The 134745-nt window shown below is 36.1% G+C and overlaps 12 protein-coding genes and 2 long non-coding RNA genes across 27 annotated transcripts; 6 read left to right on the top strand and 8 right to left on the bottom strand.

Moving 5' to 3' along the window:
• The first annotated feature begins 13384 nt into the window (after positions 1-13384).
• On the top strand, positions 13385-20027 carry LOC117128110. Its single transcript, XR_004451288.1, has 2 exons — positions 13385-17925; positions 18735-20027. It is a non-coding gene; the product is annotated as an uncharacterized LOC117128110 (long non-coding RNA).
• Positions 20028-25075: 5048 nt separating this feature from the next.
• Positions 25076-26624, bottom strand: LOC103840243 (probable aspartic protease At2g35615). Its single transcript, XM_009116739.3, has one exon. It carries the CDS (start codon positions 26485-26487, stop codon positions 25144-25146), a length of 1344 nt encoding a protein of 447 aa, XP_009114987.1. The 5' UTR covers positions 26488-26624; the 3' UTR covers positions 25076-25143.
• A 1556-nt stretch (positions 26625-28180) lies between these two features.
• Positions 28181-30031, bottom strand: LOC103840242. Its single transcript, XM_009116738.3, has one exon. The coding sequence runs from the start codon at positions 29968-29970 to the stop codon at positions 29128-29130; it is 843 nt and encodes a 280-aa protein (XP_009114986.1). The 5' UTR covers positions 29971-30031; the 3' UTR covers positions 28181-29127.
• Positions 30032-30219: 188 nt separating this feature from the next.
• On the bottom strand, positions 30220-32795 carry LOC103840241 (protein NUCLEAR FUSION DEFECTIVE 4). Its single transcript, XM_009116737.3, has 3 exons — positions 31829-32795; positions 30913-31733; positions 30220-30831 (listed from the first exon to the last, which is right to left on the bottom strand). Exons 1-3 carry the CDS (start codon positions 32249-32251, stop codon positions 30333-30335), a joined length of 1743 nt encoding a protein of 580 aa, XP_009114985.1. The 5' UTR covers positions 32252-32795; the 3' UTR covers positions 30220-30332.
• A 247-nt stretch (positions 32796-33042) lies between these two features.
• Positions 33043-42194, top strand: LOC103840238 (phospholipase SGR2). Of its 8 annotated transcripts, none has more exons than XM_018654937.2 (26): positions 33043-33222; positions 33619-33680; positions 33769-33956; positions 34309-34430; positions 34660-34741; positions 37173-37374; positions 37484-37584; positions 37678-37872; positions 38008-38163; positions 38277-38348; positions 38412-38582; positions 38705-38755; positions 38863-39033; positions 39125-39274; positions 39405-39470; positions 39568-40080; positions 40261-40324; positions 40416-40534; positions 40631-40703; positions 40783-40885; positions 40998-41091; positions 41169-41231; positions 41340-41388; positions 41478-41581; positions 41678-41724; positions 41807-42129. In XM_018654937.2, the coding sequence occupies exons 6-26, from the start codon at positions 37173-37175 to the stop codon at positions 42048-42050; spliced, it is 2808 nt and encodes a 935-aa protein (XP_018510453.1). In that variant the 5' UTR covers positions 33043-33222; positions 33619-33680; positions 33769-33956; positions 34309-34430; positions 34660-34741; the 3' UTR covers positions 42051-42129. The 8 variants fall into 8 exon arrangements, with proteins under 8 accessions (XP_018510453.1, XP_033135658.1, XP_018510452.1 ...); XM_033279767.1 differs by having other exon boundaries at positions 33069-33222; positions 33812-33956; positions 34368-34430; XM_018654936.2 differs by having other exon boundaries at positions 33069-33222; positions 33812-33956.
• On the bottom strand, positions 42123-50424 carry LOC103840240 (anthranilate N-benzoyltransferase protein 1). Its single transcript, XM_033279775.1, has one exon. The coding sequence runs from the start codon at positions 43540-43542 to the stop codon at positions 42220-42222; it is 1323 nt and encodes a 440-aa protein (XP_033135666.1). The 5' UTR covers positions 43543-50424; the 3' UTR covers positions 42123-42219.
• A 1393-nt stretch (positions 50425-51817) lies between these two features.
• LOC117128111 lies at positions 51818-61083 on the top strand. The gene is made up of 2 exons (XR_004451289.1): positions 51818-58926; positions 58998-61083. It is a non-coding gene; the product is annotated as an uncharacterized LOC117128111 (long non-coding RNA).
• LOC103840234 (glucose-repressible alcohol dehydrogenase transcriptional effector) lies at positions 60969-63557 on the bottom strand. 6 transcript variants are annotated; one of them, XM_033279779.1, is made up of 10 exons: positions 63376-63557; positions 63154-63278; positions 63025-63065; positions 62801-62850; positions 62503-62572; positions 62195-62319; positions 61962-62080; positions 61748-61883; positions 61518-61665; positions 60969-61445 (listed from the first exon to the last, which is right to left on the bottom strand). In XM_033279779.1, exons 1-10 carry the CDS (start codon positions 63441-63443, stop codon positions 61134-61136), a joined length of 1194 nt encoding a protein of 397 aa, XP_033135670.1. In that variant the 5' UTR covers positions 63444-63557; the 3' UTR covers positions 60969-61133. The 6 variants fall into 6 exon arrangements, with proteins under 6 accessions (XP_033135670.1, XP_033135671.1, XP_033135672.1 ...); XM_033279780.1 differs by having other exon boundaries at positions 61980-62080; XM_033279781.1 differs by having other exon boundaries at positions 63154-63285; positions 63376-63493.
• An 8611-nt stretch (positions 63558-72168) lies between these two features.
• LOC103840233 (rop guanine nucleotide exchange factor 14) lies at positions 72169-75783 on the bottom strand. Of its 2 annotated transcripts, none has more exons than XM_009116725.3 (7): positions 74475-75326; positions 73991-74383; positions 73753-73907; positions 73608-73682; positions 73249-73518; positions 72826-73176; positions 72169-72738 (listed from the first exon to the last, which is right to left on the bottom strand). In XM_009116725.3, the coding sequence occupies exons 1-7, from the start codon at positions 74518-74520 to the stop codon at positions 72376-72378; spliced, it is 1653 nt and encodes a 550-aa protein (XP_009114973.1). In that variant the 5' UTR covers positions 74521-75326; the 3' UTR covers positions 72169-72375. The 2 variants fall into 2 exon arrangements, with proteins under 2 accessions (XP_009114973.1, XP_033135660.1); XM_033279769.1 differs by lacking the exon at positions 74475-75326 and adding an exon at positions 75567-75783 and having other exon boundaries at positions 72171-72738.
• Positions 75642-80151, bottom strand: LOC103840231 (bystin). Its single transcript, XM_009116722.2, has 12 exons — positions 79781-80151; positions 79510-79719; positions 79273-79399; positions 79144-79195; positions 78742-79069; positions 78569-78648; positions 78452-78499; positions 78210-78356; positions 78043-78115; positions 77877-77952; positions 76407-77789; positions 75642-75783 (listed from the first exon to the last, which is right to left on the bottom strand). Exons 1-11 carry the CDS (start codon positions 79901-79903, stop codon positions 77710-77712), a joined length of 1344 nt encoding a protein of 447 aa, XP_009114970.1. The 5' UTR covers positions 79904-80151; the 3' UTR covers positions 75642-75783; positions 76407-77709.
• Positions 80152-85886: 5735 nt separating this feature from the next.
• On the top strand, positions 85887-87525 carry LOC117127788. Its single transcript, XM_033278454.1, has 2 exons — positions 85887-86959; positions 87318-87525. The coding sequence occupies exons 1-2, from the start codon at positions 85887-85889 to the stop codon at positions 87523-87525; spliced, it is 1281 nt and encodes a 426-aa protein (XP_033134345.1).
• Positions 87526-88060: 535 nt separating this feature from the next.
• On the top strand, positions 88061-92679 carry LOC103840230 (AP-4 complex subunit epsilon). Its single transcript, XM_009116721.3, has 10 exons — positions 88061-89099; positions 89176-89391; positions 89461-89571; positions 89673-89870; positions 89948-90079; positions 90312-90368; positions 90448-90564; positions 90902-90979; positions 91063-91206; positions 91289-92679. The coding sequence occupies exons 1-10, from the start codon at positions 88311-88313 to the stop codon at positions 92261-92263; spliced, it is 2817 nt and encodes a 938-aa protein (XP_009114969.2). The 5' UTR covers positions 88061-88310; the 3' UTR covers positions 92264-92679.
• An 8540-nt stretch (positions 92680-101219) lies between these two features.
• Positions 101220-111656, bottom strand: LOC103840351 (glutathione S-transferase T3-like). The gene is made up of 2 exons (XM_033278453.1): positions 111323-111656; positions 101220-101671 (listed from the first exon to the last, which is right to left on the bottom strand). The coding sequence occupies exons 1-2, from the start codon at positions 111654-111656 to the stop codon at positions 101220-101222; spliced, it is 786 nt and encodes a 261-aa protein (XP_033134344.1).
• A 5617-nt stretch (positions 111657-117273) lies between these two features.
• Positions 117274-118175, top strand: LOC117127787. The gene is made up of 2 exons (XM_033278452.1): positions 117274-118080; positions 118167-118175. The coding sequence occupies exons 1-2, from the start codon at positions 117274-117276 to the stop codon at positions 118173-118175; spliced, it is 816 nt and encodes a 271-aa protein (XP_033134343.1).
• The last annotated feature ends 16570 nt before the right edge of the window (positions 118176-134745 follow it).

The following is a 134745-nucleotide window of genomic DNA, read 5'->3' as shown; positions in this document are numbered from 1 at the left end:
TAAATTGACAATATTTTGTTTTGTTTTTCAAAAGATTTTGAATATCACTACAAGAAAACAGTGGTATTCTGACGGACATTCCGACGGAAAATGAAATCCTCGGAATATCCCGAGGAATTTCCGAGGATATTCCGAGGAAACACAAAATTTGGTTTCCTCGGAATTTCTTCGGAATATACCGACGGAATTCCGAGGAAATATCAATCCGTCGGAATATTCTTATGGAATACCGAGAAAAATGGTATTCCTCGAAAAAAACCGATGAATTCCGTGGATATATTATAGCCGTTAGAGAGCCGTTGGAGAGCCGTTGGGGAATTTTAAAAATTCCGAGGAAATTCCGAAGAACTAGCCGTTAGCGTCAGAATTTCGTCGGAATTTCCTCGGTCTGTCGGCAGGATTTCAACTATAAATACAAGCACCCCTCTTCCTCTTCATTCACTCCATATCTTCATCCTCCCTCTTACTCTCTTTACACATGAATTTGATTCATAAAAAACATGTCTTCTTCAAATTATTTTCGTTCTTGGATCAATCGACCTCATTCGGATCCGAACACGAGATTGCTTACGGAAGAATACCAACGAGGTATAACCGAATTCATGGGGTTAGTTCACCGACAACCGGAAGCAAAAACAGGTATGTTAAGATGTCCTAACCGAATTCATGGGGTTAGTTCACCGACAACCGGAAGCAAAAACAGGTATGTTAAGATGTCCTTGCCCTAATTGTAAAAATAGAAAGGTTATTAAAGAGTGGGATGTTTGGACTCATCTATATTTGAGTGGGTTTACACGAAGTTACAAAATTTGGTATCATCATGGAGAAACTGATTATGAACATGGTAGTACTAGCGAACCTCAGCCAGCGGTTAGATTAGAAGAACCAATTAGAACGGATGTAGATTATAGTGTAGGTACTGAGCAGATGGTAAATGATCATTTTAGAGGGGGAGATTTACCCAATGCAGAAGCTAGGAGATTTTATGATATGTTGGATGCTGGAAAGCAACCATTGTACGAAGGTTGCAGAGATGGTCATTCAGTTTTATCATCTGCTACAAGATTGATGGGCATTAAAACAAATTATAATTTGGCTGAAGACTGTGTGGATGCGATTGCTGATTTTGTAAAAGGTATTCTACCCGAGGATAATGTAGCTCCTGGTTCGTACTACGAGGTTCAGTAACTCGTAGCTGGTTTTGGTTTATCGTATCAGGTAATAGATGTATGCAGCGACAACTGCATGATTTATTGGAGGGCGGATGAACAGCGGGTTACATGCAAATTTTGTGGAAAGCTTCGTTATAAAGATACGAGTGGAAGAGTTCCAGTGCCATATAAAAAGATGTGGTATTTTCCTTTGACGGAAAGGTTGCAGAGGTTGTATCTGTCTGAACGCACAGCGCAACCAATGAAATGGCATGTGGAGCACGCAACAGATGGTGAGATCAGACATCCTTCAGATGCAAAAGCGTGGAAGCATTTTCAATCAAAGTATCCCGACTTTGCGTATGAGAGAAGAAATATCTACCTTGGATTATGTACTGATGGTTTCAGCCCGTTTGGCAAGAGTGGAAGACAGTATTCTCTATGGCCAGTCATTCTTACACCATACAACCTACCCCCAAACTTGTGCTTGCGATGAGAGTTTTTGTTTCCCTCGATTCTCGTTCCCGGACCAGAGCATCCTAAGAGATCACTTGATGTGTTTCTTCAGCCACTAATATATGATTACAACAACTATGGGCTCAAGGTGCTGAAACATACGATGTTTTGTGTAAAGAAAACTTTCAAATGCGGGCAGTACTAATGTGGACAATAAGTGATTTTCCAGCATATGGTATGTTATCTGGATGGACAATGCATGGAAGGCTATCATGTCTATATTGTCAAGATAACACTGATGCTTTCCAACTAAAACACGGAAGGAAAGCATGTTGGTTTGACTGTCACAGGAGATTCCTACCACCAGATCATCCGTATCGTAGAAGTAAGAATTTGTTTACGAAGAACAAGAGGGTGTTTGACAGCCCACCTCCGGAAATTTGCGGGAAAGATTTGAAGACACAACTTAGAGATTTTGGTGCAGAAAGGACGCCAAACGTCGGTGGACATGAGCGTTTTCCGGTAGATGGTGTTGGAGACCTACATAACTGGCACAAAAAAGTATTTTATGGGATCTGCCATACTGGGAGGATCATCTACTAAGGCATAATTTTGATGTCATGCATATTGAGAAGAACTTTTTTGACAATCTCATGAACACGATCCTTAATGTTCAAGGTGAAACAAAGGATAATTTGAAGTCAAGACTGGATTTAGTCGATATATGTGCTCGTTCAGAACTTCATGTTGATGAGAATGGTAGGGCTCCTTTTCCCATATACCGACTTGATGCAGCGGGAAAAGATGCGTTCTTTGATTGGATTTCAAACGATGTGGAATTTCCAGACGGTTATGCATCTAATTTGCGTAACTGTATCGACAGAAATGAAGGAAAGTTTACTGGCTTGAAAAGCCATGATTGCCATGTAATGATGCAGCGCCTCCTTCCGTTTGTCTTCAAGGAACTATTACCATGAAATGTTTATGAAGCAATTGCAGGGATAAGTGGTTTCTTCCGCGATTTATGCACGAAATCAGTGACTCTTGAAGGTATTGAAAATTTGAAGACTATCATAGCCGTGATTCAGTGCAACCTTGAGAAGATATTTTCTCCCTCATTTTTTGATGTTATGGAGCATCTTGTTATTCACCTGGTAAGAGAATTGGAACTTGGTGGTCCTGTGCAGTATAGATGGATGTATCTGTATGAGCGGTATATGTTCCATTTGAAGAAGATGGTGAAAAATTTAAGTAGGGTGGAAGGTTCTATAGTCACACAGATGATCAATGAAGAAACTTCAAACTTTGCCGAGTACTACTTTCCAGTAGAAGTTCAGACCAAAAATAGAAGACCTACTCGGCATGATGATAAAGACGAACAGGCAACATATCATGTTACGGTTCCAGACATTTTCACAGACGTTGGATGACTTAGCGGAAAACCAAAAGACCGTCGACTTACTGAGCATGAGCGCAGTCATTTGCAAACATATTTCTCGGAAATTTCATTATTTCCTCGGAAATCCCTCGGAATATTCCGAGGAAATTCCAAGGAACTAGGGGTTTTTAACCGAAAACAACGTTTTGCGGATTGAATTACACGTATATAACCTTCATTAAGTGTCTTAACCAGATTATGAAGTCAAACGTTAGTGTTTTACCCAATAACAAACACTTTTACGATTGCATAAACGAAAACCACACAACATAAGAGAAACACTTATACACTTTAATAAACGTTAAAGGGAATACTTACAATTATATTTAAAATTTTGTTATTTCATGGTTTATGATCATCTATACAAAGAATCCTCAATGGTATGCATTACAATTGTATAAGAAATGAAATACGGCAAAAAAAATCGATGTTTTGAAACCCCAAACCCTGTATTCCGAGGAAACTCTTTTCCTCGGAATATTTTCATTTAACCCGGTAAACCAAGCCGCCAAATATTTCACGAAAATTGAATAAATGATTTCCGAGGAAATTCCGACGGAAATATTTAATCATTCCGAGGAAATTCCGACGGATATTTTCCATCGGACGCCTCATTTTATTAGGTCGAGCCAGATCTTCTTCCCCATTTCTCTCCGCCGCACTCTCTCTCCCTTGCGATTTCCGCCGGGATCTCTCTTCTCCCTTGCGATTTCCAGCGCTCTCTCTCTTCTCCCTCGCGATTTCCGGCGATTCCACCCTAATCCTCATGTATGAACCCTATCCCACTCTCTTTGGTTAGATTTGTATGGTTTTTAAGTAGATTTGATGATTTTGGAATGATATTTATAGATTTTTGTTAGGGTGAATGGTAGGATTGTGTAAAATCGAGTTTGATTATGGTATTCACTTGATTTGGAATTTTTTTTAAAGTTTTTATTAATTTTGTGGTTTTAAAAATCTAATTGATAATTATGTATATATAATATGAAAACGTTTTTGTATATAAAATTTATTTTTTGCATTATAAAATCATTTATATATTTATTAAACATTTTTAATATCTATAAAACTTTTTTGTGATTAAAAACTATTATTTGGGATTTAAAAAATAATATATATATAATATAAATTTCTATATTTATTAATATATTTTTTATTTATTAAAACTATTTTTATTTATTAAAAATATTTTTTATTTATTAAACTATTTTTTGTAATTATTAAACTATTTTTTATTTATTAAAACTATTTTTTGTAATTATTAAACTATATATATTTTTGTGATTAAAACTATTTTTTAAATATGTTTTTTTTTTAATTTACAGGTCTAATAATGATCGGACCTGGCTTCGACTGCGTCATGGTCGTGGTGGTACGGGGAGTCAGTCTCGGGGTTTGTCCAGCCATATTCAGGATTCCGCTTCGCCCCAGAGCTCCTACCATACATCTCCCTCTCCATTTCCCGCTCCTGCTCCTCTCGCTCCCGCTGCTGCACCCGCTCCTGCTCCTCCGGGTCCTCTAGGAGTGATGAGTGTTGCGGAGGTTGTTCGACAGCCCGGTCGTGACCATCTTCCCTATCTCACTCCGTATCCACATGGACGGGGTCAAACATGATAATTAAACGTATTTTTTTTCATTAAAATTTGTTTCATTATTAATAATTTGTTCTTTTTTTTAGGTTCAACCGATCCGGGAACGGGATCAGCGCATGGATCAACCGTATGATGTACTCGGCCCTCGACAAGGGACATCCGACTTTCACTGACTTCTCTGCCGAGAAGCAGCATCTGTGGTTTCGTCAGTTTGCGGTAAGTATTCTAATTTTTTACTTATATTTTTAATCTTTAATATAAATTTTCTACTAATTGTGTTTTTTTTTCAGCAAGAATTTAACTGGAATTCCGATGATACGCTCTCTATCTATCACCACTTCGTCCATAAAGTTATGGACAACTATGGGAAGCAGATCTACGAGTTGAAGAAGAAGTGGGAGATAAACAAGGTAGTTTTTAATTTATTAAACAAATTTTTAATTTATTAAACTATTTTTTTAATTTATTAAACTATTTTTTTTTTATTAAAAGGTCCCAAAGTCGATGAACGACACGGTCTGGAAGGAGTTGTGTGCGCTTTGGGATAAGGAAGAGACGAAAGAAACTTCTTCCACCAACTCCAACAACTGCAAAAGCGACCGTAAAGGGAAGGGCGTCTACAAGCATAACTTGGGTGCTCAATCTATTGTCACTCTGGGGGATCACATGGTAAGTTTAACCGCTTTTTCTTCATTTATTTAAGTTTTGAAATTTTATTTTTTGTGCATTTCTTCTAATTTCTAATGTTTGTTTAATTTATGTTTTTTTCAAAGCGGAAGAAAATGATGGCGAGCCGGTTAATGATCTCGCCCTAACGAAAAGGGCGTATACCAACAAGAAGACCGGCCAGATTGATGATGGTCTTGTGAGGGACGTGGTCAGCTTGGTCCAAACTCAGGTGCATGACGAAGTGTCTCAGCTTCAAACCGATGATGACGATTCGACGGCTTCGACCAACTTGTCCCGGGTTCGAATCAACGAAATCTTTGAATCGGTAAGTTCTTTTTTTTTAAAGTTCAATTCATTAATTTCTTGATTTTTATTTTATCATCTTTTTATATTATTTAAATTTGGCTACTTTCTATTTCAGTCGGTTCCAAAGAAGAAGGGACGTTTGGTCGGTTTGGGTCGTCGCTCCCGGTTGGCTGCTCCTTCTTCTGTACCACCGCCCTATGTTGATCCAGAAGTACTTACGGCTCAGTTGAAGGATAAGGATGATCGCATATCTGCGTTGGAGACCCAAATGTCAGCTCAACATGCGGGCTATGAGACACAGAAGAGGCTGAACGAGCAAATGATGGAGATGATGAAGAGGATGTACCCGAACGAGGTGTTCCCGAACATTCAAGACCCGTAGTTTTTTTTTTTTTTTTCAAAAACTCGGAATGTTTTATTTTTATTTGTACAACTTTGAATATTATCTAATATGTTTTCAATTTTAATTTTAATTTTATATTTTCGAATTTAAATTTCAAAAATTTTAATTTTTAAAATTTTTTTTTTTTTTAATTCCGAAGAAACGAACCCTCGGAAATTTCCGACGACCATTTCCTCGGAATTTTTTGTCGGAATATACCGAGGGACCATTCTTCGGAATTTTCCGAGGGATCCGTTCCTTGGAAATTCCCGATGAAATTTCCGAGGAATATTCGTCGGGACTTCCGAGGATTGGACCATCGGAAAGTCCATCAAAATATTCTGAGGAAGTCCTCCCTCGGTATATTTCGAGGAACTTTCATTTCCTCGGAATTCCGTCGGAAATTTCCGAGGGATTTATGCGGAAAAATGAATTTCCGAAGAGTTATTTCCGAGGACTTGTTTCGTCGGTATGTCGTCGGAATAACACTATTCCGACGACATACCGACGATTTTTTCGCTCGGTATGCCACATACCGTTGTTTTCTTGTTGTGTATGAAATAACTAATTCTTATTGGTTATGAACCCAAAAATAACTCACGCCGTGTGAGTCGTGTTTTATACAAAAGGGAATGTGTGAAAGAGAGATGGAGATGTATACTTCCATGCATGGATGCCCTGTTTATATTGATATGTCATACACATCTATACTACTAAAATAGAAGTCACGACTCCTTTAATGTGTGATATTTTAAAAGGACTATTCCTAGAAAGTTGCTCACATTATTTATTTTTTGTATTTTCATAACAATATCCTAACAAGATATTTAATTCTCTTTTTATTTCATCAAAATGTTATTAGATATGGATAATTTCGAAAATATATTTATTCCATCAATATATAATTATAGTTGCATATAACCATTTATAATATACTTAATAATAATAACATTTAATTATTCTTGAGTTAATACCTGCATATGATCTAATTAGTAATAATAATAATAATTAATATTTATTATGCAAATAAAATCATGTTAAAATTACACCATGCAAATAATAAAATTGAATCAAAAATCATGTCATTATTATTATTTATGTTATACATTATACATGTATCAATATTTATTAAGATATTGTGTTAACAAAAATGTACTGATAAATATATAATATTTTAAAATACATTTCTATGGATTCAACCATATACTGGTTTTAGTTTGGACCATTCCTTAAAATTTTATTAAATTTTACATGAAGTAATTATAATATTATAGTATTTATGTTTATAATTGAATACAAGTGATTTTTTAAACAAAGTTCTAAACTAAATCTTTTAAAAACATTTTTAGAATTATTTTAAATTGTATATATAAAAGTAATTAATTTTAAATTATTTATCATAAACTATAATTAGAAATTAAAGTTTATTTTAGTTTTGATTTATATATGAAAATTTAAAGTTATACAGAGTATTATAATTATATATTCAATGATAATAACAATTTCAGCTGATTAATTTTCAAAAATAAAAATTACAAAGATTTTGTTAGAAAGATTCATTTTTATTTCAAATTAAAAGAAAATATTTTATCCAATTTAGTGTATATCTCAAATATGATGTTTACGACAAACTTATTTTGAAGTACAATGTATTATAGTATTTCTTTAAAAGAAATTCTTTACAGTATTTCAAAAAAACATTTCTCTACAATATAGATCTAATTTAATTTGCTTTCATATAAATTTTAAATTTTAAATAAAAAGTATGTAAAGTAATGTTATTACATAATAAAGTTTCCAAAATAATTTTTGTTAAAAAAATACAAAATTTATAGTAATAATATATAAGCCACGTAAACATAGCTATTATAGAATTACATAATATATAACACTAAATTACATTAAGTTACTGGTAAATTTTGTTATATAAACTAAAATATTTTAGTATAGAAATAAAAAACCCGCACGGTTGTGCGGGTCGAGATCTAGTTAAATCTTGAAAAAGAGGAAGATCTTTGTATTAGCTTTGATTAAGTCACAAAAACTATTAAAATTAAAATGAATAAATACTGAATATTGTGTTAAGTTTTCTTATCTTCCAACTTAAAATCAATTAATAGTAAATATAATAGTCAAAGTCCATTATATATTACCCATGTATCATTAAAAACTCCAGATATAAAATTTATATTCACACTCTTTAGATATTAAGGTTTATGACCCACTAATCTTTACATAAAACAATATTTTCTTTCGAGATAATGGTGTTTTTAGAAATTAATATCACACACCGTCATTATCATATCCGAGAGTACAAGCCACTTTTAGATATTAAAGCATATTATTCATTAATCTCTACATAATCTCATTATCTCAATACATTATTATATAAATTTTTACTTTTGTTTTGTTGATTAAAGACATATATTACCATGCATATTTAATGTGTCTAATTGGTGGTATATTGATTATATCGGTAAACATCACTGTATACTTGTTATAGTTTATTATTAACTATTCTTTCCGTTTCAAATTAGTTATTGCTTAAATTTATTTAACATGAATTAAAATTAGTTAAATGTTCAATTTTACATTATTTTACTTTTAAATTCTACAGTATTTATTATTGTTATTACTTTAATTAGAGGTGAAAAAGGATAAATCAATAAAAATTGCATTAAAATTATAAAATAACACTTATTTGTAATGAAAAATTTAACTTACAACACTAAATAATTCGGAATTCGGAACGAAGGGAGTAGTTCTTCTAATAAGTAGCTAGTTAGTAGTTACGTATATTCTAATTTGTTATGGAAAAATTGAGGAGCTTATGTTATACTATTATAAAGGGAAATTGTTAAAAATACCAAATTTATAGTATTATTTTTCATGTTTACACTAATTATTTTTACCATCACTTTTAATAAAGGATAAAATACATTTCTAACCCTAGGATTAACTAATCTACACTTAGGGTTTAGAGTTGAGGGATGAGGTAGGGTTTTTGGAATATGAATTTTAGGATTCTAAAAAATATATAAAAAAAAGTTTAAACAATAATTTTTATTTTCAAAAAGAAAATTTGAAAAATATAATTCGAAAACATAAAAAATGATTATTTTATTTTATTTTATTTAAATAATTATTTATTATATATATAGAACAAAAGTATAAGAATCTTTTGCCACTTAATGAAAAATGTCTTTTTGAAAATATCTTTTTAGTAGTGATAAACATTGATAATAATACCAAAAAATGGCAAACATGAAAATTCCCTTACTATAGATAAGGTGTGCCAAAAATGAGAATTTGCTGAACTTATATGTGTCACATCAAATAGCTCAATTTAGCTAAGTTATTAAATAATCGTATACGTAATTATATTATGAGTAAAATGAATTAGTTTGTGAACTTATCCCAAATAAATATTGTAGAACTCAAAAGATTAAAAATGAAACCTTTTCTTTTTAATTTGAAATTTATCATTTAAGCTAAAGTTTAAATAATTGAAAATAAGTTTATTGTCATGGATGCTAAACTACTTCCACTGGAATCTTCTAATTTGGTTTGAAACCAATATTTGATAATATGAATTAAAATGTAAACCACACGTTTGGTCGGGTGGCACAAAGCGTTTCGTGGATTTCTAAGAGACCCGAAATCTGCTGTTAATCCAGATAAATAAGATGCATGGCCACCAAGACTTTTCATATTCTCTTTCCGGATAATGTTTACCTCTTTTTTTTTTGAATTTAAGCGTAAATCACCCTTTTCACACAGAAACCTAAAATACTGAAATACGAAAACTTAATTTCCTTTGAAAAGAGTCTTGTCGACCAAGTAATTAAGTTATCTTGGTGCTGAATTTTCTTGCTCGCTCTGTTTTACGTGTTCCCATCGTTTCTGTTGACTAATTATAATGAAGATAAAAGCAAATTCAAATTAAAAAAAAAAAAAAAACGAGGAGAGAAAGTATTTAAGTTTAAAAGATGTAAGATCATGTGATCATAATTAACATGGAGGATCACAAGATGTAGCTGTTGATGCAACTCATAAAAGCAAAAGCAAAAGACGGTTTGTCGGATAGCGAACAAAAAAGAATATAGAAAAGTGAGCAATGTATTCAAGGCATAAACTTGTTTATTGATAGTTTATTGATCAGAAAACATAAATAGTTTAGAGAGAAAACGAGTAAGGTTCTTCTACGGGGCTTTTGGAGTGTTCTTGTTTTTGTATTACGAGTTGATTCCATGAAGAGGATCCTGACAAACATATAGCCTGAACTGGTTAAATTTTGTGTATGTGCTTTGGTATTTATATTTCTAGTAGTCTAGCATTTTCTCTATTTCTAATGAGTTAAGTCCATCATCTCAAAAAAAAAAAAAAAAAGTTCATCATCTCTTTCTCAAAGTTTTTAACATCTCTGGTGTCTACTGAAAGCTTGAGAACGGTCACAAAAAAGTTTTTTTATCATAGTTTCGTTTCACACTTCCTCACTCTACACAAATTTGTTGTTCCATTCTATTCGCACTACATCGTTTGTGTCTATCTTTATCTTCACATCTAAATAGTAGATCGTCAACTTGGCTTTAACTGGATTTTTATAATATAAAATCAGCTACACGAATCATGCAATCACGTGTGTGACATAAAAGTTATTAAGGTCATCTCTAACCCAATTCCAAAATACTATTTTAATATGAATTTTACACCAAAACCATCTATAACCCAACATTAAAAATCATATTATTTTAATGTAACACTATAATATCACACCAAATTTGGTGTGATACTATTCATTACACTAAAATATTATTCACTCCACTAAAATACTATTCACTTACTTTATTAATAAATTATATTATTAAAAACAAAAATTAAATAAATTAAATAAATTAAATAAATATAATATTAGAAAATATCTTTTAGTATAAAATTTAGTGTTGTAGTTGAAGATAAATTTGTTTTTAATGTTGAAACTACACTAAAATAGTGTAGTCTTGACACTAAAATAGTGTTATGGGTTAGAACCCATTGCTATTTTCATCTCTATAATAACATTTAGAGGTGAAATTGCTCCAACCCACCTCTATTTCTTTCTCTATAATAAAGATCTCTATTTTTTCTTCTATTTATCGAGGAAGAAATAACATTCCTCTATTTTTACTCTATATTTTAGAGATTGCTATTTTAGAAAAATACATTGGAGCATATCTCACCTCTATTATAGAATTTTCCTATTTTAGAGATGAAAATAGCAAAATACATTGTCGGAGATGGTCTAACTTATGCAAATCTTCGTTGTTAGTTTCAACTATTCTAGATAAGAGCGAGAGGAATAATGAAATGACACAAGCGATGCCGCAGGTGGCCAAAAGGTAGTTTTGGCATGTAGTGCATTTAAATAGGTCTGTTTAAATATGAGGTAGGAAGATTGATTAGCTATTCGGTATGGGTCGTAGCTTATGTTCGGTCCCGACATGTCTCGTGTCTGTTACTATTAAGTACTCTCTCCCTCCGTTTTGGAAAGAAGGATTTTCTAAAGTATTAATGCATATTAAAAAAACAATTAATTTTTTACAATTAAATTTATTATTTATTTTACTATTTATTTTCCAACAAATATCAATTAATAGTATTTAACTAATTTAAATATTTTCAGTTAATATTTCTTAAAAGTATATAATTTTTCAACATTGACTATTAAAAGTACCTTAAAATTTTTAAAAATCTATTAATTTGGAACAAAAAATAAATATAGAAAATTATACTTTCAGGAACAGAAAGAGTATTATTTCTGTTTTAAAAGTTTTTATTTTGTGTGCGCAATATCTACATGTCAGAAAAAAATAATTTGGTATCGATAAACTCATGAAAATAATTAAGTCTTTTTGAGGGTTTATTTTTGAAAAACATTAGGATCACTTAAAGCAATACTGACTCATTTTCATAAATGAATATAGTTCCTAACTTTGTAAATATGGAAACGTATAGACTTTCAATTCTCTTATTTTAGTTAATGTTGTTTTCTTATACCACATCTTAAAGTTAGGGTGTTTTTATTTAATAACTGATTGGAACTGCACGGTTGTATAAATAATTAATATCACTTCAAATTTTATTTGCGACTTAATATATACACTATTATTTGAGAAGTGAATTTGATTTGTCATCTTCTTCATAATTTTATATTTATTCAATAGTTTTTATTAATATTGTATTATATATTTTAATACAGTAATAAACAGTTTTGGAAACATAATAATTACAATATATCATCTATACAAATATTTAATACTATTATATTATTTATTATTATATATATAAATTTCTTAGGTGAGTCATTGATTTTAATAATATTTATAATAGATAATAAAACACCTAGTTGTATATATTTTAAAATGTTTGACGTACATATATATAATTAACTATATAAAGATATAATAAGCTGATATATATACGTAATAATCTATATATAACCTATGCTATTCTAATGTTCAAAAAAAATTTATAACAATATCCACACAATTAATTTACGAAACTGCCTTTAAAATGTTTGAAGTACACAAAATATAATTAACTATATATAGATATAATAAGCTGATATATATACGTAATAATCTTTATATGACCTATGCTATTCTAATATTCAATTTTCTATGTCTGGCTACTCTCCAGGAGGCTCATTGAGTGTTGTTTCCTTCATTAAACCTGCAAAATAAGAAAGAAGAAAAGTAATAAGAACATGAAGAAGAAAGAACAGAGGAAGCAGAGCCGTGCCTACATGTAAAAATTTGAAACATTGGCCTAGGGCATAATATTTTTATATAAAACTGAAGGGGCATCTTTCAAAATTTTATTTTCTATAATCTATTGATGAAAACACTTTTTTGAAAAGAAGTTATAACTTGAACCAAGATAAGTAGATAACAACTTATGGTTTTTAAAACTTCTTTCCTATTGCCAAACTTAAGTCTAAAAATCAATTAATTACAGTTACATCTGTATTATCTTTGAATATTTTTATGTAATTTCTGTCACTTATTTTCATTGTTTATAAAATATCCACTGTAATAAAAATATACTGTTCCTAAACCCAAATACATATTGATATCATTGATTAGTTTATTATGATTTATCATAAAATTTGCAAAGTAAACCTTATGATATAACTTTAGAATAAATATTATTTAGACTAAAATATAAGTTATATGTTACAAGTTTTATTTTACAAATGAAACATAAAAATAAAATTTATTTTTGTAATTTTCTATAAAATATACTTTACAAAAGGAATTTTTTTAAAAATATTTTGCTCTAAAATAACTAAATAAATAAAATATTTTTTAGTTTGGCTTATGGCATGAAAAATCCTTCGCACGGCTCTGAGAGGAAGCAAAGGAAGAGGAAACTGAAGTAAGTCAACTACAATGAGGAGGAACACGCAAGAAGTAAAAGACAAAGACTAGATGAGTATACCAAGGAGTTTTACATTAATAAGAGTAGTTAGCACTAGTTTGGTTTAACTAAGTTAAGTTGTGTTGGAGATTGATTCAACATGAAGACTCTTTGCAAGTGAATTGAAGAAGAAGTAATCAACAAGAAGAAAGAAGTCACGAGACTAAAGCTGTGTAGTAAACATGCTAGCTGAAGGAGAGGGTCTTAAACAAGGAAGTGTTAATTACATCTCACGTGGGTCACGTGCAAGGTAATGAGAACACGTCATCACCGTCTTTAGCTTCGTCTCTTGGTTTATAAGTAGAAACGAGAGGAGCTGCGACGATGCGTAACAGAGAGTTAGAGATAGATAGAGAGATGTGAGAGAGAGCAGTAGCTTATGTATCTTGGGGTCTCTTGGGTTTCTATTCTCTTATCTTCTTCTTGATTCCTCTTTCTTGTAAGGTTGGTTGGGTTGTAACCAACGGTGAGTGATCTCCATGTACAGCCACGCCGGAGGCGTTTTCCGGCCAATCTATCGAACTTGGGGACCGCAAGGTCCTAACCGAATGTACCCGTTAGTTAACACGGCGAACCGGGTCATATCGATGTGTTCTTTGATTCCAGCTCAAGTTCATGAGTTCTTGAAGTTCATCAATGGTGATCAAAGGGGTTTGATTCTCAACAAGTTGTTTAGTCATAGTGGTTAAAGAGTTGCTGATTGTTTGATTAACTAGTCAAGGACCTAGAGGTATGGATTAGGAGAAGATGTGCAAGGAAACATAAGTGTAGAAGAAAATACAGTTTCATGTTGGTTGCAGAAGTCTTGACTAAAAGAAAGCAGTAGTTAAATATTCTTTGCAGTTAAAGTTGATAATCAGTGTCTTCAAGTCTAGAAGACCGTCCCATGATGCATTGGTTGTCCGGTTCCTTGAATCACAAGTAATGACTCCTTGTCCTAGCGACTTTTATTTATGCCCCCTTAAAGCAAGAAACAGTTTTACTGAAGCTCAATTTGAACACCATCATTCTCGACAGAACTGCATCCAGGAAACTTTTTGATTCCCAAATCTTTCATTTTCCTTCTCACACTCGTCACATCTTTCCATTTATTGGCAGATGCATACGAATCAATTGCTCCAATACCTCTGCCCAAAATAAAATTCTCCAAGTACTCCTGCCCGAAAAATTAATTAAATAAAACTTTAATTAAATCCGAAAAATAAGTAAAATACCACGAAATCAAAAGGGACTTGCATAATTACAATCCAACCAAGGGCATTGGCGCAGACCATCCAGATCCGACCCATAATATTCGGATCTGTTTCTCCATAACATCTGTAAGAGTGGTGTAACTATAAACATTTGTGTTATTGTGCAACTTAATTAAATATCAACTAAGTCGCGCTTTTTGTAACTGTTCGTAACTGTAAACCTTAGTAAAAGTTCAACTAATTTTGATTGTATCTTTTACATTGACATTTATTTTTTTGAAACACATTGGCAATATGTTCTTCTATTGTATCTTTTACATTGGCAATATGTTCTTTTATTGAAGTTAAATAAATAAAGATAATTTTATAGAGGAAAAGTAGAGACATTAGATTAGGAAATGTATTTTACAGACATTACATTAGGAAATGTATTTTATATAAACTTAACAAAAATAGATAAAAATTGCATGTCATAACTCATAAACAAACAACTAATCTCCAAATGGCCAGTCACGAGCAGTCAAGTGAATTTTATTGCGGAAGTCTCAAGCTGCACATTGCCTGAAACAACAATCGCATTTCCAGCGTGTTCTTGATCCATCTATGGAGACTACAAACACTGGTTCTATTATTGTGGAGCACCAACAATCATAGCAGACGTTGGGATCTATTCTTTCTAATAGAGACATAAACATCTCAGGTTTACCGTAACCCCAATGGCCAGAGAGCGCCCAACTAGTGATCATGTGATACATCCGATCAACATATTCACGAGTAAAATCAGGATAGTTGTGAACCAATCCTTTATGATCAACGCTAAATGCTAAGTTCATCATACCATCTACATATTTGGCCAACAAGCATCCTCTCTCACCAGCAAGACGAATTGTTTTCCTTCCTTCATCAAGTAAATGGAGGATGAAGTATTCATACATAGCTCGCAAGTAGATGGCCTCTGGATTACCCAGTTGGTAGCACTTAAGCCTGAATGTTCTAACAGCTTTGACATGATCTAACCAGTCATTCAAGAAAATGAGATCGACAGATTTGTAAAAATAATCTTCTCTGCCAACTGCGTTAAACCCGGGCAAAGCAACTCTTGCACAACCAAAGTCCCGGATACTCGTTGTTGCTACCTTGGATAGAATCTTGTGAAGCATGGAAGGAGGGAGAGAAGCCAAGTTGAAGTTCGCCATGGAGAGATATTCGTTTAATCAAGTAAATGGAGAGATATTCGTTTTATGAAGTAAATGGAGAGTATTCCCGTAAAATTTATTTGGAGAAGGTGATAATGATCATCTGACCCATCTACAAGTAGACGCCTCGAGAAGACACGAGTTCAGAAGACACGACTTCTTACTGCAACAATCGCATGCCTTAGATTTGATACTTTTAGATTTGAAACTTTGTATAACTTTAATGGATAAATATATATAACTTTGTATAAGTAAGTGAAATAACTGATTTAGAGTTGTCTAAAATCGTGAAACTAAGAAATTTTTATAATGATTTAGATAGTCTAAATGTAAGAAACTATGTAAGATTTTATGAAATTTAGATATTATATGGTTATATTTTGCAAGAAATGATAGCAAGAAGCATTATCGGAGATAATAAATGAAAATGCTAATATTTAGTAATTTTAATTTCTGCTATTTAATGATTTATTACCCCAACTACAAGTTGTAACTCTTCCATTTAAGAATGATTTGATAGACGGCTCCATAAGACACAACTTCTTCTACACGACTTCTCATGGCAACAGTCGCATGCATTGGATTTGAAACTTTGTATAACTTTTAACTGTTAAAAAAATATAACTTTGTATAAGTAAGTGAAATAACTGATTTAGATTGTCTAAATATATGAAACTAAACAAAATTTTAACGATTTAGATCATCTAAATATATGAAACTATGTCAAAATTTAAGAAATTTAGATATTTTATTTTTATATTTTGCAAGAAATGATAGGAAAAAGCAGTATTGTAGATAATAAATGAAAATTATAATATTTAGTAACTTTAATTCATGTTATTTAATGATGTATTACCCCAATAACAAGTTGTAAGTCTTCCATTTTGACACGAGTTCAGAAGACACAACTTCTCTCTCACTCCAACAGTCATCTACAATCATCATTACATTCTCATTTAAACTCCACAACACTAAACCGTGTACAATCATCATTACATTTGCATTTAGTTACTCCACTGCATTAAGTTAAATCGTCTTCTTCACTACGGAGGGATAGTTAGATCCATCCCTTTAAAATACACAGGATCTACCCTTTCTATTCCTATGTTACCGGCAGCAGACCATAGTGGACTTATATCCTAGCAGATGAAGATGTAAGTGTTAAATCATCATCTCTCAAGTTTCTAATATCATGCAACAATGAAAAATAAAAACTTGATCCTTGAACTTTATCTATGCAGGGAACCAAGATGTAGATGACCATATGTGGAGGATATGAAGATAGGTTTAGAGGCATAGAGAAGCAAGAGGGAAAATGGGTGAAAATCTTTCGGATAGATGTTCACCGTGCCTATCCAGGGTTCCAGGCAACAAAATCCTGGTTCACACTAAAGGCTACGCGCCATACGCATGTCCACATCATCGATTCTCTGAACAATCGGCTTTACATGGACTTAAAGAACATCCATGAAATCCCTCACATGAACCACATGGACCGAAACTATCCCATAGGTATGAATACTAACTACCAAAATTAAAATATATTTCAGATATATAGATGTAAGTAACAGAAGCAGAAAAACTTGTATGATAAATACAATGGGAGTGGTCTTCAACACGAAATCCCATTTCGATGACCCTGCAAGGGACAACATGTAAGTAGAAAGTGACATATGATCAATGCTCCAGAATTTATACATTAGTGTAATTGACACACCTTGTTTTATTCATCATAGTGAGAGTCGGATAAAGTGTGTGGCAACTGGCGATCATGCTTATGCCTTTCGGGATAGTCTTGAAAACATGAGAGGTCGTGGACAGGTGATTGTGGTCCTTAAGATGTGGAGGGTCTGGCGTTTTTTCAGTAAGTGTAGTTTATATGTTTAGTTTTAAATGTGATAGTTGAGTATAACGTTTACTAAACTCATTTATGCATGCATGTTATTTTGGTCCTGATGAACTATGGCTAGAGACCGAGGGTGGATTATCTGACTTCAGGTTCAATATGATTTTGCCGGAGGTTGAGGATATCATATGGTCTCTACTATGCAGTGACCCTTATGGTCATAGACATGAGGCTATAGGTGATGCGCCCTTGAGTAGCGTACCGGACAAAACATACATGCGTGGCTTGATCATGAAAAGCAGTAATGATATATGTTCATTGTTTGACTCATATATTCCAGACCACGAGGCCTGTATACATGAAATCACTTGGAGAATGTGCTCAACCCAATTACGGAGCTCCTCGAAGAAGAATCAGATCAAACGAAATTCAGATGTGGGAGTTATGCAATTTGCAAATCAGGTGATTTTCAGTTCTCGCGAATTTGGGCCGTACGGATCGTCCAGACCACGTCTTGATCCTTACCACCATGGACCATAACGACCAGAATGAACCTGGACAGTAGTCGAAGGGTCTCCTTGACCAGTCCACCTCAAACTCAGCAACTTTGACTCATTTATTATTTTCTAGTCAAATTTCTCATTTTCTAGATGTGTTATTCCTACAAATAATTATGTCTTTCTTTGACCACATCTAGTATAAATATGTAAACTCTTTTATGAATAAAATCTGTCTCAGTTTGAGTTTATTTTTGTTTTCTTCTTTTTTTCTGAGTGAGATAGAGAGAACTCTTTAGCTAATTCATTGGTGTGAACCGGCTTGTTGATTTGGTGGTCAGCCAATTCATCTTTGTGTGTTATTTGGTGGTTAGCCAACACATTCATTCTTTCTTAGGTGGTTAGCCTTAGATCATGGGTATATCAAGAGTCATTCCGTATTTCTTGACGATCCTTTCATTCCATCTCAGTTCCAGAAGTGTCATTTTCCTTCTCGGATCATATCTAACATCCAGCTAAAGTGAACCTTCAATTCAGGACGTATCCGTAGGGCCTTTGTAAATCTGGTTGTTCTCATTGTTCTCCATCTTCGTAGTTGTCTTAAACCTTTTAGTTTGATGTAAAATCGCTAACGTGTGTTGAAACACCTTTGTTAAATGTTGATGAAACTTTATGCTTTTAACTTTGTTAAAATTATACAAACTTGTGTTAGTTTCACTTTCTCAAATGTCCAACATCGTAAAAATTTGAGAAATTTTTTCAATAGATCAAACTTCAGAATCGTTCAACTTTGCATAACTTAGGCGAAACATATGAGAAGCTTAGAAAAAACAGAAACTTGAAGTTCTTGTTCGTATAAACATATCAAATTTTGTGTTAGTTTCACTTTCTCAATTGTCCAACATCGTAGAAATTAAAGAAACTTTTTTAATAGATCAAATTTCATAGTCGTTCAACTTCGTATAACTTAGGCGAAATATACTAAAAACTTAGAAAAAACAGAAAGTTTAACTTCGTCATAGCTTTAGGAATTACTTGTACATCAAAATTCCTAACTACAACGCCACCGAGACCCAAAATAAGACAACCTCGTTTCATTATTTTGGGACCACTCATCACTGTTGCTTTGAGTACTTAAACTTCTTCTTCTAGCATTCGAACCTGGTAGTCCAACTGTTGTATCTTATCAGTGAAAGCTTCATCAACCCATTTAAAGATGTGATTGTCCTTCTCAAGCTATAACATTTTGTTCAAAAAAATTAAAGGCACAACTGTTCAGAAAATATAAAGGTAGCTGGTGGGTGGGAAAATTAATCCTTTGATTTTCGTGATAGAAGTTTCATCAAGTTAGCAGTTTTGCATAAAACATCAAAGTTGTACTTTTAATTTGTTTTTTCATTTATATTAGTTTTATTCAACATGAATGACTGATTTCATGGTTATACCAATTATATTATGTTTCCTAGATTCATTTATAATATGATTATGTAAACATAAAATTGATTCGAGGCCATAGTAAATTTTCAAATGTGTCAAGGTGAATATTAGCGAAAAACCTATAAGAACACAATGTATTTCGTATATGAATACTAGTAAGTAAAGAGATGATAAATTTATTAACTCTAATTAGATCATAATTAGCTCTAACCACAATGTCTCTTGTGGGGATGTTCATTTACTTGTACAAACACAAAATACAAATCTCACTCATATCCAGTAAACAAAAAAGTTATACTAGTAAAGAAAAAAGTTTCATTTAGTTGTACAAACACAAAATACAAATTTCACTTTTCAACGTTTCCACACAGTAAAAACATTAAAACTGAAAGTGAAAGGTTTACAACCTACTCCTCTTGTGTTTCTTGTGGGGATGTTCATTGTGTTCCTTCTGTTCCAAATCAGTGCCCACATTCTCTTCTTCTCCATATCCACTCTCACGTTCACCATAGTTCCTAATACATGAGATTTCTTTCTCAACTCTTGATAGTTGCTCGTCTATTTGAACTATTTCAAATTCTTGGATGTCCTCTACATGCAAAATACTGCTTCTTTGTTCTTTATCCACCGATGTTAGATAAACAAACACATCTTCATCATCCAAAATATATAATTGCCTCTTAGGTTCCACTACCAATGGAACGTAGCCCAAATTCAGCCTCTTCGTAAACGAGTCTAATCCCATCTCTGCATATCCTCTTCCTCAACAACGAATAAGTTATATCCTCTAATGATGATGTCCAAAAGGATATAGCATACAAACGAGCATTTGGTTGGAATCCATTCATAATCATCTCCACAGTTAGAATAATGTCCATCATAATCGAAGTGTATGTTTGTAAACGAAAAACACATCTGCAATACAAAAAAAAATTAAACAAATCCATTAAGTTATACCTGGTTATACAGTTATAGCATTTAAGTTATACTAAGTTATACTTTCTTACACAATTTTGTCGGTAACCAAATTTGCCCAACGTTTCCCAGTTCTAGCTGTTTTCTCCTCTCCAATTCGTTTCAATTGTTATCTCAGAGTTATCTGCATTCTTTAATTCCTGATGTTCTATCTTTTCTTATACATTTGTTGATTATCCAATTCCCTAATAGACATACTATTCACACTTTCCGAACCTCGATTAGTCCAGTCCAATTACAACTATGAATCTTGTAAATCGAAATCTCTATAAATCGATCGTTTTTGGTGGATGAAGGATTCTAAACATTGGCTTTAAGATATATACCCTGTAAAATGGAATCAATAGCTCAATGATTCAGCATCCAAGCGACGAAGCCGAGTTAGCTCAATGCGATGATAACGAGGAAGAAGAGAACGCCGAAGAAACCCGCGGGTGAGATGAGAGAGAAAAAATAACAGATTCGACTACTCCCGATTTGGAAGTGGAATAATGATTTCCCCGATTTTTGATTGGTTATTTGACGTCATTCAATCCGCATTCAATCGGTCAGGTAGAGAAAAATCACTTTCAACATTAACCATCAATATGGAGAGTATCAGATTAGATAAGAGTATAACAGAATAATTAAGAGTATGACAGAATGAAGTTCGCCTCATTAAGAGCATCTCAACGCTTCTCCCGATGCATACACACTCGCAAGCAGAGTATGTGCACTTGAATCACTAACTTCCACTTTCTCGAGCTTCTCCGCTACCCGTTCAGCTAACTCTATATTCCCATAGTTCTGAGCGGTGTTTAACAGAGAACAGTACACAGGAGCTAGAATTTCATCGCTTTCATTTCTCATCTCATCTATCACTTCCTCTAACAAGCCATCTCTGGACAGTAGGTCAATCAGACAGTTGTAGTGCTCAGCTTTAGGCTGTATCTTATGTACTTTGGTCATCGAGTAAAAATATCTACGTCATTCTTCTACAAATCCACCGAGATTATAAGCTGTTAAAACCGCTACTAAGGTTATATCATCCAACCTGACACCAACTCTCTACATCTCATAATACAAGTTCATCGCTCCCCCTGACACCCCGTTCATTGCAAGGCTGTAAAATTGAACCTCTTATTTGAGAGAGTAAAATCACTCCTTAGAGAATTTGAGTGATATCAGAAGGGTGTAGCTACAGATGTTGCAAAGACGGATGCAATGGTCAAATGGCCAACACCTAAGACAGTTAAGCAGCTTCGCGGGTGTCTCGGCTTGACTGGCTATTATAGGAAGTTTGTGAAGGATTATGGGTTGTTGGCTAAGACATTGAGTCGAGAAGCTCAATTGTCATTTGAAGACTGATCAGTTTGTTTGGAGTCGAGAAGCTCAATTGTCATTTGAACGAATGAAGGCAGCAATGTTGTCTGCTCCAGTCTTGACTCTTCCCTGATTTTTTGAAGATGTTTGTAGTGGAGTCGGACGCGTCAGGTGTGGGTTTGGGAGCAGTGTTGATGCAAGAGGGAAGACCTATTGCATACTTTAGCCACGCTCTGACTTCTAGAGAGCAGCTGAAGCCGACTTATGAGCGTGAGTTAATGGCAGTGGTGATGTCTATAGGGAAATGGAAACCTTACCTGTTGGACAAACATTTAATTGTCCGTACCGATCAGAAGAGTGTTAAATATTTGCTTGAACAAAAGGAGGTTAATATGGAATATCAACGCTGGCTCACAAGACTCTTAGGCTTTGACTTTGATATTCTGTATAAACCAGGCTGCGAAAATAAAGCTGCAGATGGCATTTCTCGGACTATGTTTGTTGCCTCTTTATTGATGTCCTTAACCACAACAACGGCTTTACAGTGGCAGGACTTGTTCAAGGAAATTATGGATGATGAGGGAATTCAGAAGAGGATGGAGCAGTTGTGTAAGGGTGAGTTGAGTTCTGAGAAGTATCAAATTATTGATGACAAGTTATGGTCGAAGAAGCGTTTGGTAATTCCTAAAAATTCTCAATTTATTCCTTTAATACTATATGAGTGTCATGACAGTAAGCTTGGGGGACACTAAGGGGTTTTAAAGACTATTCAATGCGTCCAGAAGTCATTTGTGTGGGAGTGTTTAACGAGAAAAGTTCAAGATTATGTTGCAGCTTGTCTTGTTTGTCAAACACACAAACATTCGACGTTGTTTCCGGCAGGTCTGTTACAACCTTTGCTTATACCTGATCGAGTGTGGGAGGATGTGAGTATGCATTTTATTGAAGGGTTGCCTGTTTCCGGTGGAGTGAATGTGATCTTGGTGGTGGTAGATTGATTGAGTAAATTTTGCCACTTCTTATGCTTGAAGCATCCCTTTTCACCTGCTGATGTAGCTCAAAAGTTCGTGCAAGAGATTTTTCTTTTTTACGGCTTTCCGAGGAGTATTGTGTCTGATAGGGATCACTTGTTCTTAAGTTCTTTTTGGAAAGAATTGTTCCGTTTGGTGGGTGGAGTTGGACTTGGAGTTGGAGTTGGATAGTGAAGTGGAAGGATAGAGCTTCATCGGAAGATACTTGGATGTTGTCTAAAGAGTTTGTGGAGTGTTTTTCTTCTTACCAACTTGAGGGCAAGCTTGGTTTAAAGGGAGAGGTATTAATAGGTATCATCAGGCTTATTATCGTCAAAGAAGGAAGCAGAGAAAGCCGTTGGAGGTTATGATAAAGAGAAGGAGGGAAGCGTTGAGAAGCTTAACTTGGAGGAAGAGAAAGACTTGGATTAAGAAGGAAGGTTTGAAGAGAAGTAAAGAAGATTAAAGTATTGAAGTAACGTTGTGATAGATATTTTCAGATTATGCTTTGTTGTTGTAAGTTCTTAGACGTCATGAGTCTAGAGCACACAATCGCCATGAGATCGATGATTCTAACTAGGTTTGCCATGAGAGCTTTTCATACTCAAAGCTAAACATTCTTATTATTCATTTCTCAATTCAAATACAAAGAAGTTTACTGTTACAGATAGCTTTACTCTATCAGAGACTTACTGACCTTGGAATGTAGCTTATCGAGGATATCAAGAGCATTATGATGATACGATCTCTCACCTTCAACCTGCATTAAAATATAATTTCATATCCAATCCAGTGACCAGTAGCTAACCAATGAGCGCTAAGATTTGAATCAAATTGAGGTTACCAGAGTACAGAGACGCTGATAAGTTACGTTATGCTGCTGATTATCGAATTCTAACATGGCCCTTAGTAGCTTCTTTGCCAACGGTTTTCATACTTTGATTTGAGTTCAGCTAATCTCGATTCCGAATTCTGAAACTTCGTGTAGGTTTCTTTAGAGACATCAGACTCCTTCAACTTTGATCTCCTCCTCAATACATCAGCTACATGTTCAAAGATAAACTTTTGTTTTTTCCACAAATGCTAAGAGAAGTTCAAAAATGACTTTACCTGCGCTTCAACTTCTTGTCTCTCAGCCTGACGTAGTGATTCACTAAATGCCTAGTGTATCCTCCAAAGGCGCACAAGGAATTGGCTCACAAACCTAAACAAACAGAAATCTGAAGCTATGGATCCTTAACTCTTTACTTTACCTGAAACCGTCGTATAAGAAACCGTCGTATAAGAAGAGATAACGACAATGGAATGAATTTTAGTTGTGGAAAAAATTGAAGCTTGGCCATTTGGTTCAACACCTTTATGACTGCTCTTATATTGAATTTATTAATATTCATTAAATTATACTTTCTCCATTTTAAAATATTCCATGTTTCAGAGAATATTTGATAGTTAAATTTGATTTTGTCAAAAACATTTATGTAATTAATTGTATTTTGAAAATATTTTATAATTGGTTATGTTTAAATTTAATAATATTTTAAAATCTCTAAACATTCAAACAAAACATCATATATTTAAAATAAGAAGTATTTTTCTAATTTTAATCAGATAATCTTTTATTTTCCCTTAATGTCTTATTTAAAAAAAAATATATATATTTTAATTTATGAAAGCTTATTATGCTCTTCTTCTTATTGGCAGATGACTGCAAGAAAAACAAAACATATTTCAATTTTATTTTATTTATTACTAAATTTTATTTTCACCTTGAGGTTATCATATAACTTTAGAAAGATAAATTTCTATAAGTATTTCAAATGATAAGTCTTCAACTTATAAATACTACTCCCTCCGTTCACTTTTATATGACGTTTTACAACTTGGTACATCAATTAAGAAAGATTAACATAATATCTATTTTAATCCATATCATTAATGTTAGATTAACCTTTTTGACTGAACTCGTTTTTTAATTATAAAGATAGAAAAAATCAGAACTTGCCATCTTTTGTATTGAATTTCGCAAACGTCAAATAATTTGATACACTATTTTTTTTTGTAAAACGTCAAATAAAAGAAAACGGAGAGAGTAGTATTTAATTTCGTCGTCTTTGGACTATTTTAGCTGTTGGTGGCTATTTGTATTTCGGTTTCAAAAATATAAGAAGAAAATAACAAAATAGCTATATTATTTATTTATTTATTTATTTATTCTAGCGATTCGCTAAATTCATATTACAAGCTCCCAGAGCAATCAATTCTTTGAAACGACAACGTCTTAGCCTCCAGGTCATACCCGACACGAAAATCCGCCTGAACCAAATTACCGTAGATAGCAACGTCAGTTGTCGGAATCATGCTCAAGCACACAATCTCTTCATCTTTTTTCAAGAAGGCGTTTGTCGGACTCAGCTTCACGTCAGCTCCCGTGAAATGCATTGTTATCTCCGGCAAACCAATCTCTTTGTGTCTGGCTTTGAAACAGTGTGTCAACATCCCCTGTGGATCACTCGCACGCTTAGCTCCGGTCACCGATGCTTCCACCGCCGCACCAAACTTCTCGTAAAATCCAGATTCTAGAAACGTAAATGTAGTTCCGGAATCGATTATGATGTTCCCGGTGGTCTTCTCGTTTAAACTGGATCCTCCTCCTCCTCCTCCGGTGTACGGAATCTTGGTCTTTCCGACGGTGATTGCTTCCAGATTCAAGTAGTAGTAAGTATTTTGGGTTTTATAGATTAAAGGTGTAGTGAGCACAGCAGAGCCGTTGCTTGGGTTGGAAGGCATCGAGTTGGTTCCTAGGTTAATGACACCTGTGCCGTTTGTTGAGTATGACGTGTTTGACAAGTAATACGAAAACTTCTTCCCTATGGAAGAACCTAGCTGAGAGATCAAAGATAATGGTCCACGTCCGAGACCGATGATTCCGGACCCGGTTCCATCGAACGTACCGCTGTTATTGTAGCCGCAACCGAAGACTGTACCGGGGAAAGAAACTGGGGAGCCAGAGGAAGAATCGATAGAGATTGTTTCGGTTGCAATGTCTCCTTTAGTAAACGACTGGTCTCCATAAGCGTAAAGGTATTTGCAGATGTTCCGTGACTGGTCGCATCCTTTTTCTTTTTTGGCCAATACGTTGCAGGGTTTGGAATCGCAAGCTTCTGTTTTGTAGGTCGAAGAGTGCGTCTTGTCGAAGATTGGACCTTTTTGTTTGTAACAATTTTCACATGGTTTGCACTGGATCCAATTTAGGTCACTTCCAGTGTCGGCGATGGCCACGACTTTCGAAGGTGGCGTACCGATCGAGATGCTCATGAAGTATTCGCCACCGTTTGCGATTAAACCGGATTGGAGATCATCGGTTTTGGTTGAGAAACGGCGGGAACGGGAGATTGAACGGAGGAAAGCGGCTTTGAGACGATCGGAGACGGTGTGGAGAGGGTTATAGAGTGGAGAATGGGGAGAGTCACGGTGGATCAGCTTGAAGGTGAGGTCTTGCGAGTGAGCTGAATAAGAGGAAACGAGGAAGGTGATGATGATAGCTAAGAGAGAACAGTTGATGAAAGTTTGGGTTCCCATTTTCGATGATCTTTAAGAAGATTTGTGGCCTAGTTAGTGAAAGTTTGCATGGGGTTTATAAAGGTTTTGCCAAGTTTTTTTCTTGGTCAAACAGCTAATATTTCTGATGTGACTTCTAATTATTTTTTTTTGAATTTTTTAAGAATCAATTTTTGAAAAAGTTTAGGAAGACCATATCTTATGTATGATACATTCTTCAATGTGCATGATATCCTTCTGAATTTGAGTTTAAGAAGATCTTATTAAATAAGTATAATATCTTTCTAAAACTTATAAAGATATTAATAAATATGTATAATATATTCATACAATTTAGGAATTTTTTTATAAAAGTCAATTTAAAGATACTCTTAAATCTGTATTTAGGAAAATCTTCATGAATATTTATTTATAGAATATCTTACTAAATTTGAATTATATGTACTTTTAATAAGATATTCTTAAATATGTATAACATCTTCTTAAAGTTTTTAAAATACCTCATGAATTTAATATCCAAATTTTATAATGGTATTATAAAAATATTTAAAAGTATTTTCGTAAATTTTTGAGAGATATTACATATTGAGTAATATTTTTCTAAATAAGCATATAAATAAAACTCAAGAAGATGACATACACATTTAGGAAGAATTTTCTAAATATACATACAAACTACATTTAACAAGTCTATTTACACATTTATAAAGACATTCATGGACATGATTTTATTTTTTTTACAAATTCAAGAAGATATCATACACATGCATTCGGGAAGGCGGTCACAATTTTTTTTAAGAAAAACTGTTAAAAGTGAATTCAAAAAAATTGCAAAAAAGAAAATATTGGAAGAAACTATCAAAATGTCCTTTGAAAAGAAGTTAGAAAAATGAATAAGTTTTTGAAAAATCGTAAAAAAACATTATTTTGATTTTATTATTTTCGCTTCTAAATAATTATTTTTATTTTTAATAAATAAATAAATAAATAAATTTTTAATAAAGATAGAATTGTCATTTAACCATTTTGAATAACCTATATTGATCACTTTAACTTTTAGGTGCTATTTTGGGAACAAAAACCAAAAATAGCTATTTAAGATATTTGCAAATACAATGAATAATATGATTTTTAAAATGTTTTTATGATTTCAAAACCGTATTTGGCATTTTATATTTAACAGGCAATCACTGACAAAAAATTATATTTAAAATGCAATCAAACAAATCATCATGTTTAATATATCAAGAGTTAAAAGAATATATATATATATATATATATATATATATATATATCAACAGTTACTTGGTCTAGGGGATGACGGATTTTTGGAAACTAAACAACCTAAGATTGAAGGAATTTAGTTTGTAGTCATGCAAAGAATGAATTTTGGCCTATTTGAAAATTCGGAGAAAGGATATCCCGTTAAACTGCACATCTCTTTGAAGATTACTTTGGATCTAGTGTCCTGGATTCTGCAAATTAAAAAAAAAAAAGAATGGTGTAATTATTATTTTTGTTTCTCTTTCTAATGAAAAGTTCAGGGATCTTTTTGTTAAGTTAATATTAAGATTTCTAGAACTTTTTTAGTTTCTGTTTTTGCTTTCTTTATGCAAGTGTTTACTAGTTTCTTGAAAATTCTTTTTCCACCGTTGGTACGATATCTCGTCCACCAACGAGAAATCTTCTCCTGTATTCGTCCTCTTTCTTTTTCCCTTAACTCCGGTGATGTTTGCTCAAGGTTTGGTTCCAATCTTGTCATTTCTTCGCTATTTCTTATTTTTCCGGACTACTCGTCGTGGTTTCTCCTCTCAGCCCTCCAGCCTCTCCTGATCCACCGGTTGCACCAAACATGGTCCCTTCTCGCTGGTGACCCTCCTGCCTTATAGCGTCTGCTTCTCCCCTTAGTTTCAGTTCGATGACTTTTGGCTTAGCCGATTCGGTCTTCGGATTTTTTTGGAATCTATTGTTCTATTACTTGGTGCACCTCATGACAAAGATCCATTCGTCTTGATATTTGTCATTCGTTTAAGGTTGGACTTGAATGAAATTGCAGGTTGTTCTTTAGATTTTACAAATCTTGTCACTTTCTCCACTCTGCTATCTTTTAGATTAATCTGAGCACATCAATATCTATTTAGCTGTTACATTTCCAAAAAGTGTAATCAAACTCTGTTATGCTATTACTCTAGTTTGAGTTCTTATGAAATGAAATCCTTCACCAAAGAAATAAAAGAATTAATTGAGACGGCTAAAATTGAAAATTAACTTTTATGATTCCAAAATCACATTTGGCGTTATATGTTAACATGTAATCTAGCAAGTAGTTAAGTTTACGAATTAACAATAGTTTTGGGCCATTGGATTTGTTTTACTATAAGTAATTTTGAATCTTTTTTTTTAGTAAATTATACTTTAAATGTTTAAAAATAGAATATGTTTTGTCTAACATATGATTAACCACATTGGATTTAACTCGGATTGGAAATAATACAACTCGAATTTAACTAAGATAGACGAATTGTTGGAAAAGGAATAATTAATACATTATAGTAGTATTAATTAAAGAAGAACTTATTTATACTTGGTAAATATAAATTATTTTTGGAAATGTGTCTGCTAGCTTTTTCTCAAGACTCAAAACAACAAGGGGGAAGAATATTAATCATCAAAATCAAATCTTGCAGATGCCTTTCTGGTCATTTTGATGATGTGAGCAGCTTCTTTGCGCATCTTCTGCTGTTCTTTGAGTGCTTTCTTCAGCATCTTCCTTTGATCCTCGACAGAATACGCATTTAAATCGGACAGAAAGTCGTCGAAATCAACATCTCTCTCGCGACCAGATGCAGTAAATGATCTGATGCTTTTGATGTTCTTCTTCTTGGCGGATGATGATTTGTTGGGAGAAGACCAAATGTATCCAATGATCTTTGATGGAGATAACTTCTTTACCCATGAGCTCGATTTCGACTTTGATTTCTTTTCTGGTTCTGAATCCGATGATGACGATGAACCGACTCTGCGTTTCTCTTTAGGAAGCTTCTGGGTTTGTTTAGCTGGGGAGAAGATCTTACTCGAACCGATGTTTCCAGAGTCAGAGAAATCTCCACTTCCATCAGAGTCAAGCCCAGCTCGCGAGCTTCTCTCAAAACCCGAATTCACTCCCAGATCTCGCTTGGAAACACTCGAATCCTCATCAAAGCCAGATTTTTTAACTGGGTTTCCAGAGAAATCTGGATCCTTTGGGTAACCCACGACGCTCTTGGAGTGCGGGAGATCCTTCTTCTTACTAATCTTAGACGAAACCGGGTCGGGTCGAGCGGGAGGAAGAGACTTGAGGCGACGGAAACGAGATTCGAGATCATCGGGAAGAGTAGAAGAGTCGGTGAAGCCAGAACAATTGATGGCTGCTATTTGCTCCAAAGCCGAAAGCTCCTTCGCTTGCGATATCAGCTCTTCCACTGCTGAATCGTCTGTATCCGATAGATACCCAAAATCCGCCATCAACTATGCAAAATTAAAACTTCTTAGGGTTTCACTTTCCCTGCTTGAGCAATAAAAACAGAGAGAGAAAGAAAAAGTCTCCACAACGGCTAATTCATGATTTTGTCAGTTACGGTGAGCCTCAATTTTGATGACTCTTTTTCTTTTGTGCTTTCAGTGTGGGACCCTTCAAATGCGTGTTTAGTTCCTTTATTTTTTTTTTTTTTAAAGACATTTTAATTTAAGTTTTTTTTTATAAAAGTTTTAAAGTTGTGCAAGAAGATTCCCATAAAGAGATGTGATATCAAGAACTTGTGTACTAATCTTTGTGTGACTTAAAAAAAAAGAAAAAAAAGAGACTGTGGTTTGTGTTACAATTTGATTTACATTGAATCAAGATCCTTGTACGGCGATGTCGTTACGGAAACCCGATCTTGTTCAAGCCGGTGATAAACCAGTTTCGTCCTCAAGTACAGCAGAAAACTTGAAGCAAGACCAAGAAGGGACAAGCAACCCCAAAGCACAAACGTTTTGTGGTAGCAATCTCTTCCGATGCAAACGACCGAGTCAGATACCACGCTTCTTATCTCAGGGTTTGCGTTGGCTTCGTAGATGGATGCAGCTATGAAACCGTATAGGAGTGAGCCGATTGGTATGTTTGTTATGAGAATGTTGTGGTTAACACCTACGCTATTGGGTCCAAAAAGTTCAGATGTTATGGAGACTGCAGCTGCGAATATGAAACCTGAGCTCAGACCGATCAAAGCAGTTGCGGTCTGCAATGCTAAGTGCTGTAAGGATGATATCGCTAGTAGAAAGAAAGCGATAGGGGTTGGCAAGAGTGCGATTGTAAACCATCCGGTTCTTGTCAAACGAAACCTCCTGCAAGATGCAAAATCTATCAATGACATTTGATCCTAATCTCACATCAGAAGTTCCTTAATCTCAAAAAGTGAAACTTACTTGTGGATAAAGTCTGGTGCGGCAGAGAGCAACCGACCAAAGAAGGAGAATGAAGAGTAGATTGTGACGAGTGTTGTAGAGCTTTGTCCTAAAGACTGAGCAATCTGACCCAAGTTGTTGCTATAAACAAGGCCAATCGTGCCACCGCAGAAATAGGCAATGTAGTATAACCAAAACTCAAATCTACTTATGAGCAATTGAAACGAGTGTTCATCACCGAGCCTCACTATGTTCCCTTCCTTGGCAGTACCCGTAACAGATGCTTTCTGCAGCTTGAGCTCGTCTATGTTAAGCATAACATAGCCAGAGCTGTCATGTTGGAAACGTTGGCTAACGTCAGGAAAATAGTAATCCCGAGCATAGACGAGAAGAGGAGCACATAAGGGGAAAACCATAAGGAAGATCGCTCCCACTAAATGCAAACGAGCTGATGAAGTCACATTGGTACTGGAACTAGATAGGAGAAGGTGGAAACTGGTAATGACGGCTACGACATTCATAATGGCAAACACATGTGAGTCATGCCGCCGTGATTCACTGTCAGGTGCAGGGTCTAGAGATGGTTTAAGAAGAACAGGGTAGAGTGCAGCTAACGAGACACCAAGAGGAACCAGAGAGTTGAGGAGAAGGTATAGATTTGAGGATGAAGGGTTAAGTGCATTGAAAGCGAGCGAGTATAAGGCTGCACTGATTCCGTTGAAGCTTACAGTTAGAGACAAAGCGAGTGCACGATTGGTCGGGAAGTGACGGATACAGAGGATGAAGCAAGCTGTGTTGAACCAACATATGCTCAAACCAGCCAACAAGCAGCACAGAAACACCTATACATATGAGAAAGTGATCTTCTTTAAGTAAAAAAAGAAAAAAAAACGATTTCTTGATTCTTGATTCTTGATATGGATCAAGAAGAACGTACCAGAGAATAAGGAAGAGCGATGACGTTGGTGATGACTAGCCACTGAACACCATAGCCAACGAAACCCATAGCCGCCGCCGCGAAAAGAACAACGGAGAGAGGGAAATAAGCTAGGGCGATCCCGGACGACCAACCGAAGGCTTTACCCAAATCAGAAGCCACGGCGAGGTAATTCAACCTCACCTGAGAGATTCCGAGTACTGATTTGAGATGGGATGAGTAGGCCGAGAAATCGAAGTTGGTTCCAGTCGAAGCCTGGATCCAGATCGCCGCCACGAGGACAGTCCATTTCCGGCATCGGCCGAACATGGTGCGGAGAGGCGGAGGGTGTTTGCGGTGAAACTTTGGTTCACCGTCGTCGTGGAAGGAGGATCGGGTAGGGCGGAGTTTGTCAGAGGCAGCATCTCGGATACGAGGTCTCATATACGAAGAAGATGGATGTGAATGTGATGGTGGAACGATGAGGTGATGTTGACCCGTGATGGTGGAAGGGACAAGCCTAAAGTTGTTGTTGATCTACTGCTTTTTGAAGAAAAGGGCTTTTCGGGTTTTTCTGACGATAAAACAAATTATATCTGTTTTATATATTAATTTTTGCTGAGTGTGACACCCACTTCAATAATAAGGAGAACTAGATATTGACCCGTCCTCGAGAGGACGGGTATATTTTTTGTTTTTGAATTTTTTGCTTAATATAATTTATTTGTTTGTGTGTTTGTATAATCATATTTTGTATGATATGAATTTAATAAAATAGATAATTTTTGTAAGTATATTAAATAAATCAAGTTTCATACGCCTTTGTGTATTTCCTTATATCATATATGTATTTTTTTTTGTAATCGTGTTTTTACGTGTGATCATATTTGTGTAATGTTTTATAAAAAATAATTAGTAAAGTATTTTGATAATTGTATTGAATTTATTATTTTATTAATATGGTCTTTATTTTTAAACAGTTATTTTTTAAAATATAACAAAGTATGACGCAAAATGGAAATTATTTTAAAACTATTTGACATATTTTAACAAAGCTCACATAAGGTTGTGTCGTATATAATTATAATTACATAATTATTACACATAATACTACATATATTAATTTGTATAGCAATTAAAAATGAGTTATGTAAATCGAAGTCCCTGGCCCAATTTTAATGGGTTTTATAAATTAAATGTTCATGGCCCAAATGCTTTTATCCCGACAAAACCTTGTGAGCTTCTACTCTACTGTCTTAATCACGTTTATATTTTGTCGGTGGATGATGAATAAAAAAGTAAAGCTCATTCGGTTCTTCGAAAGCCGTAGAAGACTGTGGAAGCTGAATCTGAGTGACTATGTTCAATTGAAACCAGAGAAGTTTAAATCGGCTTTGCTCCTGTCAAGATCTCAGGTAATCTTTTGGTGTGATTAATCTATGTTCTCCTGTAAAAGTTTAATTTGGGATAGAGATTTTTGTTTAAAAAAAAAATCTCACAGTTGATCTGATCCTTTACATCCATAGTAGAAAAAGACATAGTTTATGTTGTTCACCGGGTTAAACATATGAACCGTAAAGATTACTTTTCCCTAAGTAGATTAACCATAAAGATCGATTTGTATTTTTTTTTTGTTCACTTATCGATTTGTATAATGACAGCATGCATGTTTAACTAATCACTTGACTGCAAAATATTACTGTCTTAGAAGCTTTGATTCCTTTAATTCATCTATTTTCTAAGTGTAGTTAGTAACTTAATTATTTGTCCTTGAATGATGGAAACTAAGAAAAGGCAGCTGGTTGTTTCAGATATCGTTCTCATTGGAGAAATTGGAGGCACTGCAGAAGAAGATGCTGCTGCTTTGATAAAGGTAATTGAACCAGCTGTGAATCTCTTTCAGCTTTCATTCTTTTTCGTAACTAAACATTTTGGTTTTTGGATGAAAATAAAAAAGAAAGTGGTACTGAGAAGCCTGTTATTGTGGTATTGCTGGACTCACAGCACCACTGGTAAACGATGGAACAATAAAGTGAAGCTCATTCGGTTCTTACAAAGCCATAGAAGACGGTGGAAACTGAATCTGAGTGACTATGTTCTATTGAAACCAGAGAAGTTTAAATCGGATTTACTCTTTTCAAGATCTCAGGTAATCTTTTGGTCATGTGAAAAATCTATGTTCTTCTGTAAGAAATGTAGTATATTCGGGATAGGGATTTTTTTAAAAAAAAAAATTGATTCAAGTGATCCTTTACATCAATAGTAGAAGAAGACATAGCTTATGTTTGTATGATCTGAATTAGCCAATCTATCTTTTCTGATTGATCCTAATCACTTCTCCAATAACATTTGAAATAGATCAAAATTAATTCAGAAAATGTATTTATCATTTTTGTGAACTTAAAATATCAATAATTACCAATTAAGATGTTTTCATCTTCTACTCCCTGTTGAATAGTCTGGAAATCAACCAAACTGAGAAACATGCTGTCGTTTTGCAGAGTTGACAGAGTGATATCAGTTCCATAGATGAAATTGATCTTGTATTGATGATTGGTAGGCCTGTAGGAAACACCGGGGCCATTGATGGAGAAATTTTCAATGTTTCTCCACGTTCCAACAGGTACTTTCTTTGCAAACTTATCAAAGTATGTCTTTTTACAGGACGCAAGAATTTTTGTTCCCTTCAAAATAACCAATTGCAGCGATTTAGATAGTAGAATTGGATATATCTTTTAGTTAAGAATGAAGAGAAAATAATAGACGAAAGGGAAGCTAAGTTATGAGACTTATGTGCATCAGACAAAATGATTTCCAATGTTTCTCCTGAAAGTTTGGTGTAATGCTTCCAGGTATGGAGCACCTTAACTTGAATACGCCATTCTGACTTGAATGGTTTGATGTCAGCCAAAGCCGTTTGTTCCATGCTTAAAGGTACTTTCTGAATTTGATTAAGTTTGTGAATTCTTCTTTTAAGAAGTGTGGTAACCGTAGACTTCATGAAAGATATTTATAAAGAGAGGATGGCGATGGAAAAGGGATTAGTTAAGAAAAAATCTAGTTTTTTAGTTTTTAAAATTGTTGCAATATCTGAGGGAATAAGGAGTTAGATAACCAAATTTCGAAATTGAGTTTAGAATAATTTGTTGGATTCCTGGAATGTTCTTGTTTGTTGGATTATTAATTCAAAAAAAAAAAGATATGCTCCATATTATTAGGAAACAATCGACATAACTAAGGTTATATCTTGTTAGCTATCGTAAATATGGTGGTTAAGTCCAGAAAATATATTTGTAGGCAATTTAAATGGTGGTAAAGTTATTTAAATTAGATTTTAAATGGTCCTGATTAGTAGAAAAGAACCTGTAAAAACGGAATTACATATAAATAGAGGTTCCTACATATTTGCATATTAATATAAATGATGTTTAACTTTTAATTAATTAAGATCTACTGATGCAGTTATAATATATCCTGATTTTTAGGAGTAGCCGTGAACATGTAGTGGTTACTTTTGAAAATTAAAACAACTTACACGATATCTTGTGGTGGTTAATTAAAAGGGCAATGCAGTTATCATATAAAAAAGTAAAGGTAGATGAAATAATTGTTGGACTGAACATATATCAATGGGTCACACTGTTGTTTTAATAGAGTAGATTGTTTATTTTTTTTTGCGGTAATTAGAAAAAAAATAAAAAAATCTACAGAAAAAGAAAAAAAAAAGAAAAAAAAAGGGAAAAATCTAACTTAGAAAAATGTTGAATTAGAGACAAATTTTTAAAAAAATTTAAACCATACATTGTATTATTTTAAAATATTAGTTCTTGGTGATTGTGACTCTGTGACATCTACTATGGTTAAAATAGGAAACAGCTTATTTTAAAGTGGAGTTTTCTTTATAATTGTGTGTTTGAGTGGGGCTTGAGTATTTAATTTCTTATATTATCAGTTTTATTTTAACAATGTGGTGTATTAAATTGTAAATGTTTTTGCATGTATTTACTTTGAAGTCATGAAGTGTGAAAACGTAATATGATCAGATTGAACGTAACTCAAAACAAGAACTGATAACTAAGGAAACTTGCATCGTAGACTAATCCTCATATATCACGGCACGTGGGTAGATCAACCAACTTTTTATCGTCTCATTTACAAAACAAAACAAAAAACATTCCGTGAATTGAAGTGGTTAAGATTTGGTGTGTGGCTTGTCTTTCATTAATGTTTAAGCATCAGTTGACGTAATCCATGGTTTCTGTAAAACAAAACCATTTAAAGAAATTAGACTCGACTTCTACATGAAGTTGGTACATACTATTATTTAACCAACAATGAGTAATTGCTGCGGCCTTTATAGATTAGTGAGAAAGCGACCTGTGCTTCACCTTCCTTGGTTAGAATCCTCTTTTTTCATGTTCAGAACAAGTCTACGATATATTGGTTGCTTAATTATGGGTCGAACATTGATCTGGATAGGTTTTCAGTGGCAGTAATCCAGTGAGGACTTTAGTATTTATGAATTATGATTCTTAAGAAATGTTCGACAACGGGATATGGCTTTGATGTATGGTTTGTTGTTGGTTTTGTCCGGTCGTTAGTTACAAGTTCAATTCGCAAGAGTAACATGATTACAAATAAAAAGAATTCGATAGGCCACAGTTGTTCAACAGTAAGCTTCATATTTATGGGCTGAATCGGAATCCATGGCTAAAACTAGAGCCGGTTCTGAGATTTTGGAGATCTATAACAATATTTTATGTAAAAATTTTTTTTTACCCGTTTAGAAACTTAAAAATTAGTTTTTGGAGATTTATGTCTATATAATTTTTTTCAAAAATTTTAGAAACTTTTTACAAATGTTTCACTGTAGCATTGTTGAAGTCCGGCCCTGGTTAGAACATCTTAACTGCGCAATTTTGGTCGTCTCGTCTTTTTGCTAATTTTCAATTTCGGTAGATTATTCTAACTTGAAAAATAACAATATCCAAAATTTGGTTCGGCTGCGGAGCGCTGACGTGGCATCTACGTGGCAGTAGTTGAGAGATGACAGTACACGCAACCGCTTAAACAAAAGTTTGGGTCTCTCACGAATATTCTTTCAGCAAAACCAAACCTTCAAATCGGTTTCCCAGCTGTCACCACGACCTTTGTTTTGTTTTCTTTCTTCTTCCTCTTCTGTCGAAATCTTTCGCCACCTCTTCTCGTGATTCCTTGAAGCTTTTTTTTTGTTCTGGGTATGATCAGATTCTAGATTCTATATGTAGGGGGTTTTGGTTACCGGAACTCGAATTTGATTCGAGATCAGACTTGCCTTGTTGATACACCAAACTTACTGATTTAAGGTTTCTGTGGTTTTGATCAGATGGAAGATGCAGAAAGAAGTAGTCCGGCGGTTAATACAACCTCTCCGGATTTGTTGAAGAACACGCCTTCCAACATCGCCGGATTAGAAGATGTGATTGAGCAATGCCATGGCAGACAAAAGTATCTCACTCAGACCAGAAGCCCTTCAGATGGCAGTGATGTTCGCTGGTACTTCTGTAAGGTTCCTTTAGCTGAGAACGGTCAGTCTTTGTTGGCTTCTTATAGCTTCCAATGTCTATGTAATGGTGGGCATAGTTGATCACTGAGAATAAGAGATTGATGCTTTTTTCTCTATTTTGTTTTGTGCAGAGTTAGCTGCTTCAGTACCTCGCACTGACGTAGTAGGAAAGAGTGAGTACTTCCGTTTTGGGATGAGGGATTCTCTTGCCATTGAGGCTTCTTTCCTCCAGGTTCTTCTTCTTCTTCTAAGTTGTTGAATTCTGGTGGCTCTTTGGTTCAAAATTTGAATGAAACGATTGCTCTTTTCTCCTCCTGGGAAATAGAGAGAGGATGAGTTGCTGTCATTCTGGTGGAAAGAGTATGCAGAATGCAGCATAGGCCCTATACCACAAGTTAATTCTAAAAAGAAATCCAATAAGCAGTCAATGGAAACCCTTCAAGAAGCTTCTGTATCATCCAGTCTATATGATGTTGAAGAGGAGAGAGTTGGTGTACCCGTTAAGGGTGGGCTATACGAGGTACTACTGTTCTCTTTGGAGAGACTTAACTAGGTTTTGGTAATTTTCATGTAGATTTTTCATAGTTGAACGGAACCATTAGAGTCCTTATGTTTCAATCCATTTTTTTCTGACCAAGGAACCGGAATGCTGCAGGTGGACTTGGTGAGGAGGCATTGTTTTCCCGTGTACTGGAATGGGGATAATAGGCGTGTGCTTAGAGGCCACTGGTTTGCTCGTAAAGGTGGACTAGACTGGCTTCCAATTCCTGAAACTGTTGCTGAACAGTTGGAGGTTGCATATCGTAACAAGGTCAGAAATGTTGGCTAATAGAAACAATTGGTGATTTTTCTTTTTGTTGGAATTCCTGGAAGTTGTTGATGACAAGATAATAGCACCAATTTATTTGGATTCCGTTCACGCAGGTCTGGCGCAGAAGAAGGTTCCAACCCTCTGGTCTTTTTGCAGCTCGAGTTGATTTGCAGGGTTCCAGTTTGGTATGTGTTTGAATCCATGAGTAAAAAAAATGTACTTATCTTTTCAGCTGAATGATTGCTTAGATTAAGTTGTTAATGCAGGGACTTCATGCTCTATTTACCGGGGAGGATGATACTTGGGAAGCTTGGCTTAATGTTGATCCCTCTGGATTCTCTGGCATTGTTGGCTATACTGGAAATGGAATTAAGCTGAGACGTGGTTATGCTGGCTCCTACTCTCCTAAACCTACACAGGTTCTTAAAAAATGTTTTGGAACTAAGTCTCACATCTGTTTTCTAAGATCTCATCAGAAATTTTGAAAGTTGGCTGAGCGTTTACTGTGCAACTGAATCATATTTCTTGTGCTTTTGTTCAGGAAGAACTACGCCAACAGAAAGAGGAAGAAATGGATGACTATTGTTCTCAAGTATGTCTTAGTATAGAGCATCTGAATTCTATTGTAAAATTATCTTCAGAATGTCTCAATATTTTCCAGCTCCCTGAAACAACTCTATTCTGTGTTATTGTGTCCAGGTCCCTGTTCGACATCTTGTGTTTATGGTTCATGGTATCGGTCAAAAAGTTGAGAAGTCTAATCTTGTTGACGACGTTGGAAACTTCCGTCAAATCACAGCAGCTTTAGGTGAACGTCATCTGACCTCTCACCAGCGTGGAACTCAAAGAGTCCTTTTCATCCCATGCCAGGTATATATATATGTAAACACACTTTTCTGGTTTATATTTGTATAGTATGATTTAACTTCACAAATTCGTTCTCTCTCAATTGTTTTTGTAGTGGAGAAAAGGTCTAAAGCTAAGTGGTGAAGCTGCTGTTGATAAATGTACACTAGAAGGTGTACGGCGTTTGCGAGAGATGCTGAGCGCAACTGTTCATGATGTGTTATACTACATGAGCCCCATTTATTGTCAGGCTATAATTGATTCGGTAGTGCAATCTCTCAACTTTGATACTTTTTTTGTTTCAGTAGTGCCAAGTTGATTTAATATTAAAATAGACGTTGTTGTTACTTTCATCTTCTGCATTGTTGTAATGTGTGCTCCTTTACATCTTCCAGGTTTCAAACCAGCTGAATAGACTGTATCTCAAATTTATAAAGCGGAATCCGGACTATGATGGAAAGGTGCCCATCTGGTTTAGTCTTTTCATTCATCAACCTGTGACTATTGTAAACTCGCATTAAATTAAGAAGTCATGTTCTGTTCATGAACATCATACAGATATCCATTTATGGACATTCTCTGGGGAGCGTTCTCTCTTATGACATCCTATGTCATCAGCGCAATTTGTCATCCCCGTTTCCGATGGATGCAGTATACAAGAGATTTTTTCCAGATGAAGAATCTCCTCCAATTCCAGAAAGAGCTGACAAACCTTGTAGCTCGCATCAATCATCGAATCTTGAGCCAGAGAAATCTAACCTTTTGAATAACAAGGAGGAAACCACAGGTCAAGATAATGACATGATGGATAAAGAATCAACGGTATTGGAGCATCACCATGTCGTCCAAGAGGCTTCTTCATCGGTCTCTGATTCTGCTGTGGATAACGTGGGCTTGGAGAGAAGAGGCAGCGAGGAAGATGACCGTCATGATTCTAGTGGTGCTATTTCCTCACAGGATGGAGCTGATTGTAGATCACCTGGTTCGTCTTCCTCTTCTCCAGAACAATCTTGGGAGATAAAATGTGGCGATTCTAATAACGAGGCTGCAATCAAGTTATTACAGGAAGAGGTAAATGTTGGCACTTCCAAGTTCTAGGCTTCAGTTGTTTGATGATATTATGTAGTTTCAGTTGCATCTCATACTTCCTTAGGTTTGTGTTCTTTGTGGAAGTGTTGCCAGTTTCTTTACTGATTAACCAAAACAAAAGAGTTATTTTTTTTTCACTAACGTTGAAATTTGTTATCCCAGATTAAATCATTGAGGTCAAAGGTAGCGCAACTGCAATCAGAAAATGCCAGAATATTGGCGGATGGTATTAATTCTGACTCTCGATTTCTATGTTGTCCACACTTTGGAGTTGTGTTTGAAAACTCACCTCATGTATGAAATGGTGTTATTAACAGAAAAAGCCAAGGCATCTGTGATGCCTGAGCAGCAGATCAATGAGAAGGCACTAACTAACGACGCCAATGGACCTACAAGCTTTACTCCTTATATCAAGTACCAAAAGCTCGAATTCAAGGTGTGGGATCGTATCATTTACGTGTCTATAATATTTCAGTCGAAACCACACCGAAAGCAAATGCCATCCTAACTTTCATCTGCCTATTCTGTTCAGGTTGACACTTTCTTTGCAGTTGGGTCTCCTCTCGGAGTGTTTCTAGCCCTTCGAAATATACGTATTGGGATAGGTAATGCCTTTGCTTTGATATTGAATTGCTTGTCTACGCCTTCCTTTTCGTGGTGTAAAAGCTGTTTCAACATGTTTAGGTAAGGGAAAGGATTACTGGGAAGAGGAGAATGTAATTGAAGAGATGCCAGCTTGTCGTCGAATGTTCAACATTTTTCACCCCTATGATCCTGTTGCATATAGGTTAGTTTATGATATCTCTGTCTCTCTAGTTATTTTATGATGTCTCTCTCTCTCTCTCTATGTTACGTTCTTTTGCAAGTGTGAAACACAAAACTGTGTTTTGTGCACGCAGGGTGGAGCCACTTGTGTGCAAAGAGTACCTTCCCAAACGACCCGTCATAGTTCCTTATCACAGAGGTGGCAAGCGGTTGCATATTGGATTACAGGTAATTAAAATATTGTGGTTCAGTTTTTGTTTATTATTTTCCTCTTGCTAATTCGTTTGCTTATGTAATATTTGTAGGATTTCAAAGAGGATTTTGCAGCGCGTTCACATAGAGTAATGAATCATTTTGATTCTGTACGGGTGTGTGTTCTCAGACTTCTAACTAGTTTTCTTCGTCTTGAATTATGATTTTAAGTTGTTATCTGTTGTGATTCAACGTACACAAGACTCATATTTAATTCAATGCAGACTAGAGTTCTCACTATTTGCCAGTCCAAAAGCTCGGATAGACTAGAAGGTAAAAGTTCGATTTCCTTTGCAAGTTTTTTAGTGGCCGCATCTGCACAGTCGATGAATCTGTCTACTTTCTAATGTCTACTTGAACAGAGTCGGAAGAAACCGATGACGAAAAGGATGGAAGGTCCTATGGTTCCTTAATGATGGAAAGGTTGACCGGAACTCGAGATGGTCGAATAGATCACATGCTACAGGTTAAACCATTATTGCATCTTCACCTAATTAACAGCCTTTTATATTCTCTTGTATTGGATTTGGCTAAAGCATGCTAGTCTCTTTGGGCGATGCAGGATAAAACTTTTGAGCATCCGTATCTACAAGCCATAGGAGCTCATACGTAAGTTATAACTTATCATTAATAAAACATTACATTTACGTGTAGAGCCAAGAACTCAAAAGGGGTGTTACATATTGTGTAGAAACTATTGGAGAGATAACGATACTGCTCTTTTCATAATTAAACACTTGTACCGCGAGTTACCAGACGAGCCAAACTCTCCCACCGATGTAGACAATACTCCAAAGGACTCGAGTAGACATCATAGCTGGATAGACAGAAGTGAGGCTGATGATACTGATGAAGAGCTTCCTCTAACATTCTCCAACAAAAAAATCGCCAGAAGCTTCTCTGAAGAAGCCAAGAAATATCTGAAGAAACCTTAAAACACGTTGACCATAGACTGATTTTGTTTGTGTGTACGTTGCAGTTGTAACATATAGTGTGTAGATAATGTGTAAAAAATAAAAACTGGTTTTGCCTTATTGTAACCATAAGCTTACGACATAATAAAGAAAACGTTGAAAAGCTACTACTTCCTTTAGGCTTATTTTGTCAGGCCAGGAGTTGAAGATGCTTAGCAGACATCGGCTGAAAAAGAGAGTCAGACTCTAAAGCTGCAGCGAGTTCAGGCCACACGATAGCAGAGACCGACCACGAGCCGTCATTGCAGGCGCTAGGTCGCTGGTTGAGGTAACCAACTCCTATTTTCTCAACCGTTGAACACACGGTCCCAAGAACAGGTGCACCAAACCCAAAATCCAACTCAGCCACAGGGAACCGCCTTCCTGAAGACAAGACCAAAGCTGGCCCTTCTTGTCCCAAAACCACCCGAGCTAACATCAGTCCAGGTCGGTGACTCTCAATCCAATCTATCAAATCTGTGAAATGAGTATTGTTTGTCACTTCAGTAATCGACTCATGCACTATCTTTGCTATCTCCGACACTTTGTTTTGCTTCAGATTTTCAATGGGGGCTTCACCGACAGCTATAGACAAGACGTTTCCTATGTAGCTAGAGGCAACGGTCTCTAGTCTTCCTCTACCGTCAACCAGCCAACCCATCTTGCACGTTTTGTGACCGCTCTCTATAGAATCCACCATTTTCTTCCAGACATAAGCAGAGAAAGCTTCGATCTTCGTCCTGCTCTCTCCGTTTACATTAGCTAGATCTTGCAACGCGTTTATACTCGAAGCATTGATGTGATAGAGACGCTTGATGAGCGTTTTGGGGGTTGGTATGTTCTTGATCTCCTCCACGCTGCATTTTATGAATGTTTTGTCTAAGAGAGGGTGGTAACGCAGAGGAGAGCGCGGCAAGAGGAGGTTTCTCCGGTGGTCTGGTTCACAAGAAACCGGCTGTTTCCTCGATATCTCTGACCATGTAGTGAGGAACTTGGCGAAAGAGCTAGCGTCTCCTAGCGCGTGGTCGAATGTGAATGTTAGAGAGAAGCCTCCACATTCGAACTCTGTCGCTTGAATCTGCAAAGGGAAGTCAGGGTTAACTCGAACAAGCTTTGCCTGCAGAAACGCGTCGAGGTTGTAGAAGTCCAGGCTTTTGAGGTCGGTGTTGGCTCGTGCTTGGACTAGCAAGGCTCCATTGTTGTTGCAGAGGATGATAGGCTCTTCATGAGAGGTTTCGTTTGGAACTATCTGACCAGCAAAAGGGTAGAAGTAGTTTAGAGTTTCAGCGAGGGAGGCTTTGAGGGATTCAAAGGTTGAAACCAAGTGAGGTTGCTTGGGGTAGAAGTAAAAGTAGGTCACTGGAAAACGGCCGGAAAGAAGGTCGAGATTTGATAGAGAAAGGCTATGAGGTCTCTCAGGGTTGTTGCCGGAAGCTTTGACTATGGACTCTCCGGTGAAACACACATCGAACATCTTTCAGTTTGCAATAGCCAATAAGTACCAAGGGAAGCTTATGCTGGTGAATGATATCTTATTATATAAGAAGGTTAGAGAATGTAGTAGTACACTTATTATATTCGGTTGTTTGTGTATTTGTGATACATATTCAAAAGGAACGATCATTGTTTGTTTTGAAACAACACATTTTTTGGAACGTTACATTACATCACTGTCATTTTAGATGAAAAGAAAAATCAGAGTACGACTTTGTTATTCCTTTTAACAAATGGTTCAAATGATCGGGTAATGTTTAGGGACGGGTGAAAGAATATTCGTTCGTACTGACAATTATCATGGTGCGACAGTACAAGCTTTAGTGGTTGATAGATAAATAGAGATCATGACCGGCTTATATTGTTTGGAATCTTATTCAACAGATTTTGTACGAGATCATCATGTTTAACTTGTCATGACAATCAATGTGTCCTTTCTGGCTTATTTTAGCAGAGTTTCTTTTTAATTTGACAAAAATATAATGGAGATTTTAGTCAAAAGAAAATAAATATAATGGAGATGGAGCAACAAAAAAGGGTAAATAAAATGATGGGCCGACATAGTTTTCCCATTATGCTTATGGCCCAGTTACCTATATATTGGGCTTGTATGAATTGTCGTTGTAAGATACACGTGTCCATGTAATTTGCACGCGCCACTCTTACCCATGAATTTCGATAGACACGAAATGCATTTAGAGCATCTAATGTATTTTTTTTTCTAATTTAAAACAGATTAATTTTAAAATATAGTTGAATTTTATATGAACTACATTTCTTTTACCCTACAAAAAATTAATGAATAAAATACATTCTTACTTGAAAACAAAACAAGGAATAGAATTGTTTCATCTTTAGAATTATCTTACTCTTATAAATTACAATAAAATATGGTTGAGAACAAAATATTTCAAAATGAAGCTTGCAATTAAAAAATATCTTTCAAGAAGCTTGCAATAAGGAATAGGATGTGGTTAGTGGTAGTGGTAACACTACAAAAAAAACACTTGTTTAACATCATTTATTTAGTATATTTGCATTACTTATAAATGATGTCAAAAAATTTTGCATCATTTAATTAAATGACTCTGAAAGTGATGATGCAAATAATTTACATCATTTTATTAACAATTGATATAAAAAATTATATTATTTGCATTAGTTATTGTAAATGATGTTAATATGTATCAATTGCAAAAAAATGATATTAATATATACATCAATTAATTTAAAATGATGTTAATGTTAGTATCAGTTAAAATAAATGATTTCAATTATTTATTTATTAATAAATAAAATGATTTCAATTTAAAAGTAATTTAATAATTATGAAATTTAATTTGAAATATTATTGTCACTTTTAAATTACTAACGCCAATTTTTTTTTTGTAATTTACTAAAATCAATAAAGTATGATTTTTAGAAAATAATTTTGTACTCATAATTTTTTATTGAAAATACAAATATAAAGGACAGAAAAACATTAAAATATATACAGAGAAGTCTCGAGAGAAAAATGAACTGAAAGAAAAAAATTGTAAAACAAGCCATGAAAACTCTTCACTCGAGATTCTTCTTTCTTTTCATCTTGTATAATTCCATCTTCTCTTTGACTCATATATTTATGGACGTTCTTGATTAGCCATTTTTCCTGGAGAATACATCAACACCTGACCAGAAGTCATTTCCTCCTCCAAAGGCCTTATGCTTCTGTTGAAGTCCATTTCTCTGGAAACATAAAAGGCCAGAAGAGAATGAATACAAAGAAAAAGAATAAGAATAAGAAAAATAATACCTTTTAAAAGATTACTATCGAATTCGTTGGAAACAGAATCGTCGTCATCATATAAGAAATAAAAATGGTTCATGCCACCAATGGTGTGCTAATGGGACGATACTCACATAAGAAAGAAAGTTGGATGGTTTGTTGATTTATCGGTTTTTAATAACAAGTAAACTCCTAAAAGAAGTCTAGTAGAAGAGACGAAGTGGGAGTTTGAATAGAAAAAAAAAGGAGATCGACGAAGTGGGGATTTAGATCTTTAGAAAAGAATATGCTTTTGGATAAAAACTGCTCATAACAAAATTCAATTAAATTAGTGCGACAAAAATGGAACTAGAACAACAAAATCTTAACAACATCGTAATATTTGGCTTTAAAAAAACAACTAGACTAAGTTAATACATTTTATATCAGAACAAATGTTTTAAATGATGCAAATTATGAGAAAAAAGGTCAGTTTATTAAGTTGATGTTAGAATAAAATATAATTACATACTTTTTATTAGTATCAATTTTTTTATTGATGTAACATTTTGTATCAATTTTGTAAGTGATGTTAACTAAAAAAACTAATGCGTCGGTTGTGTAACTGATATAAATATATATAATAGTATCAATTATGTTTAAATGATGCAAACTAATAAAAAAGTATATCACTTTATGGAAATGATGCTAAGTAAACAAATAATAACATCACTTATCATAATTGATGCTAAATCATATATATATGTATCATTTGTATATAAGTAATTTAAAATAGAATCACTTAGTTTTCTGATACAATTTAAGTGATTTAATTCAACACATTTTTTGCAGTGTAAGTGCAATTCACAACAATATTCTAATTTACGTATTCATAAACAGGTAAAATTAAATCCAATTTGACCAACCAATGATTTAGAAATTTTTTTGGGAGTTTTATTGAATGATGAATTTTAAAGAGTAAATCAAAATATAATATATTGTTATGTATTGAAAGTATAAATTTTAATTTATTTTATTTTCTTTTTGAAAAAAAATAATATATAAATTTTATTTTGAAATTCAGTGTTATTGAATTTTATTTTTATGCATTATAGATTTTAAATATAGTGTTTTAACGACCCAAAACATAGTGTTATTCAATTTAAATATAGTGTTATTCAGAACTAAATAATTTAATATATTATGCAGAATTATCTAAAAGGATTTCCAATGAGTTTTCATGATAAATTATTAAAACAAAACTCAAAATATATATAATGTAACCCATATAAATAAATTCAAAAAATTACTATCAAAATTTAAACTGGGTTGATGAAGGTTGGGATACGATTTGTGGAGTTGACTTCCTCTAGCATCGTCTCTAGAATTTGCGTTGCAAGCAAATGATCTTCTCTTTTATTGTTTGTATGATCGCTTGTGTATTAAGCATTGAGGGAACATGGAGTTGTTGCACAAATGTGTCACTTTGGTTTGATTGTTTCTAACCAAATGTCTTCGTGTTCGATTAGCTCCCTATATGTTCTGTAATCTTCTCACAATGTTTTAATTAGGTATAAGGCAAGAATGTGCTGTACGTAATTTCAAGTCTATGGAAGAGCGCTCTTTTGGTATCGTTATCCTAGTTTCATCATGTTGATGACGTTGAAAATGGCATATTAACATATTTAAAAAAAAAACAAAATTTAAAAAAATGGAAAAATAAAACATGCGAAATGGAAAAATGCAACATACCAAATGGAAAAACAAAATAAGCGAAACGATCTTCACACTATAAAATAACAGAAGCCTAAACTCACAACATTATTCTAAGAGAAACAACTTCAGCAAATCAGCAATACCAAAGATGAACTTTGGATCCCCTCTTTCTTGAATACAAAATTAATCACCGTCTGGAGCAACAACGATACGCAGACGACTTGACCCTCATCGTCGAGACCGAGATACTCCGACATGACCGTGGTAGTACCAAGAAGGGTTCATTCTCCTTCTCATCGAACGAATTTGTCGAAGATGAATATTCTCTGAACAAAGAGAAACTTTATTATTTCCTGATAGAAGCTGGAATCGATAAGGATAATGATGCTCAGTTTATGATCAACGACATGATTTTGTTTTTGTGATCTGACATGTTTGAAGAATAAAATGTTTAGAGGAGTTTGGATAGTATTCTTGTATGTTCGGTTCCCTTCGAACGAGAAGAGCACTAGTACGTCGTCATACGGTCATAGCTGTGTTACTTTGGCATGAAGCAAAAAGATCACTAGAGTTTTCTGATTTTCTATTTTTCTATAAGGCTGTTTCTCTCTGATTTTTGATTTTCTATTTTTATAAAAAAATAGTTTTAGATAAAAAGAGTTCAAAAAAATAATAATTTAGTATTCACTTTGTTTTTAAGCTATTAATATTAGATAAAAAGAGTTCCAAGTGTTACTTTGGCATGAAGCAAAAATATTAATATTAGATAAAAAGAGTTCCAAAAAACAGTTCTTAAAAAATAGTTTCCTGATTTTCTATTTTTCTATAAGGCTGTTTCTCTCTTTGTGAATTATAACATACTTACTAGGTGATGACCCGCGCCATGCGCGGAATGAATGAACTACAAAAAATTATAAATTTTGACTCTATAGATATTGAAAAGATAGAAAAAGTGACATATTATACATGGTATAAATTAGTAGAAGTACATGTTTGATATACATATTGATGCAAAGAAAAACAATTTGGGATTGGAAGTTTACTGAAGTTTTTAGTTAACTCGAGTATCCGGATAACGATAATCTTATTATGGTAGAAAAATAGCAATTGTCATATTAACGAAATTGTAACGTTATATTTTATTAAAATTATACTGATTCTGGAGTACATAAAATTGTAAAAGAATAAAAATAAATTGAAGTAAATAATATTAGGTTGAAAAGAAAAAGAAGTAAATAATATGAATTTACAAATTTAGTGGGCTGATTAAGACTCGAATTTTTAAAAGAGGCCATTGTTGAACCTTAATATAGATTATGACTCAAAACACATATTGGCATCTTTTAATGTATCTTTTATTTAAAAAAAATATTTTTACTAAAAATTCTCGAGGGGGCACGAGATAATTGTGATAGTCATATTAAATGCTAGTCATTTAAAATACTTTCAAAAATAGAAAGTATTATATGCATAGGGCGAACATTAAATAATTCTACATTAAAAATGATATTTTTCTTAAAATAAATCGGAAAGAATTAAAAAATTTGTAAATTTAATGTCTGTCACCATTTAAATGTATTTTGTGAAATTGCTTATAAATTTTTTATATATGACATTTTGATTTTACAATATAAAACAGTTTATATTGTCCACTCCGAAAATAAATTTTATTCACATATATAATTGTCTCTAAGTATCAACCAAAATAAATGTCACAAACCAAATAATTATAGAAGAACATAATTATAAATCATTTATGTATTCCAGTCTCTAAAAATGTCATCTATCATTCATGAATCGTAAAGAAGATATTATAACAATATGAATCGTATATATAGTCAAAACCCTATCACTTGTAAATATAAATATCAAACAATCCTATTAATTTCGTATAACATTATAATCATAGGTTTTCAGAGAATTATAGAAAGTATTATATGCAAGAGGAGAAAATAAAGGAAATCTATAAAATGATATTTGACTTTAAACCTAATCAAAATAGAATAATATAAATTTCCAAATTTAATGTCTGTCACCATTTAAGATAATTTAGAAATCTAAAAGTCTTCTTGCAAAAGTTAAGGGATTGAAAAAAAAAATTAATATGGAATTCCGTTTTGGATGTATTTTACAATCACGCAAGATATTCCATAAATTTCGACATTTTGATTTTACAATATAAAACCGTTTATATTGATGATTCCCAAAATAAATTCCCAAAATAAATGTCATGTATCCCAAAAAAATCCAAAAATATTAATCAAAATAAATGTCACGTAAGGAAGTATTATAGAAGAACATAATTACGAATAGTTTTGTATTTCCCAGTCCCAAAAAACTATCATGTATCATTTATGAATCGTAAAGAACATGAATCTTATAAAAACATGAATCATATGTATATAGTCAAAACCCCATCAGTTTTTAATTAAAAAAACATAATGTATAATAACTTCTATGAAATAATATACTCCCTCCGTTTCGTATTATTTGTCATTTTAGAGTTAAAATTTTGTTTCATTTTAAGTGTCATTTTATGTTTTCAATGCAAAATTTAATAATAATATTTTATTTTTTATTTTTCTATTGGTTGAAACATGGTTAAGTGTATAGGTAATGATGTTTTTATTTTGAAAATATGCAAAATTAATTATTTTCTTAATTTGTGTGCATAAACCTAAAGCGACAAATAAAGTGAAACGGAGGGAGTAGCAATATTTGATATAGAACCTATATATAATAAATTTACACTTATAAATATACATTTAACCAAATTGTCCGTATGAATATTTGTGCTACCTAACTATAGAAACTAACATAATAATTAATCCTTTAAAACAGTATTGTCTAATTGTTCATAAGTAGGCGTACTTGAAAAAAAAAATAATTGTTTTCTCACATATGTTAGGAAGCATTTGAATACATGTAGACAAAATGTTAGGAAGAAAAAAACTTAGAAAAGCGAAAATTGAATACTTTAAAACATATTATTGACGAATTGTTCATGAGTATGCTTACTCGAATAAAGAAGATTTTTTTCTTTCACTATGTTACAAATCATTTGAATACGTGCAGTGTTAGAAAGATAAAATTTAAGAGAAACTATATAAAAATAATAATTGTAAGCAATAACTATACTTGAAAGTTTGTTTATCTATGAATTATTCTATTTTTTGTTCATGGGTAGGCTGTCTATGGCTTGTATGCTATTCTTCTATCTGTTAGTCATGGGTAAGAGGTTGATATTTGAAGAGCTTTTTGAGTATATGTTTGGGGCAGTGTTTTGAAACCCGACCCGGACCCGCGGTTGAACCGATAAACCCGGTGACCCAGAAAAAATTCGGTTTGGGTTTTATGAAAAACCCAATATTTAAAAACCCGCAAAAAAGCGTAAAAACCCGCAAAAACCCATTAAACACCAGAACCCGATACCGGTTGAACCAATAAATAACTTTTACTCTTTTTTTAGTTTTTAGATTATGTTTTATTTTCTAAGTTTTCAATTGAAAAGTTATATGCTGACAAAAAAAAAAGTTAGGTTTTCTCTTTTCAGTTTTATATTTGTAATTTTTAGATTTTGATGAAGATTTTTCACTATGCTACCTAAAAAAATGAAGTGGACGATGATTAAAAAAAAACAAAATTAGTTGATGTGATTTAGTGTTAGTTTATTTCTGTTATTGACAATTTATTACAATGATCTTTTACTTTTAGTTTATTTTGAATTTGAAGTTAATTTATTATTCAAATTAGATATTTAAATATTTGTGAGTTTTATATCTTGATTTTTTAGATGTCATAACTCTTATTTTGTTACAGAAAAATTAAAATAGTCTAAACTATTTTTTTTTATATTTTGCATGTCAAATGAAAATAAAAATATAAAAACTAAAGTTAAGTATTTCTTAAATACTTTTTAAACATAAAGTATATATATATATATCCAAACTATTATTTTATGTTTTAAAAAACATTTAGAAACTATTAAACTTTAGTTTTTATATATTTATTTTCATAGCTAATATATTATTATATAATAAAATTAATTCATTTATTAATCCGCGGTTCACCCGCGGTCGACCCAGTGATCCAGCAACCCGGTAAGTCGTCCAGTTCAGTATCCGGGTCGGGTTTAAAAACATTGGTTTGGGGACAAACCATTAGAGAAAAAAGTACGTGTTAATGGAAACTCTTTAAATGGTTTGAATTTCTGTATTTAAAAAAAAAAGCTTTATGACAGCGTATATACCAATCAATAACTAAGCTGTATGATTTTTATTATGGTTATATCAAAGTTGGATGGTAATGGCATTTTATGTAATTAATCTAGTGAAAGAATGGCATTTTATTTATGGCTATGAGAAGGATTCTAAGAATGACACCTAAGTAATGGCATTTTGGTTAATCACACATGAAGGTAAGGTTATTTAATAATAGTGCTCCTCAAATAATATAAAAGGGATAAAAACTAAAGTTAAGTATTTCTTAAATACTTTTTAAACATAAAGTATATATATATCCAAACTATTATTTTATGTTTTAAAAAACATTTAGAAACTATTAAACTTTAGTTTTTATATATTTATTTTCATAGCTAATATATTATTATATAATAAAATTAATTCATTTATTAATCCGCGGTTCACCCGCGGTCGATCCAGTGATCCAGCAACCCGGTAAGTCGTCCAGTTCAGTATCCGGGTCGGGTTTAAAAACATTGGTTTGGGGACAAACCATTAGACCATCTCCAATGGCTTACTCTATTTTTTACTCTAAAATAGAGTAACTCTATAATAGAGTTTAAATTTGCTCCAATGGTACTCTATTTTATAGTAGAAAATAGAGTGATGAACAAAAAAAAACAAATTATCTATATTTGGAGTAAACCTATTTTTCACTCTATTATAGAGTAAGAAATAGAATGCCATTGGAGCATTTTTCACTCTAAACTCTATTTTAGAGTGAAAAATAAAGTGGGGTTGGAGATGCTCTTAGAGAAAAAAGTACGTGTTAATGGAAACTCTTTAAATGGTTTGAATTTCTGTATTTAAAAAAAAGAGTAAATTAGCTAAATATACTAACAAAGTTGGGATATCATTGAATGGGGGGAAAATGGTAATGTTGGGGGGAAAAAAATTGGAGGGATATAGGGTATGGAATGTAAATAAGAAAAAAATGGTGTGTAGGGAGTACAATTTCTCTAAAAAAAAAGGCTTTATGATAGCGTATATACCAATCAATAACTAAGCTGTATGATTTTTATTATGGTTACATCCCCTGTTCGAAACTACGCTAGGCGCTAGTCGGGCGGTGACTCCGGGCCTAGCAAGTTACCAAAAAATCGGGGATTAAACGGGAATTAATCGGGACCTAGTTTTTAATACAATTTAATATATTTATAATATATTTATACGAATATATGTGATAGGTGAATGTCTTAGCATCGTAGGCCAGTGGTTTGGGACGTATATGATACTGTAACAGGTGTCGGGTTCGATTCACCAGCAATGAATCTTTCTCTCTTTTTTATCAAGGCGAGGCTAAAATTTTTTTTTAAGAAAACACATGTATTTGTCCCACATCGGTTAATAACAAGAAAGAGAAGTCTTGAAGTGCCTTATAAATACAAGTACCAAGCCACATTATCTCTCAGACGAATGGGCTTTTGTTTTAGAGCCCAATATTTGTCAAATGAGTTTTAATTTTTACGCGGTTATAATTGGTTTTAATCCGATTTTTAAGCGCTTAGTCGGGTGTTATTAGATTAACCGGGTTTCCGATTAATGCCGGCGACTTGGTTGAAATCGCGGCGGTTGGGTTCCGCCAAGCGCCTAGTCGGACGATTAATCGGCTAGGCGGCCGCGTTTTCGAACAGGGGTTACATCAAAGTTGGATGGTAATGGCATTTTATGTAATTAATCTAGTGAAAGAAGGACATTTTATTTACGGTTATGAGAAGGATTCTAAGAATGACACCTAAATAATGGCATTTTGGTTAATCACACATGAAGGTAAGGTTATTTAATAATAGTGCTCCTCAAATAATATAAAAAGGATAATTGGGTCAATGATAATTATCATTATTTTACTAAAACTTGTTAAAAGTTTTAATATTAGTATTTACTTCGTTTCAAACTTAGGTGATGATTGTTTTGCCAATTTATAGATTTTGGTTTTTAGTTTTTTTTTTTTGGTTTTAAATTTAATAAAATGAAAAATATGATTAGTATTAAAAAAAAAATCTATGTTTTTGTTTTTCTGTAATATTAGTTCATAGAAAAACATGAGATGTATTTTTTTAGTTTTAACTATATTTTATTTATTATTTTTCTTGTAATTAAAATTGATTAAAATAAAAATATTACATATTATAGAAATAATAGACAATATTATCACCCGACAAGATTAATATAAACAAAAATCTAATAATTTGATATGTAGATAAGATTATTATTGTGAGTTTGTGTTTGTTTTATAAAATGGTTGATGTGGTTTTATATATTGATGTAGTTAATAACCTGTTAAAAAAAAAGTAGTCGTGGGATGCATTAGAAACCCATAAAGAGGTCTGGTTTCCCTAAAAAATATGAAATCTATTTTACCAAAATCTTGATTAGATAAAAAATAGATTCTAGAAAAACAAAAACCAAAATCTAATCTAGAATCAGCAAACAATCAACCGTGTTTTAGATTTTCAATCAAAATAAATTTTGCTTTAGTTTTTCAGTTTGAAATTGGAATGAAATACTCACAGTTTAGGCTTATCTAAAATAGTCTAACATATCATTCCGGGTTGTTTAGCTTGATCTGACAGAATTGCAAGGAAATCATTCATCGAGATAGATTGGCTTTGAAAATTTTCAAAATCCAAATTAGAGTTACGGTTTACACTAACGTGTAGTGGAAAATTCTATGAAAAAAATGTTTACCGATGATTTTGTCTGAAATATGTATTTCACTACAAGAAAACACAAGATTAACGATGAAAATTAACGAGGAAAACTGGTCCTCGTAAATTTACGTTGACTTTACGAGAATCTTACAAGGAAATTTACAATCAACGTTAGTTCGTCGTAAAATAACGAGGAAACGATTTCCTCGTAAAAACCACGCAAGGTAACTTCGTTTTTACGAGGAAAAACTGTTTCCTCGTAAGCTCGACGTAAAAGTAGCATCTTCTTTACGAAGAAATAGTTTACGTTTACTTAACGAAGAATTTTCGAGTCCACCCACTTTGTAATTGTAACACGTTTTTTGTTTCGGCTACCTTACTAAATTCCACATAATCATGAGTAATGAAAATGGTGATGTTTCTGGTAATGACGAAAATGTCGATGTATCTGACTGATGTATTTGTGTTTTAATATGACTGATTTTCAGACTTAATCCATGTGATTTGATAGATTTAATCATGAAAATCTATTTATATAATTTAATTTTATGTAATGGGGTTTGAATTAGAAAGAAGAGATTGAGATTATTAGTTAAGGAATTGTGGTTTTAGAATTTGGGGTTTAGAATGGATAGAAGAGATTGAGGTTAAAGGGAGGATGGGGTTGGGGTTTGGGGTTTCGGATTTTAGGGATTTAAACGTAAACATAGTTATTTCCTCGTAAATTAACGAGGAACTTACGACGATTCTTAAAAATAAAGAACGCGGCACTCGTTAATTCCACGTAAGCAGAAATCGTCGTAAAGACCTCATAATAAAAAAACGCTGGCCTCGTTCATTCCTCGTAAAAATAAAAGCGGGCCTCGCTAATTCCTCGTAAATTAACGACGATGTAACGAGGAAACGAAACGGGAATAAATTGGTTTGCCGTGATCAAAGTTACACCTCGTGGACAAATCATCAGTGGAGAAGAACCACCATTGCAAGAAGAACAGATAGATGAAGTTGAGGTACCTGAACAACAAATTGATGACATCCTTCTCATTGATCCGCATAATCATGAGTACGAAGATATTACCGACGATGCCACGGACGAAGCTGTTGAAGACGAGTTTAATGAAAATGATGTTGTTTCTAGTAATGACGAGAATGTCGATGTATCTGATTGATGTATTTGTGTTTTAATATGATTGATTTTCAGATTTAATGCATGTGATTTTTATGGATTTAATCATGGAAATCTATTTATATAATTTAAATTTTGTAATGGGGTTTGAATTAGAAAGAAGAGATTGAGATTATTAGTTAAGGAATTGTGGTTTCAGAATTTGGGGTTTGGAATGGATAGAAGAGATTGAGGTTAAAGGGAGGATGGGGTTGGGGTTTGGAATATATGAAGTAGAAGATAAGGAAGATAAGGAAGAAGGGGTTTGGGGTTTCGGATTTTAGAGATTTAAACATAAACGTAGTTATTTCCTCGTAAATTAACGAGGAACTTACGACGATTCTTAAAAATAAAGAACGTGGCACTCGTTAATTCCACGTAAGCAGAAATCGTCGTAAAGACCTCGTAATAAAAAAACGCGGGCCTCGTTCATTCCTCGTAAAAATAAAAGCGGGCCTCGCTAATTCCTCGTAAATTAACGACGATGTTACGAGGAAACGAAACACGGGCCTCGCGAGTTCCTCGTAAATAAAAACACGGGCCTCACGAGTTCCTCGTAACTTTACGAGGAATTTACGACATTTCATAATTTCCTATATATACACGCGAGTTCTCACTTCCCATTTCGTCTCAACTTCCTCTCCCTTTTGTAGCTATGGTACGCTCTCTATTTCCTCTCTAATTTGATTAGTTTAGGTAGATTAGGTGGTTAGTGTAGGAAATTTAGATAGTTTTACGGATTTTATGTTAATTAGTGTTGATTAGGTGGTTAATGTAGAGAACTTAGTTAGATTTATAGAATTTGTTAATTATTGTTGATGTTAATTTTAGGCGAATCATCATCCGTCACACATGCCGACGCGGATGTAGAGAGGAGGAGTGAGGAATTCTACCGGGGATGAACGACCCTTAGTTTTTTTTTTTTTTCGTTGGTTGTATTATAAATTCAAAAATTATTTATGTATAAATTATTTTCGTATTTAATATTCTTTTTAAATTAGATTTTTATTAAATAATTAAATACATTGTTTTTTTTTAATCTGGAAAATATAAACTCAAAGTAAATTCGTAGCTAAATTACGACAACCTTACGTGGAAATTTTACGAGGAATTAACGAGTAAAATATTTACGTCAACACTACGAGGAAAGATTAACGAGTATTTGACGTGGAAACATTTACGTGTTATTTACGAGGAAATGTTTTCAAGGTATTTACGAGGAAATGTAGCGTCCTCCTTACGTGGAAGGGTTACGTGGTTTTTACGACGAATACTTTGCTTCGTCTTTACGAGGAAATGTTTTCTCGTTAGTTTACGACGAATTAGCGAGGAAATATGCGTTACGACGAACAAATAACGACGAAACGTGTTTCCTCGCTAGTTCCTCGTAAAACTGATTTTACGACGAACTTACTACGAATTTCGCCGTCGTTAATGTTGTGTTTTCTTGTAGTGTTTATTCTATTAAAACCGAAATACAAAATAATATTTATCTATTTTTAATTGATTTCTTACAGATTTGCATTTTTTATACCAATTTAACTATTTCATTTCTATAAATAATTCGATAGCATTTATCACAATTTGTTACATAAATAAATAAAACAGAAATTGTATCTTTTACATTATTTTTCACTTTTTTAACTATTTTATTAATTGTTTTTACCATAATAATTTGACAACAATTATTTTACATGTTAACCATATTGACATGTTTGAATTTGTGACAAGAATTCAAAACTCTTAAAAAAAAGTGTTTTTAATTTGTTTACAGAATCGGTTATGCATTGACATTCAGGTCTCGGTCGGGTACATATGTTTTTTCAGGTATTAGTTTATTGAGCTTTGGAATTAGGTTCCGCTCGGATATTACAAATTTGCGGATGGATTTAAAGTTAGGTCCTCAGGTTTGGTGGGTTCGGTTCTAATGTATAAAAACCTAAAAACATCTAAATAACCAATGAATCTGAAACGAATTTAGATATTTGTACTAAAATTAATCATATTACCTGATTCAGTTCGTGTATTTTCTATCAATACTAAAAATAAATCTAAAAATAACCATATAACCAAAGGTAACCATATTATCCTATTCGATTCAAATTTGATTTTGGTGTACAAAAACCTAAAAATATTCATATAACCAATATACAATTAATAACATGGTGACATGTCAAATATATAAAATAAAAACCAAATATTAATTTGTTAAAGGATTTTTGTGTAGGATTTTTGTGAATACCACAGAACGATGGATGAGGCTAGTGTTTCGTATTGATATGCAAGTAATAAGGTAGAAAGAGACGTTTTATTAGACCAAAGATCTAGAACTACAATAGATTGGTGTATAAACCCTAGTTCTAGCCGCCTAGCTCTAATCTCTAAGTCTCCAAGTGTCGATTCTTTGCTTTAGGGTTTAGGCTCTCCTTATATAGTTGTCTTGAGGTCGGCCTGAATCGGTTTGAGTAGGTTAAATTCTTCCATATTCGGAAATATGGAAGGTTTTCCTTATCGGAAGTTTTCTTTTTCCCGGAGGAAAGGGGTGGTCCGTGAGACCGGACCCGGAGTACTTCCTAGCGAGGACCAGAAGAATCTCCTAGCGGGGACCCAGAGGCTGGTGTCCTGCCTGGGGTCTGGAAGAATTCAAATACCTGAGTATTTTTCTCGAACACAATTTATAAAAGATAAAAACCAACTTACTCCCCTTTCTTTGGTTTCTGTCCTTCTCAATTTACTCCCCATACTTTGAGGACTTTAATATCTATCCAAGTACTTGGGGAACTTCATGGATTTTCCGTCGAGGTACACCCCGCATTGGCCCGCCCCGCTGCGGTCTCTCTCTCCGGCGGTTCTTTGCGGGTAAGCCCGCCGTGACCCGCGGTACTTAAACCTCTGCCCAAACCCGCCCCGCTTACTACATAGGACATTGCGGGCTGGCCCGCGGGTATGCAAAACATGATGTTTCATTGGGGTGAGCTTGAGAAGATGTTGTTGTTGTTGTTGTTGCACGGTGCAACTTGCTTCGGACGAGGAGATGGAGAGTTCCAGTGGAAGCTCGAGGAAGGAGAGAAGCTCCAGTGGTGGTGGAAAGAAGATGGAGAGAAGCTCTGATGGTGGTCTTAGTCGAGGAGAAGAAGAATCGGTTGGTGGTGCTGCTCCTCTGGTGCTCGTTGGTGGAGTCGTGCTGTAGAGAACCCTGATCGCCATTTTCGTCTCTTGACTCTTTTTTTTCAGGTGTAAAGACAGCAAATGAGGAAGTGGTCGCGGGTTATGTCGACCCCGCAAGACCCGCTGAGCCTAGACCGCAAAAGCCCAAACCCGCATGACACTTACCCGCGAGACCCGCTTTTAAATGGGCTTCGATTACCTTTACCCAAATCCGCCCCGCATGGGTCTTGTACGGGCCAGGCCCGCGGGCTGCGGTCAAAATGCCATCTCTACACGAGATTCTATATTCGTACTATCTTTCCCTCTGGTGAACAAAGCATGGTTTTATCATCTCCGATCCCGCGATGGCACTCCTTTAGTCGAGGAACCTTCGAGGGGTATCATGGGCAACTATGCCTTCGGGGATGGCTGGAAAAATCTATATGTATTCGTGAAGATCCAGGAGCATGTTGGTTATCCCACGTCCTGGCGTACTGTCGGTAAGTTCTTCCGTTTGTTCGAACCTTGTGTTTCACCGTTCCTTTCGGGTTTTATTTTTTATTGACGCTTGGTTCTTGCTATCAGATGTGTCTCGTCCAGTTTTCTTTGCTGGAGAAGCGGTAGCAAAGCTTATAATAGGAGTTCCTCGGCGATTTTGATGGGTGACTTTTCTGGTGAGCAAAGAGGCCTTGCTGAGGTAATCCTTTCCCTTTTAATTTTCACCCGATAGGACTTCGTTTTCTTACTTCATGCGTTGCTTTTTTCCAGGGAACATGGTGAGGCTCTCGGTGCCAGCTATCTATGATGAGTACCAGAAGGCTAAAACACGGAAGAAGCACCCTTTTTTATACTTCTCCGCCAAGATTGGCAAGGGCTGCTTCATTGGTTAACGGCTTATCTTCCACCTCGTCAACAGGTGTTGAGGCCGTATCTAATGATGACCCACTGGTGGGTGCTCACCGGAAGCTAATTGGCGAGGTGTTCTTTCTCCGTAGTCAGGTGCAAAACATGATGACTCGCCGGGATCTGTTGATTCAGCAGGTGAAGGCGTCGTCCAGATGGGAGCTCATGAAGCAATGGCTGGAGAAACAAGTGGGGCATTGGGATCCTGAAGAAGAGCATCGCCGACATCTGTTCCTGTCTGGGTCGCTACCCCGAGATTTGTTGTGGGGTCGTGATTTTTGGAGGAGCCTTCTTTCTGAATGATTCTTTTCTTCTTTTCTTTTTTTTTTTTGTTTCTGAAACTCTGGCTTTTGTTGAATCTTCTTGTTTTCGGATAATGGCTCGTTGTATTCCCCTTTGGTTTTTGGAATATCTGCTCTTCATAATTCTCTTTTTACGCACTCTTTCATATTGCTTTGCATGCTCTGATGGTAGTACTTCAAATTTTTAAAAGGATCTTCCCTGCATGTTTCTCGGTTGAGATGAGACTCGTAGTATATTATCGCTCCTTACCCTCTTCGTAGGTTAGATAATAGGATCCTGGAGATTATGCAGGGACCAGAAGATCGTCTAGGAACCTGGAGGTTATAGCTAGGACCTTAGAGATGGGCTCTGAACCCGGAGGTTTCGAGCTTTCTAGAATATGGACTCTTAGAGTCTGGAAATCGTTTTTGTAACCGGCGGTCGCGTAAGGACCCATAGGTCATCTGAAAATCCAGAGGTTTATCTAGACTACGAGATCATATTTTTGGGACCCGGAGGTCGTAGGGGAACCCGTAGGTTCTTTGTTAGATCTTGAGATCATAGTTGGAATCCGGAGGCAGTACCGGCTCTGGCCTAAAGCTGGGGAAGCAGCTGCTTTAAGCGCTAATCTAGACCAAATAGTAAAGGGCGCCACAATCTGTAAAATATGCATGTATTCCAGTGGTTGTACATCATTCTGTTGAGTGGTAGGTGCCGGGTTTGAGTAAGGATGAGCGCCAAAACATTTTTTGCTTTAGGCAGTAGTGTTTGTTGGCCCGGGCCTGTCCGGAGGTTCTTGAGATCGTGATTGGACCCTGAGGTCGTGTGAGAACTTAGGGTTTTCATATTACCCTGTTTTTTTTTTTGAAAAAAAAATCCATACTACCGTTCGAGATGATAAAGCAGAAGAAGAGTTAATCCCTTAGCAAAGTAGTTTATTCACCAAGTTCGTATTTATTTTTTTTCACAATTATGGTTCTCATTTAACTTCTTTTTTTTTTTTTTTGAAAAATCAGGTAAAGCTTGCTCAACAGGAGAGTTATAACATGTACCGTCATTGATCCCATTGCTTGGCACAGTTAGGGATGTGCTCAAGATATTTTTATTGTAACAGTAGAACTATAAAATAAATGTTAAGAATTAAATCGTCGAACTCTGATTATTATTGTGTGACAGTAGCAAACTCGTTAATATCGGTGTCTCCCAAAGGTTGCAACGATATTTCAACATGCCGTAAAAGTAAAGTGACTTTGTTCTCTAACTTAAATTGTAATGGTCTTTTTTTTTTGAGCAAGTTAAATTGTAGTGGTCATTTCTTCAAATTGGCAACTTAACGTGTGCCCAATTGCAAGTTTTCTCATTTTAAAACCATCCTAAAACATATTTATGTATGAATTATCCGATTTTAAATCCGTAACTGTAATTTGAAAATTAGAAAAAAAAATTATTTGGCAAAGGTCACATTTAAACAATAATCAGAAAATTTTAGTAAAATTCGAAAGTGATAAATTTCTTCTAAAGAAAATTAAAATATTTCTTTTCTTGTAAATCGAATAAAACTATGAAAATGTAAATTTAAAGTTTAGTGAGACAAGAACACAGAAGCCGTTCAATACTATGTAGTATGTATAATTCTCATAGTTAAAAAAATGAAGTAATTGTTTCAAAAGAAAAAAAAAACAATGAAGTAATGCAAACAAGACTTTCTCAAGAACAAAATTATCTATTCCGACTGATCTCAAACTCAGCTCCTATCGGCAAATGATCACTTGGGTGATGGTTATTTGGTAAGAAACCGACAACATCTGGAGATTCCGGTTCAGGTAGCTGGAGGATACTGACAGGTTTGATGAAGTCTGAAGGAGAGAAGAAGATGTAGTCAAGTGTGTTTGTGAAGCCAGGAGTGCAGTTTGTGAACTTAGGCTCTCCTCTTGTCACTTCATAGGCACTACACAGAGGCACTGGTGCTTCTACCTCTTCTTCTATGGCCTCTGCAGGTTTACCATTACCAGACACTAGGTAACTATACACCTGAAAAAAAACAAAACAATTTAGAAAATAGATTTAAAAGTGTAGAACTCAAGGTAAGGAACTGTATCAAACCTTGTCCCCAGGAATTGAATTGAAGTCACCAGATAGTAACAAGGAAGGTGTGCACTCGAATTCATTTGATATTAGTGTCCTGAACTGATCTAGTCGTGAAAGTAGATACTTGGCTTGTGCCAGCTTCACATCAGCTAGCTCCGGGTCCCTGGAGAGAAGCAAGACATGAAATGAGACAAGTGGAGTAAAAGTAGTCTTTAATGGGTGACAAGAGTGTTGTTACTTTTTACCAGTAAAGATGGGTGTTGGCCACGATGACGACGTGATGAAACGGCTTGTTGATCTTAAAAGCAGCCATTATTCCAACACAATCACGTTTTAGTCTGACTAGAGGATCATTAAGGTCACGGCTGTCTTTTCGAGAATCTAACAATAGATAAAGAAGTTGGTAAATGATGTTGAGAGAGATATAAAGAGACACCACAAAGAAAAGGACAAGTTCACCTTTCGCATGCTCATCACCTTTTGATTCATTGGAGGTCTCAGTCTCCTGTACACTGTCTGCCTTTACTGAGTCCAAAAGATCATTATATTCGATCCTTTCTTTGGCGACTAACTCTGCACTAAATCCAAAGAAAAGAGTGTTGTCTCAATCAGATTAAGGTTTTGGCATTAAGTTAAAAAACGTTGTTTGGTCACGCATAAATGTTTTATTAAAAAAAAAAAGAAGCATATACCAGCTAGGCTTGTAGAAGATTGCACAACCGTCACGCTTCCTCTGTCCGGTTCTCTGAATATAAATCCCAGAGTAGCCCAGAGAGTCCATGTTTTTCCTGTAAAAGCTATCGTACTCATCTACTTCCTGAGAAACATGTAACAGTATTAGTTAACTAACAAGTGGATACGCACATAATTTAAAGGGAACATGAATACACGTACTGGATTGGATTTAAACAAGGGAGAAGAATGAATTATGTCAAACTAGAAAAGGGTTTCTGAATTAAAAACCAAACAAGAAAAGAAGAAATGATTCAGAAGAACAAACCTGCAAACAAAAGAAGTCAGCCTCGAGCTTTTTCAGAACGCCCAGAATTGCATGTGAACGAGCTTTCCATCTAAGAAAGAAGAAGAGGAAAGTCACATTTACTGCGAATATGGCAACAATTTTAAGCTTTAACAAAGTTAATCAATTGCTAAATTCAGAAGTAAGTACATATATATATGTTAAAAGAACATCACTGTGAGCTAAATCATGAGTCCATGCCAATGCCAATGGCATTGATCACAACAACTCACATAAAGAAGTCTTCACTAGTAAAAGAGAAAAAGTAGAGAGTAATTACTTGAGGCAGGCAGGTGGAGAGTGCGGGAGAAGGGAGCTCTTCACATAAACCTAAGAGAAAGATGAAGCTCCAAGAGATTATTACTAGGAATAACACAAACAAACAAAAAAGAAACTGTCCTTATCTCTAAACCAAGCGTCAAACACACAACACAAGGACTCAGTTTGATCAACTTACAAATACAAAAAAGCTCATAAAATGCCAAGCTTAATTGAATTGAATACCTGAGCTAATATGTTATACGAAACGAGACGGAATCTGATACCTACAAACAAACACCATAACCATCTCAAATTGGCTTCAACCTAGACATGTTAAGAATCCACAACGTTCAATCTAGCAAACACACATACCATCAGATTTACTTATTGAATGCATATCATCAGCCTCTTCAACAGATTCGAATCTGCGAACTTTAGGTTCCACTGGAGGATTCGTACTCATTCTTCTTGACACAATCTTCCTGCAGACTCCACACCTGTCTTCTTCAAATCAAATTTTCGGATTGACATTTAATTAGGCTGTTTTAGTCGTCATCATTGCCTATCGAGAATGGAGAATAATAGGGAACAGACCTGGTGGTGGTCAAAGAAGGAAGAATCGGACGAGGAAAATGAAGCAAAGTAGTACTAGTCTTAAACATCTATCGATGGATCGAGCGGTGAGACTAATTAAAACCCTTTTGGGTTCGAGAGGGTTCAAAATAAAATATAACTAGAATTTAAGACGGATATTTTCATTTTATAAATGTATTCGACATTATTATAAATAATTTAAATATATAATTTTCGTTTTATATATTGAGTAACTCATAATATTATTGTTTATATTTTTATTTGGAATTATTAATATATAGTGATTTATTTAACACATTTTATTTTGTTATTAATTTTTATTATTTACTAATATATTTTTGAGTCAGATACAATAAAATAACAAAATCAAATGATCAAATAAATAACCTACTTTAAAATCTATTTTTTCTTTAATTTATAAATTTTCTGTAATATATTTTTAAAATTTATTTATCTATATTATAGAAAACAAATATGTTTAAGATAATTTATATTTACATGTTGTGTTTAAAAATATATACTTTAACATAAATTATTTTAGTACTTTACGGGTTTATAAGTAAAAATACTATTTTTTTTAAATAATATAGCCCTATTATTTTAATAAATTTTATATATAGTAGCATCTATCATATTATTTAAGTAAATTTTATTGATATATAATATTTTTGGATGTTATGATATTAAGTTTTCTTTTTATTTTTAATTAAGATCTTAAAATATTAGACTACTTTAGTTTTTACAACATATAAAGTTTGTTTCTTCGTGGTTTAATTTAAAAAGTTATTATTTATTATCTATGATTTAATCTTTTTAAAAATTTGAAATATTATCATTTTGAGTTTGTATATTTATTTTCAAAATTTATATTTTGTCAAGAAAACTTTAAAAATTACACTATTATTTTTGAGTTTGGAAGATTACATGAATTTTGAATTTGTTTTTGTTACTACAGTAATACATTATTTTTTAAAAAATATTTGAATTTTTGGTAACATTTTCTAAATTTTTCTCAACAGATTTTTTTATAAATAAATAAAATTCTAATTAAAATTTAATTTTTCATTGATATTTTAAATGAATTACAAAATTTCATAGTTTTCTAATAACCTATTTTGAAATAGTATATATACTAAAGGTTAATATATACTATTATATTTTTGTATACAAAATTTTTAAACAATATATTGTTGAGAGTTTCAAAAACAAAAGATAATATATAGTTTTAGATATAGAAGTTTAATGTTAATAAATTTATTTTTGTATAAAAATATTATATAATTTATGAATTTTAAGTCATTTTAATGATGAGTGATAATTTATTTAAACAAAAAAATTAGAATTTTTTTTTGTTAATTTACCTATTTAATATAATTTTATCATATTTAATTCAGATAGCACTTCTATTTTTATATAATACATAATATAATTATATAATTTGTAAAAAATAGTATATAATTTTATTTTCTTGTTTTATAATAAAATTTTAGTTAATATTGATTTATAATAATATTATATTACTAATTACGAAATTAATTAATATATTATTTTATTAAAATATTTAAAATTTTAAGTAAGAATTTGTTAGATTCTTTCTCAATAGATTTTGTTATAATTAAAAAAGATTCAAATTTATATGGGGAAATTTTACTTTTACACTTTGTTTGGTACCATTATTCAATTTTAGTATTTTACCACCAATCAAAGGACATTTTCATAAATACCACATTCATTAATGTGTAAAAGACTAGACTAACCTTACCTTATCCTCAACATATCTTCCTCTTTCTCGCTCGCCGAGATCCATCGTCTCCATCAAGCTTCGCCGTCGAGATTTCATCAAGTTTCGTCGTCGTCTTCATCGAACCTTTCCGTCGTCGTCTTCATCAAACCTTTCCGTCGTCATCTTCATCAAGCTTTGCCGCCGTTGGCTTCATCGAGCCTTGCCGCTGTCGTATTCATCGAGTTCCGCTGTCGTCATCTTCATCAAGCTTTAGTGTGTTGTTTCTGGTTTCTTAATGGATTGCTATGTGATCAAGCATGTGATAGAGAATATCCAGAGCCACTTTTTCATGACTATCATGTTAAACTATCAGATTTTCAATCATACACACGTTTGAATTGATGATGAGTTTCAGTCTTTCAATCACACAAACACACATTTAGACGACCTTTCTTATTTGTTTAGTATTATCTAATCATATATAGATTCCTTAAAGTTTGGATATTTAATTGATGTGTTCGTTAATCCAATCAAATGTGTATATTTTATTTTTATCATTTTCTATAAATCTTTGATTTTCTAGTTAATTTTTGCATGTTAGATAAGTTTGAGCTAGTTTTGTGTGCCAGATTCATGATTTTGAATGAAAGTTTATACATTTTTCTGATTTATGTTGATCTATGATGCTTTTGATTTGATTAGTATATGTTCTAGCTTGGTCTGTCAAGGTTTGATTCTCTAGACAGTTGATTTGATTTAGAGTATAATCAATAGATCATTTGATTTATTATTAATGTAAATATAAATGGTGTTAATATAATAAAAATAGTATATAATTATATTTTCTTGTTTTATAATAAAATTTTAGTTAATATTGATTTATAATAATATTATATTACTAATTACGAAATTAATTAATATATTATTTTATTAAAATATTTAAAATTTTAAGTAAGAATTTGTTAGATTCTTTCTTAATAGATTTTGTTATAATTAAAAAAAGATTCAAATTTATATTTGATTTATTATTAATGTAAATAATCAAATATGTTATATTAACTAATTCATAAATTGGTGCTAATATGACTTGTTAATGGTAGATAAAAATAGGACTGTAAATTAATAGATTAGATGAAAAACGTAGAAAATCATTAGTTTGCCCCCTTCACTTATACTAAATTGGTTTATGAACCTTGAATTTGATAAGATTCAGATATAACCCCAATATTTTAATTACAAGTTTTAAAATCAAAACCTACACATTTTGTTATGCAATTCAAAACAGCGTGCGGAAGACTAAAACGATTAGTTACTACTGTTTATATATTAAGTGATTTTGGGTTCGTTTCTAAAATATGCAATCTTTTTTTGCAAATCAACAAAAATAAACTTATATGAAATTCCAACGTACTGTAAGTAAATAAGACCAGTCGCCATAATGTGATACATGTAAATTCTGACTATCTTAAATTTTGATTGAGTAGTAAAATTTATTTATTCTATTATAAATTATAAAGAATAATTATGAAATAATTCTTCAACATATAATTCCAAATGTTCTACAAAAATTCATGACAGTCAAAATTTAAATATGTCGCATCACAGTGAAAAATACATGTAAATTATAAATATTCTAAAACACTATAAATATTATAATTATCATCCAACCAGTTTGTTTCACCCAAATACCTAAACCTACTATCTCTTTGCTTTAAACAAAAACCGTCAAGTCTCATCTCATAGAAACCATAATTTGACTCCCATACCAAACCCAAAACATTCCTCCTCATGCCGACTAGATTAAAATGTAAAAATAACAAGAATAATAACACGTGAGTGAACCAAACAGTATTCGCAATTGTCAAAATACCAATAACAAGACCCTTAAGCTCATTTTCCACCACTGGAGAAGAAACATTCGTAAGATCCAAATATCCTACCCTATGCCTCCTTCTCGCCGCAAGATCACAATGTCTCCGGTTCCCTTTCAAACCAATTATACCAATCTCCCACATCATCATCCTATAACTATATATATACAAATCGACTAACACAATACGTACCCATGAACATCCAACAAAGCGAGTAACAGAAAGCTGTTTTATTATTCCATTGCTCTTCCTCAATGGAAGCGCTTACCAGCAACCCAACAAATCCAAATAAAACCAGACTCATGAAAATCGTGGAAACAAATAAAGTGCAAATGCTCATAGAGCTGATTAAAACAGGAAAGGAAACAAAATCAAAAGACAGGCCCTGCCTGCTTGAAAAACTTTGAGAGGAAAGACTATCCATAAATCAGTTCCTTGGATGCCCAAGTTTCGGGTTTGAATTACACGTACTCTCCAGTTGCTTACTGGTATCTCCCTGTCTTGCTCCCGGCTTTGCCACAGCTCATTTCCGTGGTGATGCAAGCACACTAAACAATCTCATTTTAGAGCTTCCCGCAGTGCGAAGTGTAGGCTTGAATAGCCTCTTGCGTAGACCTTGTTTTTTTCGCTATCTCTCCTCCAGGAGGGCCTTGTTCTTCCTCCACCGCTACCATTTCTTCTTTCTCATTGACATTTCTCTCCTCTTCCAGCTCCTTGACCACTTCCTCCATTTCCTCCTCCGATAGCTTCTCTAGGAAATCCTCTGCATCCATATCTATCCCATTCTCAAGTAAATGAGCCTTAATCTCCTCTAATAAGTCTACTTGTTCCTCATGCATCCCATGAACCGTTGCCAGCCCTTGATCCGCATCCATTTAGAGTCTGTCTCTTCCACCATTTTGCCCTTGCCCTTTCCATAAAACTCCCGGCCATCTCTTTCATTAGTCTGTTGATTTGCGTTCCCATTGATGACCACACCTTTATAGCTTCTTGCGCGATCATCATACCAAGCACCACTACCATCCCTTCCTTCCCGTTTCTTCTATGGACTCTTCTTGATGTTCTTCACATCTAAGGGACATGCTTCGTCTTTATGGCACAAACTGCCATAAACTTGACAATATCCAAATAGCTTCTCGTAACGCAACGATACCGGAACCTCTTCACCGTCATAGAACTCCCCACCGGTGAAATCTACTGTGGTTTCAAAACAAAGCTCTTTGAAAGCATCGACCACCACCTGAACACGAGAGTGATCCAAATCCACAGCCACCATCCTCCCAATGGCCTCACCAATACTCTCAAAAGTGGGAATGGTTTTGAACTCCGTCGGAAAGGTTATCTCCGACGGGTAGAGCAGGGACTTCTTAGGTTGCCAGCACGTCAAGGACAACATCCAGTAATCGAAATGAAAGGGCTAAAGCTTTTGAACCCCCTCCATATCCTCCTCCTTGTCGAAGTCAAACTGAAACTTACCAAAACCCAAATCCGAACCAACTACCCTCTCTTCCAACTTCCAAATTTTCGAAAGATTCGAAATCAGAGCCTTCATCTCCTGCACTTCTGGATTCATACATCTTCCAATCAGTGTTTTGGAAAAGGTCTTGATGAGAGCTGAGTTTGTCGAAATGGGGCACCGAGATCTTCAACCGTTTGCGAGTTCCTTCCCCCCGCATTGCCCAAAAGCTGACTCTGTGTCACAGTGAAAGGAGAAAGATGAAAACTTTGATCTTTGTCAAGAACAAAAGAGAAAGTTTCAAAATATGAGATCCAAAATAAGCGGAACCCCTTATTCATTTTATACAGATCCCAAATCCTCCTTAATTCCTCCTTATCTTCTTTGATTTATGTAAACAAAATCAATCTCCCATGATAAACCCATAAACCGCAAATTATAATTTGTGCATGATAATTATTATAGAACTTATATGTTGTTTTAAGTTCTCTTTTAAGTGGTATGAATCAACATACTTTTTTTTTTTGAAAATTTATCAATTAGGTGGAGATAATTACATGTTGTGCAAATAAAAATAAAAGAGATAATTAATGCAGATTAATGCTTAATCTAAATGCAAACAAGGTTTTGTAATGATATGATTTAAGTAACAAGACACTAAGCAATAAAGTAATAAACTTTCAATCAATAAGATTAAGTAGGATTCATGGGTCTATGAACTTGACTTCAAATGATTAAGATCTAATCTAGAATGGCAAGACATCACTCAACATATTTACTTAAGTCAAGACAATAATACTAAATAAGTTCTTTGTCAAGATAAATACTCATTTACTTTTATTGATCAAACATTGAATGTCTTTGGTTTGTGTCATTCAAGTAATCATAAAAAATAAGTCTATTAACTATCTAAGTTTTCCTAACATCAAATGTCTTTGGTTAAGCAAGCAAAGAGCAAGGTTGAGTTGGCTCAAACATTTCATCAAACACCTTCCGGACATGAAATGTCTAGGGTTATAATCTAAAGAGGCCAACAAAAAAAATAGCATTAAGAATACTCAACAAGCAAGGAAACATATAAATCTAAATCTTAACACTCTAGATGTTCACTTAATCACCCTAAACATCCTAACACATGAATCCAAAAGGTAACTACTCACTAATCATCATGATAGACTTTAAATGATTGGTTGATTTAAAAGTAATCATGATTAATGATCAGAGTAATCAAGCAAACACAAAAGTATAAGAGGAAAAGAGATCAATATTGAATCTTTCACCAAAAATAGGTTTGTGATTTTATAGAAAACAAGATAAGTCATAATTTTAGGTAAAGAGTATTTATAGGACTTCGAAAAACCTAATGGACCCAGTCAACAACTCTGAGAAGGCCCAATAAAACATGAAAACTCGAGCAAGTAAAAACGCAGAGCGGGTTTGCGTTCTGGGTATGAGGAGTCGCTCCAGCCGCTTGGTTTATTGGTCGAGAGTCATTAGCGGGTGTCGTGCCTCGCTCCAGTAAGTCGTTATGGCTCACCGCGGCTTCCTCTACCTGCTGCAACAGGTCGCTCGCTACGGAAGGTCGCTCTGCTCTTGTTCGGTTCTTCGAAGGCACCAAGCGGGTTGGTGAGCTCGCTACGAGAGGTCTCGCTCCAACTCGTCGACGGATTGGTTGATCCAGAGCGGGTTCATTTGCCCGTTGCGACACCTCGCGCTCCTCCCTTGACTTGTTCCGAGCGGGTACCAAAGGTGGATATGGAGAGCAGCCGTTTTGATACTCAACTCGCCAAATGATCATCTTTCACTCAATTTTGAACCCAAATGTCTCCAAATGCCTCCAAAAACACCAAAGGATACTTCAATACTTGAAAAAACTTATGCAATGCAAATGTAGTCTAAAGATATCTAAATCCTAATCTAAACGATCAAAATATATGAGAATGAATGATCAAATTAGTGCAAATATGCAAGATATCAGTTTCTTGGATAATGAGAAAAAACATGGATAATCTTATTAAAACAATTATTACTGAATTAAAAACCTAAATCAATGTATTGCATATATATCGCTGAATATAATCTTATAAATATATCTATGCAATCTCAAATTCAAGATCTGTGTGAAGAGTTTTTCATAAATAAAATTCAGTTCTATATGAATGTTATGTTTATCCATTTTCATTTTTCATAAATTAAATAAATTGGAATGATTTGTATCTACCACTCTATAAATAGTTATGAACTTTAGAGAGTTTAAAGATGTTTCACAAAGCTTGAATAAGCTCCTTAGAAATGTTTACCGGAGGTTCGATCTTGGATTGAAAAGAAGTCTACCAGAGTGTTTGAGGTGATGATTGCTTGCAGTAGTTTTTAGTTTTGTTTTTGGATTTTAGATTTTGGTTTTAGTTTTTAGTTTTTGGTTTTTGATTTTCAGCTTTTTGTTTTGGTTTTTGGTTTTTAGATTTTGAATTTGGTTTTGGTTTTGCTGTAGATTTTAAGTGTTTCAAGAAACAAGTAATACATTATTCTAAAATAATACAACAAAAATACAAATAAAACATTTAAAAGTTAATTTTAAAATTTTAAATTTTAATGAATATTATTTAAAAATACAAAATACATTAACATGTATTTTGTTATTATATATGTAAGAAACTCATATTATACTAAATTATATATCATAAAATATGTATAAATTATAAAATATTAAAGTATTAAAATATGGAAACTATTTATAAAATTTACTATATACATAATTTTTAATTATAAAACTTGAATGGGTTTCTTTTCAAGTTAATATAATATAATGGATTAATAATTTTTTTTATGTTTTATAATCTTCTTTAGTTATTTTTATTGCTATTTGGTTTTATTATGTTTTTAGTTTTTCGAAAAATCTAATATATTACTTTAAAATAATACAACCAAATAGTAATAAAATATGTAGAAGTTACTATTAAAATTGATCAAAATATTGTGATTCTTATTTGAAACATGAAAATACATTTACATGTTTTGAATTACCATATTCTTAAAGAACTTGCATTATTCTAAAATATAAATGATAAAAATATCTAAATTGTTTTTATTTTTTTTAACTTGAATGGCAACTTTTTGTTTTACAGATATGAAATACAAATAAATTATTTCACATTACTAAAACAAAATTACTTAAACAAAAAGCTAGAAAGTATATACATATAATGGTCATGTATTTATATATTGATATTTACAAAATAAGAAAAAGTATATGAAAAGTAACCGTACACTTTACAAAACCACCAAAACATGGCTTTTGATTTTTCTTTGAAATTTGGTCAAAACATCTAAAAACTAGTTTCCATATTTTATTGGAAAGCTTTTTTGTCAAAATCTTGATTGGTTATAAAACTAAGTTTGTGCTTCTGCTCGTTTCTTTATGGATCCTAAACAGTCTTCTAATTTTGTGCAGCCGAATCAATAACATATTACATATCTGTTCTAGTTTGACCCAAAAAGAAGAAGAAAATTCTCTAGGCTCTAGTCCATAAAAGTATCTCCAATCTAAATAATATATAAATTATAATTTAACCATAATAGAAAGAAAAACTAAACTACACTTCTACATAACAAAGTTTATGTTCTATGATCTAATTGATGACGGATCATGGCATGTGTATTGTATAAATAAAGATGATAAAATATTCATATATTGTGCTATGAACCCTCTAAAGATCAAATTGTAAATCAGGTAAGAAGACATCAATTGAAAAGATAATAAAATTGAAAGTTCATGTTTTCTTTTTCCTCCACAGTTATGAACAAAATTGCCAATATTCATAGTTAAGAGCATGTTATGAATACATTTACATTATCTGAGACTCCATAATTTAAAGGGACCCTCTAACAGAAAAAAAAAAAAGGAGAAGCTTCAGGTGGCACGCATCGAACATTAAGTAAGCCCCTCTAAATCAAGGGGAAGCATCAGGCGGTACTTTGCTCATACACCATATCCTACTGCTTCTACTTGGAGTTGTTGCATTCACCGAACTGACCTTAGCATCTGCGAACAAGAAATCTAAACCAGTGTCTGTCTCTGTCCCATCAGCTTTGTTCATGTCATCTGTTAGAGAATGCCTTACACGAGAGGAAAGCAAAGGCCTCTCAGGTGTTCTGTAAAGATCACGAGAGCTAGGGAAACAACTCGGTGGCGCAGGAGAGTTTGGGTTACTTAAAGAATCTTCTTTCAATATTTCTCCCATTCTTGAAAGTATCCTGTACGCCAAATTAGCAAGTGTTCGTGAATATGCCTCAAGCACCGCATGACCTATGTCCTGACAAACACAGAGAACAAGAATCAGTCTTACCGCAAAGTATGATCACGATTCAGGAGTTAGTTAGTTCTGTTTTATGTCTCTTACCTTGCCATACTGAATCTTTGTGGCATCAAGAAACGACTGAGGAAGATTGGGGTGTTTGGATTTGATCTGACTTCTAAGTGCTTCTGCTCGGTTCAAGAGTAACTCATTTCGAACAGTGTCAGACAATGGATCTTTAGCGAATGACCACGGTGTCCTGACAGGGGATTTACTGTTGCTCTCTTGCTCTGTAATCCTTTCCTTCCATGCAAATATAGCAGATTCTAACTTGTTAACAGTCTCCAATGCAGTATGTTCAGTCCCCAGCTTGAGAGAAACAAGGATCTCATCTACGGTTGCGGATTCAGCAAACAACATTTTGTACAGTTCATCACCAAGGCTGTTCTTACCAGACTGTTACAACACAAGAGTTTAGATTAGAGATGGTTGTTTACCTATAAAGAGATAAAGGGAGGAAAACTTTACTTTGGGTATTGCTTCCTTGATAACGGATGGTACTGGCATTTCAAGAAGAACGTTTTCGTTTATGGACTTTGTAGCTTTGAAGACTTGATAAACAACTTTGCCCTTGTCTAGCAACTTCTTCCTTGCTGAGTTAGAGAGACCGGGTTTGGGCACTTGTGGTGATGGAAGCCACCATCTCTTGCTCTCGCTTGTTGTCTTGTTCGTCCCCTCAGCCCTACTACCGGTTTCTGAATACCAAAACTCTGTGTTCACCATTGAGTCCAGTATCTCCTGTGTATTTTTCGCAATGATCAAAGATGAAAAAAGAAAGAAGTACTGTAACGTAAGAAGTAGATCAAAAGAAAAGGATAATAGCTTACAATTAGCATGGAGTCCAGTTTCTGAAGAGCTGGGAGATTCATATGAATGTCTGCACGTGCTTTCGGTGTCATTATCTGTTTGAAACAAGAGTGTTTCAGTTTAGTTTCTTCCTCTGGAGTATATAAAATCAGTTTAGCTACATACCTCAATTGATCTTCCATTGGCATCAGTTTGCTTAGTAGGGACTAACTCAATCATGTAGTTAGTTGGAGAAAGTAGCCAATCCATTTCTCTTCTCCATTTCTGTTTCTTCTCCTCACACAAAGGTTCCAATTTCCATAGCTCGCCAAATATCGAGTCTGCAAACTCCCCCAAGAAACTTAGTAGAGACATATACCAAAAGATCATAAATGGTTAAGTGCTAGGATGGATTAGGACATACTAGCGAGATGTGTTACAGCATTTGACAAAGCCAAAGCTACTTGGATACCCTTGCATCCCCCTGTGACATCCTCGCCAAGCAACAGCTTTGAGAATTTCTCCTTCATAGCTTCCACATCCAAATGGCAGTAGACATTGCTGCTTGGTTTCTCCTTACCATCAAAATGTTTGGACCTTCCGGGTAAGTTCAAACCATCGCAACTGCGTTCTTCAGTCTTCATTGGTAACCATTTTGAAGAAAAAGAGCTGGAGGCCTCTTTGCTTGATGAACAGCTTGAGAATGCATCATCGTCCAATGACTCTGTCAGGCATCCGTTTGTTCCACTCTCTTCTTCTTCTTCATATGATTGATTGTTGATAATACAAGCTTCCAAGCCGTCGTATGTAATCATTCCTGAAAAGAAAAGGGCACACTATGTCATCATCTTAGAAAGATAAGTTAACATGCTTTAATGGACTATACCAAGTTGAGAATACTTAGAGACCATTCAAACCACCACCACCTTCACATCTACTTATAGTTTCACTCATCAAATGGGAATCAAGAAACTGGTAGTATGTTTATGGAGACTAGTGTTGGAGAATACAAGAAAGAAAAACAAATGATATAAAAAAAGAGGAATCAAAGTCGTTGTGTTCCACGAGTCTTTAATAGCTAAAGTCAAGAGTTTTGTTAACCCAAGACTGCTAAAACAAATTTAAATGCTTACTTTTCAAAAGGATGTGTATATAAAATAATCTCAAAAACAATGAGTTAGTAGTATCCCCATGTGGTGAAATTTCTATACGGACCCACAAACGAAGACTTCAATCACTTGTCACGAGTCACGACATATCCATTTTTTCAAACGTTCACAGCATATTGTTTAATCAAACACCAGTTTCTTGATTTAATTATCATATCTACCCTTGAAAAAATGAAAGATACCTGCAAGTCACTGACTTTGTATATGTATGTATTCAAGTGTATATGAATTCTTCATTATTTATGAAACCACATTTTACTTAAGTTCAATTTTCTTTATGAAAGTTAGTCTTAATGACCATGTGAAACCAAATAACTATCTACCTACTCTTGGAAGTTTCTGAATAAATATAATCAATGATCTTAATTAAACAATTGAAAAAAATAACATAGAGGACCCTCTCACTACTAGTCTAAACCCCATATGCACAGAAACAGGGTTTGGTCTAGAGTAAAGGTCATTGAATCACACAAAATGATCTCAAATCAAATTGAATGTATGCATTAATGTCTCGTAGAAAGCTACAGACTTCACGCCCTATTTATTACACGAATGACCGGGTTGGTGAAAATCTTTAAGGGTCTGTTATTGGTCCCATACCAATCACAAACCCGTCACATGACAAATGGAGTGACCACTCACGTTTTATTTGAAAAAACAGTTATTGTCTAAATATTCCATATCATGTGTAAGCAGTAAACACCCCCATTAATGAAAATACCTAATGCAGTTCTATCTTCCAGTTTGTCATTTTATATCAAGTTAAGATTCAGACTTTAATTAAGCATGATTAGTGTAAGAATGAAAGATTTGGATTAATAAGGTACTTACTATCTTGTTCATCGAAATCAATGCTAATCTCCCTATCCCTGCTGCAGCAACCCAACCTTCTTCTCACCAGCATCATCTTTGTGAATCCTTGTTGAAACCAGAGAGCACAAAAGCTGCCAAGTTTGCGTTTTTCCTTGTTTATTACTTAAGAAAACAAGTTTCTTCTTCTTCTTCTTAATCAGGTGATACTATTAAATATACCAACACCATCTGGTCCCTGTAAGCATTAAAGAGTTTTTTTTTAACTCATAACGAAAAAAAAGTTAACAACTAGCAGGAAAACAAAATGGTTAGAATGGCCTCTTTATCATTTAAAATATAAAGAGAAAGTAAACTTTTTAGTACTAATGTTTTTAAAGAACAATGACTTTAATGTATGTTGGTTTCTTTCATTACCAACTACCAAGAACCTGCAACCCAACCCCAATGCACCAATGAATCGTGGAAGAAGACAAAACCATGCTCTAAATTTTAAATTGTAAATAAGAAAATCAGACACAAAGGAACAAGAAGAGAGAATTTTTCACTGTACAATAAAGATTTAATTTTTTACTAATCCCTTTTCAGGGTACTAATAATAATTTTTAAGGAAAGGATTAAAAGGAGTAATGATGTAGAGCTTTTGCTAAAAGGAGCTACTTAAGATAGCAATCAATATCTGTAATTAATTTCTGAATTCTCAATTATTCCCAAAAAAACGAGTATCTTAACAGCTTTGAGCCCAAAAAAATGGCAAATCAAAAAAAAAAATGTGAGCTATAAATATATAACATGGATTTTGTCGATTTGTACAAGTAAAATCCATGGGAAGAAACATAGTGAAGGAAGATGAAGACAAACCTCGATCTCTGAAGGAAGACAATACTAAAGAAAGAAGAGCCTGACGTTTAAAAGCAACCACATTCGTCCATATAGCTGTGAGAATAAATCGAAGAAGAAGAAGAAGAATAAGGGGAGTAGGAGAGGGATGGAGTTTGGCTGCTGAGAACATTTATTGTGGACGAATATTTTTGTTGACAATGCCAATAACTTTATTTTTTTGGATAAAATAATAACAGCCGTATGATCTTATTGACGGTTGGGATTTATTAGAAGAGTTTTGAATTGACAAGATAAAATAATAGTGATTTGATTTACCAAACCTATAATAAAACCAGAGGGCTTGAAATTCAACGGCCAAAAATAACTTAGTAGTATAACTAAACTCAAATGTTGCACATCTATTATTGTTCTGTGTTGCAAATTTGAATTATAATAGTTTAATCCATCTAGGAAATTGTATAATTTTTCCTTATATACTGTATTTTTGCTTTTGACAAACTTTGTTTAATTACTGTAAGAGAAAAAGACTAAGATAGCACTAAACCAAGTTTTTGTTCCCATAATAGATGTGCAACATTTGAATTAGGGTTTAAAATTTTATAAAATAAAAAATAAATACTAAAAAATTAAAAATAAAAATTTAGAAAACAGTCTCAAAAAAAATTTTGAATTATAAAAAGAAAATTTGAAAAAAATATATAAAAAAAATTCGAAAAAAAAGTTTCAAAAAAAAATTATAAAAAATTTCGAATCTGAAAACATATAATCTGAAACTATAAAAATTTTTTTTCCATTTTTATTTTATTTGTTTTTATTTATTTTTGTTTGTTTATTTAATTTTAAACTAAGGGTATTAGAGATATTTTACTTTTTAATGAATGTCATTTTTGTGACTTTCTCCTTCTAGTGCCATTTTTGAGATAAAAACTCAAAAAGTACTATTATTAACAATTGGCCGAACTGTAATATTACAGAGTTTGGAATTACAATAACCATAACAATATAAAGTGAAAGTCACTAATAATAAAAAAAAAATTGCGGAACCATAAAGAAAACATAAAATTTGGAATAAAAGCTGATTTTTTCTTTCAAAGTCATCTTCTCAGACGGTAAGCTACAACAAATGATTGACCGAAACATGAAAAACATTACGAACTTTGGATTATAACAAAAAGGGCTTAACCATGTTTATAAAAATCATACTATCACATAATCAAGGATTTATCCAGACTTAAAATGAATCAAATAACCATGATAAAACTGAAATTTCACAGTGTTATTCTATGTCTTTCCAAAACCAAAACACGAAAAGACAAAAGAATCAGTCCTCCTCCATTGGCACTTCAGCAATGTCAAACCTGTCTTCTTTGATCGGGTAGTTGATTGTAGTAACTGAAGAAGGTGAATTGCAGTCATGGAGATAACATAACATACCTAGTAACACTATTAAAGTATTTAGAGGGAATTAAGAAGATATAGAAAGGATATAATTAGTCAAGATAGGATCATCTTTTTCCCCACGGTTTCTGCTACCCTGAAGCTCTCTCACAATCTCAGGAGTAACCTACAATTTCACATTAAAAAGTCGAATAAGTAGTGATTCACAATACAAAAAAGAAGCTTGGATTTTTAAAAGGTAGAGAACATGTCTTACAAGATGGTGCTTTTGCCTCTTGATGAGAGTTTGTAAATGCTCTTTGTCTTCCTTTAGTAGCTCATATTTGTACCTACACATCAGCTTAATCATAAGCTTACATAGCACTTTTAACATAGACAAATTTATGACACATTTTTGTTAAAAAAAAAAAAACGAAGAGATACCGTTGCACAAAAGTAAGAAGAGCCTGGTGCCAAATCACAGGCATAGCTCTTATTTCGTCCACGAATCTCATGAAATGAGCTACCAATGCATCAAGCACTCTATATGGCATAAAATATTTTTTATCCAAAAGAGTTTTTATAAAGTAGCTGTGTAACAAAAAAAAATTATTATCAGAAAGAATGGTTACAACCATCACTTTTTATCCGACTGACTCCTGTTAATCTATAAAAATAATGTTTACCTTGTTGTGCCACAATTCTCCATCTCAGCTAGGTTTAGCAAAGCAATACTGCAGATTCATGTAAAGAAATTAGTAACAATCTGAAAATTGTAAAAGATGTTTTATTTGTAAACATACCCCGAGTGATCCACAGGGAAAGAGCACTTTTCGAGAATGCTCCCTAGAATAACAGCTTCACGGAGACTGCATGTACCCGACTGAATAAATAAAAACCCAGAGAAGAGGGTAAGAAAACCACAACATCCTGACCGATACTTCTCTCAAAAAGATTAGGGAAGAGGAATATGTACCTTACAAAGTGGGAATAGAATCCCTTTGTTGAATGCACTAGGCTTGTATAGTGACTTTTTCACAGCCTGGTACAGAGCAAAATGCAGCCTCTTGTTCTTCCTAATATCCTCTCTCACCCGGGGAAGCAGAACGTAGTTGTAAAACAGCTGAATCTGGCTGTTTTTCAAGTGGTGAGCAAAGATTCTTGTGGCTTGATACATTGCGTTAGGCGACCATTTCTCTGGCTCTGTCAAGTACAACACATCCTGCCATCGTTCCATTTTAGTGATACGCACAAATGCTTTCGGCATTTTCCCAACCGTGTATTCGCTCATAAGCTTGGCAACACTGCAATAAGATCATCTCGGAAGCGTGAGAAACACGCTACACAAATAAAAAGAATGGAGAGAAGACAGGATTACCCTTTATATAGTTTAGCAATCATAGGGTCCATTTGAGGATCTGGACGCTCTTCTGCAAAAAAGATACGAGATTTACAATTATCAACAATTATCCAACACAAAAGAAAGATATGTATCATCATCACCAACCTTCAGCTAACTGGGAGTCATTATCTTTGATCTTCTTGATGATGATATCCGCTAGAGTACGCTGAGGAGGCGCGTTCTTAACAATGAATGACTCAAACAACCTCTCGTCATCTTCATTAATATCTTCCTGATTCACACAATAAATAAAATATAAGCACGATCTGTATCATGTAAACATGTTCTATCTAAACGATTTTTTTTTTCTAAAATAAAGATGTAGAGAGTAAATGTGCTTACTTGATAACTCTCATCTTCGAACTTTCCATCAAAGTCATCAATGTCATCTTCCTCCTCAATCACTTTCTTCTCCTCTTCCGCAGTCAAGGCAGCGACAGCGGAAAACACAGCGGTGCTGGGGTACTTCTCGGCGTTCTCTTCATCAGCGATCTCTTTTTGCTGAGCGAGAGCTACCTTCATGATCTTGGCGCTAATACCAGCCACAATCAACTAGAAGAAAAAGTGAGTTATTACAACATTCTAGAAAGCCTCTTGAGAATGAAGTTTTTACCTTCTCTTGCTGCTGATGGGTTTTGGGAACCTTTGATCGTTTCCTGGAAGAAACCACCACGGAGTCGTCGTTATGGGTGATAAAAGGCTCTGTGTTGACAATTCGATCTCTCTTCTTCGCCATCTTCTTCTTCGGTTTTAGTTTTAGCTTCCTGACGCCTTTTTCCTCACACTTGTACAACAAACAGCGACGAACCAGCGAGATGTTTTGGAACCCTTCCTACCTTAACGTCGATGAAGACGATGAAGAGTGTTTCAACGTTTCAGACAAAAAAAAAACAAAAGAATTCTTACGAGGGCGAGGAGAAAAAAACTAATTAGGGTAGAAGAAGATAATACTCGTTTAAAATTTTAGTAATGGGCCTTGTATTCTTTGTAATTCGTTTATAATTTCATATAAAAAGGCCTAATTAATATTATATGGCAGGCCCACCGATTTTACAGAGTTCGGACTTCGGACAAAAGACCAATGATAATACTATGTACATTAGTTACATGTTTACAACACCGTATTTTCACTCTACATCATCTTCTCTCTTTTACACATTACTTTTTTATTTTTCCACATCATAATTCAACACTCACTCAATTCATATTTTCTTCAATGGTTTTGTTTAAAAAAAATTACAACACCATGTCCCACCAACTTTATTCATAATTTTGCTTTATGCTTTTGTGATTACATATTATAAGTAAAAAAATGATTTTTTTTTTCATTCAAATGAAATGGAACAAGTATCTATTTATAGAGTATAAAAAATGATGAATTTTGATATAAAAAATATATATATACAATTATAATTATTATGAAATAATTGATGTTAAATACTTGTGATGAAAAAAAAAGTTAGTCTAAAGTAACTCTTTTTCTCTCTAAATTTTAGTCCAATCAATATTTGTCACGTCATACAAGAAGGACTCACTTTTTTTTCAACACCCGTTGATAAGTTTCAACACTGATTTTGCCACATCATATCTTTTACTTTTACAACAAACCATTGTAAGCTTATCAACTGTTGATAAATATCCCATTGTAAGTAGTCTAAGAGTGCCTACGCTACGCAACAGAGACGTGATGTGAATCATCCGTGAGGAGGTGAAGTTGTCTATGAAGTATTAGGGATAAATGTCTCACATCGAATATTGGAAGAGATCCTTAGTAATATATAAAATGGATGGGTCACTCCACTTATCACTAATTAGTTTTAGGTTGGAAGCCCATCTAACTTAACATGGTATCAGAGCCGATCCACGCAGTCCAATCCGATCCACATCAATCTGGCCCAAAGTTGGCCCATCGATCCTTGCCCGGAGATTCCGAGATTGACATTCAAAGAGCCATCATCTCGAGGGGGCGTATTAGGGATAAATGTCTCACATCGGATATTGGAAGAGATCTTTAGTAATATATAAGATGGATGACCCACTCCACTTATCACCAATTGGTTTTAGGTTGGAAGCCCATCTAGCTTAAAATGAAACTCGTATGAGAAGAGTACAAGGCATACTATCTCACAGAAGCAACCATATAAGCATCATCGAAGAGTACACTCCCGTAACAGAAGAATCCTTGTCAAACCTCGCAGAAAAAACTACAAACAAATATATTCATTAAAAGACATCAGCTATCTTACTCTCATACTAGGATAAAAAAACATTCCATTGGTTGTGAGAAGATGATCACCAGAACGATGTGTAAAAGATGTAACTCAGAAGCGGTAAAAGAAGTTTTCTCAAAGAGAATGCACCGATATAATTTGTTCCTGAGACATATAAAGACAGATATAATTTGTAAAGCATATAATGACTCATGCATTAACCTTATGACTGCTGCAGCACCTTCCCATCCATTTGTTTCCTATTTTACAATATCAATCACCATAACATAATCAGGTAGATGAACCTCCTCGTTGCTGAAGCAATCAATGTATCGTTATTCGATGGATGGAAACCCACATAGCATGAGCATGAGTATGGAAGTTGTGGAAGATAATGGATACCATGGTGTCTTCAGCAATTTGATCAGCGATTGTAATTATATATTCTTATACCTACAAAGACTGACATTTTTTTATACGTAGCTACAAAAGATGGGAATCTAAAAAGAGGGAGGAAGTAACTTATAGAGTTTCTTGGGGCAAGTCATACCGCCTCCTCGGATAGAAAGAGAGGGTCCTTTGGCAGATCTCACTACATTGGTATCAAGGAAGATGATTACCACAGTGATGTCATCGTAGAAATGTCTCCTCACGCCTCTCTCTATCTTCTTCAGATTAATTAGTAGATATCATTTATCTATTCTTTGCTGCAGCTTGCAGTGTCATCTTCACCAGTCTACATTATATCCCATGCGTTCATTCACACAGCATATCTCAGACTCAATATTTGGTTTTGTAATAAGTTATTTACTTGGGGGAAAATTGGTCTAATGCACACGTTTCGTGGTGGTTCTGAACGATGTCAACAGCTTTTTGGTTACTTAACTGTTCTCATACTCCGTCTGAAGCAAATATCAGAAACTGATCTTGTGGTTGGAGCTCAACTCATGCTCTGTTGTCGACGGTTAGATGAGCTATAATCTCCTATGGATCTAGATATCTGCAACAGAAAAAAAAAGCATATCTTAGCCTTCTCAATTCGGTCTCCAGAGTTTATATTGCATGGAAAAGGAACAAACAAATCTAGACTATCAACATACATGTATGCAGCCATGAAGACAGAACATGTGTTCAACTGTTCTGTCGATTCTAATATCTAGGTTAATGTATGAACATGCACACAACCTGAGTCTATTGAGTCATAATCAAATATAGTGAAAGCAGTAGCAGAGATCAATTCCAACAAAATCCTAATTTTTTAAACACATAAGTCAATCTAACAATTTGTCAATGAATATAGTGTGTACTCGACAAAAAGTGAAGGCGGAATCTGCGCCAGATGACCAGAGCCGTATCTGCAATCTCTCTTGGATAAGGACTTGATACTCCTCATCCATTAAATCAACACCATACACAGACGCCGCCAGATCACATCTGAGACTCGACTTTGTCGCGGACTGTAACTGAAACCTCTAGAAGAGACAGACGAAGAAGAATTTGGTCTAGGGCTAGAGATGCCAGTCTAACATTTCTGTCTCAATGCCAGTCTAACATTTTTAGATGTTTTTTTGTCATCAGTTAGATTATATAAACATATGAAATGTTTTACATAAAACTAGGTAATAACCTGCGCCTTGCACGAGATGTAATTATTAGTTTCGTTATTTTTAATAAAAGATACTAAATCTGTTTAATCTAGATATTGGTTCAGTTTTAATTTTTGTTTTTGTTTTTAATCTTCTAAAATATAACTATTATTTTAAATTAATATTCATTTAGTTTATTTGGTTAAAATTTTGATTTTTTGGTTTTTTCCGGTAAAAACAAAATTAATATTATTTGTTTATTTTCATGTTATGAATTTTAGATAGCCGTCATGTCGAACCAATAGTTTCTAAACAGATAATATTTTAAGAAAAATAAAAGAAAACTTTCAAGATAAATCATTTCACTACAATTTGGCCTGTAGTGAAAGAAGCATTAAGAAAAATATTTCAGCTTAAAAAAAAAATTAGATACTTCAGTTGTGGTCAATACTTAGTTACAAGGTGCTCACATCAAGGTGCACATGTATGTGTATGTAAAAAGTACATAAAAATAGTTGACAAATAAATAAAGATATTGTTAAATAATATTAAATGGCATTTTTGTTCAAAACAATACATGAAAGATAAAATTAAAATTAATTTAAAATAAAAAGGCCTTGACATTAGTCATTTTTTACATATAAAGAAAATAAAATTGTATCCGTAAAGAGGGGTGGGTACAGATCAATATCTGGGTATTTGGAAGTATTCGCGTCGATTCGATCTTGAGCCACCTAGATATTCGGTGACTCGGATATCCGAAATATCTTAGAATTTTAAAGAATATCCGATTTGATCCGTAAATAAAATAAAATTTTAAAAATAATTGAAAATTTTAATAATAACATTATTTAACCTTTTAAATTCTAGTACCTAATATAATAAATTTAATTCATAAAAATATTGTAAAACTGATATAAAGTATAATATATATAACGTATATATATAATTCTTTACATATATATATGCATATAACATATCGAATTAGATATCTGTTCATAAAAGTATTGGTATTTGTGATTTGCTTTTTTTTTTTATATTGTATTTTAGTAATTGATTTGTTTCGTAGAGTTACGTATTTATATCCAGATTTTTTGGTTCAAATCAAAACGGATAACGAATCGAATCAAAATTTATGAATATTTTGCTCAACTTTATCCGAAACAATAAAAATAATATATATATATATATAGTTTGGCTTTTGATTCGTTATCTATTTTTATTCAAACCGAAAAATCGAGAGTTTTATTAAAATCATGTATGTGAGTTTTATATTAAAAAAAATTGCAAAGTACATAGTGTGAACACATTTATGAATATAGTATGAATGCGTTAACATATTTATTATCAAATCATTGTGAAACTGCCACGTGTCTATTATAGTGTGAATGCATTTATTACAATGCTTCTCCTTTGATATATATGGATCAGCAAAAATACATTCTTTCCATAGCCATAAACAACAAGGATCACAATCCTTCGACGATTTACAATTTACGATAATAAGAATAAACTAGAGTTATTATGAAATGAAGTACTAAAACTTTAGCCCAAATCTCGCTGAGAAAACTGAAGTAGGCGTCGTGATGATAGCAACCATTGGGGAAAAGTGCTCTGATCTTCAAATTGCGGATATAAAAAAGTTAAGGAAGCTTGTTTCTGGATTTGAAGAAACTTTTATGATTCTATCCAAGAACCAAAGAAACAATTTGACGGAATCTCAACGCTCGGTACTTCCATCAGCTTCCACCATATCGTAACACTAATAAGACCATTTGAATCTTCAAATGAGAACCAGTAGAACCACTCTTGTCACGACCCAAAACAGTAACCACCCACACTTATTGAACCAAGATCAGCGACTTAAGCGTTCTTCAAAGACATTCATACATACCCGCCAAAAGATAAGATAGAGAGGGAGCAAGAAGTTAAAACCATTAAAATTCAGGAACCTCGATCCACAAATATCTGAACATAACATTTTTAGATGCTTTAAGCAAAATTTTAATATCATATTTTATATTTCTATTTTATATATTTACAATATAAATCAAATTAGACTTTTATAAACTAATTAAGTTCCATTAATAATTGTTGAAGATAACTTAATAGCGTTAATTTAATATTTTATTACATTTAGAAACCAAATAAATCATTTTATCTGAATAAATAATTAGATTTTAAACATAAATAATTATGTATCATTGATTTAATTTATATTGACTGTTACCTATACCATATTATTAAATTAATATTATTATATATACTAATTTTATTTAAAGTTAATTTATCTTTCTAAGCAGAAGTTTTAAATTTAATATAAATATATTAATCTAGCTAAATATATTAATTCTGTTAGTTAAGATAAATCATACTGTATTTTGGTTTATGGTATAAAACGATAAAAGTTTTGTATTCATTTTTTTTAAATGCATGTAAATTATACAAGACGATAATAACTAACATTCATTTCAAACTATTTTTTATATATTTTAAAATTATTAAAATAAAATATTAAAATGATATGATATACATATGTAGATGATGATGATATTTATTATCGAGTTTATCTTTCTTCCTAATTTCTTAAAAAAATTATGGTTTTCTTCAATATTTTGTTAATTTTCTTTGACTTGATTTTAATGATCAAAAAGGAAAAACTGTCAAATTTACTCATTCTAAGACTTTCATTTACCTTACTCTGATGAAACGTGAAATAAGTAGTATCGTTGGTGGATTACATCTATAATCGTTCAATATTAAACATCTTATTCAGTGGATCTCTTTGTGTATCACATCGCCGTCCTTCTCTGTGCAAGTTAATGGCGAGTTGGCCGGCTATTTTCAGAGCAAGCGAGGTCTTAGGCAGGGTTGCTCTTTATCTCCATGCCTCTTCGTCATATGTATGAGTGTGTTGTCAAGAATGATTGATGAAGCTGCGGGTAGAGGAGAGATTGGTTATCACCCGAAATGCAAAAACATAGACATCACACATCTATGTTTTGCAGATGATTTAATGGTGTTTACTGATGGCACAGGAAAATCAATAGAAGGCATACTAAAGGTCTTTGACAGATTTGATAGAATGAGTGGGTTGCAGATAAGTATGGAGAAATCAATTTTATTCATGGCGGGTGGTATGGCTCAAAAGAGAGAGGAAGTTCAAAACCAGTTTCAATTTGCATCAGGGACACTTCCGGTACGTTATTTGGGACTCCCTTTGTTAACTAAATGCATGACTGTCAATGATTACTTGCCATTGATAGAGAAGATTAGGAGAAGAATAAGCTCATGGACATGGTGTTTTCTTTCCTACGCGGGAAGATCACAATTGCTACAATCAGTCATAATGAGCCTAACCAATTTTTGGATGGCTGCATTTAGACTCCCCAGTAGCTGTATTAAGGAGATTGAGAGAATCTGCTCTGCATACCTCTGGTCTGGTCCGGAACTTAATGGTAGGAAGAATAAGATTGCTTGGAAGGATATCTGTAAGACAAAGCAAGAAGGTGGGTTGGGGATTAGGCCGTTAAAGGAAGTGAATTTGGTGGGTTGTATTAAACTGATTTGGAGGATATTATCATCTCATTCTTTATGGGTAAATTGGGTTCAAAGCTATCTTATCAGGAAGGGGTCTATTTGGATGGTGAAGGAAAATAATCAGTCTGGGACTTGGATGTGGCGGAAGATATTGAAATGTCGGGATATTGCAAAAATGCTCTATAAGGTGGAGGTAAAGGATGGTAATAAAGCTTCTTTCTGGTTTGAAAAGTGGTCTTCTTTGGGTTGTCTGCAAGATGTCTTAAGTGGAAGAGGTCACATTGATTTGGAAATACTCGCTAATGATAAGGTTGCGGCTTGTAGGAATCATAGAAGAAGACAACATCGCATCCCACTCTTGAATAGAGTAGAGATGGAAATCGAGCATTATAAAGCAAATTGGGTTCAAGAGGAAGATGTCTCACTGTGGAAAACTGAAAATGGCAAATACAAAAGGTTTTTTTCTACAAGAGAAACTTGGTATATAATGCGAGAGAAGCATTTGTTATGTGGCTGGCACAAAGCTGTGTGGTTTAAACATGCAACTCTTCGATATTCTTTTATTCTCTGGACTGCGATTCATGGAAGACTATCTACTGGTGATCGCTTGAGAAGTTGGAATTTAAATGTGGATGTATCTTGTGGGTTCTGTAATGAGCCAATAGAGACGAGAAAGCATCTGTTCTTTGAGTGTTCTTACTCTAAGGAAATCTGGGAAACACTGGTAAGGGGGGGTGATGAGGAGTCTGTATACGACGGAGTGGGATAATCTTATTGGGTTACTGTCAACTGATTCCACATGGGATAATCTCAGCCTGTTTATAGTGAGGCATGTGTTTCAATCTGCAGTACATGCTATTTGGATGGAGAGAAATAGAAGAAGACATGGAGAGAAGCCTGCTCCTGCAGTGTTTATTACCAAGAGGATTGATAAAGAGATGAGAAACAAGTTTACAGTGATAAGAAGGAAGGGTGACAAGAAGTATGAAGGTGGAATGGTAAAGTGGTTTAGCACAAGATAGAAGTTCTTATTCATTTTTTGATTGTTGCAATTTGGGAAAGATAAGAGTAGAAGATCTCTTTACAAATTGGAAAATCTAAAATAGGTTGTACTTGTTGTAATAAGAGATTTTTCTTTTGAATTAAATTTAACATTCAAAAAAAAAAAAAAAGAAAAAAAGAAGTCAAGTTGTCATTCGCCTAACCAACCAAGCCTTTAGACAAGCATTGTTCTTGTCCTGATATGCTTTTCAATAGAGGATTTAACGTATTTGAAGATAAGAGAAAGTACGTAGGAAACACAAATTTTACAATAAAGCAAACTGAATAATTATAAAGTATTTGTATAAATAAATCGATAACTAATATAAAATACTGATTAGAAAATAAAGCAATTTTTTTTTTTTTTTTTTGCACAAAAAAAAAAAAATATAAAATACTGATTATAAAAAATTTCTACATTTTGGATTAAACCGGAACTCCGACGATTGAAACACTTTCTACATTTTGCTGTTGGTATTCGAAGCTCATATGCACACGCGTGTTGGTTTAGCTATCAAATGACCACCCCACCTGGTTTGGCTATAGTCTTTAGAGCTAAAGGCGACAAGACAAGACTCTCTCTCTCTTTTTTTGTTTAGTTACTAAAAGACACTTTCACGTTTTTCACCTTCCAGATCTGATTTTATCGCCGAACGCTCACGGGAACGAACACGCATAAAGAAGTCGGAGGATACTTCGCATGGTCTCTGATCGGAACAACGCCAATCCAAATCCAATCTCCGTTCGTCGTTAATCGATCAATCGGATGGAGCAGCTGAAGACAATAGGGAGAGAGCTAGCGATGGGATCGCAAGGAGGGTTTGGTCAGTCGAAGGAGTTTCTCGATCTGGTCAAATCAATCGGCGAGGCGCGATCCAAAGCCGAGGAAGATCGAATCGTGCTCAGCGAGATCGACATACTCAAACGGAAGCTCCTCGAGCCGGACATCCCCAAGAGGAAGATGAAAGAGTACATCATACGCCTCGTCTACATCGAGATGCTAGGCCACGACGCTTCCTTCGGCTACATTCACGCCGTTAAGATGACTCACGACGACAATCTCCTCCTCAAGCGCACCGGTTACTTAGCAGTCACGCTCTTTCTCAACGAGGATCACGATCTCATCATCCTCATCGTCAACACCATTCAGAAAGATCTCAGGTCCGATAACTACCTCGTTGTTTGCGCGGCCCTTAATGCGATATGCAGGCTGATCAATGAGGAGACCATACCGGCGGTTTTGCCTCAGGTGGTTGACTTGCTTAATCACCACAAGGAAGCTGTGAGGAAGAAAGCCATCATGGCTTTGCACAGGTTTCATCGCAAGTCTCCTTCTTCGGTTTCGCATTTGATCTCCAATTTCAGAAAGAGGCTCTGTGATAATGATCCGGGAGTGATGGGTGCGACGCTTTGTCCTCTCTTTGATCTCATTACTGAAGATGTTGCTTCCTACAAGGATTTAGTCAGTAGTTTCGTCAGCATTCTCAAACAGGTCACTGAGAGACGCTTGCCAAAGAGTTACGACTACCATCAAATGCCTGCTCCCTTCATCCAGGTTTTGGCTTTGTAAGTCTGTTGTCGCTTAACTTTTGCAATTGCTGACATCAAGTTTGTCACTTTATGTCTTTTAGATCAAGTTGCTGAAGATTATGGCTCTGCTGGGTAGTGGTGATAAGAGTGCGAGTGAAATTATGTATATGGTGCTTGGGGATTTGTTCAAAAAGTGTGATTCTTCTACCAATATAGGAAATGCCATCCTTTATGAGTGTATTCGCTCTATCTCTTGTATAATTCCAAGCCCCAAACTGTTAGAAGCTGCTGCTGATGCTATCTCCAAGTTTTTGAAGGTTGGTCTTTCTGACTTGTGAGTTTATACACTTATGATTGTACCTAAATCCTGTGGTAACTATTTGTAGAGTGATAGTCACAATCTGAAATACATGGGGATTGATGGTCTTGGTCGATTGATAAAAATAAGCCCTGACATTGCTGAGCAGCACCAACTTGCTGTGATAGATTGTTTGGAGGTGAGCAACTATAAAGGAAACTCCGTTTAGTTTTTTGTTTGTCATTTCAGCAGTCGTTTTTTTTTGGGTTGCCTAATGTTTTCGTTGGTTACTTTCAACAGGATCCAGATGATACACTAAAGAGGAAAACTTTTGAATTGTTGTACAAAATGACCAAGTCCTCTAATGTAGAAGTGATTGTAGACCGAATGATTGATTACATGATTAGTATCAATGACAATCATTACAAAACTGAGATAGCATCTCGTTGTGTTGAGTTGGCCGAACAATTCGCTCCAAGCAATCAATGGTTCATCCAGGTAGTAAGCCGACCTCTCTTGGACACTGCCTACTTATATACTCTGTTTTGGTTGACAGAAAATCTACCATAATGCAGATCATGAACAAAGTTTTCGAGCATGCAGGAGATCTGGTAAATATTAAGGTGGCACATAATCTGATGCGTTTGATTGCTGAAGGATTCGGAGAGGACGATGACGATGCAGACAGCAAGCTTAGATTATCAGCTGTATGTTGTTCATTCCCTTTGTGTTCGCTCTGCTTTCGTGTGCAAAGAGATTGGTTGTTCTAGTTTTTGGTGATATATGGTCTCCTTTTTAACATAAATGAGTTGATATCTCAAATGGTAATACTTAAGTTAGGAGTAACTCTGATCATCTGTCTTACTTCCCGGTTTTGTTTCATTGGTTTAGATACTCTGTTTTTGTGTTGTGCTTATGAATGTACTTTTCTCGATGCAGGTAGAATCGTACTTGCAGATTATGAGCGAGCCAAAGCTCCCATCCCTGTTTCTTCAGGTTGATTTTGTTTTCTGACCTCTCCACTTACCTTTTTGCACATCAAATTATGCTTGTTGATTTTGGGTTTAATATCCAGGTCATTTCTTGGGTGTTGGGAGAATATGGCACAGCTGACGGGAAGTATTCTGCCTCCTATATTAGTGGAAAGCTGTGCGATGTGGCTGATGCATACTCAAGTGATGAAACTGTCAAGGTAGCTCGGCAACATTCAATATGATGCATCTAGAAACCTTTTGCCTTCTTAGTTGTTTATCCTGTAGCTTGTTGTACGACTCGAGTTCTATTTGAGATCTCCGTTCATGTTAGCTTCATAGGGACAACATAGTGAAGACTGAATGCAATGCATATGTGACTAACCCATTGCATGCTAACTCGTCAGTGTAATAAATCAACAACTTTCTTATTTATAGATGTCTGATCAAGGTTCTTTACTAGTAAATTGTACATATGAGGTGATGATATTACATCCAACCGCAGGTCCATTTTTACTGCTTGAAAAATGGTAATTGTTTTCTGTTTTTTTTTTGAAGGGATATGCTGTTTCTGCACTGATGAAGATTTATGCATTTGAAATTGCATCTGGGAGAAAGGTGGATGTTTTGCCAGAGGTCTGTATCTTTAGACGTTTCTGGAATCGAAAACACAATCTATAGCATGCTTTTGTCATGGACTGATTAGTTTATTAATGCAGTGCCAATCTTTGATCGAGGAGCTACTTGCTTCACATTCAACAGATCTGCAGCAACGTGCATATGAACTTCAGGCTCTCCTTGCTCTAGATGCCCGTGCTGTGGAGAGTATACTACCTTTAGATGCTAGTTGCGAAGACATCGAGGTAACCTTTTCTCTTCATGCATTCCCTTGTAACGTGAATTTCCTGAATCTCACAGTCATTCTTTTTTTTTTCCTGAATTTAGGTTGATAAAGATCTTTCATTTCTCAATGGCTACATCCAACAAGCTATTGAGAGTGGAGCGCAACCTTATATATCTGAGAGAGAGCGCTCTGGTATGCTGGAAACAACTGATTACCATTCCCAAGATCATCATGAGGTTCCATCTCATGCTCTTAGATTTGAAGCCTATGAACGTCCAAAGCCATCATCATTGCGAACACAAGCTTCGACCGAGCTTGTTCCATTACCCGAGCCTTCTTATTACAGCGAGGCACACCAGCCAATTTCAACTTCTTCCGTGTCTGAACGAGAGTCATCAGAAATCAAGCTGCGACTCGATGGAGTTAAACAAAAATGGGGTAGACCCAGCTATCAGTCGTCCACATCCGCTTCTTCTACTCCTCCGCAAGCAGCAAATGGTACCAGTAGTCACCCGGATGTTGGAGTTGGCTCATCTAGCTTAAAACCTCGAAGCAGTTATGAATCAAAGAAACCCGAAATTTATCCTGAGAAACAGAGACTCGCTGCATCCTTGTTTGGTGGATCATCATCGTCAAGATCTGATAGGAAGTCATCTTCTGGTGGACACAAGCCAGCAAAAGGAACAGCTAGCAAACCCCCCAAGGAAAATCCAATCCCTGTTCAGCCGCCACCAGACTTGCTCGACTTTGGCGAGCCAACTGCTACAAGTGTAACAGCAACGGATCCTTTTAAAGAGTTGGAAGGGCTTATGGATTCTTCGAGCCAAGATGGTGGTTCAACCGATGTGATGGGAGTACTATACTCAGATGCAGCGCCTGTGACCACAACCACAAGTGTTGACTCTCTCTTATCAGAACTGTCTGATAGCTCCAAAGGGAACCCAGGCACATATCAATCCCAAACCTCAAAAGGACCAAACTCACAGGAAGCTCTCGAGAAAGATGCTCTTGTTAGACAAATGGGTGTGAACCCAACAAGTCAGAACCCTACACTATTCAAAGATCTCCTCGGCTAGCAGAACCATTCTCCGACCAAACCATCCATTGACTCATATCATCATCAACAACATGGCCACCTTCTCATATTTGGTAATGCGCTGTGGAGTTTGGGGATTAGTAATGTTTCTGATTCAAGAACAGCTTTTTGTTGTACCTATGTTTCTTCTCAATAGAAACTTTCAGTTTACAAACACACAAAGAGAGAGGTAAGTCACGTTTCGAGGTTTTTTTTTGTGTGTTTCAATGGTTTCTCTTTTTATTTTGGTATCAGTGAATGGTTACCGTACGGCTGTTGAGTTTGAGCTTCTCTTGTTGTGTCTATAGAACATTTGTATTGTCTTTTTTATTTCTTAGAGGCGTTTTATTTTTCTTATAAAGTATATACTTCGTTTCAGAATAAAGATTTTAGTGTACCAATATTTTTCTTCTTACAGATGACTGCTAAATGGGGTTAATGATAATTCGGTTTTAGACAAAAACCTTATAAATAGAGTAATAAAAAATCTTACAAACCATATATATATATAGGCCTGGACAAAAGAAAACTATAACCAAACCGAAACCGAAATCGAACCAAAATTCTCCAGATCAAAACCGGACTGTAATCTTCAAATACTTAAATGGTTCCTATCTGAAATAACTAAACCGAATCAGAATGGAATGGGCCGAATATATAAAAAATACTAATTATATATAAAATTAACATAACTGAATATATATTTATCATTTAAATATCCATTAAAAATATTCAAAAATACTTGAAGAAAACAAAATTACCTTGGTTGATGTAAGGAGGGTCCAGCAGAGTCGGCATCGTTGTATGGTCTGACAAAGAATCCTCACTAAAGAAATTGAGTTTCTTTTCTGTTGTTATTAATCGGTATGGATATGTACTCTAAAATTCTACTTGAGTATGAAGACAGAAAAATGTATCAAATTTAGCTTTAAAAAATATTTACTTCTCATTTCATTCATTGAAAAATTATAATGTTGTTTCCTTGGGTTTATTAGACCAATTTGAAGAAATCATTAAAATTTTAACTACACTAAAATTCTCAAAGAATGAAGATTAACCTAAAAAATCAAGCAAGACTATTGGAGGAATTAAAAAAAATATCACCCTATGCACTTATGCAGTTTAGCTCAAAAGTTTTAATATCCCCGCTCAAATTCTTTTCTAGAACAATGATACAACCACTCCTTATCAACTATACTGAAATCAATTTTATTAAAACAGAATCACAAAGTTGGACACAACTTGTTTCTAAGTGAAAATTTTAAAATATACTATACAATATATTTTATACGATTACAACCTTAATATTAAAAATAACTTATCCTAAAATCTAACCTAACGATGGTAATATTTAAAAGGTTCTAAAAATCGGTCTAGGCGGTGCCTAGGCCCCTGCCTAGACGGCAACTCGGTCCTATCCGAAATAATTTTTTTAAAATCTGATTTATACGATTCAAATTGGTTTAAACCATCTTAAATCGATTAAAACCTGTTTAAATGGATTTAAATTTGTCTAAATATGTAAAATTAAGCAATAATATTACTACAAATCTAAAAATTTGTCAAATTTCTTATTTTTTATATATCTAATTTTCATAATTCTTCATAATAATTTTATAATTGAACATAAAAACTTAAATATGTCATATAAGTGTATAATATAAATAAAATAAATCTATAATTTACTAATGCCTAGGCCTTGTCTAGGCCCCGAATAATCTGCCTAGTCGCTAGTCCTCTATAAAGCGCCTAGTAACCGCCTAACGAATTTTAGAACATTGATTTAAACTATATATATTTCGGTTATGATGTGACCAAACCAAACAAACATCTTGGTTATAGATTTTGAATTTTGTGGATCATGTTTTAAACTATATAGATCTCGGTTTTCATTTACGATGCATTCATAGATTTTTCATAATATTTATGTTCATTCTTAACATAGAGTAAAAAATATTATATGTTTTAATATTAAACAATCATATGGTATAACATAAAACGATAATTATTATAATTCTTCACATATGTAGAACATTTCCTATTATATATGTTCTTTTACGCCATACAACAATCATATCATATAATATACTTTAGATTATATGTTGATTTTAGTTTAACTATATGGGTTTAGGGTTTCAATTATATAGGTTTACGGTTTCGATTATATATAGGGTATAAGGTCTAACTATACCAAACTTAAGGTTAACAAAGTTCTACTATAAAAGTATTGTTAGTATGTGATATCATATATACATTATACTAGGTAGTGATCCGCGCCATGTGCGAAGTGAAATAGTTGATTAGATTATTTATTTTACGTTGTACTTAGAGATTTTGTTTTTCAATCGATTTGGTGAATTTTCTTTCTTTTTAAAGTCTTTCTGAATTAGGATTTTTTCTAACAACTTTATTTTGTTTTTAATTTTTGGTCTGATATGAAAAGTCTGTAAAGAATAACAATAGTTGGCTAAACAAAAGATCCGACTTTGTGTGTGGTGTTTTTCACTTCAGTTTCATTAATTCATAACCAATCACAATTATTTGTTGCCCTCGTGTACATAAGCTTCAACCATTGCCAAGTTCTACAAGGTACAAAACTTTCAATTTTTTAAAAATTTATCATTTTAGAATTTTAGTTGATACGAATCTTACTGATTTTGTAAATTATTTTTCAACAATGATATTATTCAGTAGTTACATGGAGAGTACTTCAATTCACTAATACAATTGTTAAAAATGCAAAAATGCAAAAAAAAAATGAACTGATTAAAAAATTAGTGTGTCAACACATTGACGAGATTTAGTAAAATTATATCTTAAACCACATTTAAATTCAACTAGGCATATTTTATATATCTCAGACAATAAAAAAAACTAATATAAACGTCAAATTTCAAAATTTTAATTAATGTAGTATATACACTAAAATTCAATGTCTTTTATTTTAGAAAAAAATATATCTTAAATTAAAAATCCAAAAAGGAATTTGTAAATTAATAACTCGATAAATTAATAAAATACTGAAGTATCAACATTGTTAATTTAAAGAGTTTTTACTGTACTTTAATTCTATTAGTCTGTTATGACTAAATATCTTTATAGAAATAAAAGGAAAGAGTATATTTTATATTTGACTAAGAAAATACTTCTCAAAATGTATGTTTTTGCTATTATATATACTCAGAATGTTTGGAGAAAACTCATAAAAAGTTACAGAGAATAGCTTATATTGATATTAAAAATGGCTATCACAATGAAGACTTTAATCACATTTGTTTTTACTATATTTTTCATTGTATCTTCTGTTCATTGTGGTACTACAGCTACCGCTGATACTCCGGGTAATGGTTTGTCTTTATATCCCCATTTTAAAATATTTTTGATTAATTAATATGTATTGATTTAAATTGTTTTTTCGTATAAATAGGTTACGGTGAAATAAAGCAGGTAATATGCTACGACTTCTCGAGGCCGTGTGATACTAGAGGAGAATTAGGTTGTGATGACTTTTGTATTGATTGGGGTTTTCTTAGAGGACGCTGTGCTCCAAGAAAATGTTGTTGTGAAAGATAAGTATGTGTCCCAGATTTTTCTTTTTAAGAAGTACGTATCCAAGATGAAATCACCTAATTAAATGTACTGGCATTGTTTGAAAAATAACATCAATAATATTCATTCGTTTTATATATCTATACAAAAAATCTTGAATGAAATAAACAAAATTTACTGATTAAAATCAGTTTTGCTTAAATTTCAGTAATATTTATTTTTAAATGAAGAAAAATATATGGAAAAAGAATCATAATGTCTATGTGTACATTGTAATCCAAAGATATTTTATCTCTCCTAAAATGTTTTTAAAACCAGACTGATTGTTTACCAAATTTGACTATGAAACGATCATATAACCAGTTTGGATTTTAAAGTTGTTGAACCAGATAAAAACCACTAAAACTGTCAAAAATCTTTATAGATACTTAATCAGTTTTAGTTTGTCTTTAATATTACTTTCAAGTAAAGTTTGGTTCAGTTCTTCGGAACCAATATTTTACTCAGACTTGTATTCTTCTACTAATATTAAGCAAAATAAAATAAATGTAAAACAAATATTTCGGGCTTATTTTACATACATAATTAATTGGACCATACTTAAAAAGAGCGAATAAAATTGATTGGGTGTCGTGTCGATATTTTTGGGCATGTTGCAAATTTGATATACTATAACCAATAACATGTAATTTCTTATAAACCATTCTTGATAAATATAATAAACCACGATACAGTCAAGTGAAAGGGGTTAGGGTTGCGTCGGAAATAATGTGATCTCTTCACTTGGCGTCTGAATTACGTTTTCAATCGATTTCGTGAATTTTCTTTCTTTTTAAAGATTTTCTGATTTCTCATTTTTTCTAACAATTTTACTTTGTTTTTAATTTTTGGTCTGACATGAAAACTGTGTAAAGAAAAACAATTTTTGGCTAAAGTAAAGGTCCAACTTTGTGTGTGATGTTTTTCACGCTCGTTTCCTTAATTCATAACCCTCACAATTATTTGTTGCCTTCGTGTACAGAAACCTCAACCACGGCCAAGTTTGGTAAGATACAAAATTTTCAATTTCTAAAAACATTTTCATTCTAGAATTTTAGTTGATGTACATCTTAATGATTTTGTAATTTTTGTAATTTCAACAATGATATTATTCATTAGTTGCACGGAGAGAACTTCAATTCACTAATACAAAGGTTAAAAAATGTAGAAACTAAAACTGAATTGATTAAAAAAATTAATGCGTAAACACATTACATTATTTGCACAGAAGTTAAAAAAATTAGTGTGTATTTTAAAAGATTGTAAGACTGCCACGTCAATATTCTAATTTTTAAATAATTGTGAGGCTTTCACGTATCAATTAGTGTGTGAACACATTTAATAAACATATTTATCTTTTAATATTAATGAGATATTTTTTTTAAGTTTAGTTGGTTGATAACCATATATTCAATCAATACTATTTAAATACAAACAATTTTAATGATAACAAATCTCACCTAATAAAACTAAAAAAATCTAGCATCAGTTTATAATTTTTTACACTCATACGCAATTTAAATGGTAACATATCTCGGTGAATATAGAAACTAATAAATCTCAATGTATTCTACCATTGGTTGGTTCAATTGTAAAAGGTAACAAATTTCAATGAATGTAGCAAATAACATCGATTATCAATACTATTAAAAAACAAACAATTTAAATGGTAACAAATCTCACTGAATATAGGAACTAAAAAATCTAGCATCGGTTTATAATTTTTTGAACACACAATCAGTTTAAATGGTATCAATATCATATCTCACTGAAAATTGGAAATAACATCGATTATAATTTTTTTAAATCCACAAACAATTAAATCGTAACAAATCTCAATGCATAAATTCATGATTTGGTAAAAATTTGAAAATACGGTTATAGAATTTATTTCTTAACCACATAAAATATACAAAATGGTAAAAGATACTAATGTATATATATATATATATATATATATATATATATATATATCCACCATTAAATCGAAAGTTCACAAACATTTCCAAAAGTAAATATTTGGTATTTAATAAATTTTAACTTAAATATAGCAAACTTGGGTATCTAGAAAATCTACAAAATATATTACATATACGGTGAAACTTCTATAAATTAATAATGTTGGGATTACACCAAAACTATATTTTTTATTAATTTATAGAGATATTAATTTATCGATATACTAATTGAACCAAAAACTTAATTTGAGACTATAAAATTATATTATTTTATAGAAATTTTTAGTATATATTAATTTATAGAGTACAATGTTTAACAAACAAAGATTTAACAATGTTTTATCCCTATAAACAAAGATTTAACAATGTTTTATCCCTATAAAATTCTCTTTTTTTCTTAACATCTGAATACAATTAAAAGGTAATGCAAACTTTCACGAGAAAATAGAAACGGAAATATGAAAACGAAAAAGCTCAGTTCCCAACGAAATGATCTTAAAGGGAAATATTTAGCAATCATTGGTTAGAGCAACATTATTGCAAGGACTTTAAGTTGAGTCCTTAGAATTTTCTATTAATATTGTTATGGTTAAGACATTGTTATGGGACTTTGCTAAATATGGTGATTATTGGTGGGACTATAATTTGTCCTTAGCTACATAAATTATTTATTTTAGTACATAGCAACATAGAATTAATGTGTTTAGGATAAAACAAATAACGTTTTAAATTTTTAAAATATGAAATAGACAAACATTTTATTCATTTCATAGAATATTACAAACATTTTTTTTATAAAAAAACAGAAAATCATACAAACACCATAAATAAAACAAAACAAACAATTTATTCAATTCATATAAATTTAGAAATTATATGTCATTTGGAAGATGTCCAAATTTAGCCCATATATATTCAATCAAATCATTTTTTAAGTGTTGATGGGTTTGTCTATTCCGAAAACTTGTTCGACGATCCATTGTATTGCCGAGTTGTGAAGGCATATTGACGGAAAATGAATCCTCATCTTCTCTTTCTTGAAATTCAAAAGCGTTAAACTGAGTGAATGATGCTCGTTCATCTTCGACAATCATATTATGGAGTATTATACAAGCTCTCATAATATTTGATATTTTGTCTTTATCCCATAACTTAGATGGATTTTTGACAACAGCAAATCTAGCTTGCAGGATTCCAAAGGCACGTTCAACATCTTTTCGAACAGCTTCTTGGGTTTTAGCGAATAATGAATTCTTCGGACCTTGTGGTAGTCTGATAGATTGAATAAAAGTCGCCCATTTCGGATAAATACCATCAGTAAGATAATAAGCCATATCGTACTCCGTTCCGTTGACATTAAACTTTACTTCTGGTGCTATTCCGTTAATAATGTCATCAAAAACAGGTGATCGATCAAGAATATTAAGATCGTTCATAGTACCTGGAGCTCCAAAAAAGGTGTGCCATATCCAGATGTCATATGAAGCCACCGCCTCCAAGACAATTGTTGGTTTGTCTGTTCCTCGTGAATACATTCCTTTCCAAGCAGTGGGACAATTCTTCCACTCCCAATGCATACAGTCGATGCTTCCAATCATCCCTGAAAATCCACGTTGTTCGCCGATATGGAGTAATCTGGCCAGATCTTCCGGGGTGGGACGCCTTAGGTATTCATCGCCAAACAGGAGGATTATACCGGCGGTAAATTCGTGCAAACATTTTCGAGCTGTTGTTTCGGCAAGTCGGACATATTCGTCAACCGTGTCAGCTCCACTTCCATATGCCAATTGACAAATTGCTGCGGTAGATTTTTGTAGAGGGATAGAGTAGACCGTCCGAGTGCATCTTGTGTTTGATGAAAATACTCTACTTTGGCAGAGAGACGATGCACAATACGAATGAACAGTGATTTATTCATTCGAAACCGTTGCCAGAATAAATTGCTCGAGTACGTCGGAGTTTCAGAAAAATAATCATTCCACAATTGCTTGTGGCCTTCCTCCCGGTGTCTCTCGATAAAAACACGTTTTTTTCGGTCTTTTGGTTCCGGAATAGGAGCATAGTACGTTGTTAAAAAATTCTTCAAATGGGGTATCAAGATCAATATCATCATCATTATCTTGGTGGTAATGATAATGAGAAGATGAGGCTATTTGAAATGAAAATAAAAGAGAGGGATGATTTGTGTTGCTCAAATGAGAAGAGATATCTCATATATATAGCTAAAGGAGTTGTAGTTTTGATTTTGATGTAAGAAACACCCGTGATACTTATTTTTTTAGAATCATTCATCCTGTGAATGTTGCTTGTTTTGAAACACCCGTGATACTTATTCATTTTGATGTAAAAAACACCCGTGAACCTTGTGTTCATTTGATGTACCAACTTGCATACCAAGTACAAAACACCCGTGAACCTTGTGTTCATATTATACATAAACATATTACATAAGAAGTACAAGTTCTAGTTGAAGTTTAAACAACAGAAACATAAGTCATAAGTTTTGACAATGCTGCACCATACATAAACAACTGAAACAACGTGAGGACACTGCTGCAACATAAGGCTACTTGACCATGAGTACAATGGCTATGATCACTAATAGAAAAACCATAACCCCTACAACGAATTCATCCTTTTTTCCCAACCTAGTTATTTTTTTACCTAATTCACCACAAATCTTCTCAAGCTTAGCGAGTCTCCTCAGTCTCATCATGTAGCTCTTTCACCCGGTTAAGATGTGACTCGTACTCAGTAACAAATGATAGAGAATCTACCTTTTGAGACAGCAGGCCATACTGTGTACACATAGCTCTCATCTCCTCCATCACCGCGACGTCCCATCACTTCCAGACATGGCAATCTCCGTCATCCATGTTCTCACAGGTGTAAAACCTTCTCCCAGGATCAGTTCTTGTGTAAGACGTCTCTACAACCGGTTGGCCACCACAATAGCATTCCTTCGGGAAGCCATACTCAACCTCTGGCTGCGGAGGGTACACAACCTGCGCGGCATCAATCTCAGCTTGGTCCAGCATGATATCGAATTCTGTTTCGCTGTATCCACTGTCTGCTGAGTTCTCACCATAGTCCTCCGATTTTGAAGGCTGCGTGTAGCTATAATCCAGCCCCATTTCTTCTGTAACCTCCAAACAAAAAAAAAACATAAGTTTTTTACTTTATGAAACATAACTCATGGCAACACAATCAGGCATTAACTTAATACATAATTCAACGCAACAGAATCAAATAAAGAAGCATTATATTAGACAAGACTTGTTCCCATTACATAACATCACAGAACATAGACATCACAGAACATTATAAAATAAACTCAGCACAAAAGAAACAATAGGATTATCTTAGACGCAACACAACCACGGAAAACAAACATTGATTTTTTTTTAGAAATTAGAACAACTCAGCAAGGAGTATATTCTTGACAGCTTCTTCACTCTCACTAAGTGGCTCCTTTCTAGTAAGGAGAGTGTCTAGTATAGCAAGCTTCGAGAGTTTCTCCTTCTTTGACAAATCTTCCATCTTGAGCTCCCACATGTTCCTATAGTTCTCAACAGCCTTTCCTTGACTACTATTCCTTCGGGCTTTTGCAGCCTTTATACCTTCAGGCCTTATCTCTCCCTCACCAACGTTGGTACTTGAAGGTTGGGAAGCGTCCTCACCAGTCTTTCTCTTTGAACTGACAGCAGCTTTAGGAGGGTTCAGGTTAATCCACTTCTGTTCATACCTCAAGACACACCACGCATGCTCAAGGGTAAACTTGGTTCCGTTATTAGCGTAGAAGATCTCATGAGCCACCATTAGAACGTCATTGTCACTCTGACCGCTCGTAACTTGTCTCTCTGCTGCAGCAAATGCGGCACAGAACTTGTTGGTATGATCATTTATTTTGTGCCACCTTTGCTTACAGTGGACATGCTCCGTATTCTCACCAGCCTCTGTCGTGTTGGGGTCAAAATCGGTCACGACGGAATCAATGTCGAAAGTCCGTAAAAATCAGCATAACCGTTTTTACGAAAAGTAATCTTCGTAAAGATTATCTTTACGAACAGCCTTGCAGTAAAATATCGTCCAAATCTCAATCGAACCACTAAATACCGATTGTCCGAAGGCAACGGACATGTATCCAAATCGGCCGCGGACAAGCTCGAGTATGGAAATCAGACCGCGGACAAGCCAAGCTCGATCGATACGCGGCAACCAAGCATGCACACAGCTCGGTCGCTACGTAGCGACCGAGCTCGAGCCAAGCTCGGTCGCTACGTAGCAACCGAGCATCCGTCTCGCTCGGTCGCTACGTAGCGACCGAGCCCGAGCCAAGCTCGGTCGCTACGTAGCGACCGAGCGATCGTCCCGCTCGGTCGCTACGTAGCGACCGAGCTCGAGCCAAAGCTCGGTCGCTACGTAGCGACCGAGCGATCGTCCTGCTCGGTCGCTACGTAGCGACCGAGCTCAGCCAAGCTCGGTCGCTACGTAGCGACCGAGCGATCGTCCCGCTCGGTCGCTACGTAGCGACCGAGCTCGAGCCAAAGCTCGGTCGCTACGTAGCGACCGAGCGATCGTCCCGCTCGGTCGCTACGTAGCGACCGAGCTCAGCCAAGCTCGGTCGCTACGTAGCGACCGAGCGATCGTCCCGCTCGGTCGCTACGTAGCGACCGAGCGGGTCCCGCTCGGTCGCTATGTAGCGACCGAGCTCGAGCCAAAGCTCGGTCGCTACGTAGCGACCGAGCGATCGTCCCGCTCGGTCGCTACGTAGCGACCGAGCTCAGCCAAGCTCGGTCGCTACGTAGCGACCGAGCGATCGTCCCGCTCGGTCGCTACGTAGCGACCGAGCTCGAGCCAAAGCTCGGTCGCTACGTAGCGACCGAGCTCAGCCAAGCTCGGTCGCTACGTAGCGACCGAGCGATCGTCCCGCTCGGTCGCTACGTAGCGACCGAGCTCGAGCCAAAGCTCGGTCGCTACGTAGCGACCGAGCGATCGTCCCGCTCGGTCGCTACGTAGCGACCGAGCTCAAGCCGAAGCTCGGTCGCTACGTAGCGACCGAGCACTCGTTTCGCTCGGTCGCTACATAGCGACCGGGCTCGAGCCAAAGTTCGGTCGCTGTGTAGCGATTGAACCTTTCCGAACATCGATACGACACCAGTCCTTGCATTCTCGTCAAACCTTCGAATGCTATCTCCCGAAGACCGTAGCAAGCTCAGTCCATGTTTCCCGCTATTCTAATTCATCGATCAAACTTCGCGGATTAGAAACCGCGGAAAACTCGTAGTAAACGTGTCGAGTCGGAAGACGGCCCAAAGGGACCTAAAACACGACTCGAGGCCCATCCTACGATTTTTCTTAACCAAAAGCCCGTGAACCACAGCATGGTTCGCGCTTGGCCCACGAGGAAGGATAAATGTCAAGTTTCCGCGGATAAATACGGAAGTTTTGAAGATAATTGTGAAGATCGGGAAAAATGGAATATCTCCATTTTTATGCTATGACGGCTTAAGGGCAGAAGAGTAAAAGCGTAAACCGACCTTGGAGCTAGTATATAAGGAGTCCTAGGCGAGGAGCAGAAGGGAGAACTTTTTAGATTCGGAATTCTCTGCACTTAGAAACTTTAGGCTTATTCTCGACAAGTTCGGTTTCTATGACTGGCACTCAATTACTAGACGAACTCGCCCAGGCAGTTCGATCTCTTGTCCAGCTCTATCAATTGAACTACGTTCGGCTTGATCCTCGAAAGGGGTACGTAGGCAGCCTTTAACAAGGTTCAGTCCGAAATCAATCTAAGCCTTTTAGATATCTTTTTCGTCCTTTGTTATCGAGCTGCGACTCAACTAGGATTAGGGTTTTATGTTGCTAGAACTAGGTAACTCGCTGACGGCCCCTGCGGCCAAAGCCTTTGTATTCTCTTGTAATGATCGCAACGCTCTTACGCGGACTCGAAATAAGATCTACTGTTTTCTCTAAACTCGTTTGTTATCTTTTCATGATTTCCGCATATATTCGATCACTTGTCGTTGGCTCTCGCAGAGATCCGGGACCTCTGGGAAATTAGGGTTTTCCTAGTTTCCTTATTTTAACGGAAATCGACAGTGCGAATTTCGGTTCTCACAGTTTGGCGCTAGAAGGAGGGGGGGTTACGGATTACTCTTACTCATGGCCACAAAACGCTTGATCGAAACGATGTTTGGATATATGAAAGACAAACTCGCAGCACTGACTGCTCCTATGGCCAACGCTTACGCAAACGCCGTAGTTTTCAACAAAATCGAAAACTTAGTCGCGACCTTCTGCCACAGGAAGAGCACTAAAACAAGCTCGCGATTCCTCCCTGTAAACAAGAAGGGAAACGATAAATCTTATCAAAACCCCGTAAACAAATCTCGATGCATAAGGGTTTTACCAAAACACGTTTTCCGAAAACATTTCGGAAGGATAAAACTTGTTCTCCCAAAAAAACCGCTGAAAAATCCCTACGTTAATCGCGGAAAAAGGAAACACAACAAAACGATTACACAGCTCGGTCGCTACGTAGCGACCGAGCACGCACACTGCTCGGTCGCTACATAGCGACCGAGCATGCACACGCTGCTCGGTCGCTACGTAGCGACCGAGCACACACGCTGCTCGGTCGCTACGTAGCGACCAAGCACATACGCTGCTCGGTCGCTACGTAGCGACCGAGCACGCACGCTGCTCGGTCGCTACGTAGCGACCGAGCACACACGCTGCTCGGTCGCTACGTAGCGACCGAGCACTCACACGGCTCGGTCGCTACGTAGCGACCGAGCATGCACGCTGCTCGGTCGCTACGTAGCGACCGAGCACGCACGCTGCTCGGTCGCTACGTAGCGACCGAGCACGAACACGCTGCTCGGTCGCTACGTAGCGACCGAGCACGCACACTGCTCGGTCGCTACGTAGCGACCGAGCACGCACACTGCTCGGTCGCTACGTAGCGACCGAGCACGCACACGCTGCTCGATCGCTACGTAGCGACCGAGCACACACACTGCTCGGTCGCTACGTAGTGACCGAGCTCAAGCCAACTCTCCACTCGCTACATAGCGACCTGTAAGGCCTCAGAAAGGTCCTCCTTTGGGTTCTGTTTTGAATCCTCGTCCAAACGCTTTTCGTTTCGTCTCAATCGGAGTTTCCGTTGAGATTTTACGACGAACACAAGTGGGAATCTTCTCGGCTTGCTTCCACTCGCTACGTAGCGACCTGTCAGACTGTCAGTCGCTACGTAGCGACCTGTAAGGCCTCAGAAAAGTCCTGCTTTGGGTTCTCTTTTGAATCCTCGTCGAAACGCTTTTCGTTTCGTCTCAATCGGAGTTTCCGTTGAGATTTTACGACGAACACAAGTGGGAATCTTCTCGGCTTGCTTCCACTCGCTACGTAGCGACCTGTCAGACTGTCAGTCGCTACGTAGCGACCTGTAAGGCCTCAGAAAGGTCCTTCTTTGGGTTCTCTTTGAATCCTCGTCGAAACGCTTTTCGTTTCGTCTCAATCGGAGTTTCCGTTGAGATTTTACGACGAACACAAGTGGGATTCTTCTCGGCTTGCTTCCACTCGCTACGTAGCGACCTGTCAGACTGTCAGTCGCTACGTAGCGACCTGTAAGGCCTCAGAAAGGTCCTTCTTTGGGTTCTCTTTTGAATCCTCGTCGAAACGCTTTTCGTTTCGTCTCAATCGGAGTTTCCGTTGAGATTTTACGACGAAAACAAGTGGGACTCGTCTCGGCTTGCTTCCACTCGCTACGTAGCGACCTGTCAGACTGTCAGTCGCTACGTAGCGACCTGTAAGTCCTCAAAGGGTTCTTCCTTTGCGTTCTCCTTTGAATCCTCTTCGAAATGCTTTTTGTTTCGTCTCAATCGGAGTTTCCGTTGAGATTTTACGACGAAAACAAGTAGGACGCTTCTTGGCTTGCTTCCATTCGCTACGTAGCGACCTGTCAGACTGTCAGTCGCTACGTAGCGACCTGTAAATTCTCAAAGGGTTCTTCCTTTGCGTTCTCCTTTGAATCCTCTTCAAAATGCTTTTCGTTTCGTTTCAATCGGAGTTTCCGTTGAGATTTTACGACGAAAACAAGTGGGACTCGTCTCGGGTCCCTTCCACTCGCTATAGCGACCGAGATGACATCCTCACTCGCTATAGCAACCTGTCAGGCCTCAAAGGGGTCCTCCTTTGCGTTCTCCTTTGAATTCTCATCGAAACGCTTTTGGTTTCGTCTCAATCGGAGTTTCCGTTGAGATTTTACGACAAAAACAAGTAAACCTCATCCTAAACTCCTTGGCTTGTTTCTGCTCACCCTACCTCCATCTTTGCGTTCACTTTCGAATCTCGATCGAAACGTCTCTTGTTTCGCCTCGATTGAAGTTACCATTGAGACTTTACGATATAAAAAAAAAAAACCGCAAAGACCTATTTTCTCGCATGGATTCAGATTAATCGTATAAAACGGCAATGGTTAACTTAACACCTTAGCCGCCTTAACTATACGATTACGTTGGACCTTTTTACAAAAATCGACGTCTTATCTAAGGAGAAGATAACAGTCAAGTTCGGAAGATAAATGTCAAGTTTCAAAGGGTAAACACCAATATCGGAAATGGCGAACATACACGAGAATAGGAAACGGAAATGAGCACGCAAAACTGAGAAGGGACAAAACTGCATCTTCGAGAGAACTAAGGTATTTCCGACTTGAAATTTTTGAAATCAGACTTGGAATTTTCGTAGGAAATTACTTTGAGGCTGCCATAGAACTTTAGGGAACGTAAAACCTAGGCGGATAGTCTAGCGAACTAAGTTTTAAGCGATTTTTCCTGTCTCGATATATTGTCCCATAATTGTTCATCCAGATCTTGCAAACCGATCTAAACTCTCCGAAAGTCGAGAAATGATCGCCACGCATATCAAGCTCGCTTCCTAAAGAGAGAAAAAGTTAGAGACATGAACGTCGTCTTAAAACCGATTCGTTTCTGGCAATTTTCTCGGAACCGACATATCCCAAGTCGTCAACGTGGAAACAACCAAATCACAGTCCAAGCGTCGTCTATAAATCGTCCCGAATTATCGATCATTCCAAACATCAGGAGAGGAAACGTACACAACCCTTCAAAGTATCGGTTCAACCGTTTTTCTTTCGTAAAAAAAAAAGGGGGAGTAGGTACGTATACTATACTCGTATACTCCCAAACTTCAAAAAACTTCTGCAAATCGTCAAGAATAGGCAAACGACAATCTTAATATTCGTCTAAACGCTAGCAACATATCCAGACGATCATGAACATAATCTCAAAAACTATACATCATTTCTTGTCGCAATCATGCGTACAGAAAACTTGTACCAATATCAAACTGAAACTCGACGATTAGCCAAAGTATTGAAGCCTTTTCCGGCTTCAGAAAGCCAGTTTCGTTTTAAACTTAGCGGCGAGAAATCTTCAATCACCAAAGCATTCCTTTCAGTTTCCGTTGTACCAAGTAAGTCACGGAAAAGTATCGAAAACATTTGCGACGAAGAAAACTCGAGAATATATGTAGCATCGTGCACATTAAAAGGAGCACTTTCCTCCCGATGGTTAGCTAGATCCACTTCTGGTTGACCAATTCGTTCAAGAAACAAATGTGTCATGAGAATCCTCTCGAAAAACCTATGAAAAACGTTCCGCGACTAGATCGTATTGAAATAAACTTCGGTAATACTCCATGGGTAACGCCAAGCAACTTTCACCTAAGATCAAAATCACAGCGGGAACGTTTCTCGTAGAACCCGCAGAAACAATGCTACTTTGACATATGTATACATATCACTGATTTACGACCTTCGTAAAATCGGTTATATGATATGATAAATTATCGTATAGCCCACAATCGGAAATCATATGATAAATTCTTCATAACGAAACTAAGTCCTAACAACCAAACGGTTAACGGAAAATCTAAACTTTTCGAAAATTGACCAAGTTCAATACGCTCCACAATTCACTTTAAGCCCGCAACGTTTTAACCACAATACGCGGCATGTAAGGAAAAATTCGTAACAAAGCTTCTAGAGCTATACGAAACATCCTAAAAAATGCACGAAATACATCTCGGAAGGCCAACTCTTCACAAAGCACCATGAAGGAAAACACTTGTTCCCATGGACAAATTTACACGACACCTCAGTCATAATTCCTCGATCGCAAACAAAACTATTAGCATCCGAGCAGGAACAACAATTTTTGGCTGCGAACATTCTTAGTCAAACCAGAATGTTTCTCAAACACAGGGCTAATACTAAACCCTCGCAACATCGCGAAATATCTTCAAAGCCCGCGAACATTTCAAGCACGAAACGTGGCATACGAAAGAATAACAAATCTTCAGCATCGCGAGACGTCGCGGACGCCTGAAGATTAGTTCTTCGACGAAATTTCCTTCCTCGATAAAAACACCTTCATGGAAGACCAGACAGTCATACGCACTAACATCTTCTCAAAACATATTCTTCGCGAAGACTCAAAATAGTAATTTTTACCATTAAGTTTGTTGCTGATCACAACAAACTCTTAACGTCCTAAACAGACTTAGCCATCTCGTAGAAGATGACTCTCTTACATCCGACACAAGGATAATAGCGCTATAAAAGAAATCCGAAATTTTGGTCCAGCACTTCCGGTCTCCGGAGAGATGCTCGATTCCAACCATACAAGTCGTATAAGCCGAGAACCTATCGCGGACTTTAAATCGGTATGGAATCAGGATGAAACTGAAACGGGATACGTAAGTCGAATTAGTCATCGCACCCTCTAAAACCAGGAGTAAACCTAGGTCTTGCCCTAAACCCAGCGCACTGGTCTCTAACATCTCTAGGCATAGTATCAAACACCCTGATACGAGATCCCAAAATTTGTCTCTTTGCCAATATTCGAACGTCTTCAGAAAATCCCGCAAGTTTACACACTGCGGAAAACTCTCGAAACAGATTATGGATATGGCAATTCACACAGAGTTAGATTACGAGACGACAACTCGTAGTCTTCCCTCTACACCCATACAAAATGCCATCGGCAGCAACACGCCTTATAACCGCTACATAAAAACTAGACCATAAAGGTCCTACTGGAAAACTAGTCATAAGAACCTTAACTCCAAGATGAACTACGAAAGGCTTGATCCCTTCAACAAGGGTACGTAGGCAGCCGTCATAAGGCGCAGCCCCAATCTTATCGCGTTTTCTACTTTTAGGAGAGCGAGAAGATCACTTACCACAGACCTTTTCAACCATTAATTCCGCCTAACTCACCTACCTTGCCTAACTTGCCAAGCCACTCGCTAGAACCTCACGCTAGAAGCTCATGATTCTAACGAGCTGGGGGGCTAACTGTTGGGGTCAAAATCGGTCACGACGGAATCAATGTCTGAAAGTCCGTAAAAATCAGCATAACCGTTTTTACGAAAAGTAATCTTCGTAAAGATATCTTTACGAACAGCCTTGCAGTAAAATATCGTCCAAATCTCAATCGAACCACTAAATACCGATTGTCCGAAGGCAACGGACATGTATCCAAATCGGCCGCGGACAAGCTCGAGTATGGAAATCAGACCGCGGACAAGCCAAGCTCGATCGATACGCGGCAACCAAGCATGCACACAGCTCGGTCGCTACGTAGCGACCGAGCTCGAGCCAAGCTCGGTCGCTACGTAGCGACCGAGCATCCGTCTCGCTCGGTCGCTACGTAGCGACCGAGCGATCGTCCCGCTCGGTCGCTACGTAGCGACCGAGCTCAGCCAAGCTCGGTCGCTACGTAGCGACCGAGCGATCGTCCCGCTCGGTCGCTACGTAGCGACCGAGCGATCGTCCCGCTCGGTCGCTACGTAGCGACCGAGCTCAGCCAAGCTCGGTCGCTACGTAGCGACCGAGCGATCGTCCCGCTCGGTCGCTACGTAGCGACCGAGCTCGAGCCAAAGCTCGGTCGCTACGTAGCGACCGAGCGATCGTCCCGCTCGGTCGCTACGTAGCGACCGAGCTCAGCCAAGCTCGGTCGTACGTAGCGACCGAGCGATCGTCACGCTCGGTCGCTACGTAGCGACCGAGCTCAGCCAAGCTCGGTCGCTACATAGCGACCGAGCGATCGTCCCGCTCGGTCGCTACGTAGCACCGAGCTCGAGCCAAAGCTCGGTCGCTACGTAGCGACCGAGCGATCGTCCCGCTCGGTCGCTACGTAGCGACCGAGCTCGAGCCAAAGCTCGGTCGCTACGTAGCGACCGAGCGATCGTCCCGCTCGGTCGCTACGTAGCGACCGAGCTCAGCCAAGCTCGGTCGCTACGTAGCGACCGAGCGATCGTCCCGCTCGGTCGCTACGTAGCGACCGAAGCTCGAGCCGAAGCTCGGTCGCTACGTAGCGACCAAGCTCAGCCGAAGCTCGGTCGCTACGTAGCGACCGAGCACTCGTTTCGCTCGGTCGCTACATAGCGACCGGGCTCGAGCCAAAGTTCGGTCGCTGTGTAGCGATTGAACCTTTCCGAACATCGATACGACACCAGTCCTTGCATTCTCGTCAAACCTTCGAATGCTATCTCCCGAAGACCGTAGCAAGCTCAGTCCATGTTTCCCGCTATTCTAATTCATCGATCAAACTTCGCGGATTAGAAACCGCGGAAAACTCGTAGTAAACGTGTCGAGTCGGAAGACGGCCCAAAGGGACCTAAAACACGACTCGAGGCCCATCCTACGATTTTTCTTAACCAAAAGCCCGTAACCACAGCATGGTTCGCGCTTGGCCCACGAGGAAGGATAAATGTCAAGTTTCCGCGGATAAATACGGAAGTTTTGAAGATAATTGTGAAGATCGGGAAAAATGGAATATCTCCATTTTTATGCTATGACGGCTTAAGGGCAGAAGAGTAAAAGCGTAAACCGACCTTGGAGCTAGTATATAAGGAGTCCTAGGCGAGGAGCAGAAGGGAGAACTTTTTAGATTCGGAATTCTCTGCACTTAGAAACTTTAGGCTTATTCTCGACAAGTTCGGTTTCTATGACTGGCACTCAATTACTAGACGAACTCGCCCAGGCAGTTCGATCTCTTGTCCAGCTCTATCAATTGAACTACGTTCGGCTTGATCCTCGAAAGGGGTACGTAGGCAGCCTTTAACAAGGTTCAGTCCGAAATCAATCTAAGCCTTTTAGATATCTTTTTCGTCCTTTGTTATCGAGCTGCGACTCAACTAGGATTAGGGTTTTATGTTACTAGAACTAGGTAACTCGCTGACGGCCCCTGCGGCCAAAGCCTTTGTATTCTCTTGTAATGATCGCAACGCTCTTACGCGGACTCGAAATAAGATCTACTGTTTTCTCTAAACTCGTTTGTTATCTTTTCATGATTTCCGCATATATTCGATCACTTGTCGTTGGCTCTCGCAGAGATCCGGGACCTCTGGGAAATTAGGGTTTTCCTAGTTTCCTTATTTTAACGGAAATCGACAGTGCGAATTTCGGTTCCCACATGTCGCACCTGCGAAGTACTCTCCTACGCGTTTCCAGAAGGTCCCTGACTTCTGTTCATTCCCAATAACAGCATCCTTTGATGTGTTTAGCCAGGCACTGATGAGATCCTCGTCATCAGCAGGAGTCCATTTCTTTCTCACCACACGCTCCACTGGTGTCGCATCAGGTTGGGATGGAGTCTGAGCTTGCTGCGAACTGAAAGGAGGTATATCGGAGCCTCCAATGTTTACACTATAAGGAAAACTTTCAGGAGGAATGTTTTCCTGAACAACATATTGTTGTTGACTCGTAAGAATGCCAATGTAGCCAGAGTACTGGCTACTTTGATTTCTGGAATCCATAGCAAGAAAGAAAGAGCAAAGAGAATTCCAAATAAAGCTGAAGGATGAGCTTTGAGGAGAGTAATAACACGCTTTGGTTTTAAAGAGAAATAAAGAGCTAACATAAAAGACCTAAAAAGCAATAACTATCAACCACCTAACCATTATCTACCAAAGTCTAATCAGAACTTAATACCGTACTTGAACTACAAAGCTATCACACTCTCATTTACAATACAATCAATTTTCGTTCTAAACTACAATGTGTCATCAGAAGCAACTGTAACAAGCAATAATAGACCGTAAAACATAACTAAAAAGCAATATAGTTACTACAAAATCGAACTACAACCTATCAACTCATGTTTGTCCATCGCATACACCATCAAAGCATTAATACACAACAACAACATTACCAACAAAACAATCACACGCTACCAAGTTTTGGCACTCATTTTTCGAAACAATCACAACTTCGGAGACTAGGCAAAATTAAAGCTACTTAAATCAGTACATAACAACAAAATTCGCAACTAAAAACAGAACAAATTTGAACCGATTTCGAATGGCAGATGAACTAATAATCAAAGATTAACAACAAAATTCAACCATAACACTCTCCTACCGAATCCAGACACAATACAAAGTCCTATGGACTCAGACAACCGAATCCACACACAAGATTAACAATAATAAACCATAATCAAATGGATTACCAATCTTATCATCTCAATTGACATCCTACGGATCTCGAATGGAAGAGGAACGCATACTTTTTGGTTCGAAAACGGAGGAGAATCGAAGGATGTCGACCGTGGAGACAACAGATCGGTCTCGTCTTGCGAACTAACCGAGAGGATTTCGTTTGCGGCGAGAAATCGTCGGAAGAATCTTCTTCAACTGCGTCGCCTTCGAGACTGAATCGGGAGAGGAAGAGGCTGAAATGGATACCGAATGTCGAGACAAACCCTAGACGACTTCAACCCATGCTCAAAAAATGCCAGCTGGCACGTAAAGGACCGAAAAAAGAAGTCCCGTATTAAGGCCCGTCCTTCATTTTCTCCCATATTTTTCATTTTCTTTTAAGCCCAAAAAGCCTAAGGACGAGCCCAAGGACGTGCGATAATCTTGCTCTTAGAGATTCATTCCATATCCTGGTATGTAGCCATACGGACTGTGCCAGTCCTGAGTTTTCGGAGACCAGATGCTATACAAAAAATAATAATTTTAATATCATTAAAATATATTAAATTATTTATGCAAAATCTATATTATTAAAGTTGAAGAACTGAGATTGTTTGAAAACTTGAATAGTAGTTTTATTGAAATTTGTTTGGTTATATGTGTGAGTTTATAACTGATTTTATAAACTAATAAAAAATATATTCTTATGTGTTTGGGTAAAATAAGTGAAATAGAAATAGTTTTTTGTTAAGTAAAATACTATCATATTATAAATTTATGTGTGAGTTTTGAGTTGGATCATTCTAGATATGGGTGAATTCAGTTCTGATGTATAAGAACCTAAAAATATCTAAATAACCAATGTTATTTAAAACAGATTCGGATATTTGTAACAAAATAGCCATATTACCTGATTCGGTCCATGTTTTTTAAATATCACTAGGTGGACCGCCCGCACGCATGAGCGGGCATTAACATTAATATTAAATTAATATTATATTTACAACTATTTAATACTTATGTTACATGTATATGGTTAATATGAAAGACTCGGTGTTACATATTAATATTTATACTATGTTCATATGAATAAAGAATACATTAGAACGTTTAGAAAACGATCACATTTAACATTAATCTTAAAACATCAGAAAAATATAATTGAGAAAAAATAAATATTTCACGCAAAACCCCAATAAAAAAATCAGCCATGAAATATAAAAGAGAGATTTGAATTACCTGAGATTTATTATCATTGGTTTCATTGTAACAGCAGAGATGATTTACGATTTCCTTCTCTAAGCTTTGAGTCAGAAAAGAGGTAATTCTAACAAAAATATTTAAAGATAACAAATTATATAATTGATAGGACAACATCAATGAGTCTCAAAGTTTTTAAAAAGCTTTGAGATTTCCTTTGGCTCTCAGACGTACCGAAGATGATCACGCACAATAAATAAATTGCACTTGATTAACATACATATCTTATATTATATTCTTGATAAGTGATTTAACTTTATAAAAAAAAGAATTACCTTTTTCGAAAGGAATGATCAGTTCCTGGATAAACAGAGTCGCCTCTTTTTATTAGTTGAATCACTACAGATGCAAAAATATAGATAGAGATACAACATGGAGAGGAAGAGAACAAAAATAAACGGAGAAGAAGAATCCCCCATAAAATTACCAGTAATGGTGTTCCCGTCTATGAGTTACTTATTGATTATCATACACCTGCGCAAGATCACAAAAATAGAATTTAAATTATAACGATAAAAAACATGTGAAAACTTAAAAGATAGATGCGTGAAACTAATGTGGGTGGTGCGATATTTATATAGCAAATTAGTTTAAGTTTCTAAATGACCTAGTTTTCAAGAGAAGCAATGAAATATAATATCTTCTAATAAATTTTAATTCAGCTATGAGATAAAATATCTTCTAATAAATTTTTAAAAATATTCTGGTTATAATATATACATAATTTTGATAACTCAAATCTTGTTTTATATATATATATATATATATAATACATGATATTAGGAAAGAAGATATCTCGTCAGTTGATTGAAACTGGTTTTTGATAAAACAAATCCCACTATAGGGATTTAAATAATAGATAATAAGAAAAAAAAATAAGGAATTTTAACGTTAAAACCCCCCAACTAAGTTTGTTTTGGACAAAAACCCTCAAACTAAGTATTTAACGAAAACCCTCCTAAACTAACTTTATTTAATGAATTAAACTCTGATAAGTCATAATTACTATTACTACCAGTAAATATTTAGTTTAGGGGTTTCTACACTAAGTAAACATAGTTGAGGAATTTTACCATTAAAATGAAAAAAATTCAAAATATTGTAATAAGAGGATAAATTTTCAAAATAAATTTAATAAATTAATGTAGAAGCTTAATGACTTAGAACCTTTTATAATAATTTAAAACGTCTGAATTTTATAAATGTATTTATAATTTTATAAATGTATTTATAATTTTACAAATTATTTATAAAGCATGCATTGAATTATTAGACATTAATAGTTATTATGATACTTTATATAAAAATATAATTCTTTCTATACGAATATAAAATCATTATATCAATTCAAATAAACATTTTTGTGTATTATTTTATGTAATTTATAAATATATAAAAAAATTGATCGCATTATTACTCTTTCATAGTTTCAACAATTAGTTACCATAAATAATTATTTCTAATATTATGTAGATTATTGGGAAAGTGGTAATTGAATTATCCTTTCCTTTTTGATATAATTATAATAAATAAAATTAAAAATAATCGGTCAATCAAATTATAACAATTTGAAGAGTTCAGTTATGATCAACACGTAATAAAAAATCACATATGTGACTTCTCAATCAATATATAGTAGGATTTATATTCTTATAAATAATTTATAACATTATACAAATAATTTTAAAATTCTGATAAATTTATTTTGTAAACAACGATAAATAATTTAAAAATCATATTAATAAACATGTTTGGATTTTGTAATATTTAAAATAGTTATTATATAATTATATTCGAATACAATTCATCAAGTATAATATAAAACTATTATAATTATCTTATATAAAAATTTATTCATTATATTTTATAGTTTATAAATATTAAAAGTAATAAAAATTAACATTATTAATCTTTCTATAATTTCGAGATTTAGTTGCCATAAATTGTTATTTGTAATATTCTTTAGATTATATGGCAAGTGATGTTAAATGTTTTTAGACTTACCTTAAATTTTTAGATCTAATTTAAATAAATAAAAATTAAAAAAAATCGACCAATCAAATTATAACAATTTTTTTGAAACTTCACTTATGAGCGACACGTCATCAGAAATCACTAAAATGACTTCTCTTTTAATGTATGGGGGGGATTAGTTATATTATGATACATCTAAAATATATAACAATAATTATGAAAAATAAATATGGATATATAAAAATGTACAAACTAATATCCGCGCGGGTTCTAATTCCTATAACATTGACCTCTCTCTCTTTCTCTAGAGAGAGAAAATTTCTCTAAGGGTTAGAGATCAAGGTTTCTTCTGTTTTTTGTTCAATCTTCGGATCGACTTTTTCTTTTGTTTCGCTATGGCTATTTTCCTTTTCGCATAAGCGATTTTTGTTGTGTATTATTTATCCAAATCGGATCTGTTTATCAATCTTATCAATTCCGATTCAGGTTGAACAAATAAATGTACCGGCTTCACCGGAGTTGTTTGCTTGTAACTTGTGCCGCTTTCACAAATCATCGAGATCCCGTGTCGTTTGATTTGGTTTTTCTTCTTTACCGATTACGCACATATTCCTTTCAGAAAGGAGTCAAATCTTCATTCATCCTATTGGATCCGAGATCGGTGTTGGAGTGAAGTATCTGTAGGGGATGGATTTGCTCATCCCACAAGGCTCAAGGAATAAAAGGCCTGGCCCGGACCAGAGAAAATGATGGCTTGGGTAGTCGGCTTAAAGGGTCAATCTCTCGGCTCGCTTCTACAGTATCTCGAGTCGAGTGACGTCGACTAAGAGGCACCCAGCTCGGCGACCGCTCGGATGAATGCGGGCCTCTCGGCCCAATAAGGAAGGCCCACGAAGACGACCTAAGTTAGGTCAAGAACGACACATCAGAGGACTATATAAGGAGAAGAAAGAGGAACGAGAAAGGGATCCGAAATCATTTGACTAACACTTGGCGGCTAGATTAGGGTTTTCACCTTTGCTTCATCTTGCCGTTGTTTGTACTTTTCCGGTAGCTCTCCGAGTTACCGGCCTCTTCTCTGTCGCACTTTCTTATCTCTCTTGTAACCGACTGATCGTCTCTTCCGACCATAATAAAACGTCTTTGTTAAACCCACATCTTCTTTATCACCGTTTTCCGATCAAACAGTTGGCGCCCACCGTGGGGCATTTTTAGCAAAGTAACGTTAGTACTATGGTTGTCAGCAACGACAGTTCTTCGTCAGGCGAGGAGCGCGAAGCTCTCGAGGTGATGCCGGCTCCCGAGGTAACACCTACGCCTACACCAGTAACTCCGCTACCCCCTCCTGCGTCTATGGAAACCATCTTGGCACGCCTCGCCCTGCAAGAAGCGGCGCAGAAGGCGGCGGTCGACCAAAGCAAAAATACTCGCCCCTATCGCTGCAAACGCCGAAGCTTCAACGGCGCAGTACCGTCGACACCTGTTCACCACTGAACGAACCACCGACGTAGCACCTGCGCGGGATAACTACAACCAGAGCGCCGGTAACGACATCAACGCAGACACCGCAAGCGAGCTGGCCGCGTTGAAACAGTCGGTCCTCGACATCAACTCAAAGATCCACCAGGTGACGACCTCGGCGCCCCAAATCGAGCACGTACTCGCGGAATCTCTTCGCACACCCTTCACGCAAAGGGTCACCGGCGTACGGCTCTAGAAGATGGAGAAACTTCGTCTTCCAACCTTCAAGGGTCTCTCCGACCCTTCTACTCATGTCACGTCCTTCAACATAGCGATGCGACGCGCAAATCTGACCGACGAAGACAAAGACGCCGGCTTTTGCCAACTCTTTGTCGAAACCCTAGAAGGACCGGCCCTTACTTGGTTCACAGGCCTCAGAGAAAACTCCGTCGATTGTTTCCACGACCTCTCGACGGCCTTCCTGAAGAATTATATCATGTTCACCAACCAAGAAACGACCGTGTCCGACTTGTGGAACCTCACTCATACCAGCGGCCAAAGCCTCCGCGACTTCATGGAGAAGTTCAACGCTATCGTCTCGAAAGTTGATATTCCTGATCCTATCGCTGTCGAGTCTCTGATGAACACTTTGCACGTTGACTCCACGTTCCGTCAGGATCTTTACCGATACCCGACGAAATCTGTGTCTGACGCCATCGCTCGCTCGAACAACTTCATCCGCATGGAAGAAGACACAAGAGCAAAGTTTGCAAAAGAAGCAGCAGCGAAACAGCGACCCGCCCGAACAAACGACACCCGCCCTGAGCCCCGCCAGCACTCATCCGGTGGGAACACCACTCAGAAGCGAGGCTACGTTAGCTCGGTCGACGACGAGGAATCGCCAAAAACAGCAGCCGTCACGCGAGAGAAAGCCTGGAACCACTGGGATCGAGACTCCGCCTCGAAGCAATCAAAGTCGTCTGAACCAGCGAGTTCAAACTCCGAGGAGCAAAAGAAATGGTGCCTCTACCCCAAAAGGGATTCCCATGATACGAAAGAGTGCAAAGTCCTCATCGGGCAATTTTTCGACGGGATCACTAACGGGACAATTCAAATGCCCACCTCTCCAACGACACCGAAAAACACCAAAAGTTGGAGTAAGAACAAGGAGAAGAAGGCACAGAAGTCTCAACAGAACACGGCCCCTAGCGAGGAAAGAACGAGCCCTGAGCGCACTCCTGTCAACAACGTCGGCCCCGCCAACGTCATCCGCGTCGCCGGCGACGAGTGGAAGTCATACTCTCTCGCCCTTGTGACTCCTCTGACGACGACTCCTCGACAATGCAACCAGATTTACGCGACAAACTGAACAGCAAAGTCGAGCAATCTCTCACTTCCCCGACAACAGACAAAGATCTGCGCACCCTATTGAAGCGAAAGAGCGCTACGAACGAACACGTAGGAAGCGCCGACCTCCGCGCGACCATCTCAAAATCCAGCGCCAGGAGAATAGGTCAAAACGGCGACCTTCGCGACCAGCTCAATTCAAAGGCCGATGACCTGCGAATCCAACTCAACCGTTCAAAAGGGTCCGATCTGCGACGACGTCTCGAATCAAAAAAGAAAAAGCCCGCAGAAACTCTTCAATTCAAGAACACAACCGATGATTTAAGGAAGCAACTCGAATCAATGCGAGCTACCCGCAATCCGCACATTAGCGTAATCATGGGAGGATCACCTCCTTGCGGCGACTCAGTTCGAGCTGTCAAAGACTACAAACGACAAGCCACCACCTCCAAGAAGTGGCCGCCTCCAGTCGAAAATGATCACCAGATCACTTTTTCGGCACTAGATACCAAGGGCGTCCACACGCCACACAACGATCCTCTCCTCGTCGACCTCGACATCGGAGAAAGCCTAGTCGCAAAAGTCCTTATCGACACCGGCAGCTCAGTTGATCTCATCTTTCGCGACACACTCGACAAAATGGGAGTCGATTTGAGAGATATGAAGCCTTCCTCTCGCACGCTCACTGGCTTCAACGGGGCCTCGGAGCAAATGATCGGAACAATTCGTCTTCCAGTATACGCATGTGGTATAACCCGTACCGTCAAGTTCTCCGTCATCCGAGCCAAAGCACCCTACAATGCCATCCTCGGAACACCATGGTTGCATTCCATGAAAGCCGTTCCCTCGACGTACCATCAATGCGTCAAGTTTCCCGGCAAAGACGGAAAAACACAGACGATTCGGGGAGATCAACAAGCCGCGAGAGAACTGCTGATTGCAACTGTAAAGATGCAGCAACAGACTTCCCTCGTCAACTACGTCAGTAAACCACTCAGCAAGATATACCCCCAGAAGGAGGAAGTTCGCGAAGTCGCAATCGATGAATCCGACCCAACGAAAATAATCCGAGTTGGCGTCTACCTGTCCGACGACATATGTTCAAAGATCATCTCTTTCATCAAAGACAACGCTTCAACGTTCCCCTGGAAGACCTCCGACATGAAGGGGATCGACCCCGCAGTTACCTCCCATGAACTGCACGTCGACCCGACGTTCAAACCCATCCGACAGAAGCGACGGAAACTCGGTCCAGAAAGATCTAAGGCAGTGAACGACGAAGTCGACCGGCTCCTCGACGCGGGTTTTATTACCGAAGTTCGATACCCTGAATGGTTAGCAAACCCGGTCGTCGTCAAGAAGAAGAACGGCAAATGGCGCATATGCGTCGATTTCACGGACCTCAACAAGGCATGCCCAAAGGATAGTTACCCACTCCCTCACATCGATCGTCTCGTCGAATCAACCGCTGGTAACGAACTCCTAACCTTCATGGACGCTTTCTCGGGCTACAACCAGATCTTGATGCATCCCGATGATCGCGAGAAGACTGCATTCATCACCGACAGAGGGACTTATTGCTACAAGGTGATGCCCTTCGGGCTAAAAAACGCCGGTGCGACTTATCAGCGACTCGTTAACCGAATGTTCGCTGATCAGCTTGGCAACACCATGGAAGTGTACATCGACGATATGTTAGTCAAATCGCTCAAGGCCGACGACCACCTAAATAACTTACGCGACTGCTTCAAGATCTTGAACGACTATGGGATGAAACTCAACCCGGCCAAATGTACCTTCGGTGTCACCTCTGGGGAATTCCTCGGCTACATCGTCACTCAGCGAGGAATCGAAGCTAACCCCAAGCAGATCTCGGCGATTCTCGACCTTCCAAGCCCGAAAAACAGCCGCGAAGTGCAGCGACTAACGGGACGCATAGCAGCTCTCAACAGGTTCATCTCGCGATCGACCGACAAGTGTCTTCCCTTCTACGAGCTACTAAGGGGAAACAAGAGGTTCGTCTGGGATGAAAAATGCGAAGAGGCGTTCAATCAACTCAAGCATTATCTCACGACCCCACCCGTGCTATCGAAGCCAGAAGCCGGCGACACACTATCTCTCTACATCGCCGTCACATCCTCCGCCGTCAGCAGCGTATTGATTCGGGAAGATAGGGGAGAACAGAAACCAATCTTTTACACAAGTAAAAGAATGACGGAGCCAGAGACGAGATATCCAACACTCGAAAAGATGGCCCTACCGTCGTCACCTCGGCCAGAAAACTGCGACCCTACTTCCAGTCGCACACGATCGAAGTACTGTCCAACCAACCACTCAAAACGGTTATGCAAAATACTAACCAGTCGGGACGGTTGACCAAATGGGCGATGGAGCTGAGCGAGCATGACATCGCATACAAGAATCGCACAGCAGCAAAGTCACAAGTCCTTGCCGATTTCCTGATCGAGTTGACGCCAGAGCTGGAGCAAGACCTCATCCTACCAAGTGTAAACTGGATCCTCCACGTCGACGGTTCATCCACGAGTAAAGGATCAGGAGCAGGAGTACAATTGCAATCACCAACAGGAGAACTCATTCGGCAGTCATTCAGTTTTGGTTTTGCGGCGTCAAACAACGAAGCTGAGTACGAATCCCTCATCGCGGGGCTCCGTCTCGCCAAGGCGGTGAAAGCCAAACGAATCAGCGCTTACTGCGACTCTCAACTCGTCGTAAGCCAATACCTCGGCGATTACGACGTCCGCAACGAAAGGATGGACGCCTACCTCAAACTCGTCCAGGACCTTACGCGAGACTTCGAGTTCTTCGAACTCACGAAGGTTCCTCGCGGAGAAAATGTTTGTGCCGACGCCCTCGCCGTTCTGGGGAGCAAGCTACACGACCAAGTCAAAAGGACAATCCCGATCCACCAAATCGAGAAACCAAGCATCGACACGAAGGCAGAACAGGCAGCGATAATAGCAGCGATCAACGACGCGATGGACATCGACGAAGCGGAATCTCCCTCGCAAGACGATCACCCAACAGATTGGCGCAAGGAACTCATCGATTACCTCGCGGAAGGTTTACTGCCCGTCGAGAAATGGGACGCCCGGCGACTGAAACGACGCAGCGCACACTACGTCGTCATGGATGGGGAACTACACCGATGGACTGCAACAAAGGTACTACTCAAATGTATCGCCGGCGAAGAAACGAGACTCGTCATGGCCGAAACACACGAAGGAGCAGCCGGCAACCACTCAGGCGGGCGAGCTCTCGCACTAAAAGTTAAAAACCTCGGATTCTACTGGCCAACCATGAACGCCGACTGCGAGACATACGCGCGCAAATGCGATAAGTGCCAGCGTCACGCCAAAACCATACACAGCCCAACGGAGTTTCTCCACACCTTGACTGCTCCATACCCATTTATGCGATGGGGAATGGACATCATTGGTCCGATGCCGGCATCTCGGCAAAAGAAGTTCATCCTGGTCCTCACCGATTACTTCACAAAATGGGTTGAAGCCGAAGCCTATGCCAGCATAACCGACAAGGAGGTACAAAACTTTGTCTGGAAGAACATAATCTGCCGACACGGGCTCCCATACGAGATAATCACGGACAACGGTTCGCAATTCATCTCGCATCATTTCAAGGGCTTCTGCGACAGATGGCGCATCCGACTCAACATGTCGACGCCGAGAAACCCGCAAAGTAATGGTCAAGCCGAATCGACGAACAAGACCATCATAGACGGTCTGAAGAAACGACTCGACTTAAAGAAAGGTTGCTGGGCAGACGAACTAGATGGTGTCATGTGGTCCCACAGAACCACTCCTCGCGGAGCGACAAAGACTACACCCTTCTCAATGGCCTACGGCGTCGAGGCAATGGCTCCCGCAGAAGTGAATGTGACGAGTCTGCGCCGATCGCGAATGCCACAGAACACCGAACTCAACCGCGACATGCTCCTCGACGCACTCGACGACATAGAGGAAAAGCGCGACCAAGCGTTACTCCGTATCCAGAATTACCAACATCAAATCGAGAGCTATTACAACAAAAAGGTCAAGTCGCGTCCTCTCGAAATGGGCAACCTTGTCTTAAGAAAGGTCTTCGAAAACACTAAGGAGTGGAAAGCCGGCAAGCTCGGAGCCAACTGGGAAGGACCATACAAGATAGTCGAAGTCATCAAGCCAGGAGTATACCGCCTCGAGACTTCAACAGGCGAAGCAGTACCGAGAGCCTGGAACTCCAAACATCTCCGCCTCTTCCATCCTTAATCAAGGCAAACACCAACCCGAGTAAATGCGCCCCAAAGGCCACTTTTACACGCAACCTAGGAAACGAGTAAATGCGCCCAAAGGCCACTTTTACTCGCAAAAAAAAAAAAAAAAAAAAAAACCGAGTAAATGCACCCCAAAGGCCACTTTTACTCGCAAAAAAAAAAAAAAAAAAAAAAAGAATCGAGTAAATGCGCCCCAAAGGCCACTTTTACTCGCAATCTAAGAACTACGACTGGCTTGATTCCCGCAAAGGGATACGTAGGCAGCCCAAAGAAAAAGGGTCCAGCCGAAATAAAAATAAAAAAAACAAACCCCTCCCCGAGGAATCGATCTCCGAAGCAGACGATCACTTAAGCGATGCCTACACGAGTACGCCCCGGCTCCTCGAACAAATGTATCGGCACTCGCATCCCACGTTGAATACGTCCTGATCAGACACATGACTCCAATTCATCCTATAATTAACTAAGTAAGGTCTGGCCAACCAAACGCTTGAAAATTACGTTAGGATCGACTTGGAACCGTCAAAGTCGAAAATTCTTAATTAACGATCAAAACTCAATGTGGCAAACAGTCGCGACTCAAAGAGATCGACCGAGACAAAGTCATAATGAGCTTAAAATTATAACGATTCGACGTCTCGAACAGCATTTACACCGAACGAACAGAGTCACTTCAAATCTTGAGAAATCACAATTTTTGATAGACAAATCTAAGTTAAGTAAATCAGTTCAAACGACTAAAAGAGGTCGAGATCGCAAACAAAACAACAAAATAAAAGCCTCAAAGGCAGAGTTTCGAAAAGCTACAACAATGAGTCATATGGGACTCAAAAGAAACAACACACAGGCGAAGCTAATCCTCTCGGTCACTCTCGCGATCATCAAGGGCAGATAGCTCCGAAGCCCTAACACTCGACTCACGGGCAACGGCTTCCTCGTTGCCTCGACGAGATCCTTCAGCCGAAGTATCCGAGAGTACATGGACGGGGGCATCATCTTCGGCAGTGTTGGTCCCTCGATTAGGCATCTCTCCCTCCAACGCAGCCAAAGAACCCTCAACGAAGGGCGTCGGGTCACCATGACGATCTTCGATCGGATGAGGAGGCAGAACGAGAAGATTCGCTGCGGTTTCTGGGTCGATCAGGCCGGCATTGGACCCGTAATGGTCGAGACTCGCCAGAATCCGAGCATCCACAAATTGAGAATCCAGTACGAGAGGAGAAAGTGCAAGGTCTCCCTCGGGTATCTCGCCCACCTTGAGTTCCTCGGCCTCCTGCTCGTATTTCTTCTCTTGCTCCGCGAACAGATCGATTGTGGCTTGCAAGATGTCGCTCCCGGCCCTCTTCAAGGCCTCAAGGCACTTCCTGGTCCCAAAGGCTTGACTATGAAGCAACCGGGCCTTGTCGTAAGGACCTCGCTGCTCTTCTCGGGAACGAATCCTCGCGAAGCGACGGTTAGCTTTCGCAGCCATCTCGGCCTCAACTCTTCCCCTTTCCTTTGTGACCTCTAGGATTCTGGAATCCCTAAGGCGCTTCATTTCTCTTTCATGAGAAGCAGCAAGCGAAGCCTTCTCGCTCTCAAGCTCGGCATTCTTCTGCTCGAGCTCGTGGATGATTCCGCGAGATGCCACTAAATCGGCTTTGAGCTCGTCCCGTCGAGCAATTGCACGAGTGACCATCCCGTTAAGTCTCTCGACGTTTGCCTTCGATGCACCTAGCTGACGAGCAGAAGCTTCCTCTTTCTCCGCATACTCCTTCTTGGCCTGCTCGAGCTCGCCCAAAGCTCCCTTCAGCGCGGTATCGTATTTGTCAATCACGATGTTCATCGCGCTATCCCCCTAAAAGATGCGAAGCAACGAAAACCGTGAGAAATTAGCATTAGGGGAATGGAGCAAGGAAAAGACAAGAGGAAGTCAAAACTATTTACCAACAGCTTGGCCCTTGCAGCCTCTTCGTACTCGCCCCCGAAGATAAGATCCTCCACAGCAGGCAAAGGTTTCGCCATTCCCCTAAACTGACGAAGGAGCTCCCCGCATTTCTCCGGGACGTACGCCAAAGGAGCCGGTCCCTCGTAGTGAAAGTCGACTTTGTCGGGAAAGCGAACTCCAGGTACCCTTTTCAAGATGGCGTCGCCGCGAGAAGAGGTACCAGTCTGAACAGCTCCGATGTTCGGACGAACTGGAGCCTCTGCATGAGGAGACATCGGAGCAGGAGACCGCGCCTCATTACCTGCTTCGTCGCCACGCCTCCGTATCAGAAGTAGCGACCCCTCAGACTCCTCTTCAAGATTGTCCGAGCCGGCGTCTCCGAGGGAAGCCTCGGACTCTTCCTCGTTGACGGCCTCCTCCTCGTCATCTTTCTCTCCTAGGGCCCCGTCTTCAAGAACTTCTTCTTCGGATCGAAGTTCCTCTTCTTGAACGCCTCCCCCCTCAATTTCAATCGGCCCCTCGAGATTCTCCGACTGCGCGTCAACAGACCTCTTAGTCTTCTTCCTCTTCTTCTTCTTCTTCTGAAGTTCACTGGAAGGAGGAACGTCGTTCACCTCCTCGGCACTCCCCTCGACTCCCGAGCTGCCCCTCTTCCTCTTCCTACTCGTCCCCGTAGTTGCAGCACCGGAAGGGGGAACCTCGCCAGTACGAGGGACAGCGGTAGACGGCCCGCCCCCGCTAGTCAGCCCCAGTTAGGCAGCTAGTATCGCGCTTAAGTCAGGGAGAGTTCCCATTCTCTTTGCTTCGGTGACTTGTTTCTGGATGTCCCTCGGAAAGATCTCTAGTCTCTTCTTGCAAATGGGAAGGGCTGTCGGAAGATCAGATCTCCACCCCCCTGAAAACATAAGGCAGAAAGGTCAGCACGCGATAAATAAGCCATACTGCCGAAAGAATACCAGAAATGGCGAGAGAACGTACTTCGAGCAATCCGGTCTTTAAGCTCGTAAGTCTTCTCGACGGTGATCTCGGACCAACGGTAGATTCTAAGCAAAGCGACGGCTTGAACGCTCTTCAGGAAATCCTCGGGATAGACAGGAGACGTAGGATGGCCAACTGCGAACAAAAGGAAAAGAGAGTTTCATTAAGAACAACAAAGTCAGACGTAGTTCGCGACAAGATACTCTACCACAAGAACGGTTCCAAAGAACCCGATAATCCTCCTGAGGAGGCTCCTCGAAAGCCGAGTCGTCGGATTTGAGGAAGAAATAAGAACGCTGCCAATTCTGCGTTTTGTTCGGATGACCGGCGCATACGTTGCAGTTTGGTCGCATCTTCACCGAGTAGGTTCCATCCTTCATATCGGTTATCGAGGTCATCTCCTCGAAAGACCTGACGCTCATCGGCATGTCGATTTGCTCCGCTAAAACCGATAGGGTGACGGCCAATCGCAGTGAGCCATTCAATAATTGGCTAATCGCGAGATCTCGCCGCCTAGCATATGCGGTGATTAATCGCGGGATCGGGAACCAACAGCGAGTGTCCTCCTGGAAGTAGGACTCGTATACCGTCTGATATCCAATCGGAGGAGACCAAGGCCTCTGCTCCTTCGTAGGGATAAGGAAGGTCACGCCGGTGGCACCCTTGGCCCGAAGAACCTTCTTCACGCTCCTCATGGTCGACTTAGTCTCTTCTACGCCCTCCCAGTCTTGACCGGCCAAGAAGGCAGGACGCAACAAATCGGGATGGAGTTGAGGAAGCTCTTCAAAAATTCCTTCAGGGTAAAAGGTAGTCGGAAGAAACTCGGCCTCAGAATCATCGCCTTCCGAGGGGCCGTCTCCCGCAGGGTGAGTTCTCGGGGCGACCGAGTCAATAGGCATCGCTCCGCTTTGCCCGTCCCTCGAACATTCCATCGCATCTCTCGCAACGATGTTTTCACCTCCTTCTCTCGCGGGCCTCGCAGCGTCCGCGACCAGAAGTCTCTGGGAACGAGATAAGTTTACCGTATCCATCATCGCCGCGCGATGAATCATCTCCGGATCTTCAACACGATCCCCGTCGGGATTCCTTGTCGGACTCGACGTTGCGACGACTCCCTTCCCTTTCTGCTGCCTCGATAGTCTCTGACCCGACGACATCGCGGAACGGAACAGTGAAGAGCGCTTTGAACGAATCTAACAAATGCTTAGAGAGATAAAGGAAGGAGAGAGAAAGTACATTTTGATCGCGGAGGAAACTTAAAGAAATGAAGGGGAGTCCGCGTATTTATAAGGAGAAGAGAGGGAGGAATTCGAGGCGTCATCATTAGGTCTATTCGGGCCTAAATGGGCCTCGAAACTCCCCCTAAAAACCCAGCGGACCCTCGCGGCGTTTCGACTCCTCGATGCACTTATGAGGGGTAAAAGGGGGAAAGATTCGAGAAGTCATGATTAAGCCTAAATGGGCCTCGAATTTCCCCCAAAGATCCCAACGACTCCCGCGACTTTCCGGCTTCTCATCTTAATTAACCGACGGTTATCCTAAAATCGGCTAAACCGATAAAATTAATCAAGATTTGCCGATCAAGATCTGGGAGCCTGCGACTCAACGACTCCGAGAGAAGGCATTACCGCAGCCTTTCCCGCGATCCATCGACCCATCACTTCAATCTCCCGACAGGACTTCTATTCCTTTGAACCTTCGAGTTCCAGAATCCATCATGAGCTAGGCGACTCTTCGCTCACTAATGGACCGGGGGGACTTACTGTAGGGGATGGATTTGCTCATCCCACAAGGCCCAAGGAATAAAAGGCCTGGCCCGGACCAGAGAAAATGATGGCTTGGGTAGTCGGCTTAAAGGGTCAATCTCTCGGCTCGCTTCTACAGTATCTCGAGTCGAGTGACGTCGACTAAGAGGCACCCAGCTCGGCGATCGCTCGGATGAATGCGGGCCTCTCGGCCCAATAAGGAAGGCCCACGAAGACGACCTAAGTTAGGTCAAGAACGACACATCAGAGGACTATATAAGGAGAAGGAAGAGGAACGAGAAAGGGATCCGAAATCATTTGACTAACACTTGGCGGCTAGATTAGGGTTTTCACCTTTGCTTCATCTTGCCGTTGTTTGTACTTTTCCGGTAGCTCTCCGAGTTACCGGCCTCTTCTCTGTCGCACTTTCTTATCTCTCTTGTAACCGACTGATCGTCTCTTCCGACCATAATAAAACGTCTTTGTTAAACCCACATCTTCTTTATCACCGTTTTCCAATCAAACAGTATCCTCGAACGAAAGGGAGACTGTGATGGTGATTTTACCTTGGTTGATGTAAGGAGGGTCCAGCAGAGTCGGCATCGTTGTATGGTCTGACAAAGAATCCTCACTAAAGAAATTGAGTTTCTTTTCTGTTGTTATTAATCGGTATGGATAGGAGCTATAGTGAAAGAATGGAGGTCAAGGAGTACCCATAGAAGGCTTTGTGGCGAAGAAGATGATAATACAGACGGTGATGGAAAGCTCCGATTTGCATGCTTCATTTAGCCACATTGCTTGTTGTTTTGTTTAGTGCTTACACGTGTAAAATATTTTGATTATGTGTTGTACTCCTATGCCTTTGGGCTTTATGAAATGCAAAGACGACAAAAAAAATTCCAGTAACATTAAATTCTTTTTAATATCTCTTTGTTTTAGGTTTTGATAGTTATATAACTAACAAAATTTTCTCTTAATTTAATATAATTTAATTTAATTTAATGTATTTTAAACAAAATCTATACTGTTAAAAAGGATAGAGTCTTAAAAAAAATCTACCTATAAAATGTTACTGTATTCTTTCATTAACTAACAATATTTTTGGTCTAACATAATATTTCTCTAATTATCTCTAACTATATTGTAGTATTAAAGCTCTAACTATATAGTAGTATTAAAGCTATTATCGATTCATATGCATTTAATAGTATAACCCATTAAATAATTACATTTTATAAGTATATTGATGACCGTAGCGATCACTTATGTTTCCATGAAATTCATATACATTTAATAGTATAGATATCACATCAAATAAAACCGATCATATACATTTAATAGTATTACACATCAAATAAATACCATTTCTATATATGATAGCAATGACTTTTATAACCAGCCAAGCTCTATAACTTCTGGTTTTTCTTCTTCGACCTACATCATTAGTAAAAAAACAATAAACAACCTAAAACATAGTCTTCGAGTTATAAAAAAAAAACATAGTCTTCAAATCTCAAAATTAAAAATTCAACCAACGAACACCATAACGTCTTCTCAAAACCATTTCAATAATTTTATACCAAACTAGGACTTTGGCTACAAATAAATAAATATTATTATAAAATTAACTTCGAATCTAAATTAAAGAAAAGAGATAAATTTTATACTACATTAACACTAATAAAAATAAAGTAATATTTAAATATAACTACAAATTAGATTTTGTAAAATATTTCATGTGATACACTTCTTCTCTAAAATATTTTATCACTTAACATTATGGTTGTTATGCAATAATGTAGGTCTATATTGGGTTTGGATCTTTTCTTTTGGATCCGGTTTGGTTAGAGTCTATAATTCAAATATCTATAAAATATATATAATTTTGGTACAAAATAGGTTCGGATCAGTTCGAGTATTTAGGACCAGAAAAGATTCAAAGTACTTGAAATCCTTAAAAAGCTAAAACACAAAAAATGTAAACAAATACCTGAAAATATTCAAATACCCAAAAACCAAAATTATCTGAAGAACCATAAATATCCAAAGTTTTATTTGAATACCCGAAATATAATTTTGAAATTTCACTAAAACCCGAAACTATAACCGAAAATCTGAATCTAAAACTTAAAATTTTCTATAATACTCAAAACAATTTGAATACCCAAATATACATAATATACACAAAATATTCAAGTAGTTTGGGTACCCGATTCGAACAGAGACATGCGGGTCCAAAAAAAGAAGCCAATATGTAGTTTACTCGATTTCGGTCCCGAACATGTATTTTCGTGTTGGTTTTGGTTCAGTTTTTTGGATCCGAGAAAAATGTCTATGCCTAAGAGACAGTTCATAAGAGTGTACATACAAAATCTCACATAAAGTACTTCATAAATTATATATTTTTTTAACAAATTTCCTTATTCGATATAATACGACTTTATAACATAATAATATAAAAATCATAGAAGATTAATTCATAACAAACTTTGTTTATAACCAAACGAAACCCGTGCTTTCGAAGCGCGGATCAAAATCTAGTAAATAGATTAAAAATGTTTCCAAGATTATAATTTTTAAATATACACATATACATTATTAAACAAAAATTTAAATAAAATATTTATTTATCTTAATTTTACATATAAATATAATATTTTTTCAATCTTATGTACATTTTAAAAGTATAAAAAATAAATTTTAGAAAAATCACTTTTCTCTGGGTTTTTAATAAGTTAACCAAGACTAGGTTACTGGTTAATGATAATTATTTTAGATTTTTACCGGGTTTTATCAGATTTTTAATTAAATAAATTTTCATTAAATTTGAACCGGATTATATACTGATCACCGGGTTTACCGGTTCAACTGCGGATCTAGGTCGGATATAAAAACACTGAATATCAATTTTTTAACATAAATGTGTAGATCAAAATTCATAAAAATATTATTTAATACCAACTAACATTTTACCCGAAAATCAAGCCCACCCTTTCAAAGTACGGGTCAAAATCTAGTTAATATTATAAGCATAATAATAAAATATAAAATTAACAAAATTTTATTTTAAATATAATTTAAAATTTAAAAACTTTTATTTATGCACATAGTATAGGAAAACACCTAGTTTCCTATTAAAAAAAGAGGACTCAGGGTTCTTTTAGGGCTATACATACGGGTTTATATAAGGTTTGAAAATTCTTCATTCACACAATCAATAAACAAACTCTAATACGGATATTAATCTCAATCAAATTTTGCTCTCTAATTCTTTAGACTCTCTTCAATTTTAATTCAAGAGTTTTTTAACAAGTGGTATCGGAGCTTTAGGTTACCAAAACTCCTAAAATGACTATATATGAAGTTCTCTCAAGTTTGATCTACCTTAGTGAAATGGAAAAAAAAAATTTGATCGTTGAAAATGGTGAGTTAATGATCTGTTGATGCAGCAAGGTAGGAAGAAGGCTCTATTAGAGTTGAAATCGGAAGCATACAGACAAAATGATTGGAATGAGATGCAGACTCAGTTTGTTTCAACCCTTCGTATGTGTCTGTCAGATGAAATAACACATCAGGTAATGGATATCACAGCTTTCAAATAGAGTGGGATAAATTAAAAAAATTATGTATATGTAAAAATCATTATCAAGCAGGCTATATCTCAAGCAGATGTTGTATGGTTGATGATCTTTGAGAGTGGATATCTTATGTCACACATCAACAACTTTAATTAAATCATCGAAGATTTGACGAATGTGGTTGTGAAGATTGAGGATGAGGATCAAGCTATGATCATGATGTGTTATTTGCCTCTTCAGTTTGAGGCCTTATTGACAGATCTCATAGTTAACAAGGTGACCACAAATCTGGACACAATTATTCATGCATGTTACATAATGAGCGATGAGAAAATACTGGGATGAATGACATGTCTCAAGTTTTATACCAATGACAACTAGGAAAGAGGAAGGCAATTATAGAAGTGTCAGGAGGGTACCAGCAAGAAGAACATTAAAAAGGTATTATGCTATCGGTGTTGCAAAGTTGGCCACTATATGAGAGACTCTCCTGACAAAGGTCAGAAATCTAAAGACGGTTCAAGTTTTTTAAATGTGATTCAGAAGAACGATTGTTAATGTAAGATAATCGAGCTATACTAACTAGAACACACAGTAACACATGAATATTTCTTTTCAACAAATACGACTAGATTAATCCTTTTAAAGGCACATACAAGTTCTTCTTAAAAGCAAACCTTCAAGCAAGCTCAAGACAAATCTTGTCTTGTTAACTAGTCTCACTCGTTCACAGAGTTGACGCAGTATATGAACCACTCAAGCTCTTAACCCCTAGTGGTTTTGCTTCTCCTTATTCGTACTTGCAAACCTTATTATTGCTAAAAGCTCTCTATGTGTGTTAAACGGCCACGCAGTGCCAAGACTCCTCTTTATACTTTTAGAGGAAAACCCTAGATCTAAAATCTATCTAATGGAAACTTTCCATATATGCTTCTTCAGCGAATAATCCAATCTTCATTTTCTCTAAGCTCAATAGCTTCTTCTTCAATACTTCCTTTATACTGACTTTTTCAGTAAATCTTCCTTTAATGCTCTTTAACCGACTCGAACAACTCTTGTATCGTTGTCTGATGTCGTAGTTCATGTCATGCTTCATGAACTACTACAGCTCTGTCTTGAGCATACATCTTCAACGATGACTCATAGCAATCAATTGATGGCGATATGCATAATGTAACATTAGGTAATCACTCAGATTGGTTTGGATACATGTGCTTCGTTCCATATGTCTCCTTATAAGGATTGGTTTGACACGTTTTAGGTTGGAAACATGGATTATGTTTGGTTAGCAGACGACAAGTTGTTCCATGTCGTGGATGTGAGACAGATAAAATTTTGAATGCATGATTGCACCATCACAAGACTGAATGATGTCAAGCATATTCCAGTAATGAAGAAAATTTTGATAAAGTTTTGGGCATGCTTTTACAGAAACGGCTTCCAGTTCAAAGCGGACGAAAAGATGTGTTAAAGGTATGCAAATGAGTTATGAAGGGACATATGTCAGCTGGAAGCGAATTGGCGAATAGGTTGTAGGGCGAGCCCCAATTGTAGTTTACAAGGCTAAAAATAAATTAATGGAGATGTGTTCTTTAATGAATAATCATGGAGCAACAGGCAATATCAAACCAAGTACATGTGATCATTAGGCTAACATAGATTCAAAAGCACTTCAGGAAGGGTCTAGTGAAGTTAGACCAGTAGTAGATTGGTGGGAGTAGTCTGCAGAGAAAGAAAAAACACGTGGAGTAAGGGACATCATGGTTGCCAGCATAAAAATGTGTATTTAAGCCTCCTATTAGATTATGGATGTAAAGAAAAAGGTAACATTGTTCTTGCAGTTGATACAGATGATCCATTCAGTTTTTGGGAAGCTATAAGTGGCAACAAAAATGAATAATGAATAGATGTTATGACATAAGAGTAAGTGAGTTTGAATAAAATCAGATTTGAGATCTTGTTGATTTCAAAAGGTTAAAAAAAGGAGTCATTCTTGGGTTCACCCCCTAGGGTGAACCTCTAGGTTCACCAACCAATAGGATTTCATTATTTTAAATTCAATATCTTTTAAAAAAGTAAACAAAATATTCTCAAATTATATTATGTTTTTAAAATAAAAAAGTAAAAAAAGATAATAGTTACGGAAAAAAAATTAAAAAAAAAATATTTTTTTAATATTCTCAACAAAACACTAAACCCTAAATCCTAATCCCTAAACCCTAAATCCTAAACCCTAAACCTTTGGATAAACTCTAAACCCTTGGGTAAACCCTAAACCCATGGGTAAACTCTAAACCCTTGGATAAATCTTAAACTCTAAATAAAAAACACTAAAACCCTAAACCCTAAACGCTTGAATGTTTTAGTGTATAGTGATTTTGATTTAGAGTTTAGGATTTATCCTAGAGTTTAGAGTTTATCCTAGAGTTTAGAGTTTATCCAAGGGTTTAGGGTTTAGGATTAAGGGTTTAGGGATTAGAATTTAGGGTTTAGGGTTTAATGTTATGCTGACAACGTAAAATATTTTTTTTTGTAATTATTACTTTTTTTTTACCTTTTAATTTTAAAAACATAATATAATTTGATAATATTTTGTTTCCTTTTTTAAAAGATATCGAAAATAAAATAAAATAATTATATTGGTTGGTGAACCTAGAGGTTCACCCTAGGGGGTGGACCTAAGAATAAGTCTAAAAAAAGAGACGATAGGTTGCAAGTGGTTTTTAAGAAGAAATCAGGAGTGTCTGAAAAGGAGTCTTACATAAATAGGTAGTCAATGTGAATTTGTTAATTTGTAAGTTGGTTTAAATCTCTGTATTCGATACTTCTTTTTTAGTTTTAAAAATATTTCTTTTGGAAGAAATAACTCGGATTTTTTTTTTGGGCAATTGCATTCGATGTCTACGTTTCAAACATTATTTAGCTAAATGGCATATTCACTGTTGACAAAATCATAATCTCAATCTTTGCCCCTATCTCTAGTATACTTCCGACATGTGCAGAACCTATAGCTGGAGATTTGACATCATATTTTCTTTTAATTATATTTCATGCTTCTCTTTCTCCTCTGAATAAAAGCTTCATTCCTCACCGATGTTTATTTATAACGCCGTTCATATTAGTCTGAATCGACACGATTTTATTGGAGCTTCGAGTCTACAAAGTTTTTTTAAATGATTAATATTCAAATGACGACATTAGAGATCTCGAGTTAATGAGGCCAGATATAATTAATATCTTCGAGTCAGGTTTGTGTTGGGTCTTGTTAGATCCAGATTTTCCGGGTTTTAGATATTTGGATTCAATTGAATAATTATAATTAACGTTTTTTTATATTCATCTTCGGAACGAATATGTACATTCACTAAAATAATAGCCAATAAAAATTTATCAAGTCAAATTACATTTATAAAAAAAAGTAACAAACTTAGAAACTAGTATTACTTACCAAGAAAAAGAAAGAAAAAAACTTTGACGTTGTTTACGCCGTCAACTAAGTTTTAAACCTTAGGGTTCATTCTCTAGGGTTTAGGTTTTACGGCTTAGGGTTTAGGTTCACCCCCTAGTGTTTAGGGTTCAGTCTTAGGGTTTAGGATTCAGACCAAGGAGTTAGGGTTTAGAGTTCACCTCCTAGGGTTTAGAGTTTGGTGTTTAGGGTTTTGCTGATGGCGTTAACAACGTCAATGTTTTTTTCTTTTTTCAATTAATTTTATGATTATTTTTATTTTTTTATAAACATAATATGACTTGGCAAAACTAAATATATGAAATAGGTAAAGTATATTCAAAACACTAAAAATATTTAAAATATTTTTTGATTTTCTATCCAAATATTCAAACTGATCTAATTTATATGTTAAATTTA

Source organism: Brassica rapa, chromosome A09 (assembly GCF_000309985.2).
Source record: "Brassica rapa cultivar Chiifu-401-42 chromosome A09, CAAS_Brap_v3.01, whole genome shotgun sequence".
NCBI lineage: Eukaryota > Viridiplantae > Streptophyta > Magnoliopsida > Brassicales > Brassicaceae > Brassica > Brassica rapa.
The sequence above is the reverse complement of the archived record's forward strand: the minus strand, read 5'-3'. Positions and strand labels throughout refer to the sequence as shown.

Bases quoted from the DNA above. Each gene is read 5' to 3' on its own strand.
- LOC103840231 (XM_009116722.2), bottom strand. From the start codon at position 79,903: ATGGCGAAGAAGAGAGATCGAATTGTCAACACAGAGCCTTTTATCACC. The intron at 79,196-79,272 runs GTTGGTGATGAT...TCTTTTTTGCAG, and splicing joins TGACTCCCAGTTAGCTGAAG to AAGAGCGTCCAGATCCTCAA. The intron at 78,500-78,568 runs GTATGTTTACAA...ATGAATCTGCAG, and splicing joins TTCCCTGTGGATCACTCGGG to TATTGCTTTGCTAAACCTAG.
- LOC103840230 (XM_009116721.3), top strand. From the start codon at position 88,311: ATGGAGCAGCTGAAGACAATAGGGAGAGAGCTAGCGATGGGATCGCAA. The intron at 90,080-90,311 runs GTATGTTGTTCA...TTCTCGATGCAG, and splicing joins GCAAGCTTAGATTATCAGCT to GTAGAATCGTACTTGCAGAT. The intron at 91,207-91,288 runs GTAACCTTTTCT...TCCTGAATTTAG, and splicing joins CTAGTTGCGAAGACATCGAG to GTTGATAAAGATCTTTCATT.
- LOC103840238 (XM_018654934.2), top strand. From the start codon at position 37,173: ATGGAAGATGCAGAAAGAAGTAGTCCGGCGGTTAATACAACCTCTCCG. The intron at 40,704-40,782 runs GTAATGCCTTTG...CAACATGTTTAG, and splicing joins AAATATACGTATTGGGATAG to GTAAGGGAAAGGATTACTGG. The intron at 41,232-41,339 runs GTGTGTGTTCTC...AATTCAATGCAG, and splicing joins ATCATTTTGATTCTGTACGG to ACTAGAGTTCTCACTATTTG.
- LOC103840351 (XM_033278453.1), bottom strand. From the start codon at position 111,656: ATGGATTCCAGAAATCAAAGTAGCCAGTACTCTGGCTACATTGGCATT. The intron at 101,672-111,322 runs GTGCGACATGTG...CATTTGCTGCAG, and splicing joins CGTAGGAGAGTACTTCGCAG to CAGAGAGACAAGTTACGAGC.
- LOC103840240 (XM_033279775.1), bottom strand. From the start codon at position 43,542: ATGTTCGATGTGTGTTTCACCGGAGAGTCCATAGTCAAAGCTTCCGGC.
- LOC103840241 (XM_009116737.3), bottom strand. From the start codon at position 32,251: ATGAGACCTCGTATCCGAGATGCTGCCTCTGACAAACTCCGCCCTACC. The intron at 31,734-31,828 runs GTACGTTCTTCT...TCATATGTATAG, and splicing joins TCGCTCTTCCTTATTCTCTG to GTGTTTCTGTGCTGCTTGTT. The intron at 30,832-30,912 runs GTAAGTTTCACT...TGCATCTTGCAG, and splicing joins GCACCAGACTTTATCCACAA to GAGGTTTCGTTTGACAAGAA.
- LOC103840233 (XM_033279769.1), bottom strand. From the start codon at position 75,642: ATGATGCTGGTGAGAAGAAGGTTGGGTTGCTGCAGCAGGGATAGGGAG. The intron at 73,683-73,752 runs GTATGTAGCTAA...TGTTTCAAACAG, and splicing joins CCAATGGAAGATCAATTGAG to ATAATGACACCGAAAGCACG. The intron at 73,519-73,607 runs GTAAGCTATTAT...AAAAATACACAG, and splicing joins AACTGGACTCCATGCTAATT to GAGATACTGGACTCAATGGT.
- LOC103840243 (XM_009116739.3), bottom strand. From the start codon at position 26,487: ATGGGAACCCAAACTTTCATCAACTGTTCTCTCTTAGCTATCATCATC.
- LOC103840234 (XM_033279779.1), bottom strand. From the start codon at position 63,443: ATGTTTAAGACTAGTACTACTTTGCTTCATTTTCCTCGTCCGATTCTT. The intron at 62,081-62,194 runs GTATATGCTTCT...CTTTGGATTTAG, and splicing joins ATCTTCTACAAGCCTAGCTG to TGCAGAGTTAGTCGCCAAAG. The intron at 61,666-61,747 runs GTAAAAAGTAAC...GCTTCTCTCCAG, and splicing joins GCCAACACCCATCTTTACTG to GGACCCGGAGCTAGCTGATG.
- LOC103840242 (XM_009116738.3), bottom strand. From the start codon at position 29,970: ATGGCGGATTTTGGGTATCTATCGGATACAGACGATTCAGCAGTGGAA.
- LOC117127788 (XM_033278454.1), top strand. From the start codon at position 85,887: ATGATTGATGAAGCTGCGGGTAGAGGAGAGATTGGTTATCACCCGAAA. The intron at 86,960-87,317 runs GTTTTTTTCTAC...GGATAATCTCAG, and splicing joins GAAAATGGCAAATACAAAAG to CCTGTTTATAGTGAGGCATG.
- LOC117127787 (XM_033278452.1), top strand. From the start codon at position 117,274: ATGGAGAAACTTCGTCTTCCAACCTTCAAGGGTCTCTCCGACCCTTCT.